Consider the following 133,016-nt stretch of genomic DNA (forward strand, 5'->3'; position numbering starts at 1 on the left):
AGTACACTTTGGAAACACAGTTAAAAGTACATGTGTGAATGGTTGTTAGCACTAAGTTACTGAACGAGGTGGAGCGCAGCTTACCTTTGTCAGGATTACTGTCTTCCCAGTGTTTGCCTGCTCCATTATCTGCAGCTCCTGAACCCATCCATTTGTGAACTGCACATGAGACTTCAATGATTTGTAGCTTCGGAACTGTTCTGAAGTGTAGGCGCAGACAAGGTAGCCAAAGATGTCTGTTCCACAAAAGTGCGGCAGCAAGTCGTTGTCGGAGCTACACTCTTTGTTGGGACTTTCGTATGGATCCAAACTGTTAATAGTACCGATTTTGTCCACATACCGGTCCCTGGCTACCCGATTCAACGTATCCCGGTAAATTCCACATCCTTTGCGGGATTTAAACATCTTTTTTGGTTCTTTCTTTCTTTGCTTTCTCCCTACTCTGTTTCTTCTCGTTCGACTTGCTGTTTGTTTACATTCGCATAGCCATGAACATGGCCGCCGCGTCCCAGAATGCAACGCGGTGCCCGAGCCCTATTCATCGATAATACATTTGAAAATAAACGCTAATGAGCGGACCAATAAATAACTATAACCTCCTTTATCATAATATTAAAAAAATAAAAATAAATTAAAAAACCCTCATTGCCTTCATTTATTCGCAGTTCTTATAAAGTTTCCATATCGTACGGTTCACTGACAGCAGCGCCGTTCCCGAGACGCCACATGACCGCGCTTTGCTGTGCTCGTACACAGCTGTGACGTCACTCTGGGACATAAGACTTGTCTGGGCTTTTTATGTCATTTAGGAAGATTTTTCAAATATGAAATGCCATTAAATAAAAATATAGAATATAAAGATCTACAAAAGCCTGTGCCCATGTCTCGAGGTGTCCTGTGGACACTTTTACAGGCGTCTCTTTTACTATTGTGGTCAATGGGAAAATTGCTTTTTGAGCCACATGAGTATTTTTCTTTGCAGTACCCAGAGTGGCCACCATGACAAAATTGTCTTCAAGGCAGAGGGGGCGGTGCTCTATCCAGTTCTTATAATATATCCATTATTTACAAGGAAAGGAACATAACGAACATATTTTTATACATGCAGCATAATTTCAGTACAATGTGTGCCCATGTAAAAAAAAAAAAAGACAATATATATTATAAGAGCTTCCTGTGAAGTCAAAATATAAAAATAGATACTGGCAAAGCATTTCTTGTTTTATTTATACAATACAAATGATGAAATTTTGTTCACTGGCAAAAGAAAAGCAGCAAAAACAGGGAAATAAATAGTTTACAGTCCAAACACTAAAAGAAAAGTAATCTGTGGTCCTCGAGGGGAGGAGGACGAAACTCAACACTTGAAAAAGATCTCCATTATCCCTCTATCGTAAACTATCTCTCCTTTCCAAAAAAAAAAGAGACAGAGAGAGAGAAAGATGCTTGGGGGAGTGTTTGAAAAGGAATGAGCAGTTCAGGGGATAAAACTCTTTAGCTTCTGTGGACACATGGGTTTGTTTGAGGATTATGACGGCCTTTACATTCACAGTTGAAGTCCTGGTGTGATGAGCTCGGGCGTCTGAAGGTTCATGGATCAGCAATACATTCCTGCAAAGAGTGATGGACAGGCAAAGTTCACAAACTGGAAATGGCAGCCAGTTGTGAGGTGAAAGCTGAAATTGAGGGATTAGGGACCGAAGCAACACAATATTTATGTCCTTGTTCCCAATGAATTCAACACACCGCATCATCATTCCACAGTTAATAGTATAATAAAGGAACTTGTTTGCAATTTGCATTCTTTACTCAGTTTTTTAAAAACACAAACAGGTTCAGGAATACAGAAACAGCTCAACAATAGAATTTTGCATCTCCAAAAAAAGTACAAACCTCAGTGGCATTATGATAAAACATAACTATTCCATCAGCACAATATACACAATAATAACTGGTCATCAGAGGCACAGTTTGTGAACCTTTTTTTTTTTACTAAGTTTATATAGTTTTTTAAAGCTATTTACAGTATTTTATTGTTCTTTACATTTATATTTTCACATACTTTTTAATTACAAGGTTTTTCAATGTTATTCCATTCATTTCGGAAAAAAATTATATTATATTTTGAACTCAAACATTTTTCGTTGGTGTGAAATTATTTCTAACATAATGGTGATGAACACTGGTTGGAAGGGCCCCCTGGGAATATTTGCTTAGGGCCCCTACAGATGCTAGAATCGCCTCTGCTGGCCATTGAACATTAATTCATATTTATTACAGCTGTTGATGGCTGCTCCTCCTCATTATTGATGAAATGTAGTTTATTGAATGAACTTTGACAACTGACAATTCACTAAGAGGCTCAATATCGCCATCTAGTGGCTGTATACTATACTACAGTTTGAAGTGATCAGGCCTGGAGACATCTATCTATCTATCTATCTATCTATCTATCTATCTATCTATCTATCTATCTATCTATCTATCTATCTATCTATCTATCTATCTGAATTTAAAATGCATTGCAAATTATAATATTTCAAATTCCTACCACCATGTACATCCTATTAAACCAAAAGGCCAAACAGGAAGTTGAAGCAATAAAAAAGGGGGGGCTGTGGGGGATTTTTTAAAAGAAGAACGTAGCAGCTGTTGATGGCTCCTCCTCCTCCTCTCCACCCACTGCTGAAGTTATAAAAGAGTGTATGACACACTGTGGTGAAACCTCTCTTACAGAGCTCCCATTATAGTGCACTGTGAGAATCCACAAGTTGAAGAACCTCTCCTCCAATACAAAAAAAGGACAATCAAAGTATCAGAATGGTGAGTATCAGGTCATTATTACATTATTAACAATTAATGACTTACTAACAACTTTTGAAGATTTATTTCTGACTGCTGGTGAAAACTGTGAGTCTTATCTGACATGTGACCAGGAAAACTTTATCGAAACCATAGTTTTCCTCCTCTATCTGCTCAAATTCCTATTAAACATAACGGTCTCCTTATGAGACACAGTCTGCCTCTGCTGTGGCGTGTAACACACAGGCACAGGAAGCCTTTGTGTGTTCAAAATGGTGAAAAAAACATAGTCAGGCTGTGGAAATGTGCTTCCAGGCCTGTGGACTGCAGCCCCAGTAAAGGTTAACTGTTTCCATATGGTGTTTGGGGAGCTGTCAGTCAGGAGGGTGTGCTTATTTGCCCCACTAGTTGGGAATGCTGATGTGGCTTCCAGCAGTCGCTCTTGTGAATTTCACATTTTTATGCCCGCAGTTCACTGCTGTGCTGATAAGCTGCTGCATTCCTGCAGGGCTGAAGCTGCTGCTATTGGCTCATTTTAATACATACATTTAAAGACACACTCATTGCAAACGCAGTAAGAATCACTCAAAAAACACAAATCTTTCTTGTTGAACATGAGAGGAAACACATGGCATGACATTTCTGGCACAGCGTTCACCTTTGACTTTTGCTCTTATTTAGCAGTGAGCATGTTGCAATGTTTCGGAAAGCAGAGGAAAAACAGAAGTGAATAAGAACACTGTCAGAGACGCATGTTTTCCAAGGGGCTCAGATATGGTGCCACTTCCTGCTGCGCCATTTGGGACACACACACACACAACGTGAACAGAGGGCAAACACTTAAAGGCACAGTGAGCAACATGAAGCAACATTTAGGCTTCATCTACATGGAGGCAGTACTTTCCCTGAACAATCTTATTTTCTGTAGACAGCATCATTTCAAGAAATGTCCTCAAACACGGGAAAAACCCCCAAAATGACTCTCAAAGCGGTAGTATACATGTAATGCTGCCACAGAAATGGAGAAGTCATGGAGCACGTGCATAAAGCTTTGAAGGCTATGTAAAGTACAAACTCCAAACGCAAGAAGAATGACATCAAGTGGGGTGAAGGCTCAGAGAAGTGGGGCTATGACATCCTAATATTTGCCGAAGTTGTGTATTGGATGTATATACTGAAACGCAAGGATCACATTGTGAAAGAGAAAGGAAGAATGATGTCGCAAATCACACTTTGCGCGTCAAAGTGTGATTTCACAAGAGTCAGTTTGTCTTGTGTACATGAAAGGATGCGTTGTGGGGCAACACAGATACTTGATTTACTTTATTTTGTTTGTTTGTTCAAATAAGTTAACGGTAATGTATCGCTATATTTTGTACACGATATAAGCTGCAGTCTGGGAGTCCACACAGGTTAGTGGGTGAGACGGGGTGATCGTGTGGGTGTGTGGGGGGGTGGGGGGGGGCTCACTCAAAATAGCAGACTGCTGAGCTGTGCTGCCATACTTAGCATGTCACTGTGACTCTATAACAAAAGCTTTTTGTACAACACGTGGAGATCATCATTCAAAACAAGTACAAAATCCACGCTGAAATAAGAAAAATAAGAATTCTTGTCATTTTTATTCATCCACCCAGCAAAAAAAGCTGGACATTTCACTTGTAATCTTGTGAAAATTATGTCATAAAGCATTGTCACTCAGCTATAACATCATGTTGTTTCTACTCTGGGTCGTCCATAGTAAAATATAACTAGTCAAAGGTCAAAGGTTTGGAATTTACAGCAACACACATATTTTACTGGATCTTGTCAAAATGAGTTTGTGGTCTGTTAACACAAAATCATTTATCATCGGGGTTGGTTAAACGGCGCATAATGACACGTCAACGGCAATAATTACCTTGGGAGTGTTCTCTAAACACCAGTGAAAGCACGTCTGCAGTGATAATGTTGGCACACGACGTCTGGAGATCAGCAGGAATTGATTTCCTGCAGGAAAGATGCAGATTTCTTTGTTATAAAGATCCAGTGTGTAAGAATTGGTGACATCTAACGGCGAGACAGCAGATTGTAACTAACAGAGGGGCCTCCGCTGCTCACCCCTCCTTCCCCACACATGTCAGGGAACTATGGTGGTCTGTGCATCGTGGAAAGAATGTGTGTCTTTGTTTGTGTAGTAATATAAAGCTTCAAAATGAAAAATGAACGCTCTAGCTGGTTTGGAAACATGGCAGCACAATAATAGCCAGACTCAGTAAAGCAAGGCCCTTGCCAAAAGTACATTTAAAGGTGCATTATGTAATAGATCTAAAGCAACTGGTCGTAAAATCCTCCTAATATGTCACAGAGACTCAGGAATAATGTTCATATAACAAACTGAACTCGTCAACAACAACAGTACAGCCAAAATATTTGCATTGAAAAAAATATTTTGCAGACTGCAAATCATGTTTATGTTTTGAAATCATGTTTTGGCATGTGGCGCCACCTACCGCCGTCTACCAATCATTGCAGTCAGTAGAGTCTCAGCTGCCGAGCAAGCACGGGTTGCCAGAAAACCAAACCTAAAAGACCTCGGTATTTTGAATTTGAATGTAGTAACCGTTTTTGGCCACATTCTTACATATGGCACCTTTAATCCTTTAACACCGATCCCAAGTGAAATTTGCATTACATTATTATGAAGGTCAAAATGTGGTAATCGCGGTAATATGACTCACGGTGCTGCAGGAAGCCGGAGAATCAGCGTCTTTGTCACCGGAGAGGAGAGTTACATAACAAATGTTATTTTAAATATGTTTTATACTGTTCAAATTTCAAATTCAACACGTACTATATTCATTTTAAATTGTTAATACACTATTTTAACATGAACAACCAGATATTGAAAGGTATTCTAGAAAAAACGGCAAAAGCACTTAGACACAGGACATTTTCTGTCCCTTTTATGGTTAAAATAAGCAAAAAAAAAGTCCAGATGGACACTTTGTGACTTGTTAAAGGGTTAAATGGCTGATTCTCAGTCCATGACAACCAAAGTATTTTTTATATTAAATAAGTCATACACTTACGAAGACTAAGTATGAATAGTGGGTATTATTATATGTAATTTCCACCAATACATTTTCCTAAATGCTACACACTGGTCCTTTCATGGTGCACTCAACCTCTTTTGAACAGTCCCGGAGTAACAGGACAGAAGACACTGCATTCTGAACTCACTCGGGTCAAATGTTTTCTCCAAATACCAAACGCGTTTCACTCCACTGCACTCACTAAACCACTGCATCCCCTGTCACCCACATCATTTACAAGAAACCCTTTCAGCATGGTGTGGAAGACCTTTGACCCCCGGAAGGCTTTCTGACAAGACTGTGCTAATCAGCAAAGGGTCCTTATTTAGACCAGTGATCAGATCACACACCCTTGCAAGGATGCGCGGGCAATTAAAAGATTTCCCAAACCTTGCGAGAAGAAGACATGACCAGACTCAAACTCCAGCAAGCTGAGACAGGTTTAATGTTTGCACTGTAGAAGCCTTTCAGAAAAATGCTCTGACCTACTTATGTTTTTAAATGTTCCTTTTCAGAAGCCAGACGCTGATCGTAATCTGCAGTCAGACCAGAAATCACTTTGCTGTTACATTAATAACAATCCCCCCCCCCCCTCCACAGCGTGAGTGCATCTCCATTCATGTGGGCCAGGCCGGTGTCCAGATGGGCAACACTTGCTGGGAGCTGTACTGCTTGGAGCACGGCATTCAGCCTGACGGCCACATGCAGAAGGACAAGCCCTCCGGAGGCTACGACGACTCTTTCACCACCTTCTTCAGTGAGACTGGCAACGGGAAGTACGTGCCCAGGGCCATCTTTGTCGACCTGGAGCCCACTGTGATTGGTGAGGAGGAAAACGTGTTCTGTCTCATTCCATCTTTTTTTTTTTTTTTTTTTTATTTATTTAAACACTCCTCCTTCTGTTTATGGAGTGGAGCTGACATGATCGAGCAAAGTGAATTACCGAGCGAGAGAAGGAAGCAACAAAGTCAATAAAGCTGTAAAGATTAATCCAGTTGATCATAAACTAAGTTATAGTGGATGTCAAAATAGTGCAAAACATTAAATACAAACACTCAAATTAAACCTGAAAGTGGAATCAATACAACATTTTTACAGTTTATATATTTATAATTTTTAAACTGGGCCAATTTATTTTACTTTAACTCTAGCTCTGCTCTCTTTTTTTAGATGAAGTTCGCTCAGGCACGTACCGACAGCTCTTTCACCCGGAGCAGCTGATCTCAGGCAAAGAGGACGCCGCCAACAACTATGCACGTGGTCACTACACTGTAGGAAAAGAGCACATCGACAATGTTCTGCACAGGATCCGCAAACTGGTAAGTGGCATGGCTTAGGGCTGAAAATTCTTAAATGTGTTTTTCCTGGTAAGAAAAAGACACCATTCATCTCGTGTCTCAAGTGGAAAAAAACCCACATTGACATTGCTTTTGTGAGTTGATTGAAAACCAACGTATCAAGTAAAATTTAATAAAATCGTACAGAAATTAAAGAAGGAAATCCTGTTTTTATTCTTGATATTAAAAATTCATAACAGTGTGTCCTTTCTTTTTTCAGGCTGACCAGTGCACAGGTCTCCAAGGTTTCCTGGTCTTCCACTCTTTTGGGGGAGGAACTGGCTCTGGTTTCACCTCTCTGCTGATGGAGCGCCTCTCAGTGGATTTTGGCAAGAAGTCCAAGCTGGAGTTTGCCATCTACCCAGCTCCTCAGGTGTCTACCGCGGTGGTAGAGCCCTACAACTCCATCCTGACCACCCACACCACGCTGGAGCACTCTGACTGCGCCTTCATGGTGGACAATGAGGCCATCTACGACATCTGCCGCAGGAACCTGGACATCGACCGTCCCACCTACACCAATCTAAATCGCCTCATCAGCCAGATTGTGTCCTCCATCACCGCCTCCCTGCGCTTTGATGGCGCTCTGAACGTGGACTTGACCGAGTTCCAGACCAACCTGGTGCCCTACCCTCGAATCCACTTCCCCCTGGCCACCTATGCTCCGGTTATCTCAGCAGAGAAAGCCTATCATGAGCAGCTCACTGTGTCTGAGATCACCAATGCCTGCTTTGAGCCGGCCAATCAGATGGTGAAATGCGACCCTCGTCACGGAAAGTACATGGCCTGCTGCCTTTTATATCGTGGTGACGTGGTGCCCAAAGACGTCAACGACGCCATCGCCACCATCAAGACCAAGCGCAGCATCCAGTTTGTGGACTGGTGTCCCACTGGCTTCAAGGTGGGCATCAACTACCAGCCGCCCACCGTGGTTCCTGGTGGTGACCTGGCCAAAGTGCAGAGGGCCGTGTGCATGCTGAGCAACACCACTGCCATCGCAGAGGCCTGGGCTCGACTCGACCATAAGTTTGACCTGATGTACGCCAAGAGAGCCTTCGTCCACTGGTACGTCGGAGAGGGAATGGAGGAGGGAGAGTTCTCAGAGGCCAGAGAAGACATGGCTGCCCTGGAGAAGGATTACGAAGAGGTCGGCATCGACTCGTGCGACGAGGATGAAGAGGGCGAGGAGTATTAAACCAGAGGCAGAGATGGGTTTGAGAAAGTCACCCAGATTATAATGTCCAGAATCTATTTTAATTTCCAAGAGTTGTCTACGAATTTAATAGCGTTTGGTCATTTTGAAATTGTTTTGCAGTCAAAGAGAATGTACGTTTGCCTTCTTTTTTTTTTTTTCCTTTTTTAAAAAATAAAGCTACTTCTGTTATTCATCATTACAATTCCTTGCTGTCTTTTTTAAATGTATGTAAATGTCTGATAATGTGGTTCAGAAAGTGACCTGATCACAGTTTCTCAATCATTTATCACAGATTTTCCCTTAATTCTTTTGTGATCTGCCTTGTGAAGACAAATGAATTACAAGTCGACCTTACACTTGTGTGTAACTTCACCTGGTCTTAATTATTCAATGGATCATACCTTTGAGCAGCAGTCACTTTGACAGGTCACAGGTGGAGACAGTCTAATTTATAATGACTCCCTCATGTTTCTGGGTGCTCACTCCTTACCTAACAGAGCTATCTTTAACTTGATCAGATGGGCTCTTCTCCCTGCTAAAATGTGGTGTCACAATGACAGCTGTGCAAAGGACCCATTAAATCTCCATCTGAAATCAGCTGCTCAGTTTCTCACACAAGAAAAAAAGTCCAGGTGGTACCAATCGCATAAACGACCACTGTGATCAGTTGTTTTCCAAATGTATATCTTCAGTCTGTGCCTGTTCAGCCACTACTGTGGGTAATTGTTTGACCTTTTTTTGTTGTTGTTGTTGTTGCACGTGTGTCGTGTGAATAAAAAAGCTAAATTACTAAACTAAATTATTTTTAATATAGCCATGCTGCACAGCATTGACCAGGAGATGGCAGTGTTAGATCACTGTAGGAAGAACTCAGCAAATACAGTGTGAGAGTGAATGGTGGTTTGTCTCTATGTGTGGCCCCTGTGATGAACTGGCGATCTGTCCAGGGTGTGACCCCACCTATCGCCCTCATGTGGAGGATAAAGCGGTAGAAGATACAGTTTTTCCTCTATCGGAAGTGTGAAGCCCCTTATTTCCAGTGTGGAACATGGAAACAAACATGACCTTGCAGGGGAAAATGCAGAGGGCCTATAAGAAGTGATGCAAAGACACAGATGTTATGTCCACAAACATACACAGACCGACACAAATGACGACTACAAGTAGATGCAGAGCAAAAATAAATCAACAGCTGCAAAAAACCCAAAACAACTATGATGAAGTGCATAATAACGAAGACCTGCATGATTCTGGTCGAAGTTGACTGGTGTGACCTCAGCCCCATGCTCTCAATTAAGTAAAGTGATGGATTTCTCTTTGTACAACACCTTTTTTACTCCTTCATTTCTCAACAGAACCACCAGAGACCAACGTATTTCCTGGTTCAGGTTGTAACTCACAGTTTCCTCAGTAGACAAGGCCTTCATATTGGCTCAGTAATTGCTATGATGTAATTAAAGTGGAGTGTGAGCAGTGTGGGCATGGGATTTCTGAAGGTCATGTAGGACAGAGACAAAGGTAAATGTTCCCTTCTCCTGTATTTCTGAAGTACAGGAGGATTTTTCCATTGTTTTCTTCTCAATGTGAATGTTGAGACAGCTGACAATGTTACACAGCAGGCTGCCGCACACACACAAACAGAGTTTATAAAGGAAAAGGTATTTTATATTTTATATCTTTACATCATAACTGCCTGCATGAAAGAGAGAAACAAATGTTACGTTATGATTATCCATCATTTATTAATTTTTTTCTTTCTCTCTTCATGGAGTTAATGAGTTCACTGACAAATTATCACATTATTATTTTATGTTCCGTCTAATGAGACTAAAAATAAAATGTACAACTTTTATGGCCACAGCAAATGTCTTTAATTTTATGTATGGTGATACTGCGTTTGCATCCGATTTGTCCAAGACCGACACAGCTCCAGGCCTCACCTTTTAAATTAAATTATGACGGTCGCCACGGCAACAGATTGGTAGCCAAATGCTGAGGGATTATCAACATGGCTCAAAAACCCTTCCCAGAAATTAAACTTGTAACTTGTCTCCTCTTGTCTAAAAGCTGCGTCAGTGTGATTAATGGCGCTTGTGCGCGACAGACAGTAATCCTCTGAATCACTCTCGTGCCCATCGGTCACAGTCAGGAGTGCACTCAGGCTCTGTGTTGCCATGACACTTCCAGTGTGTGACGCCTTTAAGTGCCGTCCTTTGCAGGCAACAGTACAAAAATTCAATCAGTGGAAAAACGGGACATAAAGGGACACAAATCCTGTACATCATTATATAATCATGGTTTAAAGTGGTACAAATTAATTAGCACTAATAATTAAATAAATACACACAATTAAACAAAAGTCTTGGAATGTGTCCATTCTGAGGTTTCAGTTTCCTTTTTACAGATATTTACAGAAATGTTTGCATCTTTCCTCCATCCTATTTTGGACTGATGTTTAGTCTTTCTTGGGAAAACTAACTGTTTATTTAAATATCGATTAATCAAACAGGTTCCAGGCTGAGACTGTGTACTGTCCCACTGTCTCCAGGACCAGGAGTGAGAAACCCTGCTCTAAACAGAAGACATCAAATATGCCACTTCTTAAATCTTCGAGTGGAAAAAATAATACGTTTTAATGTGTCACAATACTTTTTAAGAGGCGATAAATATAAACACAACAATAAATAATAAAAAAAAAATGTTTACAAGCCTGTACATCAGGGGTCTCAAACTGATGGCCTGGGGGCAACATGCGCCCCCCCCCCCCCTCCCATCGATTACATGCAGCCCCCCACTTAATATCATGTTATAATGAAAACATGGCTCACAACCACCACCGTCTTTTAAACACAGTGTGTAGCTGAGGCACAGCTGGCAGCGAGGTGATAGAATATAATACATGTTTGCTCGCAATTTTTTTTCATAACAGTAATAATAAGACATTTGGTCATAATTATCCCATTATTAAATGTATCATATACAACATTCAATTACATATACGCTTGTTAGGGCCCGAGCCTCGAATGGCAGTGGCCGAAACAGCACCTGGTATGAATTTTAATTGCAGTTGTCCACACTATTATTTATGTAATTTAAAATAAATGTCAGTTTTTGATATTAATACATTAATTTTGCATGTAAAGCAACTGGCCATAAAATCCTCCTAATATGTCACAGAGACTCAGGAATAATGTTCATATAACAAACTGAACTCACCAACAACAGTAGAGCCAAAATATTTGCATTAAAAAATTGCAGACTGCAAATTATGTTTTGTCATGTGGCGCCACCTACCGCCATCTACCAATCATTGCAGTCAGTAGAGTCTCAGCTGCCGAGCAACCACAGGTGGCCAGTTACGTCAGAAAACGAAACCTAAAAGACCTCGGTATTTTGAATTTGAATGTAGTAACAGTTTTTGGCCACATTCTTACATATGGCACCTTTAAGTATGCATGTGATCATTGTTTTTTCCCCCACCTTTTGTTCTCTAGGCCAGCCCCCTCTTGACCACACTAGATGTGCATTGGCCCCTAGGTCATTTGAGTTTGAGACCCCTGCTGTTCATCTATTGCTGCCTAACGTTACTGTATCACATTGCCACGCTTACGTATTACGCATTGCCCTGAACAACAACCACTCAGATTAAACATCAGGACACTATAGGCTATAAAATGATAGAGAAAAAACAAAATCAATGTTTTTCTCAAAGAATATTTGGAGCATGCGTTTAAAATAGAGTCATGACACACCGACAGAGCAGATTGGTGCAATTTTGCATCAAAACAAAACAATTTAATACTTTAGAGAAAGAGCTTGCAGTTGATAAAATGACTTGTCCAAAAATCCATTTAAAGCCAGACAATGTACAAAAAAAAAAAGAAAAAAAGAAGGAGCCTACACTGACAGATGGACATGACTGTGTTTTCTGTGACACAACTACAGTGGCCTTCGTGTACTAAAAAGGATGCAGTCGTCTTACTTTGCGCAGTAAATAAAAATGTAAATGTTGACTTGTTTGACCCTTCAGACTGCTGTAGAAACATGGCAGCACAAGATGGTGTGGCCTCTGTAAAACAAGGCCCTTGCCTAAAGTACATGTACAATGCTACTAAAATCAAAATATATACTTTTTAAACAAATTATACACTTATACAAATATACTTATGGGTATTATATTACATTTTGTCCAACAAACCCTCCTATGTTTATTGAACAAAATGTTTTTCTGTGGGATTTTTAGTATCACCCGTGATATCTCTCCAGAAGAAAGACATGATTCCTTCTGTATCTAATCCACCTGTTACATACTGTAGTTTGTTATAGTGCCCCCTATAGGTGAAAACTGAGGCGACAAGGACGGAAAATAGCCAGATCGTGGATGACGAGAAGAATGAAACATTGTTCTACGGGTATAAAACACAACATGACACACATGTCTACACACACGGTCGACACATGTATGTCAGTCTACCAGGGGCACACACGCTCGTAAAACAACAAATCAACGACCTTCTCACTCGTCGTCGTGCTGCTGGTCGAGTAGCGACGACGCATCGAGCAGACAGCCTTTAAAATAACCAATCAGGGAGTGAGTCAGCTGGACGCGGCTGCGCTCTGACAGAAAGTGTCCTTCGTCTGGATAAATCTGAAATGGAGAAACACAACAGAACAAGCTTTTTTTTAACAAACAAAACTGAAATATATACTTGTGTAATTACTTTGTGGGTAATCTTTGTAATTCACATGTTCCGCTTTTTGTACATGCCAAGTGAAAACAAAAATAGCGTCCTCTGTCCCTCTTATAGGCAGCCCACATAGGATGAAAAACACAAATTACAACCTTGACTTGGAGGACAACTGTGGTGGGATTTTGTTTTAAGCCTAAAGGAGACATATGCAAAATCAACTTTTTAATCATTTTAATCCTGGACTCTGGAAGCCCTATCAGTAGGCATAGTGTAAAAAAAGACGCAATGTTGACTTCTGCACTCATTGCTACGTCACAATGTGCTAAATTCCTGGAATTGTTGTCTCGCGGAGCTCCGCTTTGTCCCTAAAAAACATGGGACTGCTGGCGAGGGCAATAGTACCCGGAAGAGCGTAAATACGCAAAGTGTTCTATTCTTGGCTGCACAGTGCAGAACAGAGATCTACACAAACTTCCATTCTAAAGGTTGCGGACCCCTGGTCTAGATGTTTCTCTGCTCCAACACACCTGATTCAAATAGTCAGCTTGTCATCAAGCCACAGCCTGCTAACGACGCGCTCATTTGATTCAGGTGTGTTGGAGCAGGGAATCATCCAAACAACCAGTTCTTCTTTATCTTTTACAGAACGCAATTTAATTGCTTTTCTCCAAATTGTGGCACATGTGGAACCCATAAAATCCCAATCATAATTTGGTTTGTTTGAAACTCAAAGACGAGACCATTTTGTATTTATTTTTGTGACTTAACAGCTGTTAATCTTACAACAAATAGATGCTGCTGAACACTGTGGATCTCACTTAAGAAAACAATCGCAAACAATCACGAATTACAGCTAATTGTGCTTTGTGTTTTTTCCCCCCACTATATTTTAGATGGCTTAAATTGCAGGATATAATTTTTGAATACTATGCCCAGAATAAGGTAAAGTTATAAGACAACAAGCTTTATGTGCAGATCTTTTTTTACACACAAAAACAAACAACCCTCATTTACATGCATGTGTGTTTTTTTTGTGGTGACTCATCGAGGTGTGAAATAAGGTTTTATGAGCCCAGGGATGGAAAAATTGATTTAGAATTAAAAGAGCAATGTCAGCCTCGGGTAAAGTGAATAACCATGAAAAACGAGTAAATGTTGTCACAGCAGCGGCATCGTAACAGCTATTAATTATCGTCGAAAATGCGAACTTATCAGAAACGACATATTTTTCATGTGCGTGGTTTTTTCAGATGTAGTCTGAGTGATGAAACTCCTGCTGTGCAGCGAAAGAATACAAATTTACCTGCATGGTGTAGTTTGCTCCGATCTTTATTAAATGTTTGATGAGTTCTGCCGAGTGCTGGAAGTGAATGTTCGCTGTGGAGGAGAAAAAAAAGCAAGACATGCAAATAAGTGCTTTGGCGGGAGGGTTCATTCCATTTTAATGCTCTGCACTGTAAGGTTTCATAAAAAAAAAGAAATAAATGTTTGTACCGTCTGCTGTCCCATGAGCCAGAAACAGAGTTCTGCCCTGTAGACCCTTCATGTTGGTCAGAACTCTGGCCGCCTGGACACACACACACACACACACACACACACACACAAAAGTCAATGATGTCACAAAGGCTGATACTAACAACCAAACATATCATTCAACATCCTTTTTTAATGTAGTAAATGCTGGTGCATACATTTAAAAATGTGTTTTTAAAAGTGCTGTATCTAATCCTGGGCGTTCAGGATGCGTTCCTGTTCTTTATTGCTATTATAGGGCTTTGGCACCGCGTTGCATTCTGGGAAGTGACGGCCATGTTGATGGCTTGCGCGAATGTAAACGAACAGCAAGTCCAAGTGGAAGTGAAGTAGTACAGGAAGTAAAGGAAGCCTCCAACATGGCGTAATGTAAACGTAAAGTAATGACGTCACATCCCCGGACCCTATTATAAAAGATTTAGTGCTGTGCAAAAGGTTAAGGCGCGTTAACGCATGGCACGTTTCCATGATGACTGACCGGAAAAAGACGCGCATGACGTCATGTTTACGTGCCGCGACACTGGAGTCCAGGCACCGGTTAGCTCCGTTAGCTGAATTACCTCCTTTAAGCGCGCCTACAGTGGAACTGGAGCGGTCTGCTTATTAGACGAAAAGAGCAGCGCTACAAGTAACCAGCTTACCTGTGTACTGCATATGTGTGTCTCTGTTTTTAAAGTTTAGCGTTACTTTACAGACTCATTTTAACAATCCGGAGTCACGTAAACTTGGCGTCACGTGTGTCTTTTTCGGGTCAGTCGTCATGGAAACGTGTCGTGCGTTAATGTTGACGCGTTAGCGTTTGACAGGACTAAATAGATTAGACTTATATTATACATTTGGTTTTTGAACTTGGGTACTTTAATTCAAAGGAAATCAATCATTTAGACATTTAAACGGACGTTTTATTTACGTATACGAGTACTCTGCAGAGATGCACATTTTCCAGTTGATTTGTGTTTGTGCATGAGGTCATCTCTCTACCTTTACTCCTGTATCCATCAGGGAATCAAACTGGCAGATTTTTCTGGCCTCGCATTTTGATAACCCATTTATTTCAGTGACTGCTTTCGGTCTCCCGAGGACAGGGCGAGTAATGATGTCCCCGTGATTATTGTCTGATCATATTGTGCCACATCTCTCATTTTTGGATGTGAGTTAACACACACATGCACACGCACACGCACGTACGCAGCTGTGAGAGTCACAAAAATAGCGTCCTCTGTCCCACTTAAAGGCAGCCCACATAGGACGAAAAACACTAATTACAACCTTGACTTGGAGGACAACTGTGGTGGGATTTTGTTTTTCTTTTGTTTCAAAGGTGCATTATGTAATAAACTGGCCAGGAATAATATTCATATAACATACTGAACCAACAACAGTACAGCCAAAATATTTGCATTGAAACTGCATTTTTTTGCAGACTGCAAATCATGTTTATGTTTTGAAATCATGTTTTGGCATGTGGCGCCCCCTACCCCCTACCGCCGTCTACCAATCATTGCAGTCAGTAGAGTCTCAGCTGCCGAGCAACCACGGGTTGCCAGTTACGTCAGAAAACGAAACTTAAAAGACGTCAGTGTTTTGAATTTGAATGTAGTAACCGTTTTTGGCCACATTCTTACATATGGCACCTTTAATCCTACACCTCTGGTATTTAATTTTTTTTTTTTCTTAATGCAACAGTGTTTCTCAATCCTGGGTCTGGTAAACCACACTGTCCTGCATGTTCTAGATGTTTCCCTGCTCCATCACACCTGATTCAAATAGTCAGCTTGTCATCAAGCCACAGCCTGCTGTGTTGGAGCAGGGTAAAAAATTATCCTTCCACTTCGGTATTGTTTTGTTTGACTCTTAAAAAAAATGGAATAAGCTCAGCAACAGATAAATGACTGGTAGAAGCATCTCACTTGGTATCTGTTCTCCTCGGATGAAAGCAAGCCAAAGTATCTCTCAGAAAATGCAGAGGCTGAAAGAGAAAGAAGTGATGTTGAGTATAATAAGAAAGAAATGGTGCTTTTGAGCAGAAAACAACATAAATGCTTCTTCTTTATACTTCTAATGAATACAGGAAGACATTTCCCAGGTTTTAAAGTAAGTAAGTAGTGTTTCAGTAGTGAAGTAGTCGATATATTCTGCTTTTGCTTAAAATACAAGAACAAAAAAAGGATTTTTCAGAGACACTTGAGCTTTTCAATTCTAATCACACTCTGCAGCTCGACTGTTTGCCCTAATACTGGTCCCAGAAATGAAGGCTTTTCATCTTAAACTTCAATAAGCCTAAATTCCCAAAAGCAGAACCTACAAATCACAATACCCAGACAATATATGTAGCAGCAGCAGCAGGAGCAGGCGTTATAAAATATTTGCATTTCCCTGCAGCGGGCAGTAAAGAGGAGTTTCTTGCTCACCGTACATGGACCAGTCAATGATGGGAGCCTGAGCTGCAGCACATCGGAGCAGCCACTCCGTCGACTTCAGCATTGTCAGTGTCAGGAAGCCGCCGTAGTCCTGACGGAAACACATTGAGACTGAATTAACACTCAACGTACACTCAGTGGTCATTTTCTATTTAGAAAACCAGTGCAGTCCATGGCTGATTTTCTTGTCACAATATAACAACAAATGATATAAAAATGTAATTGACTTAAACTGACACTTATGGTCTTATCTCTCCAATCTGCATTTGTGTCCATACTGCAGTTCGTGCACTATTATTCTCAATAAAAATAATGTTATTAACTAGATATTAACAACCCCCAAAAAGGTAGTGCTAAACCTGAACTTATACTACTTGTCACGGAAGTTCCTCCATTTTTATCACTCGGTAATGCCATAAAGATAAATGTCAAATAAATTCCAAATCCCATTATAGACGGTTCAGAATGAGCAGTTGGTGGGTTTAAATGTTGTGGCTGGTCCGTGTAGGTTTCATCATACACACATTACACTGGCTTTATTTGCTCTTTTTCATTCAGACTAATTTCATTTATATGTGACAGATAATATGTGTTTAAACAGTATTTAAACTGTGAAATCTTCCAGTCACAAGCCCTGCATTAACGCATGTGCTTTTTTGTTTGGACAATAAGTCTTTAACATTGGGTATTTAATTCTTTCTGTGCCTTGTATCCAGTTTTATTTTGTATTTTTTCCTCATGTGGACCTTGTCCTGTCTTTCCCTTTGATTCTCTGTCCCGCCCTAATGTGTTTCACCTGTCTCTCATCAGTCACACCTGTGTCTGATCAGCCCTGTTGCCTCTCCAGTGTATTTAGTCTCTGTGCTCCTCAGTGTCCATGTGGGTTTGTTTTTTTTAAACCTGCATTTGGGTCCTAATGTTTGATGTAGTGTTTACACACTGTGACACTTTCATCCATTTGAAATACATCAATCTTGAATGATATGAATTTCCAATTGCAATAAATCACTTTGAGTTCTTACTTCATAAAAATTGGACAGGGAGTTTGTGAATAAATTAAACCAAGGCTATTCAACTTAAGGCCTGGGGGCCAGATCAGGCCCTTCAAGCAATTTGGACCGGCCCGGGACCATTAACCCATAAATAATGAATGTATTATTAAAAAGCCAGTAAAACCGTAACTTTGCCTATTTCTGGCACTTTACGACACTTCGCGACACTTCGTGACACTTTGTGCCCCTTTTTGGCAAATACTAGTATAGCTGTAATGTATGTACCAGAATATTTTGCACTAAGAGAGAACTGTAGCAGTTGTACCTGAATATTATTGGTACTGTTACTTAGATTTCAGCTAAAACAGCCTTTTGTGGCCATTGCACCTTAATGTTGTTTATATTGTTACCTCTAATTTTGTAAGAGCCAATTGTGACAGTTATACCCAAATGTTGGTAGTACTGTAACCTTTTTGCACTATACGCAAATTGTATTGTACCTGAATATTGGTGGTTTTGTGACTTACCTTTTTAGTACAAAACTAGCAGCCAAGTGCTAAATAATTGAAAACTTTTTTTGTATCTATTTGTATCCGTTTACTGTACATGTAACACAAAATAGTAGTACAGGGATAGACTGGCCCACTGGCTGGACAGCCTTCCGAAAAGTCGGCTGTCCGGAAATTTCAGTTGAATAGCCCTGAATTAAACTAATCATGATTCATGTTTACAGCAATCCCATCCAGGAAACATATTCATTAAAAAAATTTAAATGTGTAAACAGTCCTAAGATTAAATGTGCTAATGAATGAAAGAAAAGTCAGCGTCTGATGCAGCCTGACAGACGAACCTCTCCAAATACTCCGACTCGAGTGCGATCGATGAACGGCAGCTCAATCAGGTATCTGAAGAACACACAGGTTAACTTCATTAGTGAATGAAAGCGGTCTCAGGAGGGAGATTAGATTTACGCACAAAATAAGAGGCCCACAGGAGGACAAAGGTTAATCTTTGACTGATCAAGAGACACGGCTGCTGAGAAGAGATGCAGATCATCATCGTGAACATGTTTTCTTTTCATTTTGTTTTCATGGGAAGCAAAAAAATAATTGAATATTCTCTGAAATGATTCACCGGTCATTACGTACTCGAGCGCTGCAATCTGGTCGTCTGCGTCCACTGTGCCGAGCCTCATGTGAACCTGCTTCAAAACCCTGTCAGTTGACGGAGAAAAGCCAGAAAGAATTAGTGCAGACACAGAGACAGAGAGAGAGGGAGAGTCTTTGCTGTGTTGTTGATTATTTATGTCACCTTTGACCTCTGAACCCTGACCCTCGGCCGTCAACTCTCGCCACAATGACCTGGTCGGATCCGACCAGCACCGAGTGCCAGTCCAGACTGAACTCATCCGTCACCGTCTGATCGCCAGGAAAACTCCCACTATCACAACAACAGCATACAGACACTTTATTCACCTTCACAATAATACTGCTGTGTCAATCTGACATACAACTAATCACTTCCTGTGTGCAGCATGGGAATGGGCAACATGAAATCTCTCAATACTAAGAGATGTAGAGAGACCCTTTCCAGAACCTATATAGCCTTCCACTGACACATGTGCACGTGCATATCTTTCTATAAAATGCTAAAGTTGTTAATGTCCAACTCTTATTTGGTTTGACACAACTTTGTGTCCATTTAAAATGGATCCACGGACGTTTACATTGTAGCTATAATGTGAAATGTTAGGGAACAATGCATTTGGCAGCCTGCAGGTAAAAAATTGAAATGTAATCACAGCTTACATAACGAGGAGGAGGCCGTAGAGGAGGGACTCCGAGAAGTCGGGAGGATAGATGAGCTTCACAGGAAGCTCTGTGTTTGTGAGAGAGGGAAGACGGAGAAACAGCAGAGGGGAGAGCGGGAGATAACACTCATGTCATTCATGTCCTGTAAGTGGTTTCATTATCTCACAAAGCTGCTCAGTGTGTATCAGCTGTACCGTAGTTGTCGTTAGAGATGATCCTGATGTCGGTGTGAACCGTTCTCTTCGTCTCCAGCGCAGTCCGCAGAGGCAGGTTGTTCTCCAAGATGAAATATGCTGTTTGAAGTGAACACACATTTTTTTTGATAATTAATTTAACAGACAAACACATTTAGAGCATGCAGAGCCTTAGATGCACGTTCATTGCCATGTGTTTGTGTTTGGAGGATTACTGAAAAAATAATGAAATTCATTGAAGACTATTTTTAAGCAATGTTGTGCCAAATGGGGTTAGGGCTACAAATCTACAAATATCCTTTAGTTATAAACTAAAAAAGCATTAGAAACATATATATTGAGAGTGAAAAACTTTACCCTAACATTTTAATTGCCTTTGAAAAAACTCCAGGGGCAACGGTAGCTAGGGGCAAAGGTAGCCGTGGTAGAGCGAGTCATCTTTCAAATGGAAGGTTGTGGGTTTGAGTCCCAGCTCCGCTAGGCTACATGCCGATGTGTCCTTGGGAAAGAAACTTAACCCCACGTTGCTCCTGACAGCTGTGCGTGAATGGGTGAATGGCAAAGTGCAGGGTTTCCTCTCTCCTGGTCATGGTGAGCCACTGTCCTGCACGTTTTAGTCGTTTCCCCTGCTCAAACACACCTGATTCAAATGGTCAGCTCGTCAGTAAGCTCTGCTGAAACCTGATAACGAACCATTTTGTTTGAATCAGGTGTTTTGGAGCAGGGAAACGCCTGAAAATCTGCTGTAGTGTTAAGCAGCTTTGAGTGGTCATCAAGACTAGAAAAGCACTATATAAACATTGTGAACAAAACAAGTTTGACTGATTTATTACACTCTTGTTTCACGTGAAGCAGCAATTACACACAAGGGGAGCACTGCAGAAAACAGCAAGGCAATCAGAGATGGCAGACTTCGCAACAAGCCTCTGGCGGCCTCTGCTGGTCACATTGGCAAGTGCAAGCGCGGAAGCACAAACAAACAGAAACACAGAGCCACTAAAAACAATACTTCACTCCCACGTCGTTGGGTGAAGTAAGTAAACCTGTCCTGCTTGAGCAGCCATTCATAAGTGGATGTTTCCTGTCAGATATTTGCGTGTCCTCTAGGTGGTGCAGGTGAGCAGTGAGGTCATGCAGAGGTAAAAACCACTACTTCATCCTCAAGACAATAGTAGCATTTTTATTTTATAACCACTATTCCACACAGGAGGCTGCATTTCTATTGTTGTATCACACACAGCTCAGTGTTTTCCTCTCTAAACAGGAGCACTAACTATCAGCTACGTTACACAGATGAGATGAATCATAGCCATTTAACGTGTGGTAATAAAAAAAAAAACATCTTGAAAATGTACAAATTACCAGCGTTGTCTGGCTCAACAGCTGCTCGTGTTTTCAATCAAACAACAGCACATCCATCCGCTCACATCAGCACACAGTGGTTTCATTTATTAAATGTACATAAGCATGACTACTCACAGCCCACGTCATCAAAACTTAAAAGCAGCACAGCTGGAATCCCAGGGCCTGCAAGAGAAAGAATCATACTTATGCCATCGTACTTGTGTAAATAAATCGTTATGCAAAAAGTTATGCATGTAACTATTCAATAATATGAGGTTTTACTCACTGACCTTTACAGTGTAGGATGGAATGATGTGCATCAGGGTGAACGTCTGCGTCAAAGAAGGTGCACTCCTCCTTAAGTCCACAGGTGAGGCATCGCCGTGGAAACAGGCCGAGGGTGGACACACTGTCAGGGAAAGGAGGTGCAAACGTTGACTGACCACAGTGCATCACACACAGTTATAGCGGGAAATAGACACAGTGAAACGTGCTTATGTTGTACCTGTATAAGTGTCTCTGCTGTGCCGATTCCTCTGTGCTCAGAAAGTATCTGTGTGTGGAGAAAAGCAGAGCAGCTAAAGTAGGACAAGGTCGCCGATCCATTATGTATCGGCCTTGGCTGCCTGCTGCACAAAACAAAAAGCCCGCGCGATTCACAGAAGACATCAAAAAAACATACATTCACATTAATCGGTCATTGTGGTGGAGAAATAAACTGCACAGCATACCTGTTCATTTGGAGGTGTCGTTAAATGCTTGGCGACAATCGAGTTGTATTTAAGGAGGATGTTCCAAAGATAGATTTGCAACCGCAAGTCATATTGCAACCGACTCTTTAATAATTTATTTTCTAATGCGTTTTCACAGTGAATCATGTCTGCAGATCTAGGGCACAAAAAGCATCACACACTGGCTACCCTTCCTGCCACAGCTAGACAATATAGTTCTATTCTATTCTGTTCTATTCATCAAGTACCAGTGTTTGCAGTAAAAAAAAAAGTAAAACGAAACTTAAGGGACAGGAAATGACATCAGCCACAGAGGCTACTCGGAGCTAACTCTGTGCTGCACTGTGGAGCCAAGAATAGAACTTTACAACATTTCCAGGAATTAAGCGCATAGTGACGTCCCAGTGAGCACGGAAGTCAACATCGCGTGTTTCATCTCCTGTACTTAGACTGAAGAGGACCACAAAAGCACGAGTGAGTCATCTTTTTTCACACTTTGCCGATTGATAGGGCCTCCAGAGTCCCAAATATAAGGATTTAAATGATTAAAAAAGTTGACTTTGCATAATATGTCCCCTTTAATATGTGGAAACCAAACTTACACGATCAGGTTGTTTTCGTCGTAAGCTACAATCTTCGTCACCTCCCAGCCCCCCGACGTTAGGTGGCGAACTTCGTCCTGGTCACTTCGTAACTGAAAGAATCAAAAATGAATGAATGAATGTCTTTTAAAGGTCTAGCGTGTAACATCTTGAAGCGTTTATTGGCAGAAATCGCATATACCACTCATAATATGTTTAAATACTGTAAAACCAAATAAAAATCATTTTATTTTTAAGATTATATGTACCCTGGGCAAGGACCTTGCTTTATGGAGCTGTATCTACAGTAGCATGAACAGAGAAACCAGCCAGTTTTTCAATGTTTACTATGCGAAAATGAATGACATACTACTACTACTATGGTAGTTGTGGTTGCCACCCGCTATAAAACGAAAGTAACCCTTACCTTAACCCATATAATTTTTTATTTTAGAAGAATATCTATTAAAATTATTATTTCACTGAAAATCCCCAAAACTGCCATAGGAGAGGAAGTAGCCAAATTTCACACATGCAAAGAAAAGGTATGGATTGACCCAACGTTTGTTAAAATGTGCAGTCTCAACATTAGATTTCACAAATCCTCTCACACTGGACCTTTACGAGTCAGGGCTTAAAACAGAAACGGAGAAAGACACAGTGTCTGGGATAAATGTTAGAGGACGGGCACCTTTTTTGTGAACATGGTGATGTGGTGGAAATCTCCCTGACCTCCTTGTTTCACGGGCAGAGTGAGGAAAAACCTGCTCCTGTCCTTGGAGAACAGCGGCTCCTGTCTCTGCAAGGAGAAGCACAGACTTCAGCGGTGACATACTTTATGCATGAATGATTTCTGCCTCTCATCCGCCTCAATAATGGAACATACATTGCAGTGATGACAGAACAAAACATCGGAGGAGACGTGAGGTTTTTTATATATATATGCATCACAGTTTCTTGGCAGACAACAGTCTTGTTCCTAAATACTCTTATGAGAAATGATTTACCTGCCTGGAAAGCCACGTCTCTGAGGAGTCGGCATGTCTCTGAATGAAAGGAATGATAAATTAAATCCACTTTTCAGCACAGTAAATGCTCTCTGTAGGTTATTCAGACTTTAAAAAAAGAAAACCATAATGATATGGCGTTGAACCGCTGCAGGCGCTGCCTGCGGCGCAGTCCACCTGATTTTATGCGTTGCTTTACAAATGATTTGGAGATTCAGTCCAGCAACAGGAGTCTGATTAATTTTGTGTGACATTTTGCAAGTTTTTGCGTATGAATGCACTCTTGTGTGTACTGTTCAGTATCTGCAATATCCCTTTTTAACCAGTCATGATAGAAATACAAGAGTGCACACCACCATCACAGTGAAGTAGCCTGATAATTGGCACCAAAGTGAACAAAATGATGGATAACCACAATGAATGTGTTCAAATGGAATTTACTGACAAACCGATTTTGAAGTTTTGAACAAATTATACGTAATGAGTTATTTCCTGCTAAGTGTCTCGTCCTTCAACCACTTTTTGTTTAAAAATGACAGCAAATGTTTCATGTGTCATTTATCAGCTGCATGTTTACAGCTACAGTCAGAAGCGGCTCCCGTACCTGAAGACAGACTCCAACGTTGGCATCACACACCGTCAGCAGCGACATGTTCTGAGGCCTGTTCACCCACCGCACAGCCAGGTGATTGTTACTGATCCACTTCACCATGGTGATGTAGAACTCTCTGCAGAAGAGAGGAAGGTCAGTGTGGGGACGTTTTTTGTGAACCTTGAGTGTGTGTGTGTGTGTTTCACCTATTTCTCAGATGATCAGGAGGCTGCAGTTCTTGAGTGTGTGTCGCTCCCACCAGATTGACCACCGACAACTTGACCACCGGATTTTTCTGACCGGCCTGAAATAAAGAGACACATCCACTGGTGCATTTAAGAACATCTGAGTAGTTTTTAATATGACTATTATACTCAATTTTGACTTTTTGCCAATTTTGTCCTGAAAGTGTTTTTTTCCTTATTCTTGACATTAGACAAGACAATGGGCCACTGTGGTAAAATAAGCTGTTTGTTGGTTTGGAAACTGCCCTTTACTCCATCCATCCATCTTCTACCACTTTATCCTCCACGTGATCCACACATCGTGGCCAATCTCAGCTGACATAGGGCAATAGGCGGGGTACACCCTGGACTGATCGGCAGTCCATCCCAGGGCCACATATATAGCGCCAAACAACACTCTGAGTAATAAGGGTTCCAAAGGGCTCCTTCTACAAGGGCTGAGGTTCTACCTGGAACCATTTGCTTCTGAAAAACCCTTTCCCGAAGAAAGGGTTTTTCAAGGGTTCTTGGTAACACTAATTGTTCCATTTTGATCCAGAGAAGAGATCCAGTTCTTGGTGGAACCTTGACCAAAAGGTTCTACCTGGAGCCAAAAAGGGTTCTCCAATGAGGACAAGCCGAAGAACCTTATATGGTTCTACTTAACACTTTTATTTCTTATTTCTAGCCCAATTTATACTCCTGCGTAAAGTGCTCTGCGTAGCTACGCAGAGTCCTCTGCGTCGACGCAGAACCTGTCGAAGAGCCTCTGCGTCGTCTCCGGGTGCACGGAATATTTTTTAAAGCCCAATTTATACTCCTGCGTAAAGTGCTCTGCGTAGCTCCGCAGAGTCCTCTGCGTCGACGCAGAACCTGTCGAAGAGCCTCTGCGTCGTCTCCGGGTGCACGGAATATTTTTTAAGTGTCCGTCACTCCGTCAAGGGACTACGGAGACGGCAAGAGCTGCGATTGGTCCTCAGGACAGGCCGAGCTAAGCTGCTCTGTGCCGGCTCTCAGTGCGCTCCGGGCGTCCTGACAGAGGCGGAGCTGATCCCCGCCGATAACGCCGCTGCCGAACTATAAATACGTCATATCTTAACACACACAGCACATGTTTAGACTCTAAATGGCCAATTTCTCGCCTCAAATTATCTTAAAACTGCGTTCCGTGACACAGAAAAGTGAGAAACGGCCACTTTTTCAACAACAACAGTCTTTCTCTCTCTTTCTTTCTCGGACGCCATTGCTCACTGTAGCCAGAAGCACAACAACCTTGCGCAGCGACCCCTACTGATCGGGCGGGGAAATTGCAGCGAGTGTCCGTCACCACGACGCAGAAGTATAAATGCTCGAGGCGTCTCCGTGGTGACGCAGACGGATAACGCATACGCAGTCGGAGAAGTATAATGTGGCCTTAAGATCATTCACTCTCACATTCACACCTTTGGTCAATTTAGAGTGTCCAATTTATCTAATCCCCAAATCTGCATGTTTCTGTCCTGTGGGAGAAAACCACACACACATGGGGAGAATATGCAACTCCCCTTTAGTACATTCATTTGTTCATGTTATTTCATGGGACACATAAACCATTTAAACCATTTTAAAACATGCATTACTGAAGCTGAAAAAGAACAAAATGGGCATAAATTTACAAAATATGAGCATTATGCAGTTTAAGCTCACCATAGGATACGGATACTGCAGTCCTCGTGGGTAGGCGCTGCCAGTGAACTGGGGCAGAGCCATGTTGGGAACCTGAGTGTCATCAATAGTGAGGTAGGCTAGTCGCTCTCCGTCCGGCGACCACCAGTGAGCCAAGTTTGAACGCAGAATCTCCTCTGATAAGAAAAAAAGAATCAGCTTTTATTTTCTGTCATAAGCCTCAGAAGATGATATGGAAAAAGGCCAGAAAACCTTTTTCCTCTAATGTCTCTGTCGATGACGTAGTCGCACGTTATTATAGTCGTCTTTCTTTACTCAAATTATCACTATTAGGGCTCATTTTCGACACATTTGCCCCTCTCATCCTACACTGTGAGCAGTGAAAATATGACAGTCACAACACTTATCATGCTCTTTCGTCCACTGTAAATGCAAAAAAAACAAAACACCCCACAGTGATTCTCACAGCTCAAAGTTTCCAGTTTGGCTTCCCATCTGTGATTGTGATGCACAAACCCGCGAAAAGAGCATCACCGTGTTGTAGAATTTGTTTACCCAGCGTCTTAATGGACCGCAGAGGCTTTTTACTGATATTCTGCTTTGTTTGCCGAGTCTCCTCTGCTGAATTTTTAATAGCAGACAAATCTTTGAAACACTTCATTTGCAGCTGAACTGAGGATGATAACAGCGTGTCCTGAGACTCCATCCATCACCAAAGTTCACAGAATGTTCACATTTTTTTTTTACCCTAAGGCGTCTGAAAGAGAAATCTTAAAACCTTTAGCATTTCAAATGTTCCTGAATTTAGAGCCGCGTTTACCAGTGATTACCATCAAGAGATGCATACTACTTATTTAATAAAAGGAATAAAAGTGATCATGGCTCACCTTCATACAACCAGTCAGCGAGCCCGTTGAAAATGACTCCTTCCATCCCAGAGGAGGTGATTCTTAGGGACACACTCCTCACGTCTGACTGGTAGTAGATGTTATTCTCAAAGATGTAGATCTGAAAACAAACATGCATTTATAGTAATGTTCCTGTTTTCTTTTTATCAGACATTAATTCCATTTAATTGAATTTTGCCTGGCAGCTGTTTACACTCCCTTTGAGATCATGCTTTTTTTGCTGGTGTGTCCTCTGTGTTTTGGATTTTGTAATTTCCTGTTTTTTTGGTTTTCATATCATCGGGGTTTATCTCGCCATGCGGCAAATATGCGTATTTTGTCTCTCTATCTTTCCACCGGTGTTTTTACATCTGCGTTTGCAAAAAGAGCCACACTTCCTGCAAGTTGACAAATACCACGTGAGTTTGTTTTAATTTCATTTGCTTAGCTCCATTCTGTCAAAACAAAGAAAACAGGTGTGATTAGGCCTTCACTCTTACCAGCTGATGTCCTTGTTTTCCCCATGCTGCGTGTTGGAGAACTGCATTCTGAACCTCAGGAGGATTTAGCTCCCACACTTCCCTGATAAACACACACAAGCACATATTTGGACTTTCCTTTTCCTGATCTGTTATTTCCTACCAGTTCTCAGTTGCTGTTTCTGTCTACCTTTACGTACTGCACTTGTGTTACAATAGAGCTCTGGTAGCTCCGATAGCATCAAGCAATCCCATCCTGACGCTATTTTGGCAGGAGCCTGTGCTTTTCAAATCCATAGACATATTAAATGGACAGAATGCCAGGAAATATCTATGTGAACTTGTAAGGTGAAGATAGTGGAGCGGGAACATTTTTACCAGATCCTTAAAGGTGCATTATGTAATAAATCTAAAGCAACTGGCCATAAAACCCTCCTAATATGTCATAGAGACTCAGGAATTATGTTCATATAACAAACTGAACTCACCAACAACAAGTGCAGACAAAATATTTGCATTGAAAAAAATATTTTGCAGACTGCAAATCATGTTTTGGCATGTGGCGCCACCTACCGCCGTCTACCAATCATTGCAGTCAGTAGAGTCTCAGCTGCCGAGCAACAACAGGTTGCCAGTTACGTCAGAAAACAAAACCTAAAAGACCTCGGTATTTAGAATTTGAATGTTGTAACCGTTTTTGGCCACATTCTTACATATGGCACCTTTGAACCTGAGAGATGGATCGTTGCCATAAAGTGAGCATATTTAAAGTGATCACTTAATATTTGGTAATCCAGCACTTACTAACTTTATTATTATGTTCATTTTACATGCTCTAACTGTGTTCAGTTTAATAATGTCCACCCTGGCTGTTTCTGTACACGTGAAAAGCACCAGGGGGCAGTATAAGGGTCATATTATGTATTCGTCTAGTTCTGTGATAAATTGCTTGACCTCCATGGATTTAAATTATGCATTGAACTCTTAGCAGCTTGAAACCAGCAGTGGCCCTGTTCATTTGTGCAGAAGCTTTTCCTGTCGACATGGCGAAATAAACAAACTGAGTCACATGACATGCCGAGGTCTATATATAAACAACCAGCGTCTCTTTTTCTGAACATCACGATGTTCATACATCAGATGGCATTGAATGGATTAAAGGGAAACCGGCGAATGAAGGTAAAGTGGCTTACCTCGTGTAGATGTTGTAAATGATGTACGATGCCGTGTATGAATATCTGTATATCTGCAACGAGAGTTCAAACCGTCACATAATGCAAATATCGATCCCTGTCTGATAACCTTGGGCCAATGTCGGTATCTCCCGCCTCAGGGAAAGAAAAAAAAATGGAGTCGCTGGAGCAGTGAATAAATAACAGCAGGGAGATAAGACAAACAAAAGAAAATGAGAGAAATCAACTATCTCTAGACACAAGAGCAATACAAATACAAAAAACACATTTGTATGTGGTACGGTCCACTTCCTGTCTGACAATATTTTCATTCAGAATGTAAGTAAGACTTTACAGTACATAAAATACATTTTAAAGAATGCATTTTAGTGAAATGCGCCATTTGAAACAGAGCAAAGTCACATCATGTTTCATTAAATGTTAAATCACCTTTTGTCTGCACATCCCAACTGTTATAATGAAAAGTTCCAAATAATCCAGAATGTTCAGACTAAACACAGAGGACTCCACGTTACCATCCCCTTATATTTACTCTGCAGTATTTTATCCACATTTCACTTTATCTAAACTTCAGCATCCTCAATGTTCAAATAAAGTTGTGACACTTGATTGACTCCACTCAAGCTAAGTTTCCTGCACGGATGAACTTCCTCCACGCACGGCAGTGCACTCACTGACAGAAATTCAATCAGGAGCTGCTAAAAAAAGAATAAATCACAGTACGTGGCGTAACTGTAACTCAAGGTGATTTCATGTTACTCTATCAAACAGGCACCTATCACACTCAGAGGCCCCTAAACCAAGAAGTAGTTCTGACCTGACAATCATCACAGGGATACTGTATGACATGAGCCACAAATATCCCTGTCTCGCTTTTTCAGCTGCTGCAGAGTTTCTAGCCCTGAGCCTGGATCCATGTGTTGGCAAACAAGTCTAAAAATCAATGGGGAAAAAAAAACGTCTAAAAAAACACACATTAAGGCTAAAGAAACAGAAACACAACACATAAATCCACACCTGTTTTTGGTGAGGTGATGCCATTTGTTTTCTGGGGAACTGTTTGTGTGCAACAACAACAGCATCAGAGATGTTCTTTTTAAATTAAAGTCAACTGTGATTTTTTTTAAGAAGCAGAATATCCAAAATATACGCGGTGTGCGCTTGTTATTAACAGATTAAACATAGTCAAGGATTGTACATGAGATATATATTGTATTGTGATATATAAATAAAATCAATCGCCAAACAAACCTGAAGAAAATGGCTAATGCCCCTGTGTATATATACTGTGTGCAGATAGATGAGTGACAGCCCCCTTGGGTATTTCATAGGAGAACAATGTAAATGACATCCTGCCAGGAAATAAACAAAAGCCAACAGAGAAGAACAGCTGGTAACGTTGAGGATGATCCACAGCTCACAGCTCGTGAGCGGAGAAACAAATCAGAATTCAGCAATCATCCGGAGGCTGTTTTTGCGTGTGTGTGTGTGCGTGTGCCATTCTGATTTATCGCGTCGTCTGGACGAGAAGCTCACCTGCTTGACATCGTAAGCGAAGAGAGCGTACTTCAGATCAGCAGAGAGCGAGTACTTTACCACCTTAAACGCCGTCTAAACAGACAAAGCAAAGGAGGGGAAAAAAGAGGAAAACAGCAGCTTAAGACTTTCAGTAAATATGTGCTAAATCACATGTGTCAAACTTAAGGCCCGGGGGCCAGATGTGGCCCGCCACGTCATTTTATGTGGCCCGCGAGTGATTAATTGGTCTTGTGTTAAAATAGGTCTATGCTGCTTTAATGCGTGCGTTGACCATAACCTACATTTCCCACAATGCATGGTGATTGTGTTACCCACAAGGTGATGGCACCGCCACTAGATCGCAGTGTATCGTTGTACATGCATCATGTGACGAGTGAAACTGAATAAGTAATAAATACAGAGAGTTATTTAGCAATATGTTACGGAGTAGTTACCTTCATTTTACATTATAAATGGTTACATTTATTTACATGTATTCTGTATGACAGTTACATCTGGCCCTTTGAGGGTAACCATTATGCTGATGTGGCCGAGTTTGACACCCCTGTGCTAAATAGAGACTTGATAAGGGAGCAACTGGCTAAGAAAATGCCATGTTTTTATGCCATGAAAATGATGGAAAACACAGCAGGCACAAACTAATATTGTAACATGAGGCTGTATGAGGAGAAGAAACTGCTGACCACATAATGTACAGCTAAAATGTCATAGAGTGTCGGTCCAAAATCATAAAATAAGTCTTTTATAAAAGAAAAAAAAGTCTTTTGTTGATGTTTTGGTGCTCTAGGCAGTGATGGTGTGGTTCGGTGTGGATGTTTCGCACTGCAGCAACCAGCCACAACTACGACGCCCACTCTGCTTCTTTTGATTTTATCCACAGGGTCTCAAATACTCTAATCTCCACGCAGCCCTTAATGTTAAAAAACGTTGAAACTGTGAGGATCAGACCGGCGGGAGGCAGACGCAGAGTCGGAATGGCTTCACGCAGTGTTGTGAGTGTTAGGAAATAGCAGCTTACAACAGGACGACAATGATCCAATTAGAAAACAGCTAAATTTGGCCCCCTTCTCTGATGATAATCAGATCACAAACATGGATGTAATTTAATTTTCCCGGAGAATATGTGAAAGAGTAAGTGTTCTTTTGACATTTAGAGGCAAGGGGACACTTAAACACAGTCAGTCAGTGATTTGATTGCACGTCAAGCAGGCAAACACTAATCCGAAATGATATTTCCAAAAAAGAACCAAATAACCACTCGGCTCGAGGCGAGTACAGCGAGAGGAAGTGATTTAAGTGATCTTAAAGCCTGCACATCACACAGAGAACGGCAGCTGTGTGTGGGGGTTTTCTGGTGTGAGCTTCAGCACATTTTCATATCAATCTGATTATCTTAGCATTCATAATTTTATGACTAAAACACAGGAGAATTCTTGAGGAGTCAAATTCTTGGCCTTTATTCAGAGGGATGCATATGAGCCTTGAGGTGTGGTTTCCACGTGTGTTTGTGTTTACTCCAGAATCAGAATCAGAATTTTTTTTGGATACAGCCATTGGATACACAGTTGTATGTTAAAGCTCCCACAGAGTGGTACTACTGCATATATTATATGTGAGTTATGGAGGTCTACTTACATACATTAACTTGTTTTTGTGGTCAAAAACCTCCTAGTTGCTGTAAATGAGCCGATATAAATCCCTCCTCACTGAAGCTCTCGTCAGCCGCGCTGTTTCAGACTGAAATCTCACCCCCAGAAGACAGACTGTGTTGTGATTGGCCAGCCAACGACAGCTTTCCCAACTGTCCTTTGATTGGCCAATACCTAGAAGTGACGTAATCAACACACCAGCTCTCAGAAGCGCAGCTCCCCCCTCTGGAACGGTGGATGCACTGCTACTCATTATCAAAACATTGATTTAACTGTGTTTAAAAACGGCTTCGTCACGACTCCCCGCCGCAGTCCCGTTTATGACTTTGACCCAGAGTCAGAAGACACTTTCGCAAGCGAAACACCTCCACAACGGACGTTCTTCTTCTTCTGTGGTTCAATGTACACAGCCAGATGTGCCTGGACTAGTGCCTGGAGCGGGGGGAACTGCTGTTCAAGAGAAATGCTGTTTACGTAACCGGACCAAGTTTTTTCAGGGATCTCGCTAGGCCAGAGATAACAATACAACACAGCGTTCTCAGCAGTGGCTGAACTGTTTGTTTGGAACCTTCAGGGCTTCGTAAACAAGGTAATGGCGCAGATACACACCAAAAAAAACAGCGTTAATTGGAACTTCCGTTCTAGGTAGTTAGTAAATGGGGTTTAAATGGGGTAAAATGGGCTTTATATATATATATATTATATTATATATAAGAATAAGTGTTGCAGATGAAAAGTTCAGTGCAGGTAAAGAAATAACTTCATGGAGAAAAATTCCCATTAAGTCGACATAATTGTTTCCTTTCAGGTTCAATACATGAAAACTATTGGTTGACTGGCTGTCCATTGTAATTGACTGCTCTTGAACAGCACCACCAAGGTTTATGGTTTGTTTTTAACGGTTATTCTGTACAAGGAAAAATAGAAAATATGTTCCCTTTTCTGAAAATGAAATATTACATTCATGGAATAAAATGAAGAACCATGAACACAAACAAAAACCATAATAGGATAACATTTAATTCGAATAATGCGATAAAAAGGACAGCTCATGTTGGATAACAAAACTCACGAATGTGCTGTTGCTCAGAATGACTTCCGTCTCGTTCAGGATGAAGTTGAACTCGATGACGTGGCCGTCCTGGTTCCTGTACACCATCGCCGTTTCTGAGAGAGGAAAACAAACAGCGGCCAGTGAAGCTTCTGTAAAGCTCACGGTACACAGTCACGGCACCTATATCCATAAAACAAGTGACCTCATCTAATGAAAGCAAAGGTCAAGTTTCTGCAGTAATAAACAAAAAAAAAAAACCTGTTCCACTTCCTATTACATGTCAATTTGTCTAAATAATACAGAAGTGCTTTAAAAGGGTTGGAAAAAAGGGAGGTTCCCATATTAAAACCTTTGGAAACACTGCTTTACAGGAAGTTGTAGCATAAACCCTGTCTTATTTTTCAGTTTCATTCTCATACTTGTTTTCATTCCTTGTTGCACCTGACTATAATTATTTTAGTAATCGGCTTAATTTATATTAATTAATGAATTTAATGAATGGAATTTGGAAAGTGACCTTGCTTATGACTTCAAAATAAAAGCATTTCACCAGTAGTTGGTCCATTTATCCACACTACACTACTTGGCCATGTGATGTATTTGTCAACATACATAGGATCTATAGAGAATTCTACTTCTGATTTGTTGTTTGGTGTCTAATTTTACCAAACATTATCATAAATAATGCGGGGTTTTTCATTATTTATATGGGTCAGTGCTAAGGATGTAGCCTATTGTTTGCTCGAACCTCATTAGCAGTCTTGTATGACACACAGTAAGAAGCAGGAAGCACTCATCCATAACACAACATGGACAACACACACACACACCATCTGTCTTATATAAGCACCTGGATGTTTTCTTCATCTGTGAAGGGATACAGTATAAAAAAAAGCTTGCCTTTACATTCGCCATGCACACAATGTAAACAACGGTGCCATGAATAATTAATTCATTTGTGTACATTCCAGCAATGACCCCCAGAGCGAACGTGAATGTCACACCAGATCTAATCAGTGAAATGCTGAAAGGCGATTATTACACGGTTCCCTTGGTAACATCACAAAACAGCATCTAGTACAAATCGCGAGGCTGCTGCCGGTGATGTAAGAAAATCACCAACAACTAGAACGGAGAGCAGAAAGGAATACTGATGAGCTGCTTGTTTTCCTTGTTCGGACTCGGCCTTTTGACGCGTTGAACTGCGTGAGCGTTACTGAGAAATGATAATAATAATGCCAAGTGTACTGATATAAAATCCACTCTATTGCCAAACCAAGGATAAATACATGATACTGATATGGGTTTTCACTTTTGCTCATGCTAATATTTAGAAATCATTGCAATATGATAATTTACGTAGAAACATTCAACTTTTTAAGTTTAAGTGGCATGAATGTGTTTAAATGGACATTAAATTAAAAGGGGCTTTAAATTAGTTGAAAAAAAAGTATAAATAGACTAAAATATACATAATCAGAATCAATCAAACACATTTACAAACTCCTTAATAAAATTCAGAACAGAACACCACAAACCTTTAAAAACTTTTTTCTGAGTACTCAGACTCTGTTCACTCTGATTAGCTGATGTGAATCAGGTGTGTATGTATATGTATGAGTGTGTGTGTGTGTGTGTGTGTGAGTCTTGCTCTGTTCACTGTGATTAGCTGATATGAATCAGGTGTGTGTGTGTGTGTGATCTGCTGAGATAGCAGAGCAGCTCCATTAAAAATGCAAGGAAAAAAACAAAACGGCCCTGACGTTTCCCAAAAAAATCACTATAAAATAAAAATTTTGAGCTGAAATGTCTTCGCTGTGATTGTCAGAAGACTTGGCTGAAGAGACTGATATAGTTTATGTGAAGATAGAGTGGAAAATTGCTGAGAATATTGGGGACTTTTGTGTTTTTGTCCAGGAATGATGTACTGATGAAGCTGGGTGGTTCTACTCTCACTCACAAGCTTTAGCAGCCTTATTGTAGGAAACTAGCCGAAAGTGATTAAAGTATTGAGCTCTTTCGGGCTGAGCCCGGCCCGTCCCGTGGGCAAAGACCCGGCAACCAGGCGCTCGCCTGCGAGCCCCACTCCCGGGCCTGGCTCCAGGATGGGGCCCCGGTAACGCCAGTCCGGGTGACGTACTCGTCTTGATGTGATTTCTTCTCATAAGGGGGTAAGTGAACTGCTCTTCGTCTGATCCGTCACCTAGGACCTGTTTGCCTTGGGAGACCCTACCAGGGGCATTAAGCCCCGGACAACCTAGCTCCTAGGATCATACGGATACTCAAACCCCTCCATCACGATAAGGTGGCAGTTCAAGCATAATAGCATAGTAACCATATAAACAATAAGCTCTCTGAATTGTTCCCTTTGTTTTACATTCGAGTATCTTTTTTACAAAATGTATTTTTGAACAACCTGAAATTTCTTAAGGGAAAATGAAGGCAATTTCAACAATATTATCTTAAAGTTTAACATTTAAACATAACTTACAGATCACAGTGGATCTACAAAGGTACACATTATATGAACAAATTCATCCTGTGGGCTGGATTGGACCCTTGGGTGGACCAGTTCTGGTCGCAGGCCTTATGTTTGACACCCCTGTATACTGCGATTGTTATTTACTTATTATACTATACTTATTGGTTTCGTAAAACCAATAAAACAGGTGAAACAAAGGATTCAAATATGAAACTTATGTGATTTTGCAAGTTTCTGTGAACAAAATGTATAAAATGACATAAATAAGGCTGATGGCTGATTATGATGTTTTGATATGAAGTATAGTTTTATATGAGTATATTTCCTCTTGGCTCTTTGAGCATAAATCTTAGCCCAGGTGTGAATGGCGCAGATTTATTTAATGACCTCGCGTGCAACTCTCCGGTCATTTTTGATCTTTTACAGCTGGAACAGCCTCTTTCACCAGGCACAATTGTACACTTAGAAATCCCACACACACACACACAATCGTAAATCCTGTCTCAAAACAACATCCTCCTCCGTGCTTTCAACACTCACAAGCCCATCCGTCTTATATAACAGGATGTGAGCCATGATGATGATGATGATGATGATAATATCGGGATTATTCATCCTTCAACTGCGCTGGAGGAGCGTGCCTTGTGTGGTCAGGAAGCAACTTTGAGCAGCGACGTGTTTGATTGTTTTTGCTCTGAAGAGGGTCGAGATGAAATATTATCTTGATGATTTTTCCGCACTTGTTTCACGGCCGCTGAACTGGAGAAGCCACATCTTAATTCTCCGGGTTATTGAATAATTTTCTTTAAGTGTCTGGACGTGATCTTGGCATCCCGAGGCTACGGGAGGCTCATTTTGAGTCTCTCCCTGCCTCCTGCTTTGTTTCACTCAATTTATCAACAGTCTGCTGTTTCTTGAAGCACTATTATAAGAGATCTAATGTAAGTGTCCCTCGTGCTATTAAATTAGGGGGAGCAGCTGAAGCTCGGCTGGGATGTTAGAGCAGGGAAGAGGAAATGAGTTGAGGGGGGGGAAGGGGGTGTCAAGGAAGCTATTTTCATCACAGGCGTGTTTGAATTACATGCACAGCATCTCCTGGAGGCCCAGCAGTAAATTCAGGTGTAGACCGCGGGCCCTCAGTTCTCATCACATCCAGTCGATTTTAAGATTTACACCACAAAACATGCCAGACGTTAATTTCCCAACTTTGTCATCAGTCTCGACAAAACAGGTAATGGGACAGCTGACCCTGTTGGGCAGAGAAATTCATTATGGGGTGGTTGTGCAAAAACAAACTTCTCACACTCTCTCAGTTGATATAATGCAGCCACTGTCAAACACGAGCCGTGAACTGTGAATGTGAATCCATACGTACAACACGATGGGCTGACCATGCACTCCAGCATGGATATAAAGATTTAGGTCAGTCTCCTGCAGACATGGCATGTCAAAATAACCCATAACCCCCGCCACTGCACAGCAAACGGCGGGTAAAACTGAAGATGAGCTGCTGCTGCCAGTGCAGCACGAATATCAGTTAAATATCCAACTTCCAACTAATTTTACCAAAACCGCCGCTTTAGTCCTGATTAAAAGTGATGATTCTTGTTTCACAGTATGTACCTACCTTTTCTGTTGCAGTTAATGTTGTTGTGTTTATGTTACTGCCGTTGTGTTTAAGCTAATGATGTGTTTTCAGCGAATGTTGTTGTGTTTATCCAATGGTGTTTTAGTTAATGTTGTGGTTTAGTTAATGTTGTGGTTTAGTTAAATATTGTTCTGTTTCAGTTAATGTTGTTGTGTTCAAGCTAATGTTGTTGTGTTTTAGCTGATGTTGTGTTTTAGCTAATGTTGTTGTGTTTTAGCTCAAGTTGTATTTTAGCTAATATTGTGTTTTAGTTAAAATTGTGTTTCAGTTAATGTTGTTGTGTTTTAGATAATGTTGTGTTATAGTTAATGTTGTGTTTTAGTTAAAATTGTGTTTCAGTTAATGTTGTTGTGTTTTAATGTTGTGTTTCAGCTAATATTGTGTTTTAGCTAATGTTGTGTTTCAGTTAATGTTTCACATATAGTTATGGAGGTCTACTTACATATATTAACTTGTTTTTTATGGTCAAAAACCTCCTAGTTGCTGGAAACGAGCCGATAGAAATCTGTCCTTTTTGAAGCACTTGTCAGCCGCGCCATTTCAGACATAAATCTCGCCCGAGAAGACAGACAGTGTTGTGATTGGCCAGTACCCCGGAAGTGACATTCGGCACACCGCTCTCAGAAGCGCAGCTCCCCCCTCTGGAACGGTGGATGCACTGCTACTCAATATCAAAACATTGTTTTAACAATGTTTAAAAATAGCTTCTTCATGACTCCCCGCCGCAGTCCCTTTTATGACTTTGACCCAGAGTCAGACCCAGAGTCAGAAGACATTGTCGCTCGTGAAACACCTCCACAACGGACGTTATTCGTCTTATGCGGTTCAATGTACGCAACCGGATGTGCCCGGACTAGTGCCCGGAGCAGGAGGATCTGTTGTTCAGGAGAATCGTTGTTTACGTAACTCGAGCGGGATCTCGCTGAGCCTGAGATTACAATAAAACACAGCGTTTTCAGCAATGGCTGAACTGTTTGTTTAGAACCTTCAGGGCTTCGTAAAACAAGGTAATGACGTAGATACACACTAAAAAACGGCGTTAATTGGAACTTCCGGTCTAGGTCCGCTTTAATGTTGGGTTTTAGTTAAATGTTGTTCTGTTTCAGTTAATGTTGTGTTTTATTTAATGTTGTTATGTTTCAGTTAATGTTGTTATGTCTCAGTTAATGTGGTTGTGTTTCAGTTAATGTTGTTGTGTTTTCCCATTTGCACTGTTGATTTGCACTTCAGGTCCACCATAGACGACACCCAAGCACAAGCTGCTTTCCATGGTTGCTACAGCTTAAAGCAATTCAATCAATTCAAGAGTTTTTAAGACTTTTAAGTTGCCACTTGAATGATATTTACGATAAATGTTACAATAAACTAAACAAAAAAACATCAACAATGCAACAGAGCAAATAAGAGAAATACATGGCAAAAAACTTGCTGTTGTAGACTGGGGACATTTCAGGGACGTTGCCTGGCTCATGTGCTGCCATGTGGTTGGCATGCAGCGTACATCTGCTCTGAGCGTCTCGACAGACACACAATATTATCTTAATATTAATGATCTTAAAAACACAACAAAGCTCCATCTGAGTGGAACTGCAGAGTGAATGGTGCTCTACATATTAAACACTAAAAATTGTTCGATTTCATTGTCTGACTGTCTGCACATACTGGTAGAGCTGAAAGAAATTCTGCCACATCAATTGTTGCTACAGATCAAACATGCGTCCGTGCTTCTGTCCTCTCAGGCATGTGTACACATATTTCTCTCTGTGTGTGTTAGAAGATATCTGAAGCAAGAGTCTATAATGAGAAGCCACAGGCCACAGGACTTGTCATTAGTATTATCTCCCTGTGGAAAGACAGGACACAGCAGGCGTTGAGGATCCAGAGCAGGAAAACCATCCCTCACTGTCCTTCTCCCTCCTCTCCTGTCCTTGTGTCTCTCCTCCCTCCTCTCCTACCTACTGTTGACGTTATGTAGACATTTAGTCGCCATTTGCGCTCCTGAGATCACAAATGACGTAAGAACATCACTGACAAATTCATTTTCTTCTGTGCTTTTTGCGTTTCTCTCTCTCTCTCTTTCTTGCAAACACAGTCTGCCATGCTGCTGAACACCACAGCTTCTCCACATTTGGACGACTGGTGGATCGATGTGGAGGAAGAGTGAGTCGCAGGTCAGGGTCGTGCCGCAAAACCTCCAGCAGAAAACATCTTACGTAACACGGGAAGAAAAGAGCCGGGAGGAGAAAGGTCAGTGGACTGTAGGTGAAGAGATCTGATATGAACAAAGTGGTGGTGATAGACGTAATTCTACTTCACCTTTGCGACTGAGATTAAAGTGGCACTGTCCTTCCCAAGGACAAGTTGACAAAACCCTGCAATTAAAGTCTGACCCCCATCTGTACACCTGAGCTACAGCTGCTAGAAAGAAGATATATAATTGTGTCACTGGTTGTCCTTCTGGCAGATGAGAAGCATGAAATGTCCAGTGTAGAGTTTATTAGCAGAAATAAAATGCACTACAGTACATGACTGCATGAGCTCTAAATGAAAACAGTTTTAGTATTTTAAATGTACATGTTTCCTTCTGCGGCAACCCTGAATAGGCATGATTTGAAGCAGAAGCTTACTATGCAAACAAAGATGAATGACATCCTTTATGTTATGTGAAGGCCACAATAGTTCCCTGACTTAGGGTGCTTTCACACCTACAGTGTTTGGTCCCGTGGTTCGGTTCGTCTGTGTTGGTGTGAATGTAATCTTGGTACTTTGGTACGCACCAAATCAACTGGTCCGAGACCTGCCTGAAGGGGTGGTCTTGGAGTGCTTAATCTGCCCTACTGGTACGTTTCCGCTCGTGTGAAAGCAACCAAGGTTTTGCACCGTCCTCTGCCCAGCGTCAATCCCCACCGGGCGATTATGCCGGCCACACTCTTAGAAATAAAAGTGCTAAGTAGAACCATATAAGTTTCTTCAGCTTGTCCTCATAGGAGAACCCTTTTTGGCTTCAGGTACCCTTTTGGAGGGTTCCACCAAGAACCCTTTTAAAACCCTTTAGTCATGAAAAGGGTTTTAAAGGGTTCTCTGGATCAAAATGGTTCTTACTGTGGTTCCAGGTAGAGCAATTTAGCCAGCACTATGACGACGTTTTGCAACTGGAAGTGAGAGGCGTGACCTGCAACCAGGCTCCTATTGGACGATACCAGCTGTCAATCGCACTGGTGTCCAGCCGAGTGCTGTGCTCTAGTCTCCTCTAAAAGGGAACAATCATTCAAATAACAAAATTGACATCAAGTTCTCTCAGTTAGTGGTTTGTAAAAAACAAACCCAACTAATATGCTTCGTCAACATAATAATAATTATAGGCGTGGTTTCTGACGAAACAAACATTCACTTTCATTCATTCTGCTGCTGCTTTAGTGCAAAGTCCAATCTCCTGCAGCTGATGAATACAAATCATCATTCAGGAAATACAGATCCAACATCGCAACAAGCGAGACAGTGGAGACACACAAAGTGTTACTATTGTTATTTTTGGGATCTCAGAATCTGTCCCATGCAAACATGCAATCTGTTACTATTATTATGTTTCAGGTTCATCAGAGGGTGGAAGTCACTGCTGTCACGACACTGTGAGGCCATCTGTGTTTGGACATGCAGGTCAGCAGGCGTCGCGTCACTTCACTCATGTGTTTATGACGTGAACTAAAAAAAAGGTCACGAGCTGCAATCGTAACTGAAATGAAAATGAAAAACACGATTTGCCTGTTTTATTTTGGTAGTCTGTTTTCATTGCTCACGTTTCCTGTTTGTGCCTTTGCAGCTTCTTATTTACTTCACCCTCATGTTTCTTTTTTAGGCTTGCCTGTTGGTTCTTTTTTTTCACTTTAATTCTCCCTGGCATTTTTTTTTCTGCCTCCGCCTGACTAAGACTCTGATCTCCTGTGTTTTTCATGAAGGATACTGAACTTTTCCCCTGTGTCCTGGTCTGTTTAGCGCCTCGTTCTGTCTTTTTGCCCGATTTTTTGGCTAGATGACTCTGTGATCCCTGTGGGAGAAACGGCACAAACGACCTCAGTATTTCTTCCTGACTGTGGCCCTGAATGCATCACGGATTTCCCAAAGGTGTCTCCACAGTATATGTGATTAACTTTTAAAAGAGAGGCCAAATGAAGACATTTGTGTTTTTTTTGTTGTTTTTCTTTGAGCGGCATGAAGGACAAGGTTTACCTGCCTGAGCAGCTGCTGCTATACAAGCCATCGCACTTCCTTCTACCTTCATGAATTTTCCTCTGCCGACAGCTCACAGTTAGCAGCTCATTCAAAGACTATAATCTTGGAGGAGAAATGGTTTTAATAAATGTTGAATTATTGCCGGCTCCCTTCTTTTCTCTGACAAATGTTTGGAGTCTGTAATGAAACCTCAGGTGCAGGGATTTTCATTTTCTACTAACACTTACCACAGCGCTCTGAACTCATTTCATCGCCGCTGACAGGAAGATCGTGTCCGCCCTGTGCTGACACGAGTTTCTCTGGAATCGTACTGTTTAAAAAAAATAATCTGATCACCTTATAATTATCGAGTTATTTTAAAGTTAAGATCCAGCAACTTGTAATATGAAGTAACTTGTGCCTTCAATGACTGAATGACTTGAGTAATGTATAAAAAACATAATTAAAAACCATGTATTCACTGATTCTGTTGCTGCTGTTGTTTTTTCAATGACTTTTCCTCACCGCTGATCCACTTGGCCTCCGGGTCATGAACGCCGAACTCTGGCTTCCACAGATCCGACACAGTCAGCCTGGACTTGCTGCTGCCGGGAATCTCAACTGTGTGGAAAAAAAATACAAATCAACAGCTCATCTTCACAGATTTACCGCTCAGGAACAAAGGGGGCGAAGCAATGAAGAGCAAACGGAGACAAGAGGCAGCAAAGACAGTAAAGATAACGATAATAAATAATAAACATGCATTACCAAAAAAAAAAGTACAATATATACTGATATTAATAACGAAAAAAACACTAAAAAAGTCGGAAAAAAACATACAAAATGTTTAAAGGGAAAAGGCTCGTAAATAGCGAGAGCTCCTGCAACAGGCTGCCACACTGCAGGATGAATGTGTTTTGGCTTTCTGCAGCACATTATTCACGTTCCATTTGTCTTGGTTTTGGTTTGCGTGTGAACATCTTAAAGTTAAAAAGAGACATTGATTGATAAGTTTTATTTTTAGAGCCCTTCTGAGACATGTGTCCACCCATATTTGGACACAGTCAGTTGACATACCAGGCGTGAGGACGACGACAGACATGGTGATGAGCGAGCAGACCACCACGATGACCAGCAGGGAAATGGCAATGCCTTTCCAGTTCCTCTGTGGAGGACTGACGTCCACATACTCCTGCGGACACACACACACACACACACACAAAAACAAGTCTAATTTATCATGCTGTGATTATCAACAATTATTTCCTGCTCAGACACAATGTGGAGCTCCAACTCTGACACCGAGTGAGAGAGTCTACGAGGACAAAGATCATGATACCGTCTTTTGTCATTTTGAAACAGGAAATAGACAAATTGCTCGAATGGAGTGTCGTTAAAGGTCCAGTGTGTAAGAATGAGTGGCATCTTATGGTGAGATTGCAGGGTCATGACCCCTGGATTACTCCTTGCGATTTATTTAGTTTGAACTTGGGGATTTAATTCTTTGTTTCTGTTTTGTCTTTCCCTTGTTTCCCTTGTAATTCTTCCTCGTGCGTAGTTTTACGCCCTCCCCTAATTGACTCATCCACAGTCATATGATTCACCTGTGTTCAATTATCCCTATTGCCCCTATTTTATACCTTTTCCTACTATTTTGCATGGTTTTTTGTCTCTTTTATTTAGTGATATTTTTTATTGCAAGACTGTTTCGTTTCAGTCCTGCATTTTGGATCCTAATGTTTGTTAACGTAACACTAAAGCAGTCTTTGTACAGCAGATAGGATGTAAACACTCTTTAAGTCTCTCCACGCTTGCATTTTTATTTCATTTTCCATTTTCTACCCCTCTTTTTCTTCTTCTTCTTTGTTGGTTTATGCATCAGGTTTATGTAGGTAAAGCATTTCTTCTTCATTTACATTTTAAGCTTCTACCTTAAAACATGAAACAACAAGCTGTGGCTGGTTTGTACATTTGTACATCTGTCACACAAGGCCTAAAACACTTGACATTACAGTCCAAAACAGCACATTAAGAAAATAAAGTAACTACTTTCAAACAAACGTGTTTATAAGCAGATTTGTTTGCTTTCTTCTCAAATATGTTACTACCAGATGAATTGAGCGTTGAATTCTGCATCGTCATGACAGTCTAGACAGTTTTATCTCCTCAAAGGTGTTATTACACTAAAAGTATTTTCAAAAATAAAGAAGAGAAAACACAGCATAAAGCTTAGTCTGAGCCTGTGATTCTGGGAATCACCACTTCATTTAAGTCTCTTTGAGGGCAAAGACATTTTAATAATGTTATTTTCTGACCCTGCTGTCCTGGTTACATCATCCTCCAGAGCACACAGATCTTTTTTCTCTCTCTCTCGCGTCAGGCTTGGTTTGTGAAAAGTTACCTGGAAGATCGAGAGACACGGGCTGAGAATGATGTAAGGAGGGATTTCAGTTCATCTTTAACGGCTGGAGAGTGGATGAGGACGAGCGCGTGCCGGTGACCAGCTGTGTCACACAGCACAGAAGATTAATAGAAAAAGTGTCGCGGGGCATTTTATTCAGATTCCCTCTGAGTTTCAGAGAGACACGGAGACAGATGACGTGAGGTGAGGCCTTTCTCCAACACATCAAAAATGTCAAACTTCTGCAGCGACTTGACTCACTTCTTCTACTTCTCCTTTACCACCATGACATTGACATCAACGGTACAAAATCTTCCCATTTAAAACCAGACTGATGAGTTCAAACGTGTTGCTTGTTCGCAAGTGTGGATGGTGTCATTTTCACCTTCTAGAGACAGTTCTAGTGTTGTTGAAAATAAATCGTTTATAAGCTGCGTTGAGGATGTGGACGATTCTGCATCAGTGCAGTGGCACATCGTCCATTGTACCCAGTCGCTAAGAGCTGCAGCTTGACTACATTCATTTGTTTTGGGGGGGGGGGGGTACATATATGAATTTAATCAATCGTGTTTAAAATCATATTTAAGTTCACATCTATCAGGCTGCTTATACTGGGTGACGAAAAAGTGGTAAAAACTGTATTGTGGTTTGAATCAAACGAAATCATCGACATGTGATCACATCTACTCTTGACTGATGCATCGAAGCAAAAGTGCGACCATAATTTATGTGCAGGTGGGCGGAAAGATCAAATAATCACAGAATCCGACGTAAAATGTGTAAATTGTGTACATAATTAAGCGTAATTATGGGAGGATTGCGACGACGAAAGCATTTTCAGTGAACTGCGGTGCCCAAAAATCACAATATAAGAGGAAGAAACGCGACCATAACAATCTGTATCACTGCTGCCGAAGACTGTAATTAATGAAGCAGGAACACACACATGCATGCACGCGCGCACACACACTGCTTGCTTTCATGTTCCACTGAAGTGAATTCGAACAACAGACTGTTGCAGTGAACTGTGTCTGCTCAGGCTGCCTTCACTCACTCACACTCACACACGTGCGCGTGCACACACACACACATGCACTCACAGCTGTGGGTGGAGCATTCTTTGCACACCACTGGGCCATTAACTTCTCTCTGAGTATTAGTTCAACGTCTTGGAGCTAATTCTCTGCGTGGTGCGTGTGTGTGTGTTCTTGTGTTTGTTATCTCTTTTCTGGCATCAACACTGACCTTGTCAGGACTATTAGTCCTCACGGAGGCCAAAACCTGGTCCTAATGAGGCAGATCTCCATTCAAGGTTAGGCCTCGCCCTATTTTAATTATGGTAAGGCATTAACTGGTTATGGATTTAAATTGTGGCCCTGCTTAGCATCGTGCAGGCAGCGAGTACCAACCGAGAAGGTTATCTGAGCACTGCAGGAATGTACAATAAGAAGACCAACCTGGCAACCCAACAGTCAGTTCTGCACAACAGCTTCTTAAGGAGGAGGAAGAGCAACACTGTCCGTGCCTCAGCAGACACTGTATGACGCTGTGTGGACTGTGTGTAGAGAGAGCAACCATCGGAAATGCATCGATCAATAACTGTTTTCTCACAGCTATATGTTCTGAAACTGCAGGATTTATAAATATTGCAAATCGTCTTGAGGCATTTGATTACGTCTCAGTGTTTACTTATCAGTTTAATCGACCAAAAACATTATTTTGTTGTCGTATTAGTGATTTGGTGCGTGAGTCATATTTCTTTCTTTCAGTCTTCTATTGTCGACTGCGCGTTCTGTAACTCCACATTTCTCCCTTAATATTTGTACTTTTATTACTAAAGTGAACATTTGACTTCTGGCTAAGATGAACTGTCCTTGGCAAATCAACAAATAAAGTAACTGCTTCAACTGGAGAACAAAAACAACCCTTAGATGAAGCACTATGTCTGTGTGTATGCAGGATTCCTTCAATTCTCAGGTTTCCATCAAAAGAAGAAGACTAATGTACAAAGTCGATAAACCTCAGACCAAAACAAACTTACCACTTGATACTACAGTGTATAGGATGTCAGGGAGTAAAATATACAGCAATGATTCATCATCATCAACAACAACAGCGACAAACAAGAAAATGCATATATGCAAATGCACCACAGATTTCCTACAGACTGCAATCACAACTTTGTTGTGGAAAAGCTGGAAACTGTATCTACACTGAGAAAATAAACAGTCTTATTTTTTTATTTTTTTAATCAATTCCAGTTTTTACATTTTAATTCTATCATAAACTATGCAGAAATAAAAACAAAGAAAATCCAAATATTAAGTGCCATTAAATCACTAGTATCAATATTCGCATTTACGTGCAAAATGGTAAGAGAAAAGCCTGTTGTGACTCGGTTGTAATGACTATACTTTATTCTATTTTTGGTTGATTTTTGCTTGAATTTAAACAAAGAATTGCTGTAATTTTCCGAGCACGCACCAGCAAAGCGTAACCACAGGTTTTTTCCCCCACATTGTCCTTCCAAATTTGTCACACTGTGCCTGTCTCTTCTTCACTCAAACAACACGCACACACAAACACACGTGATTGTTGTTTTTTATGGTATCTACCTCATCCTGCTGCGTCTCCTTTGGTTTCTTCTTGGTCGGGTCTTTGGACGCGGTCATTGTAACCGAGGAACAGCCTCGTTTCTCCGCCTGAATCCAGCGGCTCACCCCGATAATAACATGCACACCCGTCAATTCAGCACGAGCAGTGGCGAAATAACACTTCCGGATTTGATTTTCAAAATGAAAGCCCTCTAATTAACTTTCTTATGAAAGATCATTAAAATATAAAATAAATGTTAATTGTCATATATATATATTTCCATGAATATTGTATCATTGTATAGGTCTGATACAAAGTTCAACGATCATTTTCTGCCTCTTAATGAAATAAATAATGCAAATCATGATTAAATAATACTAAGTTAAATAATAATACCCAGTCTGGACAATTTTCAGAATTTAAAATTGGCTCCGACACTCTCACAGTTTGGTAATCCTTGCTTCATTAATTATTTACACAGTTCAGGGAATCGAGGAATTTAAAATTTGCAGCCTATCTTGCTCTACCAGTGGTCAAAATCTCTCACTTCATTATCAATATAGCTGCACACTGATGTCCATAAAAATGTATCCATATTGCAACATATAACCATGATTTTAGTCTTGATAGATCCCTTTTGAGCTGACAGTTTTTGAAATTGACTTTTATTTTTTATAATGAAAGCATTGCTTCCGGTGTGACTTCATATGTTTCTGGTCAACTTTGATGCAGCCAGTGTCACATTTTTTTTTTACTGTGCAAATAGGACAACCCATCCATCCATGTCTGTGTCTCTGTCCATGGTGCTGAATAAACTGAGTGATGTAGAGCTGTCCATGGTGCTGCCAGGAAACGTGGGGGAAAACAATGAAATGCTATCATATAGTAGGTCCACTTACTCTATCCCAGCATGTGTTCATGATTTAAAAACATTTAAAGAGTGTTTAAATTAGCAATAAACGTATGTGACTGTAAAACCTGTTACAATGACCTGTTTCCCACGTTTTAATGAACGTACTGAAAATAAGTGCTTTATTCATTCGATGCCATTTTGTGTCAAATACCCTAATTATTAATGATATCAAAAAGTCGTTAAATATTTACTCACATTAACAAGTCCCATGTATTATACAGCTGCTCGGTTAATTAAAGCCGTGGAGTCAGTCATGAGGTTATTCATTAATTTAACCAAGAGTCATGTATGTAATTTAATTGGCAATCTGGTTTGCTGACAGATTATGCAACAGACGTCACAATTCAATTATAAAGGACTGAATCATCTTCTTACAATCTCTCCCTCTATAATACTACATCAAACTTTTGATAAAATAATAATAAAAATTTGACTAAATTCGATATAACAAAACAGTAACACACTAATGTGGAAAGGGAATTGTGGGAGTAGAATATGGATGAAAACTGTCCTAATATACTCTTCTTTGGTACAAAGCAGAGAGGCAGAATACAAAGAGGAAAGAGAAGACGTAATGATTGATTAAACTGATAACAAAACACCATCACAAACCCAGCAGCCGACCATAAAGGCTTCAAGGGAGAAGAGTAAGGAAAAAGGAATAAGAAGGAGGCAGTGATGGAACATTATGATTGCAAACTGTCATAAAGTACCACAGAAGAAGAGGATTTCAAAGGAAAGAGGCATGGAGGAACGAGAAGTAGAAATGGATGATAGAATCCAGAAGAAGGCCGTAATGCAAGATTACAGATGTCAAACTGCAGTAAAAACTACCAGCAGCAACCAACAAAAACTGCAGAACGGCTTCTGTGCTAGTATTTGTAGCTCGTTTGTGAATTATTACGAGTAAAGTAGTGTAATATTCCCATAGAGAGCTGCTATGTGAGGTATTTAGGGGTATTTTTTGCATCTGATGTCATCACTCTATGATTCCCCACAGTATCACTTCGCAGACTTGAGAGCATTCTGCAATAAATCTAGTATTAGAATATCCCTTGGAAATAAATTATAGGATTACGGTGCAGAACAAGGCCTCGTCTGAAATCCCTCCGAGCAAAATGAAGCGAGACAATCGAGCAGATCAGTAACCAGCTGGCCTTTCCTGCTGCCAAGTGACGGAATGCAAACTGATAGGTGTCACAGAGAAAGCCCTGAAGACGCAGACTGCACCAACGACACACACACACACACACGCACAAACATCAGAAAATAATCATTTCTTCCCCTCCCTCCACACCCATGAGAATGGAAGAGTGATGTTAAAGGACAATCCAGCCTGCACATATGAGTCTACATGTGGACACTTGAAAGGACGTGCAACTTTTCAGCATTTTCAGCGATACGCACCGTTTTAAAGGGTTAAACAGTTGTACAGATAATTGATAATTGTGAAGATAAAGAAAAGGATTGTTTTGTTATTGACTGTTATTGCAGTCAGGGCTGATGCTGTTGAGAGAAAACTGGATTATTTGTAACAACACCTTGTTTTGTTGCAGGCATTGTCATTATATAACCTGTAAATCCACAATGTGTAAAAATGGCAATTGGCTTTAGAATGAAATGTGTTGTGTTGTGTCTTAGAAAGAGTCAAAAAGGCCCCTTTTAACTTAGAACAGAGCATTTAAGCTGTTTTTTTCCCCATTACTATATTAAAACATATATACAGAGGCTATAAGACTGTACAATACAAAGTGTCTTATATCCATTTTTCAGCTCAACCTATAGGCAATCCGATGATGTGATTTTTTTCCCCCTATTTTCACCAACACACCTAAGCAAAAGGTACACACTTTTTGAAAAAATCGTATTTAAACAGGCCACTTTATTAGGTACACATATGTGCCAAGCTTGGATGTATTTTTTTTAGATGTAACAAGTGCTTACTGTTGCCTTTCTCTCATCTTCTTTGTCCCCCGCACAACTGCTGTGCACTGGATATTTCCTCTTTTTTTCTGACCAGCCTCTGTAAAAATGGTCATGTGTGAAAATCCCAGTTGATCAGCAGATTCTGAAATAGTCAAACCAACAATCAATGTCACTTACATCAGTTTTCTCCCTCGATCTGAAGCTCTGTTTGAACTTCAAACGCACCGAGTTGCCACCATGTGATTGACTGATCGCACATTTGCCTTAACAAGCAGTTGAGCAGGTGTACCTAATAAAGTGGCAATCGCAAGTTTATCTTACAGTGGAGATGAGGCGACGTTTACATTCACGCGCTGTGTTCCACGGCTAGAAAAGATAGTTACGAGACAAAAGCAGCGTCCGTTTTGATTGATGAGGCTGTCGGTTGGAATTTCTGCTCTGATTCACACACTTGTCTCACTTTATAAGAAATATATGACATTATAAAATGTGTCAGCTACATGCAGCAGGTGTAGGCTGTTGGGGGGGTGAGACTGGATAACCTCTGTGAGTCTGAGCAGCAACAGAAACTATTTGGGATCATGGGCATAGGTTTGCCTTGTTGTATATACTGTAGAATCAAGAGTTTTTGGAACTTCACTGTATCACATACTCTTCCACACAATTTTCACCCTGAAAATATAATTCTGTCTCTTGCAAGTCACTGAACTTTATGGACTTTTAGTATTGCACTGCTATAATTCAAATGAGCAATTTCCTTGCACAGTATGTGTTAAAGCTGTTTTAAAGATAAGAGAGGAAACTTAATACCAACCTGTGTAACATGATTTTTAAAGGAGATACATTACCATTCAAAAGTTTGGGGTCACCTGTACAATTTTCTGGTGTTGTCCATTAAAAACTCACACTTTTATCCATCAAAAGAGTTGCAAAACTGTTTTCAGCTGTGCTAACATCATTGCACAAGGGTTTTCAAGAGTTTTATAATCATCCAATAGCCTTCTAACGCGATTAGCAAACACTATGTACCATTAGAACACTGGAAATGGGCCTCTTTACCCCTATGTACATATTCCATTAAAAACCAGACGTTTGCAGCTAGAATCGTCGTTTGCCACATTAACAATGTATAGAGTGCATTTCTGATTCATTTAATGTTATATTCAGTAACAAAAAGTGATTTTCCTACAAAAATTTGACATTTCTAAGTAACCCCAAACTTATGAACGGTTGTGTATGTTTGTTTGTAAGTTTTGTTTTAGCTTGACACTAAATCTAATTTGTATTTTCTTCATTTATCAATATTTCCTCATCAGTATGTATCTTCTTATTTTCTTAGTCTCTGGTGTTTCTTCCTTGCTGATTGCTGAGATCTATAATTGAGTTTCTTCACCTCCGTGTTTCCTGTTTTTTCTGCTATATTGTGTATATATTGTGTATAAATGTGTATATATTTTTGTGCGTTGGCAGAAATTGTTGAGGGCCGATCCTTCTGGTTGGCAGCATAGAGGTACACTCTTAGTGTACACAGCATCCTGTAACTTATTGGAAGAAGAAGAATTTTTAAGCACATATTCATGGTCAAAATGTGGCCTTAATATCTCATCTTCTTTTCAAATAAATGGGCACGATCAGTGTGCAGTATAAGAAATGCTGGAGTTGGATGCTGTTTTAATTCTTTTTTTCTTTTTCTGAATGTTTTACATTTTTAAATGGCACAGCCGTCTCCTTGAGGCAAACTTGGTCCAGAAGGAAAAACAGAGCACAAAGCAACATCTTAATTTAAAAAATACTGCCACTGCATGATTGCATTCCCATATCCTCACTGTTTATGAGGCTCAGGTGAAGAAATGAAAGCGTTTTTTTCTTTGCTGTCATTCATTCTTTTGTCATAAAGCATTAAAAAAGATCTGTCCACGTGTATTCAATCTTTTATTTCAGCTCATGAATTCAGTTTCAAAAGCTTCAAAACAACTACAGGGACGTGCAGCCCGAGCACGTCCGCGGTGAGCAGTCTTACTTCTCACATGAAGACGAGACGTAAAAAGCGCGAGGTCAACGAGCCGGGAGTGAATGAGTGAAGGAAAGGGCGGCGCATTGTGAATTCAAAGGGGAGGCAGATGCTGAAGCTAATGGAGGTTGAGGAGGAAAGGGAAGAAACGGGGTGGATTAAGTGAAAGAAAGAGAGATGGAACAAAGTAAGAGGGAAAGGATCCTCAAAGCCTGAGGTTGGACACTCTCTCTCTCCTTCTCCATTAAATATTGAACAGGTGGAATCAGAAACCACGAGGAAATGATTGTGTTCTATCTGACCTCTGCTGATGTTTGGGAAGTTCACCACAGTCCCACAGGCAGAAACCTTATTCAGACCAAAAGCTTCTTTGTTCATTAGCATTTGTGTGAGCACATGCGTCATTAGTTCTTTGCATAACGTTGCCTTCAAGCTTGTTTTAGTTTTTGCCTGACATTATAAACACAATATCCTAGTACTTGAAGCAACAAGCTGCAGCACAATCTCTTCTTTGTTGTGTTTTGCATTTATCTGACTCATTTCTGGCCTTTTATTAGTTAGTTACTGTTTGTTATATTAGTTTAGGCTGTAAGTCTCCACTAGTTTTATGGCTGTTTGATTTAGGTTTAGATTGTTTTAGTTTAGGTGTAAACACAGAAGTGGTCCCTCTTTGTTAGAGAACTCCCTTTATTACCTAATTACGGCATCCTTTTAGTGATATGGTCTCTGTTCAGCCTTAAAACATGATGTTTATGATGCAATAACACCTGCGTCCAGGCTGTCAAACACAAACGTTACTAAATTAGCACCGAATTGCAACCAAAACGATGGTTTTAAAACGGAAGCCTCTGCGGTGTTTTAATGAGTTATAAGCCAAAAACAGCTGATGTTACTGCTCTTTTGCGATTTCCAAACCCTCCTGAGTTTTACTCTTGTTTAATCAAAGACAGATTCACACTTGTGAAGCCAGGAGAATGTAATTAACCTGCAGGGCTCCAGGTTTGGCTCCACTGAGGTCAAGTGGAGCGATAAGAGAGCCTTCTAAGTGGGTTCATTGACCCTGGAGGTTCTGGTCCTTCACTTTTATTTCTCTCTGGGATAAAAATATATATATATATATATATATATACCTGCAGCAGCTTTTTTCCCCTCCCAACCTTAAGGTTTGAAGACAATTGGAAGAGAAAACTGTGCATTGTTTTTTAAATCTTTACTTAAATTTCAACAGATAATGCAGTGTTTTAAAGTCATGCGATGCTTCACTTTGCTATTTGCAAAGAGGTTTTCCTCCATTTCCTGGAAAGGAAAAAACAACAAAATGTGATTTGTTTTTTTCACATAATAAATGACACAGCTCACAACAATCACAATTTTTTTAAATGTGGTGCTCAGACTATGAATGCTAATTTATACTTCAGTAGATTTTGCAGGGAAAGAAAATGGGTCTTGCTTTAAATCTCCTCCAGGCCTAAATATCCATTTATAGAAATTCAAAACTGCACAAGCACAAAGACAGTCAGCTGTGGGGGTGTGAAGCTGCTGGCAGATGAAAGGCATGCACCTGCAAAACCCATTAATCACCTCCGCGATGATACACGTGGATGTTGAAATTGTGGTTCAGGGATTTTGTGAAGGAATTAATCAAGAGTAAGCTTCTTATATTAATAACCAACACTTTTTTGTTATTGTTTTTGAGCAACAGTTGCGAAAATCAGCTAAAAACAGGCATCTTTTTAACCGTTATATATAGAATGCAGGATCATGATAATACTATGTAATCATCATAATGTGGATGACAAATGGCAATCTAACACACAGAGAATCAAGATACAAAACCCCACAGAGACTTCAAATGAGGAAAAAAATGTATCCACTATCGTGACCTAGAAAAATAAAAGTAGGTCAAGGTTTGGTGACTGACCAAGTGGGCAGCACTCATTTATCAACCCAGAGACCTGTCTGGGTTTCAGTCGTCCAAGCAACCATGGAGAAAGAACATACTGTCAAAACAGCAGGTGAATTGTGTTTATTTTGCCGGTGGGGATTATTCATGTGTCGTGATGTGTTTGGCCCGGACTGTAAATGTTCAACTACAGACAAATAAGAACCAAAAATCTCAAAATCTACTCATCGTTGGTTTGAGACAGAGTGAAAGTTAATTTAAAGGCGCCATATGTAAGAATGTGACCAAAAAGAAAAATTCAAAATACCATGGTCTTTTAGGTTTCGTTTTCTGACGTAACTGGCAACCCGTGATTGCTCGGCAGTTGAGACTCTACTGACTGCAATGATTGGTGATGCCAAAACATGATTTCAAAACATAAACATGATTTGCAGTCTGCAAAAGATTTTTTGGCTGTACTGTTGTTGGTGAGTTCAGTTTGTTATATGAACATTATTCCTGAGTTTCTGTGACATATTAGGAGGATTGTATGGCCAGTTGCTTTAGATTTATTACATAATGAACCTTTAATTATTAGCACTAACGTCAAAGTCTCTAAATCATACAGCTAATATTTCAGTGAAGCTTGTGTACATCAGCGGAATTGCTCCATTAAAGAACAATACTGTTGCGTGGTTTGGCTGCATTTGAAGGCACAGTGAATATACAGCTTTCAAGTGTGTTGGACAAATACCATTCAGTATTTTCAAAACATTTATCTAATGTCATAGATTCGAATATTCATCCTAACCCTCAGTAATCACAGTATATGAAAGGGATTAGGGTTCTGTCTCATTAGCGGAATATAAAAGCTGGCTTAGACGAGTGTTTCCTGGTTTTCCATTGGCTTACGTCTTGCACCACAAAACCGCAGCATCCTGTTTTCAAAGTCTCACGGAAAACACAATCAGCCGCTGTTTCATCGCTCGGGCTTACAAGAACAATCCTGACACACTCAGAGGAGCCTCAGTCTCAGGGCCCCCACTCTCTCCCTGGAGGCAGATGACACCCCTGGGAATTTATGCTGGAACACAGACACACACCACTTTTTTTTCCTCCTGACAATCTGTCACCGTGTCACCCAACGTAACATAAAACACACACATGTACACATACATTATAACTGATCAGTAAGATCGCAGCTCTAGAATATTTTCTGTGTAAAATATTCAGCTGGAGCTGAAGGTGCAAATCATCACACTCGCTCAGCACCTCCTACCGTGGTTTCTATAAATAAAAGCACACAGTGACACCTCACCTCAATGAACCTGAGCTCTGGGTCCATCATGCTGACGCCTCCAGTTAAAACTGGAACGCACCAAAACTCAAGCAACAAGGCGATCCAAATCCAATCGACTCAAAAAGCGGACAACTGTCTGACAAAAATAAAGAAGCAAGAAACAAACACAAGAAAGAAGCAAGAAAACGACTGTTGTCCTTCTCTTTGCCAGCGGTATGTCTGTCTCTGCCTTCTTTCTTTGGAGTAAACAGACGCCTGGCACACATACACACACATACACACACAAAACCCCTCTGTTCTGATTTTACTACATTAAAAAAATGGTGTCATTCATAAGTGAAATCAGTCAGCCCAGTTTCATTAGTGTGATAATCTAATTCTGTGTCAGGGGGAAATTATCTGGGTGCTCGAACCGAGGCCCGACCAGATGAACTGACTTGGTTTCTTTTGGAAAATGAGGCTAAAAGTTATTTTTGAGGCCACTTTATTATTGTTAACGTGAGGAAACTCAAGTGTAATCAATTGCATTTGATCTCTTAGGTAAATAAACTGCACAAGCGCTCCCTGAACAACTGCTTATCGACATGCCTGCATGTTCACTCGCAGCTGCTGCTGTCACCTTTATTGCGCAGCTCCAATGAAGTTTCCCAGGTGCAGTCTGAACAGGTAAAACAGTATGTTAAAAGACAGATGTACAACACATAACATGACCAGTGTGATACAAACACCATCAGAGGCCACTGCTTTTTCAGCTCTCTCAGTGTCTGTGTGTATATACGTGTGTATTTGTGAGGAAAGTAAAACTACACCGCAGCATCTTAGAGACCACATATTGTTTGGTGATTACTCACTCATTAACCCAGGGGGTGATAGAGGTTCCACTCTCAAGCTCAAACAAGTGTAACACTGCCCTCCTCGGTCATTCAATAATTATTATTCATTTTTCATATTGAGCAAAGCCCTTTTACGCTGTAAAAAAACAACAACAACACACCATTAAAACGGTCTCTGCAACTACCTCTCGAACACGATTCGTCGCTTCCTCGTCACAACTTTGGCATCTCGTCTGTTTGAGCAGAGGATACAGCCTTTACCGTTTTGATATAAATTGAAATACATCACCCCTGACACACTTAGAAAAATGGTATCTTCCATCATAACACACCTGGGTGTGATTGCCCAAGGACACAGCATTAACTATGGAAGAGAGAAATAACAGATTCTACAGCTTATCTCCTTTATTAATAATAATAATAATAATAATAATAATACAAATGTATGCATGTCCTGTGGATGAACGTATGGCTTTATATATATGTTGTTATGTAATGTGGAGAGTGCTCCAACAATGTCACTCTGGAAAGGTTTTACCCTTCATTACGTCACAGTGAGTGAGTTCAGATAATAAAGAGATGGACACTATCACTTTTTTAAAGCTATTTCTGCATAAAATCATAACACCTTTTACCTTACCGCCCATGTTCCTACCTGGAGAGAGAGGCTGTGGATCAGAGAGTTCATTGCTGAATCACAGAAGCTTTTATTAGTTCCTCCTTATCTCTGTCTCTCTCTGTCTCTCGCTGTCTTTCTCTGTGGTTTTTATTCCCCTCCATATACCGCACTTACTGTGGCTGTCCAACTCAAGCAATTAACTCAACATCTGCTTGTTCTTTTTCCAGAGTCCTCTAATGAAATAAAACAAACAAAAACAAAGGCTTAAGTGGTCGTCTTTTTTTTTTTTGTCCAAATACAGCAATCTGTGCGCGTTATCTTTGAAAGGAAATTCATTAATCATGGATTAAATGTTCTGTGACCGTGTCCAAGCTAAGACTGGGAGGAAACTTTTCCAACACACTGAGATTCAGCCGGCAACCAATAGATTGGGGCGGTTGGAATTAAAGAACAGTATGTGACGTTTTGGATAAGGCATGTTTTTTAAGGAACCATTTAAACACAGAGCATTTTGGCTGTTTTATTCTATTACCATGTTAAAACGTACACTTTACACAGAGGTTATAAGAATGTGCAATACAGAGTGTCTTATATCCTCTTTTTCAGCACAGCCTAGGCAATATGATGAAAAAAATCCCCAACTATATAAACACACCTGAGCAAAAAGTACTCAAAATGTTTAAAATCGCAATGCATTTGTGAAATTTGTTCACTTGGCTCGTTTTTATGAATAAAAAGACAAGATAAACGGTCTTTTTTTTTTTGTGACTTCTGCACAATTATAATATATAAAATAACAATAATATTATTGTTATTTTATATCACTAGGATGTCCATAAAGGGAGTTGTGTTCTAAATATGATATTATCCCTCGGCAATTTACCATGTGAGCACTAAGGGTTAAGCAACACTGCTGTATCGGTCACCTTAGTTTTTCTGCAATTTTATTTCAGGGCACCATAACCATGAGACTATTCCTTATGGTTCTTTGTGCCACATGAGCCACATTGTGACTCACAGACACAAAAACTGAACTCAAGAGCACAAGAGCTGAGAAAACAGCGTCTCTCACACTCTTTACCATAGGTTTTAAAAAAAAATGTTTTTCCATTGCTTGTTTATTTGTGGATTTAAATGTGCTTTCTCTGCAATGAATATGAAAAATAATATCAAGTAAAACAAAAAAAGAAAGAGTATGCCTGTCTATGATTTGTGTAAGGCTGCCCTCCAGTGACAAATATTAGACACTGCACTGAGATGACTCATTGACTACCCATCCACCCGTTCATCCATTCATCCATCAATCCATCGTCTACCACCACATAGTGGCAATCCCAGCTGACATAGTGTGAAAAGCAGGGTACACCCTGCGGGCACAGGTCCACCACAGGACCATAATAAATTAAGTTTAATAAGTTTAAAGCAGAATTAAATGAGAAACAAAGGACAATTTGAAGTGCTCTGATGAAAAAAACAGTAACGGTGTGATATACAATGATTCTCTCAATGATTTTGTTCTCTCCTCTGGCTCGAAATCCATATTCTTGTGATTTTTTTGTGTGTGTGTGTGTCTTCAGAAACCTGGCAGTGGGACTTCACATCTCACTCTGACTCCCACCTTCTCACACTGCACACTGTGTCCATCCAGGCAGCAGTAGCTCAGTGGACACTCCAAGTGACACTTACTTATGCACATGCTGTTTATTGTGTGGTATTGATTGAGTGGGAGGTGTTAAAATCAGCTCGAAAAGGTCAATGCGCTAATGACGTGTTTTATTTCAATGCGGCGACGACGATGGGGAGGACAGGATTCCTCACCTTCCTCCCACACTCACACGCTAACAAGCTTCTTTATCCGAAGCACACGCACCTCCATGGTAACAGATGGACGTGGCGACATGTTCAAATTCTGAGACCTTGAGTGTGAGCGGACACTGAGACAATTTAAGCCTGTTGTGATATTGTTTAAGAATGACATCTTTGTGGGAATTCAAGAGGAGTATTCAGTTTATCAGTTTACCACAACGTCAAAATGCTGCTAATCTGCTTCTTTGTCCACATTTAGCAAAGACTCTTTTGCTTAATTTTACCATAAAAGGGCCAGAATGTTCATATAACAAACTGAACTCACCAACAACAACAGTCCAGCCAAAATATTGGCATTAAAAAAAATATTTTGCAGACTGCAAATCACCTACCGCCGTCTACCAATCATTGCAGTCAGTAGAGTCTCAGCTGCAGAGAAACCATTGGTTGCCAGTTACGTCTGAGCTACAATGGTGGAGAAAACAAAACCTGAAAGACCTCGGTATATTGAATTTGAGTGTAGTAACCATTTTTGGCCACATTCTTACATATGGTGCCTTTAACCATTTAAAATGAAGGAAAAACATTATTTTATTTCGAAAAAAAAAAACACTCTGTAGTTGCACAGTGTGGTTTTTAAAATTTAGAGCGGTTTTTGAATGCACGTCAAAGCCAATGTGTGGTTATTACGGTAATTTCACTCGCACTGTTGCAGGAAGCCGGCGAATCAGAATCTTTGTCACCAGAGAGGAGAGAATTGGAAAAAACATGTACATGGTTTCTATTTTGTGACCTGTTGAGACAACGACTACATTTTTGGAATTTTAAACCAAATATCTTATAGTGTCTCCTCCAATACAGGATCAAGGCTCACTGTTTAATAATAAATAAGTAATTTAAAAATCTGCACCTCTACATGAGCATTAGCATAATTTTCATGCTGCACCTCAAGAGGAAGCGGCTTATTGTGTTTATGAAGCAGATAAAAACCTGGCGTCGCGTGAGGCCGTATCACTGAGCTATGACTTATGACACAGTTAAAATCATTCAGGATGCATAATGCATAACAAAAAAAATGCAGCAATGCATCCTTATTTATCGTTTACGATTGCCTTTTCTAGTGTCGTTCTGGAGACTTGAAATGGCTGTTCAATTACCGTTGACAGTTCAGCTCTAGAGCTCATGTAGGTGTAGCTCTTATCAAAGCGGCCTCCCGTCAGATTAATCCCGCCCTGCTGCTGTGCGGCCTACAGCAGCGCAGAATTGAGTGGGATTAGACTTTTGGCTGTTCATCTCTGAGTCAGGAAGGATTCGCTCACAGCTAAAAAAAAAATTAAAAAAAAACCTTTGCATAATTTGTGAGCGATGATGACACCCTTTAATGCCAGTGCCTGCACTCTTGGAAATAAGGGTTCCAAAAGTGTTCTTCTACAAGCGCTGAGGTTCTACCTGGAACCATTTGATTCTGAAAAAAGGTTTTTCAAGAGTTCTTGGTGGTAACACTAATGGTCTCAGTAAGAACCATTTTGATCCAGAGAACCCTTTAAATCCCCTTTCCTGAATAAAGGGTTTTAAAAGGGTTCTTGGTGGAACCTTTATAAAAAGGTTCTACCTGGAGCCAAAAAGGATTTTCCTACGAGGACAAGCCGAAGAACCTTATATGGTTCTACTTCACTTTCGGTGACACATGACGGACCCACCCGGGAAAAGTGGTGGCATGAATTACCCTCCATATCCTGAGTTATTGTGTCATTTTTGGGCTATTATAAGTTATTATGAAAGTATTCAATATATATTGATAATTATATTTTATTTTCCACGTCCAAACCAAAATCGACTCAACCCATGAGTCATGTTTTAAAATCAATGTGTCAGTCTGACATAAATCTAAATTGAATGTGACAGGATAATATAAAAATAAAGAGGGTTTTTTTATATACTGTATATATCTTTGCCAACTCAGTGTTCACTGAGCTTGTGCTGTGAGAAAATAAAATAAAATACTGAGCCGAAATGAATCTAACAAAATTAGATTGAACATTTTTCAACTGAAACTGAAAAAATGTTCTTTTCTCTCGACTCCCAAATAAATGTTGTTGTCGTTGCAAATGATGCATGATGCAGACATCTACAAAATATCTCTATTAAAAACATATATAGATGAGCCTTAAATCACATTTGTGTAACTTCCTGAGTAGTCTTGTGTTCTTGTTCCTGTTTTATTTTGAAATAATTACCGTTGCCTCTCGTTTCAGTGTATGCTTCCTGTAACGGTTCCCTCCTCTGTTGATTACCTGCCCCGCCCTGATGTGTTTCACCTGTTCGTCATTATGTGTCCTTTGCCAGTCGTCTGCTGATGAATAAGCATCCTTGCCCTTATTGTATGATCAGTTACTCGTAGCCTTTTGACCTCTTTCATATATCTTGTGTTGCCTTGTGCTTTTTGGAAACCTGTTTGGTTCAAGACCAGTAAAAGGTGATTTTCTGTTCAAACAGAGACTGTTAATCTGTGGTCAACTAATGTCTCTCAGATAAAAGAAAAGAAATGACAAGATGAGTTTGCTTTTGTGTTAATGTCAGTAAACACCACGGACATTGTATTTGCATTTATATGTTATATTCCAATCTGTGGAAAAGCTGTGATTTATAGAAGAAATATTCAATCTGTTCCTTTAGACCTATAATTTACAAACTGGTAAGAAGCGATATTTAAGATTAATGGCGACCATTATTCCACACTTTAATAAGAGCAGTGGGTTCTTTGGAACACACACACACACACACACACACACACACACACACACACACACACACACACACACACACACACACACATACACAGAGAGCGAGAAATTGAGAGGGTAGAGATAAACCACTTCTTACTTTAATATCATCCACTCGAGGCCGACGAGCACAACACACTCAACAAAAAAAAGAGCAATCACTGACACTCCTCCATCACAAAGTGCAGTGAGTGCAATAACGGTGATTACATATGCTGCGCTGTGGTCGTTGAATCCAAACTTCCAGCCTGTGCCTGTACACATTCTGAGAAAGCGTAATATATTCATCTTTATTGTGAATTCTTATACACAAACAATTGTGTATTCTCTTTTTTCTATTTAATATCAAATTGAAAACAATGTCTGCAGTGCCAGCAGTGCAGGCGTAATGTAATGTCCCATATACAATTTACTGTGGTGACAGAACATAAATCCTGACTATACGTTCCTTACGTCTCCAAAGACTCATTAAATCCATAGAAAAAAATATTAATAACATTTTTTATACTTAACTGTGATAAAATAGAAATCTGACTGGAACAGAAGGGACTACAGGCCTGTAATGAATAAATGAAATGTGTAGTAATCTGGTCTTTTCTCTGTAAAAATAAGTAAAATGGATCATTCTAGTGGATTTGATGATTTGTTCATAATGTTAAAGGTAAACCTGACAATACAACACATCACCTGTTGAAGTAGATTTGTTACAAATGAGACACCAATTATAGGATGTGAAAATGTTTGTGAACCTGTGAATTGCTATGTTGCATTAATTAGAGCTTTGTTTGAATTGCTGTGCTGGGTTTACAGTAGGTCCGTGGCAGAGTGGTGCAGTGATGTGATGATTAAAAAATACAAAATAAAAACAACAAATCACTGTAAAGAACAAAAGCAAAAATCCTACCTTGGAGTCCTTGGCTGGCTGACACTCGATCTGATGTGACACGGATGCAGTTTGATTCATCTTTGCTCCTCACTTTGACTGAATTTTTAAGAATAAAATCCCAGCCAGCTCCTCTGTCAGTGTCACCGCTCAGATTTGAAGTTGACTGCTTCTTGGCTCCGAGCTGAGCAAAACAGAAACTGATGCAAAGGATTCTAAAAGCTCTTTCTTCTTCGTTGTGAGGATGCACAAGTTGTTTTTACCTCGTATCTGTCTCCATCCCTCCCTCTCTCTCTCTCTCTCTCTCTGTCTCTCTTCTAGCAAGTACTGTACAGTGCGTGCTGCTTCAGCTGCAGCTGACAGACAGTTCATAAACCAGGATGTTTGCCAGTGCCTCCCACATACGAAGACATTTCTTCATCAGAATGCAAATTTGCTGGAGGCAAAGATATTGCAGGCGTTTCGTGTAGAGCTTTTTTCCTTTTCACACTTTGTGTTCCGAGCGTCTTAAAGCGGCAGAAGGGTTTAAATGTTTGACAACGTGTGTTTTCTTTGGTCGTTGTCTGAAGTGATGAATGAATGTTTACCTTCAAACTCTGATCACTCCTGAAGCGGCTGCTGTTTACTTCTGCACGGGGAGGAGAATTGTGTTGAAAGGTGGAACGGAAACATGTTTTGTTGTTGCTGTTGCTTTTGAGACAACTTCAACTTGCAAAGGAAAATATTTGTGTTCATTTAAATCCATTCATGTTTATACTGTGACGGTTTTACTCAAGGATGACATTATTCAAAGTTTAAATAGGGAACCAACACACTTATCTAAATGTGTATGCATGTCCTTGCTGACCTGTTGAATATTTATTACCATATTCTGACTGAAAATTTGTCAACTGCTTATTCTCCTGCACCAAAGTCCATAGAGAAAATCATTTTTTTTAGCTTGTTGAGATACAGGAGCTGCTGTTCTACTGCTGCCGTGTTTGCTGAGTTTGTATCACTCTGGTAAATCTGAACATAGCATCTCTAAGACCTAAGTCACAAAATAACACATGTGAATGTACAGATTGAGGAAGTAGGGGAATCGACAATTCCTGTACGTCATGATGTTAAATCGTTGGTTTTCTCTATGGAATTTTGTAACAAGGAAAGCAAAGCACAAAGAGCACTATTAGATGTTCCCGATTAACCCTGTTTTTCCCAGAATTAACTGAAACCATGAAGTAGGACATTTTCAGTAACTTCAGAAGAAACTAGAAAAGCACTCGGAGAGCGCAGACCTCCACCAAGGCAGCTCAGTGCCTACAAAATCCACCCTGGGTCAGACAGCGAGTGTTGTAACCAGTGATAACGTGATGGTCGGACAGCGAGTGTTGTAACCAGTGATAACGTTATGGTCGGACAGCGAGTGTTGTAACCAGTGATAACGTTATGGTCAGACAGCGAGTGTTGTAACCAGTGATAACGTTATGGTCAGACAGCGAGTGTTGTAACCAGTGATAACGTTATGGTCAGACAGCGAGTGTTGTAACCAGTGATAACGTTATGGTCAGACAGCGAGTGTTGTAACCAGTGATAACGTTATGGTCAGACAGCGAGTGTTGTAACCAGTGATAACGTTATGGTCAGACAGCGAGTGTTGTAACCAGTGATAACGTTATGGTCAGACAGCGAGTGTTGTAACCAGTGATAACGTTATGGTCAGACAGCGAGTGTTGTAACCAGTGATAACGTTATGGTCAGACAGCGAGTGTTGTAACCAGTGATAGCGTCTACGGATTGATCCCAAAATTCAATCACTTCCTGGTCCCATTGCGGACAATGTCATCCAAATCCGTCCGACTTTCCGAGTTACATTGCTAACTAACAGACAGACAAACAAGCAAACTCCGGTGAAAACATAGCCTCCTTGGTGGAGGTAACAAACAAAATCAGTCTAAAAAAAACACTGCTTTAGTTGCTGTAGTTTAATGTCATCATCCATGTAATGAATTTAAGTAATGATTTAAACTGTCAGCCAATTAATGAAATAAAATGCCACCTATTCAGGTCATACAGTAAATTAGTTCCTGACAGAATGTGAAACATTATGAATTTAGCCTGTGTCCATTTGTATTTGTCCAAGTTACAACCTCTCTCTTCCCAGATTTGTCATTATAAGTTACAGTAAACTGTTGTCCACATTAAAAATGCATGTCCACGGTGCATATTTAAAAACCTGGCTACTTTCCATACGCCACTAAATCATATATTTATTGTCGTGTTTATGATCACTGTCATTCAGCATGTGCATCCTTTTAACACTGACAACTCTCAGTTTCTATTGATGTCTTTGGATAAAATGTCAAAAGACATCGTGTGCTCCTTCCAGGAGGAAGCGTGGTCAGTTTCCAGCTCATCTATTTTATTCATGCACGCAATAAGTGTATGAAGAAATTCAGACTGATATAGTGGGATATTGTATGGAAGCTAAAACATCAATTTATACCAGCACACAATGACATTTTATGTTTGTGTTTTTGCGCGTATGTATATTTAATAGTGTTTAAATTCATTTAAAGACAGTAATGCAATTCGGTATCACAAGACCTAACCAAACACATAATTGGTAGCACTGTTTCAAAGAAGCAATCACTCATTACTTTATTATATTTTTATAATAACGTCGACTGCACTTGTGCGTTCCCGACCATTTCAATGGAACATTTATCTTCATGCGCTCGGCGATTTCCCTCTAATCAAAGTATTATGAATGTGTGCATTCATTATTAAAAGTGTGTATTTCTCTATTTACACGCTGCAGCCATTGTTTATTTCGCGCGCCGTGCTGGTGGAAAGTGGTAATCAGTGAATAATGAAATGATCACAGTGGAACTTTAATTAAAGCAGCTGTGCAGGAGGTGAACAGCCCACGCTAATGAAGACAAACACAGATCGCTGCAGTAATGAGCCTCCTGGCCAATGAGCGTGAATAAAGAATACGGCAAGGATTTTTTTGTTTGCTTTCACAATAAATGTCAACACATTTATAACACTTCAGAACAGATGCAGGAGGATTTGTTTTTCTCCTAAAAACAAACAGAAAAAAACTTCATCAACAAATTGTCCACGTTTTCATATCGCTTCATCATCTTGAACTTTACAGTTTCAAGCTGTCGCTCCAGAGAGAGATTTGAAATTACATTCGAGAGACAATAACATTTCTTAGCTCAGGTACTTCGCTTCTCATCACAAAAGTAGCAGTTTTCCGACTGAAATAAAGACAAAATAAGTTCCTCTTTTCTCACGTATCAGCAGATAAGTTACACAAGCAAGTTGCTATACTTCCCAGATGCAATTTTATCTTCTCCTTGCTGAATTTCAAGAGGAATAAACCATTATTGGAGCACCTCTAAATAAGACTATATGATAGAGTACTTTTATACAGGTTGAGCTCTCTGTCGCTGGCACATATAAAGACGTAAACTTTGAAAGATGATACCGGATGTGGAAGGCCGTCACAGAGTCGCATGAAGAACAATAAAAGAGGGCATTAAAGTGAAGAAGGCAGATTGTTTATTGCTTGTTCTCCTCTCTCCCTGCGTTTAATGGCACCTGTGGGTCCAATGCATGGTTTCCAATGCATTGGTTAAATGGTATATTACAACGGTGTAATGTTACCAGCATGGGCATCAGGTTAAATAAAATGATCTACTGTATATTCAAGAGAGAACGAACCAAGAGAGCCTGTTCCATAGTTGCAGGCCAAATGCAACACATTTGAAAGAAGCAGTGGGTGTTTGGGTTTTATTCTTCAACTATTGGCAGTACACCACTAAGTAGCTGCACATGCTAACAGATAACACTGTTACATCCATCATTTTTACCCCCCCTACAGCCACTTTGTCATAGAGAAATCCACAATTTGACATACTTTCAGTGCTTCATGATATAGTTTAATGGGGTATTTTCCAGAGTTAAATCTTTAACAGTATCGCCTCTTTTTAAAGGAAACGTGACAGTCTCTTCATTTCACACTCTAAGCTCCATTTACTGCTAATTTTAGGCGACACATTAGCCACAGTGTTGCTGCCATCTGTTTAATTGGACCGCATATTGGTGGTGAATAAAAATGACCAAAATAGCCATAAAAATAAATTTTTTTTGAAAAAATCAGAACTGGAAAATTTGTGCAACCCTTTGGAGAGCTGTCTTTAATAAAGATATCACGCTTTCATATTATGTGGAGTCCTCCCGGGTGATGCTGGGCTTAATTGGCTGTTAAGCTCATCTCTTATTGATTCTTCTGTGTTATTGGCTACGGAGAAGAGAGAACTCCGCCGCTTCATTTGAAGACAATGAGGATCCTGTGGATGTGAAATTGACACTATTAGAATCACTCCACTGTGTGGTTCAACTCGTAAAACATTATACTGCAAGCTCAGTTTGAACAAAGTCATTTTAAATGTCCAGCGTGTATGTTTTTAGCAATTTATTTGCAGACATTGAACAGACTACCCATAAATAATGCTTGTGTATAATCGCTATAATCGTTTTCATGGTCATAAATGAAGGGCCTTGCTCCACGGAGGCTGCCATCTTGTGCGTCAAACACGCATCTTTATGATAAAAAGGAGGCCGCCATCGTCCCATGACGCTTTTGGGAAAGTGGAGGAGTCACTCTGTCACTATAGTTCTTACACACTGGACTCATAACTATTAAACTTCCTGGCTTTCAGTGTGTGCCCTCTTTTGGCCATTGACATAAGCATAAGCATACGCGCAGATGTGATATTTCAGGAGGCAAAAATCAAGTCACAGAAGAGTAAGTGTTTTGCACAGTGTATTATAATCCCTGAAAAAAAATGTTTTTTGAGGTAAGCATTTTGATTGAATGATGGAATAATCTATACATTTCTCTCCTGAATGAAGTGAGAGCACTTCTGAACCATGATTTTGGCCTACATGCTTTGAAGTTCAAGTTTGGTCATTGTTTTCATGATCCCAATCCTCCATCCTTTTTCGATAGTCATGATCTCCCTGAGCCTCGAGATCCACTTTGCGACGGTTGTCTAAGTAAAGGATTTACTGCCCCAGTCTCTCCAGGATCCTGGTTCTCAGGTACCCAGCCGCGAGTGTGTGGAGGACGCACTGATTCCACTCCTGGATGCTGAGGGTCAACTGTGTCTTCGTCTCCTTCTGTGCGATTTGAACTGCGTCTCCTGGGTGCAGGAACAGGTCCAGGTGCTGGTCTGCCCCTGAAGCTGGAACCTCCAGGATCCCTTTCGTTTGAAATGTGAGCTTCAGGTGATGAAGCCCGTGGTTCTGCTGGCTGCTGTCCTGCCCCTCGACTCTCCTTGATAGTGTTCAACCTCCTCATATGAAGTAAGGAGCGTGAAGAGGAGCGAGGCGACGCTCCTGAGGCCTGGAGACGAGCTGAGACACGATCCACCTCACTGCCACCTTAAGTCACACCAGTTTTAGAGGATAGTTATACTTTCAATGAGTATTTTCATATCATGCATGATTATCCACCATTGATTGATTTAAATCAAATTTCTCACTGTCTCACCATGACTTCGTCTTCTAAGGGGAAAGGCAGACTCCAGATCTGCACCAGGTTGGAGGGAATAGTACCTCAGAGACCGGTTGATGTTTTGTGAAGGCTGGAAGTAGAGGACAAATGAAGGTCAGGCAGGTGTGTGTGTGTGTGTGTGTGTGTGTGGGGGGGGGGGTGTGTGTGTGTCAGACGAACAACGGAATGAAAACCCACCATCTCACGGAAACTTTCGGGTCGTATGCTGCGTCTGATACTGGCGTGGCGGCGGATCAGAATCTCCCTGTTTTGGCTCTCGTTAGGCAGATTGTACTTGTTGGTGTATGCCAACGTCTGAGGCGTTTTAAAGGAAGAGGAAGAGGTTTTAACATTGAACACAGCCTTATCTCATATAACATTCATTTTCAATTTGGATTTGGATAAAGTACCTTCTGTCGGATCTTGTACATGTTCTTCGACAAGATGTCGTGCATTTTCCCCACATCAGCAGCCAGGAACTTCTTCTTTGGCCGAGACGCCTCCTTCATCTCATCGCTGATAATTGGTGGCAAAGGAAACAAACAGCAGATGACAGATGCTAATGAAATATGATGCTTTTCAATCCATTACTGACATTAAGAGTTTTCCATTGGATGAAAACAGCATCATCAGCTGGAGGCAAATTAGATTAAGTGTAAAGGTTTTGTTCATTAAGCTGACGCACTCCCTCTGGCTGCTTGTAAGCAGATATTATTTCTGAGTAATTTATGCAGATTATCGTGATTATTTATGTACCAGCGCATAAAGGTCTACACTATGAAGGTTGGTTGTGCTTGTTTTTGATGAGTTATCTGACTAGTTTTTTTTATGTCTGGTTACAATTAATCATAAATAGACATACAGTTTATTTTCCAGTTTACAAAAATGCAACTTTTCCTTAGTTATGATGGTCTGAGGTCCCGAGGTTAAAGGTGCCATATGTAAGAATGTGGCCAATATGGTCTTTTAGGTTTCGTTTTCTGACGTAACTCTACTGACTGCAATGATTGGTAGACAGCGGTAGGTGGCGCCACATGCCAAAACATGATTTCAAAACATAAACATGATTTGCAGTCTGCAAAATATATATTTTTAATGCAAATATTTTGTCTGTACTGTTGTTGTTGGTGAGTTCAGTTTGTTATATGAACATTATTCCTGAGTCTCTGTGACATATTAGGAGGATTTTATGGCCAGTTGCTTTGGATTTATTACATAATGCACCTTTAATTAAAAAGGTCAGAACCAATCAGTTCGTTGAACTTACTGCAGAGAAACAATAGATGGCGCTGCACTCAGGTCCCCCACAGATGTGTCCAGTATATCAATGGCATTCTGCAGCTCCAGTTTCTTATACAGAGACACGATGCTGGACTCAGCCTTGTTATCTCGGAGCAGGATACGCCTCAGAACGCGATCGTTGAACTTCTTAAACCTGACACACGTTCACAAAAAAATAAAGATTATTCGAGACATATAAAAGAAAATAAGATGGAGTTTGCAATCTGTAAAAAACAATGGATTTCATCAAATCTGATTAGAAATATATGACCACACACAAAAATGCTCCCTACTTGTCTTTCCAGTAATAGTGACTCCACTGTCCACACAAGTCCTCAATACCGGAAACGACATGCTCCATTATCTGTATAGAAGAGTGTCGATATATATATATATAATAATGTTGATATTAGAGGAGGAAATATGATTGTGTAACAGTGATGACTGATACTGACCCTGGTGTGAATCTCCACATTGATGGTTTGCAGGTCTTTGTTAGTCCTCCTGATGTTTAAATACTCCACGATTGGACGGATGCTGATGCCCTAGAAAGAATAGAGAAAATATTATATGTGCAAAGAAACAGTTAGCACTGGTTATGCATTTATAAATCATAATTATAAATCAGTCAGGGGTCTGGGTCAGGGTCACTCACCCACATACAACCACACAAGGCCCACATTGTCTCCAGAATTTAAGTTAAATGATTATTGGGTGCTTTATAGTGGTAGAATTCTTTTTCAACTGTGCTTTATACTTTTCACAATGTATTATTACAGGATTAGTATAAGCTCTGTAGCAGAAATATGGCAACTGCTGTCCAGTCTGTGGAGTCAGAAAGGTTGGAAAATGTGTGGTCTGGAAATCTTCTGGAGCCTCAGCTGATACAATTTCTTTCAAGCACGTCTCAGTATGCCTTGAGCAAGAGACAGAACCACTTTGGTTTGCTTTTATTTATAATAATTGGGAGCACAGGGTGAATATTGATCGTCCTCACTAATGGCCCACCTGTAGGAAAACAGTAAATATAATCACGGCGATCGAGGCCGTGACAAACAAGTTCTTTCTGTGGACGTTATCGGGCAAGGTGAAGGCCAAGGCGAAGCAGATTGCCCCTCGCAGGCCACCGTAGGAGAGTCCAAACTGGTCCTTGAAAGTGAACTGGATGGTGCGGAAGGGGTTGATGATCTGGGTCAGCACCAAAATGCCTGCAGGCAGACAAGATGAGTCAGAAAACATTTGAGGAGAGAGCTTTGTTTCCATATGTCTGGCGACGGTGAAGTTCTCACCGAGCGCTCTCCAGATGAAGGCAAAGAGCAGCGTGAACAGGATGAAGGCCCAGTTCCACTCGTGCTCAGTCGTTATGGTAACCACACCCAGAAAGAAGAATATCAGGGTCTCTGAGACAGTGGCCAGCATCTTCACAACATGGCGGATGGTGGTGCAGGATCTCTGCGACACATTCTCCTCTACATAGTACTTCATGGTAATGGCACATGTTATGATGCTGCAGGGAGGTGAGACAACACACACACACAGTGCGCGATTAAGGCTTCAGCAAAAACCAAGCTCTAGATTATCAATCCAGTTCTGTTATTCAGGAAGAATTTTGTTCTCATATTTTTGATCAGCTCAAGTAATACAGTGACATTGTGTGCACGCAGTCCTGCTGAGCTAACAGTGTGGAATCTCACACACATTTTGAACTCACACCACACTCAGTGGGCGGAGGAGCAAGTTTGCACACGTCGTACAAGCATCAGGAATGAGACAAACAAAAAGGGTTGGAAGGTAAAGATTAATTTTGGAACGTTATATATACGACAGTTTAGAGGATTTAGTTTTTCCTTGGGAAATAGCCGTGCCTAAAAGGAAAGGAATGACTGAAACACAGTGTGAGCAGCTATTCTCGTGGAATTAAATGTTACATAAGGCATTAATATTCAAGTATAGCAAAAAAAAAATCCTTAATTCTAAATGCAATGATTGGTTTATATTGGAAGTAGGTTTTTACAAGAAAATGCTGCTTACAAATAAATATAATCCATTAAACCCTTTTTAAGTGATTTCTATCGCTGTGAGATACTGGTTAGGAGGTGTAACACTTACGCCATCACACTGGAGATGGCAAACAGCTCAGCCACCAGGTACGCCAGGTAGCTGTACATGAAGACAAAGAGGGGCTCGACCTGACGGACATTGTGGGTAAAACGCGTGGTGAACGCGGCCACGAATCCGAACAGTAGGCCAAAGATGACACCACCGACTCCCACCACAAAGAACCTGGCAACTCCCAGGAACACGTCGACGGATTCAATGACAGGCAGGTCGACCAAAAAGGCAAACATGCTGTAAAGAACCTGGGGGAAAGGAGACACAATAACAAAACACATTCCACAGTTAGAAATTACTCCGAAAGGCACAACACAGACAGTAAAATGGAGATTTAAGCAAAGTGAAACGACTCAAACTGTCAAGAAACTCCTCCATTTCAACTACATATACAGATGTTTTATGCACACATGTCCTCTGGACAATGTAGATGACAAACAGTGAGCCAGCAAATGTTCAGGGAAACTCTGGAGTGAAACTCTCAAGTGAAACTCAGCGAGAGCACAGCAGATTCATTATAACTGATATTTCCGTTGAACAAAGCAGAACTGGTCAGACGAGCCTGAGGTGGAAACTGCAAGGGCACAAATCAAATCTGTGTCACTCTCCACTCTCAGGCATGGCTGCCTTTTTCTCCCCCATTGCACAACACCATAACAACTTTTTGCTCGTATGGTGGTGAGAAATGTGTTATTTTAGGAATGTATTGTTGCCATCTGTGCTTTAGCAATCCACATAGTTTAAAAATAGTCCCTTGTTAGTCCCACAATAGAGCAAATGTATGGTCTTACAGCAGCAAAGACAGCCAAAAGTAAAGGATTTTGTGATTTCAAATTCATAAATTTAATTTAAATACAACTCCCTACAACATTTAAGTCCAGAACTTGCATTATATTGCCCTTGTTTCTTCAGTTTGTAGGTAAACCACAGATATGTGCATCCATGAATACATCAGGCAGGAGTAAGCAATATCTATTTCAGCATACGTTTAATTGTTCTGAGTTTTAAAGGGCACAAAATGGTAGCTGCAATATATTACATTTGAAAGAATAAGATCCATACACACACACACACAAGAAAACACAGGATCGCTGCACTCACCACAGTGACGGCATCATTGAAGAGTCCCTCTCCGAATATGACGATGTATATCTGCTCATTTATTCCAATATCCTCAAACACGTTCAAGGCAGCCACTGGGTCCACAGCTGAGATGATGGAGGCAAACAGCAAGCTCTCCTGCAAAGTAAAGTCTCCACTAAATATATATAAATACAGCACAATTCTGGGTTGATGATGATTTAACGGCTAAGCTGTCAAAAGGAGTCTGTCAAGTTTCTTAAATGGATGTTCTGCATTCTTTTAGCAAAAGTAGTTGGTGCATTTTCTGTAGCTTTTGGTCATTTCCGATAATGTTAATTGAAAGATTTCTTTGCTTCAAAATCCAGATAAATATAATAATATATTATAAATATTTTCCTGGGGAGTTCAGGGTCTCAGTCACTAATTTCAGCTCTTATGGCATCATCCAATAGGAGCCTGGTTGCAGGCGACATCCATGAACTTTCATTTGCAAAATGTCAAAATGATGGTGGCCAAGTCAAAAATCTCGAGGAGTTTTTAATGTTATTGCTTTGAATGGGTCAAAATATCACAGAGAGGTTCAACTTTTAATTGAAAATATCAAAATCACATGTGCCCTTTAACCTTTTGAATCAGAAGATGCTACTGTCCTTTTCTGTCATTATTTTAACCTGTACGATCAGCCTGAAAATCACAGGGAAACCTCTGCAACCTGAACCGACCTGCAGGTGGATATCCTGAATCCCAAACGCCTCAATCTGGCAGATGGCGAACAGAGAAAGCCCAATGCCGATACTGTTCCACAGCGTTCCCACCACAGCGTACCACAAGACTGTGCCGACGTTTTCAAAAAATGGCCTTGTGGGCATGAAGTAGCCATTGTCAAGGACGATGGGTGGGAGCATATAGAGGAAGAAGACATTGGAGTTGAGTACAGCAGGGGGCTCCTCTGAGACTGAGTGCATGATAGCACCCACGATGAGCCCGATGGCAATCAGGAGGCAGGACTCTGGGATCCAGATGGTGATTTTGTGGTAAATGTGGAAACCTAAGCAGAAAACAATGAAATTAAGGACATTATGCTTCATGTTATGTGTCAACTTCAGATCCTGTGATATAAAAAAAGCACTTAATGCTGCACTGCACTTATCCAAACGTACCAATTTTGGCAAAGGAGGCCAGCAGTACCCACAAAGTAAACTCAAAGGGAACCTGAATCCGAGGGTAGTCCATCGTAAACACGGGGAGGTTAGTCCTCTCCGTGTCAGGGAAGGCCTGAGGTTCATTGATTTCATTTTGGAAAGGTTTGACAGTGGGGGGGCTGTTCGGTTCTGAAGGTTTTGATTCCTGAAGCTCACATTTCCCTCCAAAACAGCAGAGCAGGAGCAGAAACAAGAAAAACGCTCCTCTTTGAAAGCTGTTTCGAGATCCAGCCATGGTCCTCATTTCCACTCGTCAGCACAGTCGTCAAGTATTTCCAATATGAACGATGACACATTCAAAATATGAGCTGAAAAAAAACATTTAAAGGTGTCTAATGTGCACCTTCAGTTTAAAAAAAACACAACCTACATCATTTCAAAATAAGAACTCAGAGTTAGCCCAGAAAACTCTTAAATCCTTCAGTCCAGTCCATGTCCACATCAAGTTTTAATTTGCAAAAAAGAGGAAAAAACGTGATGAAACTGTGTTAAAACAAAGTAAAAGAAACATAGACCTCCTTCCAAGGTGTCCTTTCAGGATTTGATCTGAGTTACAACACAATTCTGGTTTCCAGTGCTGCTGAACCTGCTTTTCAAATGTGCCTTGCCTACAGGGTGGAGTCCCCGAAATGACAAAAAGAAAACAACCAAGCCAGGGTTGCTGGCATGCTGTGTGTAGCTTAAAACCCCACTTGCTGCTCTCATTGACAACAAATTATCCTGCAAATTAAACATAAACACACAGACACGTTTGAAGTTGTAACAACAAGGTCAGAGGTGCAGTTGTCCCATAGCTGCTTTGAAACCTGCAATACCACATAATTGCCACATGATGGCAATATAAGGTAAGTCTTGATCTTGGCCTTGTCCATAACTGGCCAATTAAGGTAAATTTAAGAGGAAAATCCATGTGTATCACACTTATCATCATCAACATTATGATTATTATAACTCGAAGTAGTTGTATGAGTTAAATAAAAACATTAATTAATCAACCAGTAAATATTTTTCATGAAAGTATCAACCCCAAACAGAAACATATTATTTTCAATACATATTTGAGTAATTTATGACCCAAAAAAAGACAAATACAAAGTGTGCATGAGTGAATTTACTCCATGTTTCCTTCCATGTTAGCACATAATGACATCACCTACTGAGGTATTCACTTTGATAGTAGGTGTAGAAACTGTAGTCTAGTGGAAGAACCAGTTTGACAGTTTAATGTTGTCACACCATTCTAGTATGTGGGTCAAAGAAATGAGCTCAGCTAATACTAATATTTACATTAGTAAATAAACATGACTTTTGTGATTTTATTAAATTTTAATTTAAATAGGGTAAAATAGATCGACGGATTTGAGCTCAAATATACATACTTTTACAGCGAATGAGGAAAACCATTGAACACACATTCAAATACTCCATGCATAGGGCATATAATCAAAGGCTACATAGATATAAGAATGTATGAATGCATACCCAATAGCAATATAACATTTTAATTGGTATAACAATAAAATAAAACAGTAAACAATTACATTATGCAATAAAAGGAAAATCACTCAAGACAAGGACGCAAAAAGGATGTTCAAAAAAGGGACATGTATTTTCTTTAAATAAATATGTATACTGATTGTTTTAATACTGGAAAAAAATGAATAACTTTATAAAACAAGATTTGTTTTCCACTTATACAAAAATGAGTGATACAGTTCACAATAAGTATAAATAGATTGTACAAGTAAGAAAAAGATGAGTTTTGCTGTACAAATAACCAAACATTGGATTTTTAAGAGAATATCTATTTTTATACGTCTACAAACAAGAAGGCACATTGAAAATGTGTTTAACAAGCATACTAAATAAATGGCATATATATGTGTGTGTAAAAATAATTGACATGCATGTATACACAGCATTCTTCTGATTGATCATCATACAGCCATTTTATCGTAGGGTCTATTCATTTAGTGTATACAACTTAGTCTGTCAATAGGAGATTTGTGATATTTAGCAATGTAGATTACAAAATTATCTCATTATAAAAAGCAATAAATACGGGAAGGGTTCAAATTTACTCCATAAATCACATCTGCATGTGAATTAAATTGAAAATATATATTTATTTGTTTCAGCCATTCTTTCAAAATCTACATCAACATTATAGTTTTGGACCAAACCAGATTTTTTCAACAACGTCAACGTCATCACCAGCGTGATGACGCAATCGGTGAGCGTGCTCCGCTTAGGGGGCGTGACTAGCGGCTGCTCCTTCTGAGGATATGAGTCAGAAACAGAGCAGCGGCTTTGGGGGACGTATTGCAGAATAACATTGTTGTGTATTTCAGACAAACGGATATGGTGTCGTAGCTCGTACCGGAGTAGGTAAGTAAAAGTAATTTGCAGTACATTTCAGTTCAAACATAGCACGTATAACGGTTTAATGGTCTGAAGGAGGCCAACTGCCAAAGCCTTTAAGTTTGGAAACGGAAGCGAGTTCAGTGATTTGACAAACGCGAAACACGTGTGGAGAAAATATGCTTTAGATGACGTGACTCAAAAGTATAGTGAGTGTGTGTGTGTGTGTGTGTGTGTGTGTGTGTGTGTGTGTGTGTGTGTGTGTGTGTGTGTGTGTGGTGTGTGTGTGTGTGTGTGTGGTGTGTGTGTGTGTGTGTGTGTGTGTGTGTGTGTGTGTGTGTGTGTGTGTGTGTGTGTGTGTGTGTGTGTGTGTGTGTGTTCCCTACTGAAGACCCTTTCTGGCATAGGTACCGGTTAGCTTAATTGTGTTAGGCTGTTCAAATAAGGCTATCCAAACGTGTGTGTGTATTTTGTCTGTCTGTAAGTAAATGTGCAAAATGTGGTTTATTGTATACAATAAAGTTTAGTGACACATTTGTGTGTAAACATAGCTGTCAATAGTATTACATAACTTGTAGGTGTGTGTGAGTACTTATGTATTACGTATTTATGTATTTGTTAGGACTAAAAAAACGAAACGTTTCTAATTCACAACTGTAAATGGCTTTTTGAGTGTTTGAGTCAGATGTGAGGTTAGACATTTAGTTGATGGTTATGGTTAGGTCAGGGGCTCAGCAATGCATTATGTCAATGAGTGGTCCTCACAAAGACTGCTGTTCAAAACGGTGTGGCTGTGATAAGCAGATGAAGTTGCACCCACAAGCCATTGAATTACCCTTTTGCAGTGTAATGTATGTGTTCTAATTGTGCTGAGTGTATTGTTTGTGTGTGCACGCTAGCTTAAGTTTGGATCTTGGCATTGACTGGTTGTGGTTAAGGTTTTGTTTACGTTGTCCAAATGGATGGAATTCAAGCAGTGTCCTCACAGGAATTGCTGTGTAGATGCACACATGTGCTAGGTGTGTTTGTTGTCCACTGCAGTCTTTCTGCAGGTCATGGCTGGTTTTGAGTTTCACTGTGCAGCAGTCAAGGTCAGGTGGATGTTGATTTCTAGGAGCTGATGATGTTCATGAAGTTCTGAGAGGCCTTAGCCCACCGTGGCACCGTGTATAACCATTGACTAAAGATTGACGGTTCAGCTGATCATGTTGTAAAGCTCCTGCCTGTTGCGAGAAAAGCAATTATATGACACTCACTCACCAACTCACCACTGTTTGTTTTATTATTTCATACTAGAAGGTTTACAGGATTTGATGACTGATTGAGAAAAGTTAATGAATATGTACTTTGGTTTGCATTGTAAATTTAATGTAAACACCTTGAGATATTTGAATCATAACACCATCAGTTCCATCACGTCACTCAAAGCCAAGTTTGTGTGTTTGATGTCTTCATGTCTTGCACAGATGCACGTGCCTCGCAGAAGTGTAAATGTATCCAGCTGAGATGTTTTGACTAACGGTACATACTGTAGACAGGCTGGTCTGCTGCTTCTGGCAGCTCTTATGCAACTGAGGCTCATTTAATTATTGATGAGCAAGGGGGAAATGGAGATGCATCCAAAAGAAGAGTGAAACCTGTGCGTGAATGTGTGTGTATGTGCAGCCATAGGTGGGACCACGGTCAACAACACGTGGATTCTGTACCCATGCCACAACTTCACCCATCACTCATCAATTTCCCCTATCAGTTGAAAGAAGGAAACTATGTACAATATAAATACATGTTTCATTTAATATAAAACAAAATATAGAGTGGAGAGAGAACAACTTAAACACGTTATCTTTTGTTATTAAACCTGTATCAGATGGGAAAACATGTTTGACAAAAAATACTTGATTTGTGATATCTTCAGAACAACATCAGCCACAGAGAAACAACACATCGGTCGCGGACATTTCTGTATTCTAATACTAGAATCATGCAGCAAATCCTCGCCTCAAAAGCTCCATTGATTGTCTTGTCTTAGAGGCATCGGTTCATGTTGCTATTTGATCTGTGTTGTTGTGTTATTGCAGACTGGTGTTTCTGTCATTTTTGCCCACGTCATGACGGCAGACTGCAAAACAGAGGCATCCCGATTGCTGCAGACCAGGCAGAGAAAGAGTTAACTTGCTCAGCTCGCCTTGGGAAGCAGCAAGCTGTCAGGGAGAGCGAGAGAAAGAGCAAAGGGTGTGTGAGAGGGAGAGAGATATGGAAAGCAGGAGGAGGAGGAGGAGAGGTGCAGTCTCTCTGACTCTGATGGCGGCTGCAGCATGAGTTTGTTTACATCCATCTGCAGCAGACGTTCTTTGGTATGTGTGTAAACCCAGGCAGCGACCATCATCATTGTCTGCCTTGCGCACACACGCACACCTTTCTGAATGTATATATTTTTTTATGACAGTGACATCTGACCCGTGTGTGGCCATTTGGAGGAAAATGCATCATCATGCTGTATGCTAATCCGTTTGCCACTGACCAATCACACAACTTGTTGAACTTCACTGCGAAATGAAACTGCGCCGAGTCAGGATGGATTCACAACCACCACAGCAGTCACTGTATGACCGTTTTTCTACTTGGTGAAGGGACATGTTGCAGTTTATAGTGACAGGTAAACATCTCCTATAGTGGCTGTCTTTTTGATCGAAAGGGGTTATATGTGAGTTTTCCCTATGCTGACATTAACAGTTGTTGTTAACTGATGTTAACGAAACATCAGTTGCCAAAGAGACTGTTTTGGTTATCAGTTTATCGGTTTGTGTGGTTTTGTTATGACATTTTATGAGCCAAACAACTTATCACCCATTGAGATATAGTATGTGGGACAAAAATCTACAAAATCTACCATTAAAAGATATCAAGGCCATTGTTATTGTCATATTTAAGATCAAAGGGCAACATCACATTAAAGGACAAGGCTCGGAGCTGCATCATACCTGCCTTTGCTGTTCATTTCTAGATTAATTGTGCACCTGAGAACTTTGAACCATTACACCACTCGCTGTAGTACGGCCTGCAGGAAATGATTGTTCAAAAAACATGTTTGTTTGTTATGTCAATCGCAGTTTGTAATTAGCAAATTTGCTGACATATCTAGATATAATTTACAGCTCATATCACCCTTCAATACACATAAGTCAGGTAATGAGACAAGAGTGAGAACAGCGTTAAGACCTTGTGTTTTTATAAATCAGTGTTGGTGAATCCGTAACTTTAACCTTTGCTTCTTCCTCCTCAGCAAGTCTTCATTGATTGCTTGCTTCATGTTCTGGGAGCTGATGTTTGCGGTTTCTCCTGTCAAAGAGAGGCTCATAACTCAACCCGGCCCTACACTCACTTCTGCTTTCAGCATCTTTGCGAGCCTTTTTCCTAAAACAAGGTCTGTCTTTTGTGAAACACAGCTGTATTGAAAAATGGAAATTATATAAATGTAAATACTTGCTATTTTGGCAGCAGACATCATCTTCAGCGGTTCAACAGCAGTGAGTGAGAACTGTACGTTGTTGTCTATGCTTTGCAGAGGTTTGCTCAGTTTTTGTCTTAATTGTCAGTTATAAATCTTGTTTTCTCTGCAAAAGCAATTGCATTATGTCATAATGTTTTATTATATTATAATGTCTTTAAATGTGAACACTTTTTTCTTTATTTCCGCCAAGAGTGAAAGTGACTTTCACGAAGTTGTGGCAAAGTTTCTCTTTGTTGATAGTGTGTACTTCTTTCCTTCTGAGGACCAAATTTTGTTTCAGGCCCTGACAGTGAGGCTAATCGAGATGCTTTTTTTTGAGGATTATGACTTGTATTTAGATTCAAAATATTGGTCAGCAGAAAATACAGACTGAGGGTTGCTATCGTCTGCCAGGTCAGCTTTTTTAGAAGGAAGTGATGTCAACTTGAGCAAGACACAGCTTCATACCCACACACGCAGTTGTGTGTTTCATGTGAATTTTATCAGGCTGTTTGGTGCAAAGCCATCAAAAAGGCTTTAATCTTTGTATGACTTCTTCTGAAACTTTTATTTGTGTTTATTATGGGTCATTTTAACTTGAAATTGAGAAGTAACTGGCTGTTTGGCAAGACCGACGTGGCAGGGAGTCAGGGTGAGAAACACAGTAGAGCTGTGTGTGTCCATGTGTCTACTTCAGGGTGTAGGCAATGCTCATTTTCATGTGAATGGGCTACAGCTGCTCTGTCCCTCTAAAGAAATTATTCATGCTTTATTCAAATGATCCTGAGGGCGCGCACACGTACACACACTCGCTCAATGGAGTAACCTTTGTATTTGATATAACAGAAAACTAAAACCAGAGACAATCTAAAATCTTAAACCATCACATCCTCACCTTTTTACACCAGTGTCTGATGAATGAGCTGTAACTTCAAAAGTGACAAAACCTGACATTCTGTGTCTTTTCAGTTCGTGAACGTCTACCGCCATCTTTGAATGCTCCTCAGTGAACACTGGATCAGCTGACTTCCTCTTTCCCTTCATCCCATCTGGAGACTGTGAGTAGATTCACCCATTCCAACCTCACAACATCATAATAGAACATAACAAGGTTCTTATTGTTTGCATTGTAGGCTATTCTGATGGTTAGTCAATAGTAAATATATACTTAAAAGTAAGTACGTAAGTACTTGAGTATTTGATCCCTTTTTTCCAGTAGTTGACATCATTGGAAGGACTATATGTTGCTGCTGATTTATTAACTATTAACTAAGTGATTTATGTGTTTGGTAAATGATCAGCACATTTATCAGTTGCAAACTTACACAAGTTTAATGAAAACCTGGGGCGTGTATCATGGAATACAAACGCCCTTAGTACATATTTACTTGAATGTGCATAAATGAAAGCAGGAGAAGTCAAAGTTTGAGGACAGAGAGGTCAGATTGCTGCCGTACAGTCACATCACGTCTTATGTGTGTCAGTGTGAGCATATTGGATGGACGTGTGAACAGACAAGTTCTTTGTGTGAAAACTGTGCAGAACCTATAGAGCTTATAGAAGGGGTGAAACTGAATAACTTGGTGAATGTTATCTCAGTCTGAACTCCACAATATTAAGCCAGAGACTATTATGCACTGCAGCTGGACTGTGAGAGCAGTGCGCCCATCTCTGAGTGAAACCTTTAAAGTCCTGCAGATGGAACGAGTAGTACATGGCTTTGTGTTGCAGTGGATTTCTGTTGTGCTGATACCCTCTACTCAGAACTTCCACTGTGTAATTGACAATCATGATTTCCTCACTCACAAACCAACCAATGACTGAAAGAACCATCATTAGTCGCTGACGAGAGAGTTGTTAAAATAGTAAAATCGGTGTTTCCCAAACCTCAAAATGAGGACATTCTCAAATGTTTTGTTTTGTCTACGAACCCAACATTATCAGGAATTAGTTACTTGTCATAGAGGAACACAGAAATGAGGCAATATTCACATTAGGATCATGTAGTGGGGTGAGTGAGTGAGGTTCACATAAGAAAAAGGAAGCGGAAAGAGACAACAACAACCTTTTGACACTTTTCAAATTCTACTCAAAGCTATTTGAATGTGTATAGGGCTGTAGCGATATGCGTATCAAAATCGCGATACTCAGAGCAACACACCTGTGTCGCGATGTGAGAAGGCAGAATCGCAACACGCCCTTTCTAACTCCCAGTTTCTAACTCCCTTTCTAACTCCCAGCTCATATCATGTCAGCCACATGATATGAGCTGTTAGTGCTACCAAACTTATTTTTATTAGGGGTGTCAAATGATCGCGTTAATTGTGATTCATTAATTACAGTCATCATTAACGCGTTGTGTTTTTAATCGCGTTAATCTGTTCTTCACTGATGTCCTCAGTACCGGAGGCAGCGCCAGACGCAACGACAAAAGCGTCATAAAACCATGTCTAGCTTTAACAAGCTCAGACATGCTGCATACATAAAGAAAGGTCAGAAACTCAGCTAAAAGCTCATATAAACCATTCTTATGTTCACCAAACACAGTTAAAACACAGATGGATCAAACCCGCAGGAGCGGAAAAAACCCGTTCCAGCGCACACATTGAAAAGCGGCACCGGATCGTCAGCGTGATTATGTAAACAGCGGAGAATACACAGATTTTTATCACTCTACGAACAATGTTCGTCTTACCTTTGCTGTTTATCAAAACAAGTTATTTCCACTGGAGCAAACCCGCTTCTAATGAAGAACTACACTTCCCAGCATGCTTTGGGGACAAATCCCAGCCTGATTGATCATTACTTTGTATTTTTCAACAGTATTATTTTGTTACAGAAAAGAGAGAAATCTTTGGTTATTTATTTATGTTCAAATCTGTTCCCAGTGTTCCAAAATATTGTTATTAAATGTTACATTAAGTTGCTATATAATTAAATGTTGTTTAAATAAAATGTTTTGTAAATTTAAAAAAAATCGTGGAATGTATCGAATCGTGGGTGATACGAATCGAATCTTGAGCTTGTGTATCGTTACAGCCCTACTGCACCTGCTTATGACATACAAATTAATCATGGTAAGCTCCTCGCCTTGTGTTGCTTACTACAACAGGCTGTGAGCTCCAGCAAAATACAATAGCGAACTTTCCAAAGGAATTAAGATTACTGAATTTCAGCCATAATAATCCGTTCAAGCACAACGCAAATCCCTAACCTTGTAGCACTGCTGGATCTCAGGCTCAGTAATGCAGGGCAGATTTATCAGGACTGTGCTATGTCATGGAAACTTTGTTCTTCACAGCCCAGAGGTTTGTTTTAACTCTGGGCTGCCAAAAGTCAAACTCTTGTCGAACACTGGTTGCAGCCAGTACAAACCTATATTAGAAACAAAAGCATTGCAGAACAATAGCAGGTTGTATGAATACAATTTACAATTTATTTTCTGTGGAAATTGCAAAGTGTCATTATTTTTCCCTTACTTTTTAGGAAAGCATTCCTTACTTTCATGCCGTCAAAAGGCCTAGCAGCCCCGACTTTTATTATTTAAAAGTTATTTTAGTCTGTTATCAAATGTTCACATCTACTTTTTAAACATGGTGTTGTACTCGGTTGGCTTGATATTTCAACAACTTTTTCCATAATAGATCAAAAATGGAACCGGTCGCAGCCATTAATCATAATATTTATTTTCACTAATAACTCATCATTTTGATATATTAATAAAAGAATGCAACTGTGGGCAGCCACCATGTGCAGTTCATAAATGTTATCCTGAGAATTTTGTGTAAAAAAGAGGCAAGGAAGAACCGAATTTAGAAGAACGTGTTGGCCGATCGGATCGATTTGGTGATATATCGTCATCCTTCGTAATTAACAAATTTAAGCTAAGGAAGAATGAGGGAAACGGGTGGAACAGATATTGCAATATTTGATAGTCACGGAATCGTTGTATTGTGATATTATTGGTATCGTGGACCATGTTGCATATCGTAACGTATCGTGAGGTACCCTGTGTTTCCGAGTAATCACACACACATGCACAAAAAAGTGTGCCTTGACTTCAGTGTTTTATAGGCCTCTTGGCAAAGAAGAGGAAACAGAAAAAGGGGGTATCACCATGTATGGTCAGCTCTCACTCACTGTTATCCCTGTGTGAGGATGAGACACAGACAGGAGCTTCAAACATGGAAACATTCAGTCTCCTCTTTAGGGAGCGAACAGATACCCATTTATAAATCACAGTTGTGGCGACAGTTGACAGTTGAGAGTGAACTTCGTGTCATATTGAATAACCTTTTATGAAGGATCTCGTTTTGATTAAGTTTCCCTTTGTGCCTTTAACCACAACAGCTTTTCTTATAACTTACATAATTTCCACAGCATAGTGCTCATTTGTGCAGCCAGAATATAATTGAAAACAATGTATTACAATGATCTTCACTAGAAGATAAAATTGTATTGGGAATTAAAGATGCTTTTCTAGTCGAGTACTTTATGGTCTTCCTGTTTACCTTGACTTCAAATTCACACATAAATTTAAATGATTGAATAACAACTCCAATTGTGTAAAGATGATAGCATGAAGATGTTTTAATAGAGCTGTTTATGTCTGTTTATACTACAAATAAACCATAATCTAAATGTCTATCAATCCTGGAGCGAGGGTTTATGTGTCAGGAGCTGTGGCCCAGATTACTGAGTTGTAAGAGTGTGTGCGTTTCTGCCCCAGTTCATGTGACTCACAAACCTACACAATCACACACTGACACACCGTGCAGGCTATATTAGGAACTGCCTTTTATGGCAGCTTTACGTGCTCAGTAAAGTTTCAGTTCAGCCGTGGTTTCGGCGAGTATTTGCTTTACTATTAAAATAAGTTAGCAGACGTGCATATGGTTTTAATTTTTTTGGGGATCCTAATGTAGCATTTTAGTGTTTTTAGTGCTCAAAGCGATTCATGCACTGGTAATGTAAAATAATACACATATAGAGCGTGTTTGTATGTTTTTGTAAATGGATAGTGTTTCAGATTATAGACACCTGTTTGTTTTTGGCTTCTGTTGTTGAAAGTGTAACTTCAATTGGCTGAGTAACATTGTTATGAGCTTATATCACATATTAAATGTGTTGTGGCTGCTTTGTCTCCTGCTTAAAGATTCACGAAGATGCCGTGTTTCGCATATTCTTGTGCAAATTTAACTTTTTTTGTTTAACCTATTCCCCTGCTCCTCTACTTTTCTTACTTCTTTGGAGTTCTCCCTCAATCTTTGCTGAGTTTGTGAAGCTTTTCAGTTCCCTTAAGTTCAAGCTGGGAGTGGGGATCCTGTACGAAAACAGCACTTCCTTATGATGAGAAACCATCACAATGATCACAAGAGAATATTTAGGAAAGTCTCATGAATGCTTTCATATTTTTCTTATGTTTCATCTTGAGTTCTTCCGTTTATTTCTAAATCTAATTTTAATTTTTACAACAGGGACAAATTACAAAAGCTGAATTTAACTCTTTAATTCTGATCACTTTATGTTCTGTGCCAACTTACAAAATGCAGTACATAACAGTTAATGGTAATATCTTGTTTCAAATCTATAACGCAGTGAATAACAAAAGCTGTCTTTAAAAGTTAATCAATCGAAAATCAAATTGCAGTAAATCGGAAAAATCACGGTCATGTTCAACCCTAATATGAGATGCAGATATACTGATTCTGTCTTCTGTGTAAAAAGGCCCATTTCCTCCATCCTCCATCCTCCATTCTAGAAAAAGATATAGCTCTGAAGACTCTGACAGATGCAGGCCACGTGTGTCTGCGCTGACCAAAGTGGGCCAAAGTCTGCCAGCAGATCATTGCTGGACCATATGTGAGGAAGTAGGCCACCGACTATTAACCCAGAACCACAATCCAAAAAAAGAAAAAGAAGATACATCACACTGATTGTAAAAGATACATTCAGTTTCCAAAGACACTGGGAATCAGTGAGTCAATCTTTCATATCTCACAATCTATTATTTGTGTTTACTTTAAGCTAAAACGGAATCACCCAAACACATTTTTCTTCAATAAATGGAGCACTGTTCTACTAAGACGGATCAAATAGATCTCCATCCATGTGTTGTCTAACTGGACCATATGAGCTCACTACTATCCCTTGTGTTTGCTGCCTTGCTACAAATGGGCTAATTGTTCTTGAACAAAATGGGACAGATAGAAAAAAAAAGGCAAGAGAAAGATAGTTCCATAGGATGAAAACTATAGGGAGATGAATCCCAAAAGATTGAGTTTAGCAAAAGGTAGGAAGGAAGATCAACAGAATTCCCACATTTACCCCAAAATTTGGGGTATTCAGTGGAGAAGTGACTGAGCATGCAAATGATCAGCATGTGTCATAATTTAATGATGACACATGCTGTTCATTTGCATGCTAAGTCACTTCTCCAATTTTTATATAAATATCTATTGAGCAAATAGAGATATTTATATTTATAAATGTATGTTCCTACCCATTTGACGTCATCTCTTTTCCATCTTTGATGTTGGCATGATGATGATTGACTGAACCTTAATTCATGAGTGTGAGAAAACTCTGAGGTCAGAAGATATTAACACCATGAATCAGAAAGGATGACAGAGAAATCATTTTCTCAGACAAAAACGAAACACTTTTTTCTCATTTACCTCTTCCACTTCTTCCTCATTTCTTTCCTTTTTACAGCAGCTGTGGACCTACGCAGAAAGAGGAGCACATCACATGGGAGTGTGTGACAGTGTGTGTGAGGGTGTGTGTTCAGGGCTCCTGCCGTCGCCCGCTCGTCCCGCACAGGCATGGCGGGCGGGAGAGAGCGTGGCTCGCGGATACAGAGGCCGTGGTCGGTGTACCGGGCCAACACATTCGAGCTGTCGGATGAAATGATCGGCCTGGCGCTCGCAGGTGAGGCCAAGATTGATTAAAAATCTGTGTGGCATTTTTGTATGTTAAAGTGTATGTTAATTAAATTGATCTTTTAAATTATTTATCTTTGTTTTAGGCAATAGCCAGGACCCAGATGAGCCTGTGCTGGAGTTCAGCTTGTGTGAGTGATATCAACCAGATGGAGTTGTATTCAAAAGAGTGTTTATTATCCAAATCTACGAGATGGCATTTGGATAATGCCTCTCTTTTTTTGATTCTGACTCTAAAACTGTTGCGTGTGTCTTCACATTTTAGTTTATTTATACATTTAGTAACTTTTCTGGCAGAACCTAATTTCTGAGGCTCTAGTGTGAGTCATGATTAGGTTGGGGCTAGGCATTATCTGGTTATGGGTAAAGTAGGCCTTTGCAATAAATCAATAACATGATTATGTGACAGACTCAAACGGTTCAAGTTCATTATATATTGATATAGTGTTGATACATTGCACAATCATACTTTGGGAGTATTTTACATGTAATTATCAAAGAAATAATTAAAACAACATAATTAACTGTTTACTTCAACTTTTACAACTTTTACTTCAGTCTTTAATCATCTGACTTCAAAATGTTTATGGTGTTTACTTGTCCTATCATCCAGCACAGGGTTAAGGAAATCAATGCAGTGTCTTAACAAGAATAGCTGTGCAAATCTCTCTGTGTGTGTTTGCCATTCAGCCTGCACGGACCTTGTCCCCCCTGCTTTGGATCGAAAACCCAACAGCTTTGTAGCAGTGAGCTGCACGACACCACCACAGGCCTTCTGGACCAAACATGCCCAGACTGAAGTCATAGAGGTCAGACTCGTTCTCCATCTTCAAATCTCTGTGAAATAGCAGTTGGGGGCATCTTTACACAATTATTCATTTTCATCACATTGTACAAGTGTTTATTTGAATGCATAGACGTAGGTGTGACACATTCTCTGCTGCACCTGCAAGTGACTGTTGGCCTCCGCCCACATGTCCCTCACCCACATGCTTAGATCAGTCGGTGCAGACCAAGGAGATGTATGAACAAAAACACAAAGAGAAAGAGACACTGTTTTATAATTTATCTGTTATAATAAAGAGAGGCTCTTTAAATGTGATTTAGAGGTATACAAATATAAAAAAGGAAAACATTGTTTATCATGCTATTCCAGTGTTGGCTGGTCTCAATGTTTATGTCTTGAAATGATACTGTGTAACATTGTGTTACTGTCCACAGGGCACCAATAACCCCATCTTCCTCAGCAGTGTCGCCTTCTTCCAGGAGTCCAACATCAACCAGCAGACACAGGTTAAGCTGGCTGTCTATGATGTCAAGGACCGTTCGCAGGGCACGGTATGTACGATGCCAATATGCTGACACCACATTTAATATTTTACACTGGATTAAAACTCAATTGTCCTTCATTCTGACATTCTGATTTTACACTACTAAGCATCTTTTCCCTTCTGAACAAAGGTGGAAGAGATTGCTTAAGTCTATGTTATGTCAGTTGAAATGGCAACGATCAGTGATGCAATACTGTAGACACAACATGCATGACTCATTTATGTAATAGTGGAGTTTTTTTCTAACCCAACACAAACCTGTGAAGACCATATCAGGAAGTCGTTGTTAATGCTCTTCTTTTTAAAAATCGTCTTTATCTCTGTCTGTCCAGATGTATATGTTGGGCTCAGCACTTTTCCCTATAAAGGAGTTGCTGCAAGAGAAGAGCCACAGATTACAGCTGGAACTGAGGTAAGTGTTTTTGCATGTAAATGACCCGTCATAAGCTGCAACTAATATTATATTTAGCTAATCTACTTAAATGTTTTTCATTGACTCCAGGAAGTGTTTAACAATGTAAAAACATTTACAAAGGCTATCATAGAGCCTTAAGTAAATGTTAGTTAGGACAGTATTGGAGGAAGAAATTCCAGTAAAATTCCTTTCAATGGACAGATCTGCGGAGAACAAGCGTGTGGGGAGCATTGCCATAGCAGCTTGGCAGATGGATGACAGAGCAGATCACAGGATGTCCGTCAGCAACCTGCCAGACAGCATCAACGGCCGGGTGAGAGGCTCGGGGTTGGAAGAGTCTTTAGTCCATATAGTTTCAACATTTTTCACTTTAACCTGCTTCAGTTTGCATGCACATGTACCATAGCATCTCAGTGGCAGTGGGTTACCTCAGTGTGTGGTGGGTGAGTGTAGGTTTGAGAGTGGACAGAGCGGTGGAGGTGGTTGCTAACACAGTGTGTAAAACAAATTCATGTGTGCATCCTGCAGACGATGCTGCCTGTTGACGAGAGCCTCACAGAGTCGATGGGAGTCCGAATCAAGTATGCCTCACTATGCAAAGACACACTGCTTCGCTCCGGTATGACATCACACACTGTTGACTGTTTATAGTTCCTCCATTTGTCTGCAATGCACCTAAAACTGAGAAAAATTGTCCAATTAAATGAAAAATAGTGGAAAGAAGTGACTTAATACAATGTGTGTTGAAGCAAATCCAACACATACACTACATTGTCAAGAATCAAAAAGTTTAGGAGATAAATTGCATTCATGGATTCATTTTAGAGATTGACCCACACTTTCCAAGCAATGAGGGAATACAATGTACTTTTTCTAGATCCATGAAATGCATCCTTTGTAGCTGCCTGCAGGATACTGACACTGATGTACTACTGATACTTTACGGTACAGATATGTGTAGCTCGTAACGGCTGTTTTGTCTTGTCTCGCCTGTCTTGCCTTCATGGCTTCGTGTTTTCTGATACATTAGGAGAAATATATTGATTTTGTTCCCTTGGAGTGAGACATATCTGTTTACCTCAGGGATACGTTACAAAACCCAGTAATGTTTGAGTGGCCAGTGTGTCATGACTATTATTAGACAACATAGAAAAATTGATTCAATCAAATATGAATCTACCTCAAGGTGACACGACATCAGGACATACTTGGATAATCTCTCTCTGACCTAATCTGTTACAACCTAATCTGGGCTAATTAAGTGTTCTGTGGGGACAGTGTTTGGAGGCACGATGTCCAGGATGTACCGCTTCCCCAGCACTGACGGGAACCACCTACGTGTGCTGGAGCAGATGGCTGAGAGCGTCCTGTCCCTGAACATTCCTCGACAGTTTGTCAAACTTCTGCTAGAGGAGGACGCAGCCAGGTAAAAAAACACAAATGCACATTTATATCGCTTAAAATTAGGGCTGAATCTCTGAATACCTAATGATCTATAACTAAATGAATTATCAAATAATGAAATAATCGGTCTGAGTGTTTTGGTTTATGGACAAAAGAAGAACATCATTTTAAGGTTTGGTAAACATTGATCAACATTGTTTGACATTTTATGGGCCAAACGACTAATTGATAATCAAGAAAACAATTGACAGATTTATAAATTCTAAAAAAGCAATTAGTTTATTAGATGCCTATGTAACTTGTGACCATCTCCAGGGTCTGTGAGCTCGAGGAGCTGGGAGAGTTATCGCCCTGCTGGGAGAATCTGCGGCGACAGATTGTCTCTCAGTACCAGACAACAATATTAGCATACCAGGAATCATTATCCAACCTCACTGACTACAGAGGTTTGTGTCTGAAAGAAGGTTGCATCTTCTAAGTGGCAATTTTGCAGAGTTTCCTGTTGTGTTTAACACACAAATCTTCTCTTTCAGGACCATCATTCAAAGCCAGTAACCTGAAAGCGGAGAGGAAGCTGGAGTTCATGCCAACAAACCTTCACGTTCAGAGGATGAGGGTTCAGGATGAGCTGGGCTTTGGTGAGATGCATCGACACAGACGGTAGTAAACATGCTGATATGTCATGTTCTGTTCAGCTCTACTCACTCTGCACATTTATCCTTCAGAGCACACGTATGATTTGATAACAATGGGAGCTCCAGCTGCTCACTGCCAGGGATTTAAAAACAGTGGTCTGAGGAAACTCATTGCGAAATTTGAGGAGGCAAAGAAACAGTAAGTGACAAGCTTGGAATAAAAAAAGCACAAACTGACCATTTTAAAAACAATTGCAGGTTATATTTCTTCTTCAGTTGCAGTGGTGTGGGCTCATGAGCTGAATTTTATTCTTTGCTTCATTCATAATTTCACATTGTTTTTAATATTTCAAACAGGCTCAGATTCATCGGATGTTTATTTTAATATAAGTGACCAACTTTAAATTTTTTACATAAAATGAATGAGCGCATCTTTTTATGTTTTTTTTTTTCTTCAACTTTTGCATTTATTCTGCAGTTATTTTCATAGCTCCTTCTTAATTTTGTTTTTATTGTGTTGTTTTTGATCAGTGCATATGAGGAGGAATGGTGAGTGGTCTCACAGCTTTGCTTGTTTTAATTTGTGTGTTCACTTTTCACCTGTTGTTGCCTTGTATTACCACAAACAAAATTGCGTGTTTAACTCAAAGATTCATTAGAGATGAGGCCATGAGCACCTTGGACATTGACACATGAATCATTGTTAATAATAGTGTTGTGTTTTGAAAGTAACTAAATGTGCTGCCCTAATCCAAGCACATGTATGTATAAACCCGATGTTTGTTTTTTTAGCAGTAAGTTTGTGATATAATGCCACTCATTTTATAAATTCAGACATTGCCATTATATTAAAATCGTATGTAAATGTGGTATTGAGGTATTCAAATAAATGTCTCACATTTTCACAAAGCTGTATCTGAATTTGTAAAGTGAGTGGTGTCACTTATAGATCTTTTGTTAAAGTGTAATGTTCATGTTGTCTTGTGTTGACCTGTAGGATGTTCTTAAGACCACTAAAGATTATTGTTAAGAAAAGGCATGTGCATGCAAACACTCAAATAAAAAAACAAAAAGCCAATTGATAATTTTTCACATCAATAAACCCAAATATTTTTGAAACTGATCCAAAACATAACTGCACCTTTTAGATTTTAAGAAGAGTGTCATTGACATACAGTGACATACAAACACTTTGTGTTATTGCCTTCGACAGTAGCGCCCTCTCCAGCTCGCAGTCCATCGTCTATATACCGCAGGATATCGTCCGAGCCAAAGAGATCATTGCCCACATCAACACGCTGAAGACTCAGGTCAGTTACTACGCAGAGAGGCTTTCCCGAGCCGCCAAAGACCGATCGGCCAGTGGCCTCGAGAGGACACTCACTATTCTGTCTGATAAGGTAAGAGACAAAAGTATTCAATGTCATATAAATCACATATATAATTCATATCATGCTGCTTTTGTTTTAAACCAACAACTCTCTTCCACTCTCACTTCCAGACTCGTCAGCTTGTCACAGTGTGCGACTGTAAGTTGCTCGCTTCAGCTATTCAGGCCTTGAACGCAGCACGGCCAGAGTACATTGCCTCCAAAGCTTCTCCTTCTGCTGACTCAGAACAAGTAGTTCTGCGCAACGATCAGGACACGCTGCTCGCCAAGTGGAGTGGTCGCAACAGCCGATCCTCGCTGTGTGTAGACTGGCATGAAGAAGAATGGGTGAGTTTATCAGTCAGGATTCACCAAAATAATCATGGTGTTGAATTATTTTATTTATCATGATCTTTAATGCTATCCAAAACAACTCCCTTCTTTTTGATGCATTAAAATGAAGACATGACACAGAAAACACTAAGTCCAATAGGCTACATTGCCACTCATTCTGTGTCTTCCAGGAGAAAGTCTGGATAAATGTGGATAAATCTTTAGAGTGCATCATCCAGCGTGTTGACAAGCTGCTTCAGAAGGACAGGAGGCCAAGTGACGCCAGTCTGGACAGTTCCCACAGTGACCAGCAGGGCAGCAGTAAGAAAGGTGACAAATAAATGCAACAAGCTGTGTCGATAGTCAAGGCTGCATCCTCCTTCCACCTGAAGGAGACGGAAATCAGATGCTGTGAGAAATGAGACGGTCTAGCCCACGTTACTCGTCAATTATCATTCTCCTTCTCCCAATAAATTCCGGCAGGCTGTATGCCAAATTGTTAAATGCCGCCCTCCACATTTTGGAGTCCTGAATTCCAGACTGCTGATTTAACCCCAAATTAGCCAAAACATCCTAAAATCATATCGTTTATTAGCTTACTAATACATTTATTACCTTTATTAGTTGTATTTATTCAATTAATGTTGATGGATTATGTAATACTGGAGTCTGCATGTGGTGTTCTTGGAAAAAAACATTTATTTGTGTCGTTGTGTCGTAGAATTACATCGCTTTCTTCACTGAAAACCAAAATCAAAAGTATAATTTTGTTGTAATGTTTACTGACTTGATTGAATGTTTAATTAATGGGAGTTGGAGTAACGATAATGTGTATGTATGAAGGAAAAAGGCGAGCTTTCTGGATCAACCCAGGAAGTGGGTCACACGAAGCCCCATCATCATTACCGTCTTCCTCATCACCTCCACTACCCTCCTCATCCTCTTCACTTGATCCCTCCTCTGCATGTCCTCCCAGCCCTGAACAACAATCCTGTATGTCTCATTATTTCTTTGTTACCACTTCCTCACTGTTTTCAAGTCATCTCTTTATCACATCGTTTTATTCAGTTGGGAAAACTCTGGTTATTTCTTTGAGAAACTGTCACATTGGTCTCATGAGTTTCCCTTTGAGTTTCCCTTTAAAGTCCTGATCACAGAACCTATTTCTCCTTCTCACTTGTTTGAGCCTCTTAAACTGCTCATGATCACCTGTTGTGTGTGTGCGCAGTCTATGTCCTTGTCTTTCTGGTTTCTTAGCAATGTTGCAGTTTCACTGTAGATATGAACTTGAAACTGTTTTAATCCTTACAGCTTTGCCAGTCTCTCGTCATCAGCTGTCTCTGTATCTTTGAATCTGTGCTCACTGTACTGTACATGTTGCACTGGACCAGGGTCAAATATCTATGTATCCCCCCTTCAGAACACTTAAAAATCACATCCTTTTTTTTGCTTTGAGAAATCAGCAATATGTTTGTTTGAACACAACAAATCAAGAACTCTAAAAAAAAGAACAAACTGTACACCTGCAAAGGCTGTATGTCCATTATGAGAAGATGTTTCATCCTGGTTTGCAGTGTTTTCTGTGTTTGTCTCTGCTGCCCTTGTTGGTTTGCAGCGTCCGCTAATCATGCATGTTGCACCTCCACCTCCTCTTCCAGATGGGAGCCCCAGTGTTGAGGAGGCGTACCCAGGTAAGAGCTGCTTCCTCCACCCAAGCTTCTCTCCCTGTTCCCTCCAACTTCACTGGACTCTGGTTCAGCAGTTACATGGAATACAACAAATGGGATACAGTTGATCAGTCATAAATATGAGACAGTTTGTCCATTAAAAGTTAAGTTTGCTTCAACATGTTCCAATCACACATTCAAATACTGCATTATAAACTCAGAGCTCTCTGAAGACATGTCTTATTACAAATCTTCAAATAACTGATGCTACAGAAAGACTGTTACACCATATGTTACAGAGCAATCCTCTACACACCCATTTATAACAACATTACACAACAAACCAGAACCCTTAATCTTGTAAAGTGCACAACAATAGCTCAGTAGGTTTTTTGCATAATCCTGCTAAGGATTGTTGGATTGTTAAAAACTAACAAACAGTACAGATAAAGTGTTAAATTACACTTTTACTGGTTCATTTTGGAATTTCCCTCATATCTTTCCTCATGATATTCTCTGAAAATGACTTCAGTTTAAAAAGAAATGAGTTGTGTTTTTAAAGAAAATAGTCCTTCTCTGTGCTTCTGCTTTCCTTGTTGCTTCTCTGTTTTTATCTGTTGTTTCTGCCCTGAACAATCTAAAAAAGCTCAAATTACTAGAATGTTCTGTTTTCTCTTTAAACAACAACTTTTGTTGACTGTGTTCACCTGTTCTTATTTTACCTGTGTTATGTTATGTATCCAATTGTGTTCTCGTCAGGCGAGTGGAGCGAGGCCTTGTACCCTCTCCTCACCACACTCACGGAGTGCGTCGCCATGATGAGCGACAAGGCCAAAAAGTCCATGGTCTTCCTGCTGATGCAGGACAGCGCACCCACTATAGCCATGGACGTGTCACTGCAGTACCGCCGTGACGTCGTCTTCTGTCAGACGGTCAGCACTCGCACACTGACACGCACTGCTTTCACAAAAATGACTCATCGTAAGAAGGTGACAACCACAAGTTCTTCAATTTGTAAATAGTTAAGTCAAGTCTAATCAGCAATTTCTTTTAACCAAGGTGCTTTACAAGGCAAAAAGGTACACCAAGAGCATACAACACAGTAAATCATGATTAGATGGTAAAATAGTAAATCTGTTCAGTTAACAGAAGGGGAGGCCAGACAGAAGAGATTTGTCTTTAAAAGCAATTTAAAATGTTCAGTAGTGGGAGCAGATATATTTTGAAAGGGAACACCTTCCATAACTTGGGGGCAGCACAGAGGTCCTGACTGTTTACCACTCGTGAAGGCAAGGACAGAAAAAATTTAAACAAAAAGAGAAAGCATTCCACTCTCAGAACTCTTCACTCCTCCTCTCCTGAGGTGCTGACACAAACCAGAGAGATGTTTCACTTCTTTGGGCCAAAGATAAAAAAGAGGATGCGTGCACAGTGATGGCCAGAGAGTCTTATGCTTTTCCTCTTACACTTTGTTATCTTTGCAGTTCTAGCAAATAACCTTTACAGTTACAATAAAGGTTTTATTTAGTTGGTATGTTTGCTGTAAATATTTGAGTCATGGGATGTCTATCATTTACAGCCACAGCCAGGTACATAAAACCCTTCAGGAGAACAGTAAATCCTCCTTTATACGTTATTCCTTCACCTACATAACCTTATACAGGTTTATTGTATCTAAATATAAACCTATATGACTGATAGTTGTGTAATCTAACATGCAAGTTTTTACTATGGAAACAAGGTAGACTACAATAAAAGATAAAGCTGTCTTAACGTTTTAGTTTTTGCTATATCAAGAGTGTATTGTTTAAAAAAACGCAGCAGAAACACTGTTTTAATCTGAATCAGCTGTAACTGATGCTGAAACAGCCTCACCCTTGTTATGAACTCATACTGATGTGTGCGTGTGTGTGCAACAGCTCACCGCTCTCATCTGTGGCTTCATTATCAAACTGAGGAACTGTCTCCGTGACAACGGATTCCTCAGACAGCTCTACACCATTGGCCTCCTGGCTCAGTTTGAGTCGCTGCTCAGCACCTACGGTACACACACACACGTACACACATCCTACCAAACCCAAGGTCTTAAAACTCCAAAATTTAATTCTGCTTTGTCTAAAACATTTGTTGAAGGTAAAAATATTGGTTATAAATTGTTTTTCATACAATTGTGGACTGTTCTGAACAGTAAACAGCTGATAATGTTTCATTGTTTCAGTCATTGTTGATTTGAGTCAAATCTTAAATTAATTATTTGTATTAGTGGAATATATAATTAGGAGTTACTGAAATACTGTATATTATCATATTTATATTTTATCCTGAGTGTTTTATAGAAACCCTAATTTTGATGAATGACTCTTTCCTTCTTTAACTGTGATGTTTGTAGGAGATGAGCTGTCCATGTTGGAGGACATGAGCGTCGGCATCATGGATCTGCGTAATGTCACCTTTAAGGTAAAGAAAGGGGGGAAAGATGATAGCCAGATGATAGCCACAACTCTTGGTATAAAACTGAAGTAGGAGTGTGTTCAGCAGCAAAATTAAACCAACTTATTTTTCTTGGATTTAAGGTGACACAGGCCACCGGCAGCGCAGCACCTGACCTTCTGCCAATCATCACCGGGAACCGGGACGGTTTCAATGTCCGCATCCCTCTCCCAGGAACCATGTTTGACGCTCTGCCGCGGGAGATCCAGAGCGGCATGCTGCTGAGGGTTCAGCCCGTGCACTTCAACGTCGGCATCAACGAACAGCAGACGCTCGCTGAGAAGTGAGTGAGATCGGGGAAGAAGACGTTTTAGGAAGCTCTGAGGAGAGCTTTTTCTGTACGTAAATTGTCTTCATTGTTCAGGTTTGGAGACACATCCCTGCAGGAGGTCATTAACCTGGAGAGTCTGTCCAGGTTGAATTCATACTACGAGCAGTTCAAAGAAGTCCTGCCCGTGGACTGTAAGTACTGAGTTCATCACTAATAACAGAGCAAGAAAACAAACTGAGTACTTTTACTCTATATGAGGATCATTTTGAATATTTGGACTTCGTATACTTTGTGCTACATATTTTCATCCACTTATACCATCCACCACTCTCCCCTCAGGTCTCCCGAGGTCTCGTTCTCAGACTTGTCTCCCTGAGCTGCTCAGGTTTTTGGGGCAGAACGTCCATGCCAGGAAAAACAAGAATGTGGACATCCTCTGGCAGGCTGCTGAGGTAACATTTACAATATTTTCAGATCTAAACTAAACAAGGTAAGACAGTTTGAATGTTCAGCTGAACATCAAGGTTCTGAAATATCTATATCTTCCAGTGTCTGTTGAAAACACTATTGTTATCTACTGTTCAATTTTAAATGCCATTTGAATGTTTTATTTTAATAAAGTTTTTTGAAAAACATACACTACTGTTAAAAAGTTTGCGGTCACTTAGAAATGTCCTTATTTTTGAAAGAAAGGCACAAATAATACACTTTTTCAATGAATATAACATTAAGTGAATCAGAAATACACTCTATACATTTTTAATGTGGTAAACGACTATTCTAGCTGCAAACCTCTGGTTTTTAATGGAATATGTACATGGGTGTATAGAGACCCATTTCCAGCAACCATCTCTCCAGTGTTCTAAATCTAAATCTAAATCTATTCTTCCCACACTTGCCTTTCTTTCTCATGTCAGATTTGTCGCCGCTTGAACGGTGTTCGTTTCACCAGCTGCAAAAGCGCCAAAGACCGCACGGCCATGTCGGTGACCCTGGAGCAGTGCCTGATCCTGCAGCATGAACATGGAATGGCGCCGCAGGTCTTCACGCAGGCTCTTGACTGTATGCGCAGGTAAGGAGGCCTTCACAATGAATGAGCTACTATTACAAATCACACCTGGGCAAATAAAAACACAACAAATAAAGAAGGAAGCCAGGATTTAGTGAGTAAAAATAAATAGTGAAGAGACAGAATGATGTTTGCCCATGTGTGATTTAACAAGTCATGTCATTGCCTGCTTTCTCTGTTAATTGCACTGCAGTGAGGTTATTATATTATCGCAGAGAGGAGACTCAAATATGTTTATTTGGACTCTATATTCAGGTGTGTGTCGGTGCCTGTTTGTCTGTCCATCCATGTCTATTCTGTTTTCTTTTCTGTATGTCCAAAGCTAGCCTGTGCTGTTTCAGAGTCTTAAGTTGCTCAGAGGCTGGCAGAGTATTTTCCCCTCAGCAGTCAACCAACCATCATCATCATTTTTACTTTTCTGTCATCCAGTCCAATTTTTGCCTACTTCTGTTCATTAAATTCCACTTCGTGTTGGACCCCCACCTGTTGAAAGGGGACAATGAAAGATTTTATTTGTCTTTGCATTACAGTAAAATCAGAGGGTTCGATTAAATTGTAAAATAACAATTAAAACAAGTTTGAAAGGCATGAAAATAAAACCATTTGGCACAATGTAATAAACAATGAGTTAATGCGTTCTTATCAGAACATTAGTGATAATCTTCTTAGGTTTTTTTTACTGCAGGTGGCATCCATAATATAGTCTCCTCTTTTCTGTGCTCACCTCAGCTTGATTGTTATCCTCCTGGGGCCTCTTGTATAAAATAGTGTGCGGTTTGCACACACACCAAGCATTTCTCAGATTTATAAAACTGTGCGTACGCCGAGTTCTGTGCAACATTCCTTGATACATCCAACCGAACGGGAAACTCAGCAGATGTGAACGAGCAACCCACCTAAAAATGTATATGCAAATGACTCTAAAACACCCTTTTTGATGTCGTCATCCTGAAGAACAACAGCAAATGTGACAGGAAAGAAGGAGGAATTTCACAGATTGCGCGATAACCATTAGTCTATGATGTTTATCACAGAATAAATCTTTGTCTCTGTAGATACATTGATCATATTTTGTCGAAACACTGCGATGAGTTTCCAAGCTTAAAGGACTCGTATTATACCCTATTTCTCCAAGTTAATCTAGTTCCCTGGTGTCCTGATGAACATGTCTGTGACATGTTTTGGTCAAAATACCATAAGGATGAAGAATCACAGCAGTTCAATCAACCTGCCAAAACAGCCCTGTTCAGAACGTTTAGTAGTGTCTCTTTATGTCCACCTTAAAAAAAAAAGTAAAATGAAACTTAAGGGACAGGAAATGACATCAGACACAGAGGCTACTGGGAGCTAACAACAGTTAGCATTTGGAAAAGTGATCATTTGCAGGCTCTAGCAGGCACATTGCTGTCATATATAACCAGTGGATATAATATGTATCCACTGGACAGGTAAATCCTTTGAGGCTGGAAGTTTGTGTAGGACTCTGTGCTGCACTGTGGAGCCAAGAATAGAACTTTTCGCGGACTTCCGGTTTTCGGATACCGTTGCCCTCGCCAGCACTCTCTCATGTTTTACGGACAAAGCGGAGCTCCACGAGACAATAATTCCAGGAATTAAGCGCATTGTGACGTCCCAATTTGTGCGGAAGTCGTTTTATCTCCTGTACTTAGACTGAGGAGGACCACAAAAACATGAGTGAGTCATCTTTTTTCACACTTCCGACTGACAAGTCCTCCGGAGTCCCAAATATAAGGATTTGCGGTGCCTTCACCCGACAGAGCCAGATGACTTCTCACAGCAGCTCAAGAGATTGCCATGCGGTCTGTTAATTTACGTTCTTCTCGTTTTGTTTACACATGAAGCCCCTGGAGATGCGACCTGCTAAATGCAGTTGCATCATTTATTTCCTCTTTAAAGGTCCCTGTAACACTCAGGAACAAAATGAAAGAGTGCGAGCGTTTGTATCTTTGTTGTCTGGAGTTTCATGTGACTTCATGTTGTCGATATTTTTGCTGTAAAGCCTGTGTAACAGCTGTAATGACGCCCTGTCTTGCTTTACTCGCGCTCAACAAAAGTTGCACAGCCACAGACACTCGCATGATACGGTGTCCTCACCTATTTCCTCCCCACTTTTTCCTGCTCCTCATCTCTCCTCCCTCTTTCCTCCCCACCGCCGAGCATGACAATAGCCTTTCATTGTTTTGTTAATTGTTTTGGAATGAAACTCTGCATCTTTCCCGTTAATTAGCACATTTCCCTTCTTATCATGGTTAAAAATTAACAATGAAATGAAAACGTCTGTAACGTATCTGCACCAGGTACTTACTCACATAAAGTTTTGCTTAATCCCTTTAATTTGAATGCACACTTAATTTGTCACAAGTGAAGCATGTTCTGCCATCGTTTCTTCCTTCATCTTCACTCCTTATCTTAGAAACAGTGCTGTAGACATAAGGAGCCATTGTTGTACTTTCTGATCTTTCTTTTTCTGATAGAAACATCTTTCTTAATTTTCTCTTTTTTCTCCCTTTCCTCTTTCTCTTTTTTCCTGTGATGTGATTTCTGTTTGTGTGATCGGCTCTCTTTGTTTTATTCTGGTCTTTTTGTGATTCACTCTCAATATTTTTATTATTGATTTTTCTTGGTTTTTCATCTTCTGTTTTTGTCGTGATTTGCTGGTCATATTTTGTCATTTCACCTTTGTGCACGGCGCCATCTGTTTTTGGCTTTGGTGCCACACATACTGCTCCTCGCCATTAAATCTCCCACCCTTCAACTGCTTTTTCTTCCTTTGTATCTTTTATTTTCTCTCTTTATTTCCTTTGAACACTGCCCTCCCTCTTCCATCACTTTTTACCCCGACACTCTCATTGCTTTTTTTACTTTTTCTTCATTGCTTTCTCTTTCCCCTCCCTATTTTTCCCTTAAATCTCCTTCTCTTCTTTTTAAATGCTCCCCCACCACCTCCCTTATCCCCTCCTCAAATGTTTTTACTGCTGCACACCTCCTCCACCTCCTCTTCTTCCTCCCACCGCTGTGATTCGGCAGCATTGGGACGAGGGAGGGGGTGATCCAGAAGAACCTGAGTGGCTTGCTGCCGGTGCGTGACTTTCGGCTGGACCCCAGCCTCCTGTACTCGCTGCCGCTGTTGGCCCTGAGTCCAAACCTCCTGGTGGTTTGGCTCTTCCTCAGTGTCGCCTATTTCCTCGCCAAACTCCGCTGCAGCTGAAAAATAAATCACACCTCCAGAGTTTTTTTTTTTTTTTTTTTTTTTTTAGGAGACTCCTAAAAGCGTGTTTTCTGAAACTGTGCCACTGTCCCTGTGAGTGTGTATGTAATCCATGCACACAGTACTATACAGTATGTACACACTGACCCATCCATTTTCTGTTGTTCTTATTGCCCCTGAACATTAACAAGCCTGGGAAGGTGGTGTAAACGTCTCAGTATAGATTTGATTTCTTGACAGTGAGATTGCTTCTACACTAATCAGACTGAGTCTAAAAACTCATTCTTTTTTATATCAGTCGTGGAAAGAAACTAAGGATAGTATGTTTGCTAAAGTACTATTTTGAGGTACTGGAGTATTTGCAGGTTCTGCTACTTGATATTTCGACTAGACTGCTTCTCAAGGTTCAGTAATGTATATTTGACTCTATTACATCTACCTGGAAGCTAAAATCACAACTAACTGGTGACGATGAAATGCTGCAGTTATACACTTTACATTAATATGATAAAGAGTCTGTATACTAGTATACTATCGCTGGCTTATTGTGCTCTAAGTCCATATCTTTTGTGTGAATAGTCTTGAGATGCACAACAACACTGTGGCTAAGCTAACAGCTGCATCACAAATCTGCAGTGGTGAGCGTGAAAACCGCGTCTCCGTCTTTTTCCGTCATTTCTTGCTCCGTCATAATGATGAGCAAGAAATGAATAAGGATGTCAGGCCTAGACAATAGTTTACATTTAAACTTCTCTCATGATACTGGATCTTCACATTCTCAGTGTGTAGCGCCCTCTGGTGGACATGTGAATCCTACCCTCAGTGATCTGAAAGGCTAACTTCATTGTTTCATTATTGCAATAGAACAAAAACAACAGTGTGAATATGGAAATTACCTCTGAGTTGTGAATATGTATAAAAACAAGTAAATATATACATATATGTATATATAGCTTTGGGAAAAGCTATTGTTGATAGAAGCTATCATTACAAACAAATGTCTAATTTATAATTTAAGCTTTGCACAAACAGGCGCGGCTTGTTGCATTGACCTCATTTGATCGATCTTCTTCCTCGTGCTTTTGCGCACACATTGCAAGCTAAAACGGCAGAAACTGGAGTTTTTATTCAGAGAGGAAACTTTGGCTTCCATATATATATTTTCTCAGGCAGCATTTGCTCACTTTATTTTTGTACGTCTTCCTGCTTTTGTACTCATTAGGAGATGTTTTTGCCTCCTCTTCAGCCAGTGCACTTTGCAGGGTCAGACTGACCAAAAATCATTCAGATTTAATCCTTTATTTGGAAACTTCACACGAGGAAAGAGCAGGATTTGAAGAATGAAAGCCTATAGTCTGCATAGATCCTGTTAAAGATAAAATACTCTCACAATAAGGCGGTTTAAGGTTGAAATGTGCATTTTCCTGTTTAGCAAAGAACCAAACAAACTCCTCCAGGCTTCATGTACAGCACGTTTAAGAGTCTGTGAAGATGGCTGTCGGCTGCAGAGATGTTGTTTATTGGCTCAGTTCAGCACTATTATTTTTTATCGATCCTCAATCAAGTGTAGTCAGTCAGTTACTGCACCGACATCTGCTTTTTAGCTTTAATTCAGTGAAGATTTGCTCTGCCTTTACCGACTGACAAAGTTGTGTTTTATTTTGTTTTTATGATGCAGTTTCTAAGTGGAATGTATGACGGTAGGATATTCAGGAAAAATGTGTTGGATTATGCAGTGTAGATTTTGTTGTGTAGACATACACAAAAGAAAAACTGGTACCATTATAGTGTATTATATTATAGTTATTGACAGAATTTACTTGTGTAGCAATTTGATGATTCATGTGAGTCAAAGAGGAATGTAAAAATGCTTCGGTTAAGTTTTCTGCAGCTTTGAGTACGTGTTTGCTCAGAGATAAAGTCAGAATATGCAAGTCTTGTTTGTATGAATCGAGGTCTCTTCCATTTAAGTTCATGCTTCATCGAACCGAGTGAAACTCTTGTTGCATACGTTTGTTAGTGAACATAATTTAGCTCACAACCATCGATATTTTTCTATCTTTCCAAACTTGCCGACGTATTCTTTCCTTTTTATATTGACATTACGAATGTGCTGACACTTATGTTTAGAGCGCCCTGTGTGAGACACCGGTTTACAGGAAATGTGATCCGAAAATCAAGCCCATTGAAATAATGTTTTCAACCTATAAAGAAATTCCGGATAATTATTTGTTTAATTACACTGAAGTGCTTCCTAAAATATTTAATTATAACCGTTATATCAAAGACTATCATTTTTCCGTCTTCATTTTCTTTGTTAACTCAGAGAAACAGAGAATATATTTGTATTGCTGTATATAAATTCTATTTAAATGCTTGCGTTGCTGAGATGTTTCAGATGTATACTGTATATAGTCTTCAATTATTCCAGAGCAGAGTTTAAATATATGAATAATCTGTACAATGTGATAATTATGCTTGTGCCATAACAGTCATGCTGCAGTCACTTTATATCACCGCAAACTAAGTCTAAGATTATAAGATGCATATGTGTACTGTATGTTATTAGCATTAACTGCTGATTCTCTTACTAACAGGTTGCATGCACATTTTAGATGCCTGAACATGTGAATTATAGTTTATTTACTAGTTTACACATGCAAAACTGCAGTTATTATGTTGACATTTGTCCCCTGACATCAAAAACACTATATGTATTGACCAAATTAGTCACTTGTTTTATTTTTTAACACCTAAACTGTTACAAGTTAGCAGTTTAATGTCCAAACATGTTATCCTCGCTGTGTTTCATGCTACATGCTGCAACAAATGTATCACCGACCTCAGAAAACCTCCCGTTAGTGTTTCCTCCATCTGCAGAATATAAACGATGATACAATAATGTTTAATGTATATGGCGTTTTCCTTTCTTTGCATCTCTGACCCTGTTTATACTTGGAAATAAGTGACCCAAAACAAATTGGAAAGACGTAAAAAAAACGATGCAGAACCTATCAAATATAACTATTATGTATATAATGTTTCTGGTGTGACATGGAAAAACATGACTCTTTTGGGTTTTGTTTGTTCTTCATCAATAATACTGTTAGCCACCTTTATGTAAAGGGGCAGTCTGAAACTTTTAAATATCATTCATACCAAGCATCCTCTCTACTTTTGTTTTTGTGTTGTCCTCTCTCATTCTGTCTGTGAATGTCTCCTCCTCTCCACTCCTCTGTCTCCTCAGTGAGGGCTGCAGAAGGGAAAACACGGTGAAGAACGTTGGCTGCAGAAAGTACGCCTTTAACTCGCTGCAGCTCAAAGCCTTCCCCAAACACTACCGACCACCTGACGGCACCTTCGGCAAGGTTGAAACCTGATTGGACTGCGGAGACTCGTAGGACGGTATTGTTTGCATATTATTGGACCGCTTTGTTTTGGGAAGGCCACGATTGAAACCCACGTTCAGGTTTTCTTCTGACCTAAATTCAGCGATTCCAAGTCGCACTATGGTAGATACTGTGTTAGGTTCTCTATGCTACATTAGGCATCACTTATAAGGTTTTCCCTGGTAGATCCTGGGTTTTTTTTTTTTTATTTCTTTGTATATTTTAAACATGAACATGACCAGCACTGCCTCAAGACTGATCAAGCACTGATATAATCAATCAGTATTAGCCACATAAACTCTCTTTAATGGGAAATAAAGGCCCAGTGTCTAATAATTGGTGACATCTAATGGTGAGACTGCAGATCGAAACACACGTACGCTCCCAAGTATATCAGTAAATTACGGTGGCCTTCATATGCCAGAGAGGATGTCGTTCTTTTAAGTTTAGTTAAAATGCAGAACACATGCTCTGGGTCAGGCTGCTGCAGAAAGCAAGGTCCTTGCTTTAGTGCATATAAAAGCCTTATTTTAAGGTCAGCATAAAGTGATTACACTTTTACAAACATACTTTTATATAGTATATTACATTTTGGCAAATTAAACCCTCTCAAAAGTTGCACATAGTACTTTTATGCATTAAATCTATGCAGTTTGGAAGTGTTCTACAGAACCTTTACATTAAATATTGTGAGATTCAAATCCTTAATTGAATGAAAAGATCAAAAACAAAAGTGGGGCCCCCAGACTGAATCCTTAAAAGCAGAATAAAATGTAAATTTCCCCTAAAACACTTAGTAAGCTCCTGTTTTTCTGCTCTTGGCTTGTCCTCGCATTTCCTCAAGTGCTATTAGACCGTCTCACCTGCTGAAGTGCCCATTAGCACGATGGTAACGCCCAGATGCTAATCAGAAATGAATCAGTAGTCGCACGTTATCTAGGGATTGTAATATGTTTGAAATGAACCCACGACGTATGGCAGCTTTATGAAGGTGGAGTAGAAAATCAGTTGTGTTCATGTGCCCTTAATGCAATCAAATCTGACAACACGTTTTCACCCCACCTTTGCTTATTTTGGAGTAAAAAGTGTCAGTTTAGTTTTCTGTTGGTCCGAGAAACAATTTTTCCACGGCAGCAAATGCCAGGTTTCACCTCATTAATCCACATACATTTGATGTTAATGAAAAAACAATCTCTTTTCAGTCATTTGTTGTTGTTTTGTTAATCTGCCCATGATCTGTCCGTACCACAAGAGGGAGTCACTGCTCATCACAGTTGAGCCACATCACCGTTGTTTGTCTGCATATTTCAATGGTTTAGCATCTTCACTGTCAGATCTGTGACATGTTTGTTTTTTTTGTAAAAAGATGTCTTAAAGTAACATAAACCACGCTGTTTGTATCACTACTGATGGCGGGAGGACTGCAGTTGCATCTAGAAATCTGTATTTACACATTTAACTGAGTTAAAGGAGTGTTTTACGTCTGTCAGTTTGTCAAGATTATCATTATATTGTTCAAGAAGCTGGGCACCTGTTAAAAGTTTTAATGTTGCTGTATATTATGACTTGTCAATATCTGATTCAGAAATAAATATGAAGTTAATTTCATATCAAAAATTGAGACTTATTGCTTATTCATGATTACTGAAAGCGAGACCACATCGGCGGGATCATCTAATGCTGATTTGTTGTGTTTTTCCCTCACAGAATTAAGACGCAGGGTTAGCTGAGTTCAGGGAGACCTAGGTGACGAAGGTGACATGCCTCTAACTAGGTTACATAGTAATCTATCTTTCCCACACTCCACATTTCACCTCTGAGAGCTTCAGCTGTTTAGCAGAGAGGAGGGGGGCATACAGTATGTGTTGTTTCTCCCCAAGAAATCTCCAGATTCAAGCAAAAGACTCAGAGGAAGCTGGTTAACGAAATATCAGTTTATTACAGCAATAGCACCTGGAAAGTTCGACTCAAGTATTATTAAGAATACCAAGGTTCCTGGAGTAAAAGCTCTGATTTTAGGATAGAAAGTCCCCATCGAGGGGAGTGGTTTCAGCTTTCTGTGGGGATTTGAAAGCTGTCCGGAGGAGGTTTAGGGTGGGAATCAGTATGTGTGGGAATCTGAGGGGTTAGCATGTAAATGTGTTGGCTATTAATGTACATGTTTGTGAGCACTCAACGCTACCGGGTGTTTTGCACCGGCCACACTTCCTGGCTTCCAGAGACACAGAAAACCACCTAAACCAACAACTTCCCCCTATGGCAGATGAACTCCAGAGGATCAGATCACATCCTGTCACTGTGGTCATAACAGAAAATAACGATAGCAATAACCCACTGCAGTGTCATTTTAATTCCGATTAAATTCTTTGATCACGGACAGTGGTGAAGCTTTTTGCTCCGTCGCTGCAGCTCAGACAAATATGGTGCTTCATTGTGATGAAACACTAAAACCATGGGTTTTAGGAGGAAAAATTGCCCGCAGGCTATTTATACAGCACTTTTCTTTTTAAATCTGATTATGTTACAGTGTAAGAAATAAGGTCAAATCCCAGTTCCAAGTAATAGTTTTTATTTTGTACGTATCAAAAATTCATCTTTTGTCTACTTTACACCCATGTGTGGTGTATTTTTGCTTTTTCTTCGTCATCTCTGAACTGTGACTGCAGGCCCTTTTTTTTTTTTTCTCTTGCAGATGTTTTCACACAGTGTTTGAGTTATCAAATGATTGCCATGCTTCATTTTCAAGGCGGCCGGATTTACTTGGAACTGAACAGTGGCAGGGGCCCGGTTCATGACTCCATTCTGAACAAGGGTCTTTCTACATGGAGTTTGCACGTTCTCTCTCCGTTTGTGCGTGGGTTATCTCCAGGTTTTCCTCAGTCCAAAAACATGCAGAGGCTAATTAACCTGCGTGCAGGTTTGAATGTGAGTAGCGATCTGTCCAGGTGTGTCAGCTGGGATTGGCTCCAGTGACCACGTGACCCTCATGTGGACGATAAAGTGGTACAGGATGGATGGATGAACAGAAATATTGGTTTTAATTGGTTTTTATTTATTTTCAGTCAACTGCTTTAAGCTGTTTTCATTTGGTTTAACACTTCTTCACATTTTTTTTGTATTTAATTTACTTGGAGCCTTCGTTTCACACTTGAAGTCAAAACTCCAAATTATCCCAATTTGCTCGGGTCGACTATGATGTTTTTTGAGTAGCCGGGGGAATAAGAATCCTTCTTTTTGTGGGATGTACGATGACGTAATCAGCACAGACTCAGGAAAAAAACATGCTGTATAATCTTCTGAGAAACAAAAGCACTTGGGGCATGTTGACTTTGGGGCTGTTTAGCTGCACGCATCACATGAAAACCTGAACAAATTCTGTAAAATGCACTTTGACACACTTGTCGGAAAATCAACCTTCACAGTGAAGAGTAACTGTGTATATATTGTGTGCTTGGCTGCATGAGGAGACAGATCTCGGACGCAGCGGCTCACAGAGGCCTCGCAAAAATGAACACGACTCTATTCATTGGACAAGTCATCGGCATTGTCCCCATCTGCGCTGTCCTGCTCTTCCTCCTCTCCAAGATGGTTTTACGCCACCGATGTGTCCACGTGCAGGACGGTTACGGCTACGGCGTGCTGATAACGGGCTGCGACAGCGGCTTTGGACACCAGCTGGCTCGATGCTTGGACCACAAAGGGTTTGTGGTGTTTGCCGGCTGTTTGTATCCAGAGGGAATTGGAGCCATGAGCCTGGCCAGGCAGAGTTCCAGTCGTCTGAAGATCCTCAAACTGGACGTCACCAAGGATGAAGACGTGCAGGAAGTGAAGAAGACGGTCGTGGAGAACCTGCCTCAGAAAGGTGAGAGTTATGCACATTTTTACCTTTTAAAAAAAAAGTAAGTATTGACATAACTTGTCAAACAAATCACAGACAAGCTTTAATATATGCAGAATATTGCATACTGGACTTTTAAATCAATTCTCAGAACAGACATAAAAAGGGAGATTAAGTTAAGAAGAGACCTCACATTTTTTTTTTTTTTTTTTAAACAAATTAGAGATTTAATAAATAGCAATAGCAATGTCTTTATTTTTGCAATAGAGAGCTACATTTGAAAGTTATTTAATCATTCTTGACCAGTGACCTTTTCTCCGGTTGCCAGGTCTGTGGGCAGTTGTTAACAACGCTGGAATCACAGACTGGGCCGAGATCGAGTGGAGCCACTTCGATGATTTCCACAACATCATTGACATCAACCTGTGTGGCTGCATCAGGACCTCCATCGCATTCCTGCCTCTGGTTCGTGCTGCTAAAGGTAGGATGGTCGTGTTACTCCCGTGTTACACTTTGATCATCATTGTGACATTAAAGGATTTTTAATAAAAAAAACGTTTTTGTTTCACCACCACGTCAGGTCGGGTGGTGTTCGTCTCAAGCATTTTCGCCTTCTTCACGTGCCTGAACATGGGAGCGTACAGTGTGTCAAAGCGTGGGCTCGAGGCCTTCGCCGATTGCCTGAGACTTGAAATGGCAAGTTTCGGTGTGAAGGTATGTTAATTCTGGAAAAACCACACACGCACACACACACGAGAATCCTGAAAGACTCTGACGCACGAGGTTGGGTGAAGTGCATGATGGATAAAGTGTGATTAATGCACCAAAACGTGGAGAATTTATTTTATTCACAAATTACCAAAAGTCATCAATGTCATGACCAGAACCGGTAATATTTCAGAGGTTTGTTGATTTATTAATGAATGGATCAATAATGAATAATAGTTTGGTTTTCAGTTTGCTTTGCAGCATGACAGCATGACCAGTGTTTGATCAGATAATGTAATTGGGAATAAATCTGCCTCTTGTGAAAACTCCTTACAACACTGTTTTTTGAAGTTGGTGATAATGGTGTTAGCTCAAGAACTTCTGAGAACCACTGAGTTGGTGTAAAAACCACATTAAATGCTGAAATTGTAGCATTTAGAACAATAATGCCCCAGTAAATAGTAGCTACGTTCAATCTTTAACGATTTTAATTCCAAATCTGTCCAGTAAAAGCTTCCTTTTTCATCGAACACTTTTACGTTTTAATTAATTAAAAGCACACATATAGAGAGGGAGGTGAAGGTAGCATCTAATTTGTCGTTTTTGAACCATGTTCAGGTGAGCATCATTCAGCCGGGAAACTTCGGTCAAGCCACAAACATCTTGAGGATAAAATCGGGCCTGGACATCTGGGAGAACCTCGACGATGAGCAAAAGCAGATCTTCAACCAGCAGTACTTTGAGCTGGCCAGCGAGTACTTCATGTCCACATGCAAAAAGGGATACAAGGACACCACGCTGGTCATTGACGCCATGCTGCACGCCATCACGTCCTCGCAGCCCAGATACAGATATCTTCTGGCTTCTGTGATGGACAGGTTCTTCTTCAAACTCTACCCGTTCATGCCCACGGCCCTCACAGACGCTATGTTTTCTCTCAGCTCCATGTATGCTAAACGCAGAGACATGCTTTACACCAAAAACACTTGAATAAATAATACACTTTTTTTTTTTTTTTTTTTAATGAATATAACATTAAATGAATCAGAAACACACTCTATACATTGTTAATGTGGTAAACGACTATTCTAGCTGCAAACGTCTGGTTTTTAATGGAATATGTACATAGGTGTATAGAGGCCCATTTTCAGTGTTCTAATGGTACATTGTGTTTGCTAATGGTGTTAGAAGGCGATTGGATGATTAGAAAACCCTTGTGCAATGATGTTAGCACAGCTGAAAACAGTTTTTATTTTGAATAAAAATCATTATTTCTAATCCTGTCAATGTCTTGACTATATTTTCTATTCATTTTGCAACTCTTGATGAATAAAAATGTGAGTTTTAATGGCAAACACAAAAAAATTATATAGGTGACCCCACACTTTTGAACGGTAGTGTATATATTTCCTATCATGTGTTCATTCTCATTATATTTAAGATAAAAAAATAAAAACATGTGAACATTGACCCATATATCAAGTAAGTGTGAAGCACATAATCCCACAGTGATGTCACCATTCCACTTTTTCTATTAAATCTAACAGTCTGTACTGAGGTGAAATGCTGCCCTCTGCAGTTCAAATTTCTGAATTACAGTTCAACTGCTAATCTGCCAAAGAAATCCAGAATAATTGATTTTCTCAAAATTGATGTAGTTAGATAACTTCTTTCTAGTAAAAGAAAGTGTTTGTATTCAGATCTTGCTTTTTTCTTCTTCGAGTTTTATTAGTTTTAATGACGGACCCTTCAATTATTATTCTTTTTATATATTTTTTTTATGGAATACTGAAAGGATGGAATGGATACTTCAAGTGTAAGTGAAGGTCACACTCAGTACTTGGTACTTTACCCTGTAAAAGCTGTTTTATTGTGGAAAAATGTGTTATTTTAAAACTGCGTACATGTTCTGTATATTCTGGATGTGTTCCAATAAAGAGATTGAGAAATAATTATACTACAAATCTATTGAAACTTATGTATGTAGTTTGATAAATGATAATAGTTGAATAAAGTAATTAGCGTACATATTATCCAAATAACAAATAACACACATTTCTTTGAGCTCTTCAATTTGAGTGCTGTTATAGTTTATTATCTTTGTGTTAACTTTTATTCTTAGCCCCCCGGCTTTGTTGATGCTTTTAATTATATAGTGCATCCCAACACTGAAGATCTCCAAACAGCTGCAGTTGAGTTGGACTGGCTTCAGAAAAAGCAGCAAACAAGTGAATGTGGTTTTCATTAAAGTCACCTGTTAACCATGGAAAAATGATGTGCACACATTAATGACACTGACGTCTAATTAATGTACAGATGATTTTTTAAGCAGCAAGTCACCTGCGTGTAAGCTTTTAATTAAATTAAATTACATTTTATTTAATTTTATTCAATGGGCTCTATTTTATTTTATTAAAGACATTGTTAACTATCAAAATATGTACTATGTAAAAGCTCTTTAACAGAAATTATATTTTTGATAAATTATTATTATTGTTATCATGAACAATGGTCATGTTGTCATTTTCAATTGTACTGTTTTACAAAAAAATAGTAAAGCTTATTATTATTTTTTTGATTGATTTCTGACTCTCTGGTATAACAAGTTATTTGACAATTACAAAACAATTTTAAATTAAAAGATTTTAGATTTATAGAAAATAAAAGCTTCTCCTTTTTGATGCCCTGTCGCAGGGGGGCGCAAAGGATCAAACACAACTGAAAATCACAAAACACAACAAGGAAAAGTGGACTCCTCATGGCTTAGTACGGTCTGCGCCCTCCCCTCTCGATAAATCTAATTGGAATCGTCCACTTCCTGTTTGTCAGTCGGAACATTCCACGTACACAGAGCCAGAGGACCTGGAGGAGGACGAGGAGCAGTGAGGACAAACATGTGGTAACTGCTGCTTAAAAATGATCCACACGTTTCTTAGATGTTCTGTTGATGTTCTGTTCACACCTGCTGTTAACATCCGACCTGAGTGATCGATCACAGGTGTTCAGATTACACCTGCTGCTAATGCTAATGCTAATGTGACGTCACTGCTCCACAGTAAACACACACCTTTCATTTCATTTGTCTTCACATACAACGTTCTGTTTGTTACAGAAAGACAAAGAATCCAGGAAATTATTATTAGTTATTATTTTCTTTGTTTGGTTCAGAAAATGTTTGAAAAATGTTGATCAGTGTTTCTCAAACGTGGAAATGGTGATTCTTACAATTATTTTTTTCATCCACAAACCAAAAATGATTCACCTTTAATTATTTCTTTGTTATAAGGAGCAAAGAAATCAGAAAATGTTCAACATTTGCAGAACAAATAAAACAATTAACAAAAAAAAAAAAACAATTAATCGATTATTAACTTTTTGACAATTAATTTGGTAATAGTTGCAGTAATTGTTATATCCCTGCTGGTTTTATATATATTTATTTTATTAAATAATCAGAGACACCATGATACGATTTATCACGATATTTGCAAAATCACATATTGCGTTATACTGTTGTATAGGCGCAGTTTTGTCGCCGCTCATTTACACCTGTAATTGCAAGTGGTCATATGCTATCCCATTACAATCCCATCACAGAAAATTCATTTTTAGGGATTATTTGACTTTTTGCCCATATCCAATATGCCCATATATCATAGCGCTTGGGACGATATCAATACCGATAAACAGTATATGTCCTTACTTTTGTCCAACTGCGGAGGTCATTAAGTCTCTTCTGTAGTGAAATTAACATACTATTTTTCATACTTATGTCGCAGCAGATGTGAATATGAAATATCTTTATTGTGCAAAATAAATAAGCATAAAAAATAGCTGTAGGGGGCGCCAGCATAGAAGTCAAGGAGGTGGAAGCTTATTGTGCGTCCAGACACATTTCAATGTCAGGTGTAAACAATATATTTTGCAATGAACAAACTAGAGCTGAAACAATTGTTTTTTAAAGAAATAAATCAAGCTTTCTGATAATCAATCAATCATTTTTGGTTTGTGGACAAAACAAGACATTTGAGAACATCATCATTTTCCAGGTTTAAAAAACACTGATCAACATTTACTGACATTTTATGGACCAAACCATGAATCCAGACAATAATATACACTTTAATCCATTATGAAAACTATGGCTAGTTGCAGCCCTAGAACAAACACAAATGGTGTACATGTGTATTTGTTTATGGAGCAGAAAAAGTAGGTGATTCACCTGTGATTTCGTCACCTCAGACGGACGTTAACAGCACTTGTCAACAGAGCCTCTGTTTAATGTGTCTGCATTGATTTCCATGGTTAACAGGTGACTTTAGTGAAAACCACATTCACTTGTTTGCTGGTTTTCTGAAGCCAGTCCAACTCAACTGAAGCTGTTTGGAGCTCTTCAGTGTTGGGATGTTAACACAGAAACGTGACAAACACTCATTTTGGACAATAAACCTTCTTTATTCAACACTTTAGATGATCCATGTTTAGATCACTGCACCTTCTAAATACCATTATTGTGCGAGGTGCAGTCACCTAAACATGGATCATCCAAAGTGTTTGAATAAACAGCGTTTATTGTCCAAGATGAGTGTTTGTCAAGTTTCTGTGTTAACATCCCAACACTGAAGAGCTCTAAACAGCTGCAGTTGAGTTGGTGACAAGACAACGAGTGAATGTGGTTTTCACTAAAGTCACCTGTTAACCATGGAAAAATGATGTGCACACATTAATGACACTAACGTCTAATTAATGTGCGGATGATTTTTTAAGCAGCAGTTACTGGACACCTGGACCCCAACTGTCTGGTGGACTCTCCAGGGTGTGAACCCCTGTCAATTTTTTTTTTAATGTTTTTTTTTTATTTTTCTTGGCCAAAAAATGGTTAAATAAAATGGCATAACCCCCTCTTTTCATGTCTCTGGAGGTCCGGGGGGGCACAAGCCCAGCCCCGTACTCCAACCACGCCACCACATGCACCACCACCAGTGATTTATCTCTTGGGAACAACGCGAGGTGGAATCGAACCTGCCATCACCAGACTGGTACAACCTTGCGGTTGTGAACAAAGCCACTACGCCACACATCCCTGTCAGATATGAGAGCTTTTGGTGCATTTCAGTGTTCACTTTGGATGTGAAACCTTAAAATGTTGAAGTATAAGGGAGTTGAACCCTCAAACTCAGTACTTGAGCATTCTGATGCCTGCTCTTTAACCAGCTGAGCTAACTCCACACTCCTGTTTCGATTTTCGAACACCTATTTACTCTTTTTGGTTGAATATTGTGCTTAAAAAGTCACTCCATGTAGGAGTCGAACCCTTTCCCACAGGAATCTCATGAACTTGAGTCATTCTCTTAGTCACATGAGCCATTTGTCCTTGTTTGCTTTTTTCAAAATTTGGAAGACTTTCAACAATAGTACCCATGACTCCTGAGTATTGAGATATTTAACTATGTCAGTCCGATACAAACAGCCAAACACTTGGTGTAATGGTTTGGTCACTTGTCTTTGGAGCAGGAGACCAGGGTTTAAATCCTGTTTGCATCAAGTACCTTTATGCATGCAGTTTTTCTCCCTGTAATGTGGGTGGTTTGTAGGAGGACACAGGGAGAACGTGCAAAACTCCAAGCATTGAGGACCTTGTTCTGACCGGGATTCAAACCTTGTTCCAAAGGCAGGATTGGATTGCAAAGCTCTGCACAGGAGTACAGTGCTTAACCAGGTGAGCTATTCTGCCTTTCTTGCTTTTTCCCAAAATTTGGAAGCCTTTCAATAATAGAACACATGACTTCAGCGTATTGAGATATTTCACTATGTCAGTCCGCTGCTGACAGCCAAACACTTGGTGTAATGGTTTGGTCGCTTGTCTTTGGAGCAGGAGACCTGGGTTCGTGTCCCAGTCAGAACAAGGGCTGTCGTGCATGGAGTTTTACACGCTCTCCCCGGGAAGGTGGGTGTGTTTGTGTGGAGGGTCCTTCCTCCTCCACACACCAGGGAGAAAAACTGCATGCATAAAGCTACTTGCATGTGGGACTTGAACCCCAGTCTACTGCTCCAAGGACAAACGACCAAACCATCACACCAAGCATTTGGCTGTCGGCGTTGGATTGACATACTTATATATCTCAATACTCTGAAGTCATGTGTTCTATTATTGAAAGTCTTCCAAATTTTTGAAAAATCAAGAAAGGCAGAATAGCTCACCTGGTTAAGCACTGTACTCTTGTGCAGAGCTTTGCGATCCAATCCTGCCTTTGGAGCATGGTTCGAATCCCGGTCAGAACAAGGTCCTCAATGCTTGGAGTTTTGCACGTTCTCCCTGTGTCCTCCTACAAACCACCCACATTACAGGGAGAAAAACTGCATGCATAAAGGTACTTGATGCAAGCAGGCTTTGAACCCTGGTCTCCTGCTCCAAAGACAAGTGACCAAACCATTACACCAACCGTTTGGGTGTCATTTTTTGACTGACGTTGTCAAATATCTCAATACACTGAAGTCATGTGTACTATTATTGAAAGGCTTCCAAATTTTGAAAAAAGCAAACAAGGACAAATGGCTCATGTGACTAAGAGAATGACTCAAGTTCATGAGATTCCTGTGGGAAAGGGTTCGACTCCTACATGGAGTGACTTTTTAAGCACAATATTCAACCAAAAAGAGTAAATAGGTGTTCGAAAATTGAAACAGGAGTGTGGAGTTAGCTCAGCTGGTTAAAGAGCAGGCATCAGAATGCTCAAGTACTGAGTTTGAGGGTTCAACTCCCTTATACTTCAACATTTTAAGGTTCCACATCCAAAGTGAACACTGAAAAGCACCAAAAGCTCTCATATCTGACAGGGATGTGTGGCGTAGTGGCTTTGTTCACAACCGCAAGGTTGTACCAGTCTGGTGATGGCAGGTTCGATTCCACCTCGCGTTGTTCCCAAGAGATAAATCACTGGTGGTGGTGCATGTGGTGGCGTGGTTGGAGTGGTTGGAGTGGTTGGAGTACGGGGCTGGGCTTGTGCCCCCCCCGGACCTCCAGAGACATGAAAAGAGGGGGTTATGCCATTTTATTTAACCATTTTTTGGCCAAGAAAAATAAAAAAAAAAACATTAAAAAAAAAAATTGACAGGGGTTCACACCCTGGAGAGTCCACCAGACAGTTGGGGTCCAGGTGTCCAGTAACTGCTGCTTAAAAAATCATCCGCACATTAATTAGACGTCAGTGTCATTAATGTGTGCACATCATTTTTCCATGGTTAACAGGTGACTTTAGTGAAAACCACATTCACTTGTTGTCTTGTCACCAACTCAACTGCAGCTGTTTAGAGCTCTTCAGTGTTGGGATGTAAACACAGAAACTTGACAAACACTCAACTTGGACAATAAACGCTGTTTATTCAAACACTTTGGATGATCCATGTTTAGGTGACTGCACCTCGCACAATAATGGTATTTAGAAGGTGCAGTGATCTAAACATGGATCATCTAAAGTGTTGAATAAAGAAGGTTTATTGTCCAAAATGAGTGTTTGTCACGTTTCTGTGTTAACATCCCAACACTGAAGAGCTCCAAACAGCTGCAGTTGAGTTGGACTGGCTTCAGAAAACCAGCAAACAAGTGAATGTGGTTTTCACTAAAGTCACCTGTTAACCATGGAAATCAATGCAGACACATTAAACAGAGGCTCTGTTGACAAGTGCTGTTAACGTCCGTCTGAGGTGACAAAATCACAGGTGAATCACCTACTTTACTGCTCCATAAACAAATACACATGTACACCATTTGTGTTTGTTCTAGGGCTGCAACTAGCCATAGTTTTCATAATGGATTAAAGTGTATATTATTGTCTGGATTCATGGTTTGGTCCATAAAATGTCAGTAAATGTTGATCAGTGTTTTTTAAACCTGGAAAATGATGATGTTCTCAAATGTCTTGTTTTGTCCACAAACCAAAAATGATTGATTGATTATCAGAAAGCTTGATTTATTTCTTTAAAAAACAATTGTTTCAGCTCTAGTTTGTTCATTGCAAAATATATTGTTTACACCTGACATTGAAATGTGTCTGGACGCACAATAAGCTTCCACCTCCTTGACTTCTATGCTGGCGTCCCCTACAGCTATTTTTTATGCTTATTTATTTTGCACAATAAAGATATTTCATATTCACATCTGCTGCGACATAAGTATGAAAAATAGTATGTTAATTTCACTACAGAAGAGACTTAATGACCTCCGCAGTTGGACAAAAGTAAGGACATATACTGTTTATCGGTATTGATATCGTCCCAAGCGCTATGATATATGGGCATATTGGATATGGGCAAAAAGTTCAATAATCCCTAAAAATGAATTTTCTGTGATGGGATTGTAATGGGATAGCATATGACCACTTGCAATTACAGGAGTAAATGAGCGGCAACAAAACTGCATCTATTCCATCGTGCAACTTTACGTACAGCTAATGTTGTTGTCGTTGCTATGGTTGCACACAGGATGTGACGCTGTTTGAGTGTATTATTAGTCGTGGGGGTGAGAAAAACAACTACAGTGAAATATCGTGACAGTTTGGGTGGCAATATTATATCGCTTTTGAGACACCACATTAGTCCACTAGATGGTGCCAAGTGCTCACCTTCAATAGCGCTGTCAGTATAACGCAATATATGATTTTGAAAATATCGTGATAAATCGTATCATGGTGTCTCCGATTATTTAAAAAAATAAATATATATATAAAACAAGTAGGGATATAACAATTACTGCAACCATTACCAAATTAATTGTCAAAAGGTTAATAATCGATTAATTGTTTTGTTTTTTTTCTTAATTGTTTTATTTGTTTTGCAAATGTTGAACATTTTCTGATTTCTTTGCTCCTTATAACAAAGAAATACTTAAATCTGAATCATTTTTGGTTTGTGGATAAAAAAGACATTTGAGAATCATCATTTCCAGGTTTGAGAAACACTGATCAACATTTTTCAAACATTTTCTGAACCAAACAAAGATAATAATAACTAATAATAATTACCTGGATTCTTTGTCTTTCTGTAACAAACAGAACTTTGTATGTGAAGACAAATGACATGAAAGGTGTGTGTTTACTGTGGAGCAGTGACATCACATTAGCATTAGCATTAGCAGCAGGTGTAATCTGAACACCTGTGATCGATCACTCAGGTCGGATGTTAACAGCAGGTGTGAACAGAGCGTCAACAGAACATCTAAGAAACGTGTGGATCATTTTTAAGCAGCAGTTACCACATGTTTGTCCCCGCTGCTCCTCGTCCTCCTCCAGGTCCTCCTGCTCCTGGTGTGCGTGGAATGTTCCGACTGACAAACAGGAAGTGGATGATTCCAATTAGATTTATCGAGAGGGGAGGGCGCAGACCGTACAAAGCCAGAAATGTCTCTGTGGAACAGTCCATGACAAATAAATCTACGTAATTCGAACTCGTAATAAATAAGATGAAAAGTATAATGACATAATTAAAGTTTAAAATGACCAATTTAATGGTTTATTTAATTGACCGTGGCTATTAGTTTGTATGTGTTGTGTTTGTGTGATTTCCCTTATATTAATCAAAGCAACTGTTTCCATTCAGTGATATACTGTATGCTAATAATCAAAAAAGTTGTAAAATACAACAATTTGGTGTCACAGACTCAGGAATGTTATATATTATTGTCCAAGAAAATAATGACAATAAAAACATTTTTTATGATGATTAAAAAACAATTCCATTGAATATTAGTTTCTTATATAGGATAGGTGGTTTGAAATAAAGCTAACTTGTCGTTATAATTGCTATTATGGTTCATATATAAATCTGAAAATATTAATGAACAATGAAATTACGTGAACGTACACCTCCCATTCTCAACTGTGCCACTAGAGGGTGCTATTGGATCAATACACAAAAGGGTCATCGTTCAAATGTCAGCCTCAATATCCTTAAGATATTATAGACTTCAGCAGGTGTAGATTTTATGAGGGGAGTGTATTATTAGATAGCTAAATTCAGTTTTCCTTTTGGCGGATGTTTGTGTGTTTGTGTACTGCAAAAGTAGGCAACACCAAGCTTTCATTTACAACGTCTTTATCATTTGCACACTGATGTTACAGTATATTCATTTACCAATATGTATCATACATATATAAGACTAAGATCCACAACATATCAAAAGTAAAGGATGAAAACATTTCAAAAGTTAAGAAAATAAGATCACTACATATCATTATATCAGCCTGGAAAACAAATATTTTCTCACACTGAGAAATATTGTTCACTGTCACCATGACAACAGTTACAGTACAAAGGTCCATAGATTAGAAGAGGCTATAATGGATCAGCAGACTTGGTTTTTTTTGGGATGCAGGGTGTTGCACAACAAACTGGACTTGGTTGCATTTACTGAGCAAAATGAAGGTAGAAGCAGAGACGGAGACGTTGCAAGTGTCAAGAATGAAAGGTCATTTTCAAAACACTTGTGATGATAAATGATGAAGAGGATTAGTCTGAAGGTTCAAAAATAAAGATGAACGCATGAGTTTTGCTTTAATCCTCTTCATAAGGTCTTGTTTTTAATGCTCTCCTTAAGTCTGTGATTGGCCATTACAGCTAATTTGTGTTCAACATGCCGTCAACGAAGCTCGGACCGTCGTCTCCTCCTCCTTCAGTCACACACAAACACAAACACAGGAGCGCTGTTGAACGCACCTCTTCTTTTTTAATCTATGGCAGAACGGGCACACTGGCACTTTGATGGTTAATCACATGATCACTTGAGGGAAACGAATAAGGCACGAGCATGCACACGCATGCACACACACACACACACACACGCACACCTTATATGACAGAGCCCTAGTTTTTTAATCTTATTTACTTTAAATACAACACAATTTGTCTATTCAAACTTGATGGGTCCAGATGAATCACACACACACATCTTACACACATATCTATATACACTGATAGCATGTCAGTTACCATGGCATTGATATGACTGGAAGTTACAACAGGTATAAATTTAACTTTTTTTTTGTAAGCTTCAGTCAAACTATCTCAGAACTGTTGGTGCTTTTCAGTCACACATCACATTAGACGAATCACAACATCATCATCACAACACTATTGTTTACTCGTATTTCTCTCCGTAGACAAAATAAAACACAAGTGAATCGAAAACATTTGGCCTCATTGAATTTTTACATATTCTGAATGACGAGAGGAAGAGAGGAAAAAACAGCTTTTTAAGTTCCTGTGACTTAAAGCCAGATTTATGTACAACAACCACAGGTCAATGTTACACTGAGCTTTTAAAGCAGGGTCTTATTTGAAGAGAGGATGCTGAATGTAGTGCTTTGGATGAGCCGACTTTGGACACATGGCAGACAACAACATCTGAAAATGAAGGCTTTGGAAACTGCAGCTCAGAGTACGACGAGTTTGGAAAACTGTGGATAAATACTAAGCAGTGACAGAAAATCTGGAGGTAAATCAAGGTCATATTAAGTATGTTCTGTTTTTGTGCTACTGCATATTAGATTTCATTATAAGGAGTTGTAAAAGCTGTTCGGTAACATGAAAAAAAAGGTATGTTAATGATATGAATCAAGTTAGTTATTATGTGGTGACAGAGAAGTGAACGATTATTCATATAGAATACAGTAAAGGAGGAGATTTGTACATAAACTATCAGGATAATTATAGTACAGTACATGTACATGCACAGCTGTGTTTGGGTTCTAACATCTGCTGGTAGAAGCGACACAGCTTCTGTTCCGCCACCTGACTTTATTACAGCATTTCCGATTGTCCACAACGATTAGTACCAAGTTCACCTGAGACTTTCATGGAGACACAAACGCAAATCGTCTTCAACGCTCTCTCTCGCTCTCATTATTTTTGGGATCATAAACCTAGAAGGTTTAAATGACTGCACTGTTTCTTTATCTTTACATTAGGGATTAGCAGCACTCTGGTCTCTCTGTGTCTTTCTGCGAAAACTGGAGGCCATTTTCCTTTTCTTTTTTTTGGCGCTACACAAGAAACAGCACAACACATACATACTGTATATACACAGACATGGACGTTACAACTAATCTCCTTATAGAAATAAAACGTAATGAGCCAGACTGTTGAGCCTGAGACACACGGCTATTAACAATCACACATATATAGAACTGGTGGAAGAATCACAAATACATCATGTAAAATGTGCATTCAATTTCAAAATCAATTAACGTTTTGCATTTGGGTGAATCTTCATGAGCCATTTCCATTGATATGAGACTGCAATAAGCTCCATTAAAAGAAATGTTCAAGAGGATCTAATGTTTTGGAACGACCGTAGATGTCAAAACATCCTGCACTCTGTGCAGTTACATAATCACTGAGGAGCCACATTCAGATTTGTTTTCTCTGTCAGTCAATAGCTTTTTTTCCAACATCTACAAGCAGGAGGAAATCAAATCACTGAACTGAATCGCACAGAACAAAATCAGGGACTAAGTCTTCACGATGGGACTACTGCTACATCATTCAGCTCTGTTGACCTACCTCAATTATGAGCTGCAGCTACAAAAAAAAAGTAAACACATGAGAACTGAGTCTTTGACCACCTCATAGACTGTATATAAGAAATGGACGTAGTTTATGGCCGGACTACGGTTTTCGAGCATTAAGATTTGCAGAGTAACTGGAGACATGGCAATTTTAATACTGGAAGTTCAGAGGTGTCACCCGCAACCACGCTCCTACTGGACGATACCAGCTGTCGATCACGCTGGTGTCCGCTCATATGGCCTGTTTTCCTCTAAACGGGAACATAATTCATAAAACTGACCTCATCTTCGATTGAAGAAGAGCTGAAACTAGTAGTAAACCGTTACATCCTCACAAATGTTTTCTTCCATCCTTACTCACTTTTCCAGAACCAGAGGTCTACGTTGATTTCTTATGTGGTCTATGATCAACCTCCACCAGGTGGTGTTAAAATACTGTGGCAGGTCATCTAATTATTAGGTTTTGATTTGTGATTTGTGATTTGACTTTTTCATCTACAGCTACTCCTGAAAATTGGCCACTATCTATAGATATAGCAAAATTAAGTGCGATAGGTGTGAAAAATATCTCCAAGTATTTTTTTGCTTTATGGTATTCTAATTGAAGAAGAGCTGAAGTTGGCTTGTCTAAGTGCTGTTGGTGGAGAAAGTACCCTGATGAAGCTCCCGATTGGTCCGTTGCTGGGATGAACTGGAGACTGATTGTTGAACGTGAGGAAGAGGGGCCACAGTGGTGTGTTGTTACTGACTGGAGTTTAGGTGAAGACGAGATGCTGCTGGTCCAGCAGGGTTCTGGTGAAGTTGTTGATCGGGCCGATGGCGCTCAGCGTCATAGCGTTGTCCCGCCCCCACAGCAGGTTAGGACCGAACACCACAGCCAGGTTACTGTTGGTCATCTTATTCACCTCACTGTTGGCTGACACCTAAACACACACATATACTGAACTACACTAGCGTTCAAAAGTTTCAGCTAACTTAGAAATGTCCTTATTTTTCAAAGAAAAGCACTTTTCTTCAATGAATATAACATTAAATGAATCATCTCTATACATTGTTAATGTGGTAAATGACTATTCTAGCTGCAAACATTTGTTTTTTTAATGGAATATGTACATCTCTTCAGTGTTCTAATGGTACATTGTGTTTGCTAATTGTGTTTGAAGGCTATTGGATGATTGGAAAACCCTTGAAAACCCTAGTGTAAAATTTGAAGGCCAAAATTACTATTTTGAATAAAAATCCTTATTTCTTGTCAATATCTTGACTATATTTTCTGTGTATGTGTGCCTCTATTTATAATGTTTAGCGTTACTTTACAGACTCATTTTAACAATACAGAGTCACGTAAACATGACGTCCGGCGCGTCTTTTTCCAGTCAGTCGTCATGCGTTAACGTCGTTAAGCGGTTGACAGCACTACTTTTGATGAATAAAAGTGTGACCCCAAACTTGAACGGTCGTGTAAATATACTAGACAGACTGATAAAATGGCCTGAGTATGAGCTGTACCTGTGCAAGGAATGTGATGAGGTATCGCAGTGATGTGTAGTTCTCCTCTGGCAGTGACTCCACCAGCATCTTCATCGCCATCACCTGGTCGTCACTGGATACAGCTGAAAAACACAAGAGAAATATATCGCAAATATATCGCAAAATACTTTGACTTTTACTTATTGAACCCAAATATATGTACTTCATTTCAGAATAGAGGTACTTTTGCTACAAAAAACTTGGCAACTGCACTATGGCAAAATGTGACCCTGAATGAATGAGGAGTCCGTGACTGAACATACAATTAAAGTTGACGATGTCGTTGTAGAGCTGGTAGGTCAGCAGTGGCTCCGGCAGCTCCCTCAGGAATGTTTTCAGGATCACAGCAGCCAAGTGGACGTCTTCAATCTCTCTGAAATTCATGACTGCGCCTAAAAAAACAAGTAGTAAACACATACGCAATTAGGAAATGATGTCCAACCACAAGATACCATCTCAGTCGACCATCACTACAAGGCCCGGTCATCATACCCGAGTTGTATTTAAGCTGGACCTCTTTCACCAGAGTAACGTTAGCGGACCTTCTGAAGATCCCCTCAATCTCCAAACCTTGATCTGTGAGGAAACCGATGGTGTCTCTCATGACCACAGGAACAGCATCTCCATCTGGACTCCTCTCCTTGAGCCTGACAAACACGCAACAGTTAGCACAACAAAGTTGACTGGGTGATAAAGTTATCATGTTAATCTTATCAAATTTCACAGCCAGGCTTTTCCTACAGCTTCAGGCAAAGTTCATTTGAAGACTTATGCTAACTTATGCATCTGCAGGCTTTCGTCAACTCCCACAGCTGATTTCATTTTAGCAGCTTCCATAGCATGTTTGATTTGGTGGTGAGCAATGCCACCAAGAAACCAGCTTTTCCCTCTCGGATTGTGAGGCAAGAAACAAAAGGAGACGCCTTTAGTTTGTCGACATTTCGGCACTCTGCGTTACGCGCTTTCACTCAAGAAAATTGAGAACCTCTGTGGGAAAAATACACATTCTTAATAAGGGTATATGCATGATTCCTGATTAAGACTTTTTCAGGGCCTTCTCAAAATATTTTAGTTTTAGTTTGCAATAAACGCACATTTTCCCATGTCGATTTTGGAGTTTATTTTGTGCGATTTGGGATATTGCCAGGAGGAGCGCGTTCGATGTCGCAAGATGCGTAACGTCACGTGTATGCGCGGCCCTGAGCTGATCTTGCAGGGCAAGGAATGCATGTGCATCGTTGTTTTTAGCAAACGTGGGGAGGAAAATAAATCCATTCATGCATTCCTGTAAATATGCATTGCCCAGTGGTGAAGAGCCAATTATCTTTGACTTTTATTCCCATGTTTCGATTAATTATTTTAAGAATAAATGTACATAAAAGGAAATTAGCATTGAAAAGTCTTGCGAAAGACTGATTTAATAATACATTTAATACAAAATAAAGTCTTATTTCTGGATGCATGAAGACTTCTTAACACCTTGTGCTCTGTTGAGTGAAAATCTGCCACAGTAGAACCTGACAGACAGTTTCAGTTACTCACAAAGCAAGAGGAACCCCAAACACCTGGTTGGGAAGCGGAGGGCTGCGAGGAGGAGACATGGGAGGCTGGGCGGCCGGTTTCAGAGACGCTCTCAGTTTGTTGTCATACCTGTCACGGGGTGCATGTTCGATTATTAGTGGCTTTAGGTTTTTAGGAATATTACATTTCAAAGATAATTTTTTGGTGTGTGCTTACTCTTTTACACGAGCAGGAATGAGCAGCTGCTCACACTTCACCACATCCTCCAGCTCACTCAGGTAGCTCACATAGTTGATCTTCCTGCCAAACTTAAAACTACATACAGACAGAGAGAGAGTGAGGAAATAAGCATCAAATCATCAGCCATCTTGGAAATGTACTCCTTTCAACAAGCTACGATTGAATGATGTGCCAAACTTCAGGACTAGTCATAGAATTTGGAGTTTAATTCTTCATTGACCACAATGAAGAAAAACATATTAATGTCTGCTTTGATGATCAAAGCAGCATCTTTAACAATCCATCAAGTTTATCCGACTCCTTATTCTTCCTCTTTCGCAAATATTTAGCTGCAGGACAGAGGAGGAGGAGAGAGAAGATGAACTGGGTAGTGTAGTATTCTACCTCCAGAAGATGGCAGTAATGCAACATCATGGATGCAAGCTGCCGTTAAACCAAAAAAGGAAGAAAGAAGGAAAAATATTAAGCTATGAAAATCGTTTATGATCATTTTAACAACCACACCTCAGTGCCATGCACGGATCAAAGGCATGTGACATTTTGTGTTCCCATTTGATTTGGAGAAAAAGATAAAAGCTAAATCTAAAAAAATATGTATACAGACAAAGTTCTGATTGGATGAAATCTGCCGAAAGCTGCTACAAAAAAAAAGAAATGCACATATGTTGCTAAAACCAACCTGATGATTGGTTTGAAGAGGATCAGCAGAGTCTTGATGAACATGGTGGGATGGACGATGTACAAAGCCTTGATGTTCTTCTTATACCTGAAAACACAAAACAGCAGATATTGCTTATACTAAATACTAAACCGCTTGTGTTGGTTCAGTAAGTGTTAGCAGCCTTGCTCTCGTGTTACATTTACACGTGTGCACCATTTTCTTTCCGTCAACAACAGTGAAAAACTGGTTCATAAAATATTCACAAGGGCAATCGGCTAATGAACCAGCACTAGCATCTGCTTGCTATTGGTGGAAAAGCCCATAAGTGCAATGTACTTGAGCTCACTTTCTGTCAAACTCTCTGTATGCATCTCGAAGCCAGCTGAGAGACGGTTTGTTTTCACTGGTCAGCCCGTGATGGAAATAGATCAGAGTGTAGTCACTTTCCACATACTGATCCAGTGTTCCTTTAAGATACCTGCAAAAAAAAAAAAAAAATTAAGTAAAGACATCACAAAAAGACATTTTCAAGAGCAGGATAAAAACAAACAGCATTTTTCTTCCTTTAGTGGTAGACTTTGAAAAAGCAGTTCCCTTTAATGACTTTCTCTATACTGAGTCATGTGAATGTGCCCTGGTGAGTCAGCAGTCTATGAAACCACAATATCCCAGCTTTTCTTCCAGCTAAGGACTTTTACTGCATATGACCTCCCTCATTCCACTCTTGATCTAGATTTTTGGTGAATGAAACAACTATGATGCCATTTATATTTCACTTCTATGATATTTTCTTTTGTTAAAAAGTCTAGGGAAACACCTTTCAATATTTGTGACATTATATGGTGCTATTGGTCCAATCTAATAAAGGTTGACAATGCCCAAAAATGTTTGCAGATGTTTTTTTTACCGTTAGATTGATATGAATCTTTGTTTTCACAACTCTTAAAGACAAAAGTGGAACACACAGCTGACATGTTTGACATTTTCTGTTCAGACGGAACACTGAGGTTACATTAGTGCTTACATCAGCAGCTTGTGATGGTCAAGCTGGTGCTGCGGGGGCATCCTGCAGGCATTAAACACTATCACCTTCCTGCCAAAGTTATCATCACCTACACACACACACACACACACACACACACACACACACACACACACACACACACACACACACACACACACACACACACACACACACACACACACACACACACAGGGAGAGACGTGGATTCAACATCATTTATATCAACCGTACACCACGGTTTCAAATACATGACATGAATGCAAATTCTATAGATTAACCTCCAATTTAGTCGAGAACAAAAGACAATTTGCGTGATAGTAGAGCCTCTGCGTTTCAGGCTGGTTCTTAGAGACAATGGTGTGTTCAGCAAGGTAATTAAGAAAACGTAAACTATAATAAAACCGCAATTTATAGCAGTAATTTAAATTTTAATCTTGATATTTGAAATAAGTGTTGCACCACTCTCCCTCCTACTAATTACTTCATCCTCTTTGCATAATGAGGTGCTGTTATTGTGTTGAAGGAGTGAGGGGTGAAACAAGATGACTACTATGTCTGTGAATGTTCTCAGTCATCCAGGGCATGGTCATAAGTCATAAGTCATCATCAGTAGTTTGCTGTAGCGACTGGACTTGCTTGAGTTGAGAGATTGTTACTGAAAATAAGTTTGAGCTATTTGAGTTTGAAGTAAACCACAGAGAATATTTGTGCTGATGCAAAAAAATCGCAAACATTCATGCTTTTTATTTTGTCGGTCATAAACCTCAAAAGTATGCATGCTGATAATTCTCAGATTATCAGCAGATAATCTGAGAGAACAGAAGAGTAGCCGCTACGTGGCTTAAACTTCCATGTCCCTGCTGACAGCTATGTATTCAGTGAGGTTTGTGTTGACTGACCTGCCACTTCAATGATCTGATGCCTGGCGATGTCATAATATGGATGGTCCCATGGCAGGTGAGGAGAGCTGCTGTCAAAGCGCTGGGAGATATCCGTGTCTGGAGCACACACACCAATGTACATAAAAACAGTTCAGTATAAAACCCTGAATTTTCTCTATTTAGACTGGTCAGGATTTTAACAACGTTAACGCTGTTGCTGTTGTGTTCAAGTAGCTCTCACCAGACTTGCTGAGAGTCGTCTCATCAGCGGGCCACTGCTGGTCTTCTATGGTGGAGAGCTTAAGCTGTCCCAGCTGTGCCGTGGCAGGGTCATCGCTCAAATCGACCAGCAGCTCTGACGACATCGCAGACACTGCAGAACAGTGCTACACGCACACGCTCCTCAAGCAAAGGTGACGTCTCGGATATAGACACACAACGTTGTGGCTTTCACGCAGCAGCAGCAAACTTTCTGCAAGAGAACAGGAATGACTTCATTATCGATAAACAGATTTGAGGAAAATATTTATATTATCCACCCATCCATGTATAATCCAATTCAAATGCAGGAGCATGTCACATGTCCAAAACCAAAAAAGGTATATTGTTTTTGCTGAAGTACAAAAACAAACGTGCATCACAAAATGCACAAATGTATATATTTTGTTATATTATATTTTTTATTGCATTTCATTTTTTTATTACATCTTCATAGATTAAAGGTGTAACATGACTGTTGGAATGAGTATAATAAGTCACAAAAAAGTGATATTGAGCCACCACTAATCCCAAGGATTTTTCCATTCAGAGGAGATGTGCGCTGATGTTTATCATATAGAATATTTTTGGCATTTTTACATACTGTATTTCATAATCAAGGCTTTTAAATAGTGTAATCAGAATAACAATGAATGTAATGACACAAAAATCAAACAATAAACCATCACTGCCGCAACAAGAAAAAGGCAATACATTCTCAAAGAATATTACTGATATTTTGAGTATTCATTTCCTGTGAGCACCAATTTAATTTCTGACCACGAGTTACTGCGCGTCTGTTTAGTCAAGAGTCCATGCAGCCCGCCCTCTGCTGCAGTTCATATTCCAATTCTGCCTCCAGCAACTCCAAATGACAGACCGATGTGCAACTCCGTGAGATTGAGTCAGTAGCATCACGTATCTGCTTCAAGTTAATAGCTGCTGCAGCATCTCGCTTCCTCATCCTCTCACATATTTACTCTCCCCATTTTCTCTTTTAGCCCAGCCCCCCACTTGCACACACACAGGGCCTCTGTTCTCTCTATTCTGTGATGTTATGCTGGCTGACAGCATGTTGCTTTAAATACATATTGCTGCTAACCAAAAGGCAGAATCAGCCTAATGCTGCTGACCAACAACAAACACAAATGCAGATAGTGAAAATTGACAGTCAGCCTGTTGGTTGGGCAACCACACTGTGAGAATGGACACTAAGTCGGACTTCTGGATGATTTGACAGTAACAGGTTCCTCTTTTTCTTGCTGTGTGTGTTCCTGAGCACAATGAAAGGTCAGCCAGTGAAGGTCACAGCAGAAAGCCTGTGATCTCATATGTGGACACGTACTGTATTTGCTCATCACTGGACATATTTTGAGGAGATAGGGTTTCAATCAGAAAAAGCTGTCTAACATTGAGATTAAGCAGGAAACATATTGTTGACATTATGGTCACCTTAAGACAGTGTAGATTTAGTGAGGAGTCTTTTGTTCAGTGGCTAAAATCTGTTTGTCATTGCAGGCAGCCATGTTTTCATCTCTACATATCTGCATACAGATTCAATACCCCACATCAAAGTAATTTGTTACATTTTCAATCAACACAAAATTCAGTTAGTTGTTGAACCAGACACTGAAACACTGAAACAAAGTGGACTCTCTTCCCCCATACCTTGTGTGTACATAACGTAATTGTGAAAGCAGACAATGAAGAAGCCAGTTAACGTATCAGCCTCACAGTAAAACAGTCTGTTTAGATCCTGGAGGATTTACAACAGTGGAGGTCAACAGAATCCGGTGCAAGACCCAGCCCCACCCAGGCAAAGTCACCTGTCTGCAGGTGGATCATGTCACAATACATGCACAGACACAGCTATTGTGGGTTGAGCAGTGACAGCAATGCTCAACCCTTTCATTTCCTCTCTATCACAGCTGAGCAGAGGAAAGCAGCTTAGTCAAAGTGCCCTCAAGGGGGTTGGAAACGGGTTCCCAAACAAAACCCCTCAGTTACTTAGTTCTGGTTAGCACAAAGATCAAAGTGAGCATGCGAAACACAGCAATGCTGCAGTAACTGATAATTTCCACATCTGAAACACTGTGGCGAGTGCCTTCATGTCTTTGATTACTCATCCACTTTTCTTTTAAAATGCATTAACTCTGCCTTGGCTATATGGCACCCATCCATGCCAGAGCATATTAAAATGGAGTTTGAAAATGTAGCTGGCTGTTTTAATCTGGATGGGTAGAAACAGAGCCCTTTGAAAACAATGACACAGTAACCCACATTTCCGACTGGCTCTTATCAGTCTCTACTCAACAATCAGCTCTGAAAAAAAGTGCTGTCAACACTGGCTTTCAGTTTAATTTTATGGTCGATCAGATAACAACAAAATATAAAATGAAGCAACAACAGCAGACGAGAGATTAATTTCCCATTTACACCAACACATATGTGCCCAGTGTACATGAATAGCCAAGCTTTCAGGTGTGGGATTAAGGACACAGATTACCTCCAATAAAGAAATTAAATACTCCACTTGATGAAGATAGTTGAAAATTATTGAAATGACTTTCAAATGGGTGAATATCAATAATTATTACCAGTTGCTAATACTAGGATTGTTTGTTCCTGGGTTGGAATAAAACAGTAAATTGTGGTTTTTAACTTTATAGACAGAAAACAAACTGTTGTTTCAGGATTGTGAAGTGTGCTTGTATGAGGCACTGACACCTAAACAGCGTTGACTGCACTGTGCACCCTTTAAACTGCTTATTGAGTAAACATGGGAGTGTTTTCAAGTCGCTCATTCTGATTTAATCGGTTGAATGCAACATTAAGGGGACGGGAAAGAAGTGGCTCGTTAAATGACAGACATTTGAATGGGGTTTGGAGGAATTGTATCACTGTCTGGGGCTAACAGTCTAGCTACTGAACAGTTAGACACCTTAAATACGCACAGCCAGGTCAAAAAATTTGACTTATTTGACCATGATATCACGGGAACATGCTAACTACATTAGCTGAAGAAGAACACGAGCTAAAACACACTAGCACGCTGCTACGGCTCATTTATCAGTATTTACGTATGCGGACTTTTTCTGAGGAAGGCCTACAGTGATGTATGGACACTCACAGCCACAAGTAAACAATGTACAGAAGTGACGCTACAGCTAAACCATGTTACCGCAGTGAAAATGATTCATCCGTGTTCCCACAACAAACGAGCATCCGTGAATCGGAACCGAGAGCGCACAGACAACGAACGTTCCACGGCCGCCCGAGCAGCACACCGGAGCCGCAGCGCTGTGTTTCAGAAGCAAATTACACCACAAATCAAATGGGTAGTTACCGTATTTGCGTCGCTGCTGTGTAAAACGGGCTTTTTGGCTCCAGTAGCTGATAGTAGCTGATAGCTGTGGCACTTCTTCAGTCAGCGCAACTGACAACAACGAACTGCGTCAACGCCTTTTCCGGTTCATGATTTTCAAAATAAACGGATGCGGATAGATTAGTCTATCAAAATAAAATCACTCAAGATTTCTGACAATTGTGAATATCTTCCCATGAGGCCCATGAGACTTAAACAATATATCTATATAATATATAATATAATAATCTTAAAAATATAGTAATAAAAACATACAGAATTAACTCATTTAGAGCTGCAACTAATGATTATTTTCATAATCGATTAATCTGTTGATTATTAATCGATTAAAGGTGCATTATGTAATAAATCTAAAGCAACTGGCCCCACTGAACTCACCAACAACAACAGTACAGCCAAAATATTTGCATTAAAAAAATATTTTGCAGACTGCAAATCATGTTTATGTTTTGGCATGTGGCGCCACCTACCGCCATCTAATCACTGTAATCAGTAGAGCTGCTGAGCAACCACAGGTTGCCAGTTAAGTCAGAAAAAGAAACCTTAAAGACCTCGGTATTTTGAATTTGAATGTAGTAACCGTTTTGGGCCACATTCTTACATATGGCACCTTTAATTGTTTGGTGTTAAAAAAATATATGTCGATCAGTGTTTGTCAAACCTGGAAATGATGGCGTTCTCAAATGCCTTGTTTTGCCCACAAACCAAAATGATTCCGTTTTAATGATTTCTTTGTTATGTGGAGCAAAGAAACAAAGAAAATATTCACATTTATGAAGCTAAAACATAAAAGATCTTGTTTTAATTATGAAAAAAGCTTCAAACAGATTATTGGGTATCAAAATAGTTGACGATTAATTTAATAATCGATTAATCAAATCGTTTTCAACTCTAAACTTAGATTGTAATATAAGTTAATATTACAATCTTGTGCATTTGGAATCAGTGAGTGACTCTCACTTGCATATTTAATGAATCACATTATCAGCGACAGACAGACAGACATGCTGTGCACCATTAACGTTGGAAGTCAGCGGTCAGTGCTTAGTGACGTCACCTTTGGGTTGACTGTGTTTCTGGAAAAAAACATGGATGCACACATATCTCAGGCCATTGTTAGCAAACTGCATGTCCATAATATTGAACATAAGTTTAACTGTGTATGACTTCTTCTGTGGGGTTAAATGCTTGCATCCATGATGTTCATTCATGATCATTTCCAGCAAGCAGGCTAAGAGGTGCACTGCTGTCCTCGACTGTTCAAAGTTCCCAATCAGATTTAAATTCCGTAATCACAGTTCGAAGTTCTCCTTCACACTGATCTCACTCCATCTCCTCCTCTATTCAAGAAGCTATCAAGGGTATGTGATGTCACATCATCAAAGGCTAATTGTGTATGTGATGTCAGATATAATATTTGCAACTGCCATAAACTAATGTGCACTGCATTAGGAAAGAGACCAAAGCCTTTTCAGGATTTTCAGGAGATTCAAGAATTAAGCAGACGTCCGTGACCGCAGCTTAGCATTGCTTCAATCATGTCCTCAGCGCAAACTGTCCAAGGAAACCAGCTGTTCACAGGATGTTTGCTCACCTCTGCATCTTCCAAATACAGGGTGCAGAAATACCTTGGGCAGGGCACCTTTGGAACAGTTGTAAAATGCAAGAGGATGAACGACGGGGAGATCGTGGCCATTAAAATGATGAAGTCTGAACACTTTTGGAAGGCGAAAGAAGAGGTAAGAATTGTACTGTTTTTTCTCTATTTGGACAAATAGATGGCTTGTCTACACATCATACAGTATGAACAATAAATGTCATCATTATCTTAACCAAAACAATCACAATTCTTAAGATATTGTGATAAGTGTAAAAAAAACCGGACAAAGTCGTCATTTTGATCATTATTTGATGCCCTGGTTAAAGGTGCATTATGTAATAAATCTAAAGCAACTGGCCATAAAATCCTCCTAATATGTCACAGAGACTCAGGAATAATGTTCATATAACAAACTGAACTCACCAACAACAACAGTACAGACAAAATATTTGCATTAAAAAAAATATTTCGCAGACTGCAAATCATGTTTATGTTTTGAAATCATGTTTTGGCATGTGGCGCCACCTACCGCTGTCTACCAATCATTGCAGTCAGTATAGTCTCAGCTGCCAAGCAACCATGGGTTGCCAGTTACGTCAAAAAACAAAACTTCTAACCTCTGTATTTTGAATTTGAATGTAGTAATCGTTTTTGACCACATTCTTACATATGGCACCTTTAAATATGACAGGCATGGGATGATAGAAATGATTCCCCCGATTCACTATGGCTCATTAAAATTCCCCATAATCAACATACTGTAAGTGCTTTTTGCCATAATGTTCACTGCTGATCATTGCATAGGGACACACATATCGTCCGATCCTTACACTTGTCACGGTTTGGTATCAGTTTACTGTAATATCACAAATATGACCTCTCATGTATCTCCAGGCAGCTATCCTGAGGAAACTTAAATCATTGGACCCAGAAAAGTCCAACCTTGTCCGTTGGTACCAGATTTTCAAAGACAGAGGACAACTTTGCCTAGAGTTTGAGCACCTAGACAAAAGTCTGTATGACTTGATGAGAGAAAGACGCTTCCAACCTCTTCCACTGAAGCATGTCAGACCTATTGTCAAGCAGGTACCTCTGCTCTTCACTCTGCACTAACAAACACAAAATATACTGCTGGTATGCTGGTATATTGATGGCGTTACAATGCAAACAAGCTATTTCAATAACTTTTCAGCTCGCCAATGCACTCAATTACTTGAGGGCGGCTAGAATAATTCATGCAGACCTCAAGTTGGAAAATGTGATGCTGGTCAATCAACAAGCGGAGCCCTACAGAGTCAAAGTGATCGACTTTGGCCTATCCAGCGATGTTCGGTTTACCACAGTGGGCTCATACATTCAGACTCGTCCTTTTCGGTAAGTAACTGCAACCAAACTGACGTTTTAGTGGTGAATTGGTGATGATTGTAACAATATAAAACATTTTAAACATTTCTGCATTAATGTTTTCTGGCAGGCTGGACACAGGGGTGTAATGCTGCTCTCAACAGTTCTTTATCACCATTTGAAAGTTAGACCTCATGTGATTATGGTTGTTTTTAACTCTCAGTTCTCCAGAGGTCATTTTGGGACTCCCTCTCACAGAGGCCATAGACATGTGGTCTCTGGGCTGCATGGTGGTTTTCCTGTACCTCGGCACTATGCTCTACAGTGGTGACAGTGAATATGATGTGGTAGGCACTACTTTAAGTTGAGACTTAAGAATGGTGTCATATGTTATAAGAATAATCACGGGGTTTGGGACATTATATCTTCACAATGAAGACTCCCAGTGTGACATTCTGCTGTGTTTGACTTTCAGATCAGGAACATAATGAAGACTCAGGGTCAGCTACCACACGGCATGCTCTGCCAAGGCAGAAAAACTCACTTGTATTTCATGAG

General features: G+C 39.9%; 6 protein-coding genes across 6 annotated transcripts; 3 read left to right on the plus strand and 3 right to left on the minus strand.

Annotated features, from left to right (window-relative positions):
* Positions 1–2,684: 2,684 nt before the first annotated feature.
* LOC310937549 (tubulin alpha chain-like) lies at positions 2,685–8,612 on the plus strand. Its single transcript, XM_083901832.1, has 4 exons — positions 2,685–2,823; positions 6,477–6,699; positions 7,047–7,195; positions 7,434–8,612. Exons 1-4 carry the CDS (start codon positions 2,821–2,823, stop codon positions 8,406–8,408), a joined length of 1,350 nt encoding a protein of 449 aa, XP_083757958.1. The 5' UTR covers positions 2,685–2,820; the 3' UTR covers positions 8,409–8,612.
* A 4,312-nt stretch (positions 8,613–12,924) lies between these two features.
* LOC310937527 (inactive dipeptidyl peptidase 10-like) lies at positions 12,925–61,366 on the minus strand (the record flags this gene model as incomplete). The annotated part of the gene is made up of 27 exons (XM_083901810.1): positions 12,925–13,056; positions 14,403–14,476; positions 14,594–14,666; positions 16,543–16,601; positions 17,044–17,143; positions 18,895–18,949; positions 19,193–19,258; positions 19,356–19,484; positions 19,853–19,922; positions 20,050–20,148; positions 21,529–21,576; positions 21,684–21,802; positions 21,899–21,946; positions 22,727–22,818; positions 23,397–23,504; positions 23,713–23,751; positions 24,317–24,440; positions 24,511–24,608; positions 26,215–26,369; positions 27,081–27,201; positions 27,581–27,662; positions 28,753–28,805; positions 30,289–30,363; positions 33,013–33,107; positions 41,859–41,954; positions 42,411–42,525; positions 61,307–61,366. 27 exons carry the CDS (start codon positions 61,364–61,366, stop codon positions 12,925–12,927), a joined length of 2,385 nt encoding a protein of 794 aa, XP_083757936.1.
* Positions 61,367–66,290: 4,924 nt separating this feature from the next.
* On the minus strand, positions 66,291–72,749 carry LOC310936065 (sodium/hydrogen exchanger 2-like; the record flags this gene model as incomplete). The annotated part of the gene is made up of 13 exons (XM_083900096.1): positions 66,291–66,724; positions 66,834–66,927; positions 67,035–67,151; positions 67,247–67,352; positions 68,104–68,271; positions 68,411–68,481; positions 68,573–68,662; positions 69,126–69,325; positions 69,407–69,624; positions 70,227–70,477; positions 71,331–71,468; positions 72,035–72,360; positions 72,473–72,749. 13 exons carry the CDS (start codon positions 72,747–72,749, stop codon positions 66,291–66,293), a joined length of 2,490 nt encoding a protein of 829 aa, XP_083756222.1.
* Positions 72,750–74,777: 2,028 nt separating this feature from the next.
* On the plus strand, positions 74,778–103,645 carry LOC310937517 (inositol polyphosphate-4-phosphatase type I A-like). The gene is made up of 26 exons (XM_083901800.1): positions 74,778–74,902; positions 79,335–79,423; positions 85,080–85,295; positions 85,393–85,437; positions 85,997–86,115; positions 86,528–86,644; positions 86,970–87,049; positions 87,254–87,365; positions 87,581–87,671; positions 88,331–88,478; positions 88,772–88,902; positions 88,990–89,094; positions 89,182–89,290; positions 89,623–89,640; positions 90,305–90,491; positions 90,593–90,808; positions 90,985–91,123; positions 91,637–91,786; positions 93,220–93,392; positions 94,380–94,503; positions 94,850–94,917; positions 95,034–95,233; positions 95,315–95,412; positions 95,561–95,673; positions 96,139–96,293; positions 102,767–103,645. Exons 3-26 carry the CDS (start codon positions 85,190–85,192, stop codon positions 102,897–102,899), a joined length of 2,937 nt encoding a protein of 978 aa, XP_083757926.1. The 5' UTR covers positions 74,778–74,902; positions 79,335–79,423; positions 85,080–85,189; the 3' UTR covers positions 102,900–103,645.
* Positions 103,646–106,415: 2,770 nt separating this feature from the next.
* On the plus strand, positions 106,416–108,444 carry LOC310936168 (retinol dehydrogenase 7; the record flags this gene model as incomplete). Its single annotated transcript, XM_083900183.1, has 4 exons — positions 106,416–106,770; positions 107,075–107,227; positions 107,327–107,460; positions 108,073–108,444. The coding sequence occupies 4 exons, from the start codon at positions 106,416–106,418 to the stop codon at positions 108,442–108,444; spliced, it is 1,014 nt and encodes a 337-aa protein (XP_083756309.1).
* Positions 108,445–117,662: 9,218 nt separating this feature from the next.
* arhgap1 (Rho GTPase activating protein 1) lies at positions 117,663–129,554 on the minus strand. Its single transcript, XM_083901843.1, has 12 exons — positions 129,476–129,554; positions 126,113–126,343; positions 125,890–125,988; positions 124,991–125,078; positions 124,313–124,444; positions 123,985–124,071; positions 123,282–123,380; positions 123,087–123,194; positions 122,037–122,191; positions 121,808–121,936; positions 121,524–121,627; positions 117,663–120,937 (listed from the first exon to the last, which is right to left on the minus strand). The coding sequence occupies exons 2-12, from the start codon at positions 126,234–126,236 to the stop codon at positions 120,770–120,772; spliced, it is 1,293 nt and encodes a 430-aa protein (XP_083757969.1). The 5' UTR covers positions 126,237–126,343; positions 129,476–129,554; the 3' UTR covers positions 117,663–120,769.
* Positions 129,555–133,016: the final 3,462 nt, after the last annotated feature.

Source organism: Microchirus variegatus (assembly GCF_963457635.1).
Source record: "Microchirus variegatus genome assembly, chromosome: 1".
In the NCBI taxonomy this organism is placed as follows: Eukaryota; Metazoa; Chordata; class Actinopteri; order Pleuronectiformes; family Soleidae; genus Microchirus; species Microchirus variegatus.

Coding starts and splice junctions, on each gene's coding strand:
- arhgap1 (XM_083901843.1), bottom strand. CDS start 126,236: ATGTCGTCAGAGCTGCTGGTCGATTTGAGCGATGACCCTGCCACGGCA. Junction 124,445..124,990: donor GACCATCACAAGCTGCTGAT/GTAAGCACTAAT, acceptor TTTTTTTTGCAG/GTATCTTAAAGGAACACTGG. Junction 123,381..123,984: donor CTCTTCAAACCAATCATCAG/GTTGGTTTTAGC, acceptor GTCTGTATGTAG/TTTTAAGTTTGGCAGGAAGA.
- LOC310937517 (XM_083901800.1), top strand. CDS start 85,190: ATGGCGGGCGGGAGAGAGCGTGGCTCGCGGATACAGAGGCCGTGGTCG. Junction 86,645..86,969: donor AGGACCGTTCGCAGGGCACG/GTATGTACGATG, acceptor CTGTCTGTCCAG/ATGTATATGTTGGGCTCAGC. Junction 94,504..94,849: donor GTCGCTGCTCAGCACCTACG/GTACACACACAC, acceptor TGATGTTTGTAG/GAGATGAGCTGTCCATGTTG.
- LOC310937549 (XM_083901832.1), top strand. Junction 6,700..7,046: donor CCTGGAGCCCACTGTGATTG/GTGAGGAGGAAA, acceptor CTCTTTTTTTAG/ATGAAGTTCGCTCAGGCACG. Junction 7,196..7,433: donor TGCACAGGATCCGCAAACTG/GTAAGTGGCATG, acceptor TTCTTTTTTCAG/GCTGACCAGTGCACAGGTCT.